Source organism: Salvelinus alpinus, chromosome 17 (genome assembly GCF_045679555.1).
Source record: "Salvelinus alpinus chromosome 17, SLU_Salpinus.1, whole genome shotgun sequence".
NCBI lineage: Eukaryota > Metazoa > Chordata > Actinopteri > Salmoniformes > Salmonidae > Salvelinus > Salvelinus alpinus.
The window spans coordinates 7628962-7750857 of record NC_092102.1 but is presented as its reverse complement, the minus strand read 5'-3'; the positions used below and the strand labels follow the sequence as shown (position 1 = coordinate 7750857).

The 121896-nt window shown below is 42.7% G+C and overlaps 2 protein-coding genes and 1 pseudogene across 2 annotated transcripts; 2 read left to right on the top strand and 1 right to left on the bottom strand.

Annotated features, from left to right (window-relative positions):
• Nucleotides 1-24558: 24558 nt before the first annotated feature.
• LOC139542052 (intelectin-like) lies at nucleotides 24559-25837 on the top strand. Its single transcript, XM_071347044.1, has one exon. The coding sequence runs from the start codon at nucleotides 24870-24872 to the stop codon at nucleotides 25602-25604; it is 735 nt and encodes a 244-aa protein (XP_071203145.1). The 5' UTR covers nucleotides 24559-24869; the 3' UTR covers nucleotides 25605-25837.
• Nucleotides 25838-26844: 1007 nt separating this feature from the next.
• LOC139543214 (serine/threonine-protein kinase mTOR-like) lies at nucleotides 26845-88955 on the top strand (annotated as a pseudogene).
• On the bottom strand, nucleotides 37992-42226 carry LOC139543241 (angiopoietin-related protein 7-like). The gene is made up of 5 exons (XM_071349492.1): nucleotides 41664-42226; nucleotides 39606-39706; nucleotides 39331-39525; nucleotides 38832-39027; nucleotides 37992-38731 (listed from the first exon to the last, which is right to left on the bottom strand). The coding sequence occupies exons 1-5, from the start codon at nucleotides 42019-42021 to the stop codon at nucleotides 38562-38564; spliced, it is 1020 nt and encodes a 339-aa protein (XP_071205593.1). The 5' UTR covers nucleotides 42022-42226; the 3' UTR covers nucleotides 37992-38561.
• Nucleotides 88956-121896: the final 32941 nt, after the last annotated feature.

Sequence of the window (121896 nt, the reverse complement as noted above, 5' to 3'; positions counted from 1 at the left end):
CTCAAGTGTTTTAGTACTATATCTCTTCACACAATGATGAAAATACTCATGGCCTCTAAACCTTCAAGCTGCATACTGGACCCTATTCCAACTAAACTACTGAAAGAGCTGCTTCCTGTGCTTGGCCCTCCTATGTTGAACATAATAAACGGCTTTCTATCCACCGGACGTGTACCAAACTCACTAAAAGTGGCAGTAATAAAGCCTCTCTGAAAAAGCCCAACCTTGAACCAGAAAATGTAAAAAACTATCGGCCTATATCGAATCTCCCATTCCTCTCTAAAATAAAAAGTAATAATAACAAGTAACAGAATAAGAATAACGATAATGAGGAATAACAATATACAGGGGGCACCGGTACAAAGTCAGTGTGTGGGGGTACGGGTTAGTTGAGGTATTTTGTACATGTACAGTTGAAGTCGGAAGTTTACATACACTTAGGTTGGAGTCATTAAGACTTGTTTTTCAACTACTCCATACATTTCTTGTTTACAAACTATAGTTTTGGCAAGTCGGTTAGGACATCTACTTTGTGCATGACACAAGTAATTTTTCCATCAATTGTTTACAGACAGATTATTTCACTGCATCACAATTCCAGTGGGTCAGAAGTTTACATACACACAGTCAACTTAGTGTAACGGCTGTTGGAAGGAGAGGACCGAGGTGCAGCGTGGTACGTGTCCATATTTATTAAATGAACACTGAAATAATAAAAATAACAAAGAATAACGACCGAAACAGTTCTGGCTGGTGCAGACACACAACAGGAAACAACTACCCACCAAGCACAGGTGGGAATGAGGCTACCTAGGTTCTCAATCAGACACAACGATAGACAGCTGCCTCTGATTGAGAACCACACCAGGCCAAACACCTAGAAATACAAAACATAGAACAAAACAAAGAATGCCCACCCCAACTCACACCCTGACCAAACCAAAATAGAGACATAAAAAAGGAACTAAAGTCAGGGCGTGACACTGTGCCTTTAAACAGCTTGGAATATTCCAGAAAATGTCATCATGGCTTTACAAGCTTCTGATAGACTAATTGACATAATTTGAGTCAATTGGAGGTGTACCTGTGGATGTATTTCAAGGCCTACCTTCAAACTCAGTTCCTCTTTCCTTGACATCATGGGAAAATCAAAAGAAATCAGCCAAGACTTCAGAAAAAAGTCTGGTTCATCCTTGGGAGCAATTTCCAAACTCCTGAAGGTACCAAGTTTATCTGTACAAACAATAGTACGCAAGTATAAACACCATGGGACCACGCAGCCGTCATACCGCTCAGGAAGAAGAGGCGTTCTGTCTCCTAGAGATGAAAGTACTTTGGTGCGAAAGTGCAAATCAATCCCAGAACAACAGCAAAGGACCTTGTGAAGATGCTGGTACAGGTACAAAGGTATCTATATCCACAGTAAAACGAGTCATATATCGACATAACCTGAAAGGCCGCTCAGCAAGGAAGAAGCCACTGCTCTAAAACCGCCATAAAAAAGCCAGACTACGGTTTGCAACTGCACATGGGGGGAAATACCGATTTTATTTTATACTTATTTCCCTCATTAAAATGCAAATACATTTATAACATTTTTGACATGTGTTTTTCTGGATTTTTTTGTTGTTATTCTGTCTCTCACTGTTCAAATAAACCTACCATTAAAATTATAGACTGATAATTTCTTTGTCAGTGGGCGAACATACAAAATCAGCAGGGGATCAAATACTTTTCCCCCTCACTGTAGGAATACATTACATTGCAGTACAGTACAGTACAGTAGGGATGGCGGTTTTAAATAATTTTACTATAGTATTCTGAATTTTTGTTTGATATCCGGATATTCGAAATACATGTGGTTTTTTTAAACGCATGTTTTTTACTTGAGCACTGCTGTGCGAGGGAGAGCGGCTGGCGCTCTGATGCTGCAGTTGTGGAGGGGCCGATGTGTGTGAAATGGGAGCAAGCAGACAGGGAGAGAGATGGGAGTAGCGGGGAGAGAGACGGGAGTAGCGGTGCGTGGGTAAAATCACTGAGGAAGAAATGCCAGCAAAAAAGCCATATGAGAACCTATGTTGTGATTATTGCATTGTTCGCTCTATAACTCATTCGTTCATACGCCATATACAATAAGCTCGTGACAACAAAAGGCGAACAGTCACCCAGTGGCGGAATAAATTCAACTACATATATGTTTGCTTCATCACAAAACCAGAGAGCAACATCTGTCTGGTGAAATCCACAAAGCAAATATTGCATAGGAACAGCTACTGTATTTTACCTGCAGCATGGTCAAGGAAGTTCATGTTTTTGACAGTTTACTAAACAACTACTGATCTAGAACCATGGAGTTACCGCAAGTCAGCACAAAGACGACAGGAGCCCTGCCTCTGCTGTTCCAGCACCATTTCAACTTAAACAGTTCAACATCAAATCAACAAGGCTATGTACTGTATGCTTAGTTTAATACACTGAAAATGATCTTAAAGATCCCAAAAACGATTTGGTCCAATCAAATATCATGTGGCTGTCCATGGTACTGATTTCTGTGTGTGTGTGTGTTTGTGTGCGTGCAGGCATAAGAATATAAGTAAGTGTAACAGTATAACTTTAGTACGTCCCCTCACCCCGACGCGAACCAGGGACCCTCTGCACACATCAACAACGGTCGCCAACGAAGCGTCGTTACCCATCGCTCCACAAAAGCCGCGGCCCTTGCAGAGCAAGGGGAACCACTACTTCTAGGTTTCAGAGCAAGTGACGTAACTGATTGAAACGCTATTAGCGCGTACCCGCTAACTAGCTAGCCATTTCACATCCATTACACTCACCCCCCTTTCAACCTCCTCCTTTTCCGCAGCAACCAGTGATCCGGGTCAACAGCATCAATGTAACAGTATAACTTTAGTACGTCCCCTCGCCCCGACCTCGGGCGCGAACCAGGGACCCTCTGCACACATCAACAACAGTCACCCACGAAGCATCGTTACCCATCGCTCCACAAAAGCCGCGGCCCTTGCAGAGCAAGGGGAACCACTACTTCTAGGTTTCAGAGCAAGTGACGTAACTGATTGAAACGCTATTAGCGCGTACCCGCTAACTAGCTAGCCATTTCACATCCGTTAAATAAGTAAAATAAGAAATGTTGACTCACCCTGCTTGTAGACTAGTTGAACGCCAATGCCAACCACCTCTCTTTCATGTTAGCAAAACGGTATATGGCTCTTTTATACAGTACACTTTAAGTTTTTGTTGTCATAGGCTACCTAGCTAAAAGCTCGCTAGCCGGACTTCCATTTATAGGCAACAATGAACCAGCTAAGTTAGCCAGCTAGCTAGTTAATGTGAGTCTACTAGGCTACATATTGAACTTCAATCGTCTCTGGCAAGTGGTACGACATATTCGTTTATGGTTAGATCAGAATCGGCGTAATAATCATTGGCCTGTACAGCGAATTAGGTCAAAACCACAAGTCTAAATCCCCATCTCCATCCATGGCTTAGGAAAGGGTCAATTTAGCAAACTAGCTACTGCAGGACATCAACACAATCAGACCAGAAACAGACACGTTTTTCTGAAAATGAAGTTATGCAAAGGAAGTGATTGATTGGATTTGGCTTCGGACCAAACTGGCCTCTCTTGGGGGGCGTTTTGCTGCACCAGGACAACCCACAGTTGAGCTCAGCTCAACGCTGATTGGCTAATTATTTTATAATTGTTTTATCAAGGGAGGCCAAATGCTTGCGGTCTACTTGGTGTGTGAACTGCTGACTGCTCATAACTTACAGATTGTTGTTGACACATCAACCAGGATCAAGATGCAGGGACATTTGTGACTTGTTTTGGTAATCAGTGGTTGTATTGGAAGGGGAGTGGTTTCTCCTCTATTAGGCAATCAGCTATTAGTACAGGGACTTGTGCTTTCCTGCTCTGCAATTATCAATTGGTGTTAGTGTCACGAGAATTTTCAATCCCAATGATAATAACAATCAATCAATAGCTTTGAACCAATCCCCAAGGTTTGTAAGACCATGGGTTTAATAATAATTAGTCAAAGACTCAACTTATGCAAAAGGTTAGTACAGTTTATTCACGAGAACGTTCTGAAGTCCACAATACAAAGACATCCATTTTATAGCGGCCGACATACTTCCACACAAACAGTAGATATCATACGCACATACATTCACACGAACAGTAGGTATCCTGCGCACATACTGTATCACTACCCAGTGTGAAGCACTCCCTGTCCTCCCCCAAGATTAGGGGGGCCGTGAGAAGTACTCCCTGCCCTCTCCCAAATCTCTCAGTGGCCCCTAGCCAAGGTCGGCACCGAACTTTGCTCAGACAGTCTGTGTTTAAGATACTATAAAGATATATTGTACAGATATAATGTTTTACCCTAACTCTGACTAAAACTACACACATAATTAATTTTAGATCTATCTCATTTTGCTCTCTTGTCAACTGTGTGTGTGTGTGTTTTCTATCCCAGTTCGCTCCTCTCCCTGTAGGTTTTACAGACGCTCCCCACCCCTTGGCTGCAAACCTTCTAATTTAGTGTAGCCTGCGTGCCCAATTCCGTGTCTCTGGCAGCGTTTGGAACTGCCGATCTGAGGTCAAGAACGCAGAGTTCATCTCAGCCTTCAGTCCTTTTTTTGCCCTGATGGAGACATGGATCACCCCAGGGAACACTGAGTTCATCTCAGCCTATGCTGCCCTTCAGTCCCTTGACTTTTTGCCCTGGTGGAGATGGATCACCCCAGGGAACACTGCTAGTCCAGCTGCTCTTTCATCCGACTGTTTTCTCTCATAGTCTGAGAGCATCTGGTCGTCGCGGTGGTGACACTGTCCATCTCCTCATTTGAATTCCATACGGTCACTTGTCCACTCAAGCTTAACATTATCATCTATTGCCCACCAGGTGCCCTTGGAGTGTTCCTCAATGAGCTTGACACCTTGATAACCTTATTTCCTGATGATGGCACACCGCTCTTTGTACTTCGTGACTTAACTTCCCGACGTCTGCCTTCCCAACTCTCTCTTTCCTCTCTTGCCTCTTTTGACCTCACACTTTCCCAATCCTCTCCAACTCACAAGGCAGGCAATACACTTGACCTAATCTTTACTAGAGGCTGCTCACATACTAATCTCACTGCACAACCCCCCCCCCCCCCCCCTCCAGGTCTCTGATCACTACTACCTTTTCTGTCTTCCTTTCCTCCAACCCTAACCACTCAGCACCTACCCAGATGGTAATGCACTGTCACAATCTTTGCTCCCTCTCTCCCACTACTCCTCTTTTATTTTATCATATTTCCCTTCTGCTAAATCCTATTCCCTCCTGTCTCCTGATTCTGCCTTTTTGACCCTACTCTCCTCCCTTTCCGCATCCTATGACTAGCACTGTCCCCTTTCCTCCCGGCCCGTTTGGCCCTCCTGTTCTGCTCCGTGGCTGAGTGACTCATTTCGAGCTTACAGAACAGGGCTGCGGGCAGCTGAGCGAAAATGGAGGTGAACTAAACTTCTGGAGTACCTATCTTCCTTGTAGCTGTCGTGTCTTTGGCTATGCCGGATTAAGTGATATTACATGCTATTCTATTAAATCCTTTCTCCGTAATTAATATTACCTGATTGAGCTAATCATGTAAATGTACATAACTAGAAAGTCGGGGCACCACGAACGAATATTTATAGAGCTGTTATCTTCCAAATAAACTCTTAAAGACCTAGTAATAATTTATATCAATAGCAGTCAATATTAATCGTCACCTTATTTCAGTCTCATCTGAAAGTTGTAAATTCTTGGTTATCTTCACGAACCCTGGCTAACAAGTTGAATCAGCAATACAAAATTGGGTTTAATTATTTATTTACTAAATACCTAACTAATCACACAGAATTACATATACACAGAATGAATCATACCTTGATTACAAATTACGTCATAAAGGAAAACGTCCCTAGCGGATGGAACTGATATGACAGCTGGTTACACAAAAGAAAAGGGGGCTGGGTTTGAGTGAAGAGCGGGAAGACTTGAGGAACAAAGGGAGAAGCCATGCTATCGTAAATACAGTATCTTATGCATTCTAAATTACCACCTATTTGGAAAAGTAAAATGCAATAAATATTTACTCTGAGCTGCGCTTCGGTAGGTTGGTGGTAGATGGAAGGCCGTGTTGCTTTGAAGAATATCTGCTGGTAATTGGATACGTTGTAGTAACGTCGTTGTGTGGTAGACGGGATACTCTGTCTGTTCTTTCCTAGCCCACGTTTGCAGCTGCTGTTGCTAACTCAACGACTAGGAGGTATCACTTCTGTAGTGAATAAGAATGTAAAGTTCATACCATTCATAACCAAAGCTCACGCTGAGGTTGTCTTAGTTCTGTAGTTGACATCTGAACCATTCTGACATCGGTTCGTCATCCTAATGTACCCGGAACAGTTGACATGTTAGTCCTTTTAACGTATGGACCGTCGTCCTCACATCCTCGGTACAGGAGGTTACATTTTCGTCAAGGCTTTATATAGTGGAGGGAGAAGGGTGTGTCTTCATAGTTTTATAACCCATGTCTCTTCACAGGGGCGGGCCACTGATTGAGCAGAGCCCTAACCTTATGAAAACCCAAATCTCTCATTTGGAAGCTAAAATTACATTTAATCTTTTCACCAATAATTTTATATTCAAACATTTAAATTGCCCAACAATTCCATGTGAATCTGATAACTCTAATGTGTAGACTTTCCACTGTAGAGTTTAGGTCATCCTATCATTGATGAGAATGTCTCAGATGACAACCGAACTGACATCATATTCATTAAGTACCAACCCATATGTTCAACTGGTCAGATTACCAAAATATTGTTAATTTCCCCCCAACTTCTGATGTTCCCAGAATCTCTATGTTAACCAAGGGACTTTCAAATGTCACATCAGTAGGGGTGGAGAGGTATTTATGACTGTCATAAACCTACCCCCAGGCCAACGTCATGACATAGCAGTCACAATGTTATTTGTCATCCCATATGACTGCCTGTCTTGACTGGAGTAACATAGAGAAGCTAGCTAGATAAGCTAGCCAGTTATAGCTAGCTAGGGTCATTGAGACTACATGCTGCACTTTCTCCCCAACCCCAGATAAAACAGCCTATCTGTTAGTTGTCTGTTTTAGCCTACTCCTTCTCATTTTGTTAAAAAAGTAAATTCTGTCATTTTATTCCATCTTGCATTGCATTAGTAAACTGTCACTGCACTTGCTACACATTGAGCCTATTTGTTGCTTTGATTGGCCTACATAAACAACAAGCAACACACATGAAGGCTACAGTCTGCCAGTTTTTTTATGGGGTGTACTTCAGAAGTAGGTTTTATTAAATTAATCATTTGAAATGTCATTGTATGTAACGATACCACAATTTTAATTAAGAAAAAAAAAATGCAGTATTCAAATAGGCCTACTGTATAATGAATACTCACACATGTATTAAAATATTAACGTTGGCTATTCTAATATTCAAATAACGGTGCAATGCCTACAGTACAACAAAACTTAATTGTCCAGTCAAACCAACTCAGGAAGTAAGGGAGGCTGTGTTAATTATGAGAATGATGATGATCATGTTAGGGTCAAATTTCCAAAATGACTAGGCACTCCTGGGTTAGCTTCTGTTTTGAAAGTGTCTTTGTTTGTCACAAAACCGAACATTATGACATTTTATTGTACGGCAGACAGAATCACACTAGCGATTACCGATGATATCACCCACCGTGTAGACAATGTCAACCTTTTCTGACTCTCTTTCTGTCTCAGACCCAGACATCCACTACTGTCTCTGGACGAGCACTTCGATGTCCACCTGGCACAGGTGGAGAACCTGCAGGTGCTGATGCTGAATGGTGAGGTCTCTTGAGATCCTTGAGCTGGCCATCTGCACCATCGGACGCCACCGTTGATGCTCATCCAGTTAATGCAACCGTGCCTTGTTTTATTTGAGTAATGGAACCCATTCACCAGGTTAGTTGACTGAGAACACATTTTAATTTACAGAAACAACTTTTATCTGCAGGTGTTTTGTGTATTTCTGCACAAGATGTATCAAAGAGACAAAAGATGCTTCAGAAGAAACCAACAGGTTTTGATCTGTTTTAGGTGTAGTTCTGTGTGTAGTACCCAAGATGCTATTGCTTCCTGAGTGTCAGTGGTGGACCAGCCATTTCAATAACACACCAGCAGATGGTAGCCAAGTTAATTTTTCACAATGTGGCTTGAATTACAAATGTCAGACTGTTGAACTATTCTAAACTATGCTTTGGGATTCTATGTTTTGATGGGAATAGGAGTGACTCTCGCTCACAATTAAAATCATGTTTTATTAGCTAAATTAAAAAATATAAGCGTTCATCAGAATGGTCATTTTGCAGGGCTCTGGCAGTGCACCTCTTTGCACAAAGGCGGAGGTAGCGGTCCTGCTGCTGGGTTGTTGCCCTCCTACGGCCTCCTCCACGTCTCCTGATGTACTGGCCTGTCTCCTGGTAGCGCCTCCATGCTCTGGACACTACGCTGACAGACACAGCAAACCTTTTTGCCACAGCTCGCATTGATGTGCCATCCTGGATGAACTGCACTACCTGAGCCACTTGTGTGGGTTGTAGACTCCGTCTCATGCTACCACTAGAGTGAGAGCACCGCCAGCATTCAAAAGTGACCAAAACATCAGGCAGGAAGCATAGGAACTGAGAAGTGGTCTGTGGTCACCACCTGCAGAATCACTCCTTTTTTGGGGGTGTCTTGCTAATTGCCTATAATTTCCACCTTTTGTCTATTCCATTTGCACAACAGCATGTGAAATTTATTGTCAATCAGTGTTGCTTCCTAAGTGGACAGTTTGATTTCACAGAAGTGTGATTGACTTGGAGTTACATTGTGTTGTTTAAGTGTTCCCTTTATTTTTTTGAGCAGTGTATTTGATGACATTGTCGGTGTGGTAACACTTTTTCCTTTCCACCAGGTGGCACTGTGGACTTCAGGCGAACAGGTTGCCAGCACGGGATACGTGGTGGAGTCCTGAAACAAATACCCCTCTCTTCTGGAGGTGCTGCTCAACTTCCTCAAGATGGAGCAAAAGGAGGGGGTACTCTTCATTCTCCGTCGTGGCTCCATTTGGGTTTCACCCAACAGTTTCATAGAAGCAATGGTTAAACTCAAAGCGACAGCACAAAGTGTCTCGTATGACGCCAGATGCAGCTGTCAAGATTCACAACACTAACATTACCCTAGGTGTGGTAACTCCTTGAATCCCACCTTAGAATTACACTCCTAGTTAAGAATGAGGTGGAAAATGCTCTTTGTTTCACCGTATCACATTTTACTACACCGGCTTTGTCCACGGATCTGTCTAATGTTCTGTCTATAGAGATGTTTATCATATGTTCTGATGTTGTGGCTCTGTCCATCAGGCTATTCGTCTGCTGGGCTTGCTGGAGCCCTGGACCACTACAAGCATAAGGTGAACATCGACCAGTCACGAGACGCCTCGGCCGTCAGCCTCTCGGATTCCAAGTCCAGCCAGGACACCGGTGAGCTCCGGCCGCTGTCTTTAACACTTCTTTCTTCTCTCTCTCACACACACACATACACATATACGCACATTAGCTTTGTTGGTAGGTAGAGTTCACCTCTTTTTTTTCTTTTTCTTTTCTTTTTTTCCCCCTGTGGTGTTAACTTTACACTAGAGAAAAGCTATTTGCGTTTTCAATTACCGAATGTCCCGGGTCTAGCTGCCACGAGTACCCAATTGCAGCTATGAGCTGGGCTAACAAATGGCCATATCCACTGATTGACTTTATTATCACTGGAATCTGCTGCATACAGGGCACCGCTGAGGCCTAGCAATGTCAACAGAATTTATGGTTTGGCTTTACAACCTGTCGGAGTCCAAGTGTCTTTGAACGTCTGCACACTTTGTCTGATTGCGAACCAAAACATCCAACACAGGGAGGCTGACCTCAGTTCAGACAAAGTGATCGCGCTAAGTTCTTTAGAAGCTGTTAGAGGGATATCTGATCAACAATGACCCGCATATTTGGCCCCAAGGCTCGGAGTTTTTACCATAAATCCTGATGTATACGGCTTTGTAATGATTTTATAGGTCATATAAAATTCCTAATGGCCCATGCACTGGTGAGACCAACGCCTTGACGTCATTTGGGTCACAGGATTAGGCTACACTGTCCATTGTAGATTGAGAGTGAATGTTTTACTCATATTCATGTATATATTACATTTATGCATTATACCCACACCGTAAATCACTCATCTTTCTCATGGAGGTAGTGACTCGATTCTGTGTTTTAGACTGAGCCACTGAGGTGTATTCAGTCCTCGAAGATAATAACATATGCAGCCTCCTGTGGCGCCATCTTTTTACTCAGTCCAGAGATGAAACGGCTTGCAAAAATGACAATTTGTAAAAAAAAGTAATTATCTGCAACTTAAAAAAAAAAAATTTGTCATATGTGAATCAATTTGCCGGGAACATTGCAAGGAAAGTGCATGGAAAATGTCAATCGGGACCTACACTACCGTTCAAACGTTTGTGCTCACTTAGAAATGTCCTTGTTTTTTTACACTTTTTTGTCCATTTAAAATAACATCAAATTGATCAGAAATCCAGAGTAGACATTGTTATAAATTACTTTTGTAGCTGGAAATGGCTGATTTTTTATGGAATATCTACACAGGCATACAGAGGCCCATTATCAGCAACCATCACTCCTGTGTTCCAATGGCACTTTGTTAGCTCATTCAAGTTTCATTTTAAAAATTTAGCTGATTATTAGACAACCCTTTTGCAATTACGTTAGCACAGCTGAAAACTGTTGTGCTGATTAAAGAAGCAATAAAACTGGCTTTTAGACTAGTTGAGTATCTGGAGCATCAACATTTGTTGGTTTGATTACAGGCTCAAAATGGCCAGAAAAAAAGACCTTTCTTCTGAAACTTGTCAGTCTATTCTTGTTCTGAGAAATGAAGGCTATTCCATGTGAGAAACTGAATCTCGTACAATGCTGTGTACTCCCTTCACAGAACAGCGCAAACTGGCTTTAACCAGAATAGAAATAGGAGTGGGAGGCCCCGGTGCACAACTGAGCAAGAGGACAAGTACATTTGAGTGTCTAGTTTGAGAAACGGATCCCTCACAAGTCCTCAACTGGTAGCTTCATTAAATGGTACCTGCAAAACATCAGTCTCAACGTCAACAGTGAAGAGGTGACTCCGGGATGCTGGCCTTCTAGGCAGAGTTCCAATGTCTGTGTTCTTGCCCATCTTAATCTTTACTTTTTATTGGCCAGTCTGAGATATGGCTTTTTCTTTGCAACTCTGCCTAGAAGGCCAGCATCCCAGAGTCTCCCCTTCACTGTTGACGTTGAGACTGGTATTTTGCCGGTACTATTTAATGAAGCTGCCAGTTGAGGACTTGTGAGGTCTGTTTCTCAAACTAGACACTCAAATGTACTTGTCCTCTTGCTCAGTTTTGCACCAGGGCCTCCCACTCTCTCTATTCTGGTTAGAGCCAGTTTGCGCTGTGCTGTGAGTAGTACACAGCGTTGTATGAGATCTTCAGTTTCTTGGCAATGTCTCGTATGGAATAGCCTTCATTTCTCAGAACAAGAATAGACTGATGAGTTTCAGAAGAAAGTTCTTTGTTTCTTGGCCATTTTGAGCCTGTAATCGAATCCACAAATGCTGACGCTCCTGATACTCAACTAGTCTAAAGAAGGCCAGTTTTATTGCTTCTTCAATCAGGACAACAGTTTTCAGCTGTGCTAACATAATTGCAAAAGGGTTTTCTAATGATCAATTAGCCTTTTAAAATGATAAACTTGGATTAGCTAACTCAACGTGCCATTGGAACACAGGAGTGATGGTTGCTGATAATGGGCCTCTGTACGCCTATGTAGATATTCCCTAAAAAAATCTGCTGTTTCTAGCTACAATAGTCATTTACAACATTTAACAATGTCTGCACTGTATTTCTAATCAATTTTATGTTATTTTAATGGACAAACATGTCCTTGATTTTGAAAGGAAAGCACATTTTAAGGGACCCCAAAATTTTGATCTAGTGTATGCGTCACTAACACACAGATGCGCTGTGACTTTGGGCTCTGTGGACAGTAATAGTTTTAGCAGGCCTGCTAAAAGGGCTCAGTTTGGAATTGAGGCTCTCCAATGGAGGATATGGTTACATCAAGGTCAGTGTCTGGAGCAGCTATAGTCTATGGCAGCTGGCTGCTGCTGTGCACTGGGGATCCTGCACGTCCCGCTTCAGTGCTGGAAATCAATTGGCTATGTCAACTTGTGGCTGCAGATCTGCATGTGGCCCCATAGCTGCCCCTTTGTGGTAGGAAGTCCTTGGCTAGGTGCAGCACTTAACCTCAACCACCACCCCAGTGAATACAATAACCAAGAGTTAGACACCAAGGCCTCAAGAATGATAATGGTATAATGTTACAGCTTGCTCAGAGATCTGATAAAATGTTCCAGTTCCAACAACTCTGCATGTTCTGACGCCATGTAACTCACACTAACCTAGATATGTGTTCGGGGGGGTGACAACACTTAATGTCCCATGAAGGCATTGGTGAAAAATGGTCATACCTAATTTTCAAAGTAAAGATACCTTAATAGGAAATGACTCAAGTAAAATTATGTCACTCTGTAAAATACTACTTGAGTAAAAGTGTTTGGTTTTAAATATCAAAAGTAAATGTAGTTGCGGAAAATATACTTAAGTTTCAAAACTAAAAGTATAAATGATTTCAAATTCGTTGCATTGAGCGACCCAGACGGCACCATTTTAATTTCTTTTTTAAAATGTACTTATAGCTAGGTGAACACTCAACACTCAGACAAAATTTACAACCACAGCATTTTTTTGTGAGTCTGCCAGATCAAAGGCAATAGGGATGACCAGGGATGTTCTCTTTTAGTGTGAATTTGACATTTTCCTGTCCTGCTTTTGGGTGCCATGTATGGAGTTAAGTACATTATTTTCTCTACAAATGTAGTGAAGTAAATGTTGTCAAAAATAAAGTACAGATACCCCCCCCAAAAAAAGTAGTACTTTAAGTAAAAATACTATAAGTACTTTACACCACTGCATGAAGGAGACATCATAACTTTGACCAGCTGCTATCCACAGTGTACAGTGCAGCGGTAATCTGAGAACTTACAGATATGACACCATTATGCAATTGTGTCACCTAAAGACTGTCAGTCTAGACTAGGTGAGTAACACTCACTCATCCCCATTGCTCTGGCTGGCACATAGGGCAGCAGCAAAAGTGGTCTTTGGCCATCTTCTCCACCTTGGCCCAGATCCTGATGTTGTTGGCGTCTCCATTAATCTCCATGTTGTGTAGGGCCTAGTAAAGGCCCCATATACTGCTCCCGAGTGGTGCAGCGGTCTAAAGCACTGCATCTCGGTGCTAGAGGTGTACACTACAGACCCTGGTTCGATCCCGGGCTGTATCACAACCGGCCGTGATCGGGAGTCCAATAGGGCGGCGCACAATTGGCCCATTGTCTGGGTTAGGCCAGGGAAGGTTGTCATTGTAAAATAAGAATTTGTTCTTAACTGATTTGCCTAGTTAAAATAAAACAAGGCGGTAGAAATACTTGCCTGTCCAAAGGAACACGGGCGCTCTGCCCAGGTGCCCTTCTATTGCGTTTGGCTTCTAAACTAGAGCGTAAAGGGAGGGGCAATTTATAAAGACTGGGACTTGCGTTAGGGGTTGAAACTCAACTCCTTCACTGGGCAATTAATCGTTGAATATCAGACATCTGTTTCCTCGACTCGCCTGTAAAACCAAACCCTGCTCACTGCAGCAGACAGGGCTGTTCTTGTGGCTGATGCAAAGAGTTTTGGCTTGGGAAATGCTTATTTTTTTTTTTTATCAAACATATTTCCAACTTTTTGTGTACTTATTAGTCAAATTAAAGAGATGCAGTGCTTTCGGAAAGTATTCAGACCCCTTGACTTTTTCCGCATTTGGTTACATAACAGCCTTATTGCTTTATTTTTTTCGGTACTTTTTAGCCTTTTTTTCCCTCCCCAATTTTCATGATATCCGATTGGTAATTAGTCTTGTCCCATCGCTGCAACTCCTGTACGGACTCGGGAGAGGTGACCGTTGTGAGCCAAGCGTCACCGACACATGACCCTGCCAAGCCGCACTGCTTCTTGACACACTGCTCGCTTAACCCGGAAGCCAGCCACACCAATTTTTCAGAGGAAACACTGTGCACCTGGCGACCAAAGTCGGTGTTCATGCGCCTGGACCGTCACAAGGAGTCGCTAGAGCCTGATGGGACAAGGACATCCCAGCCGGCCAAACCCTCCCCTAAACCGGATGACGCTGGGCCAATTGTGCGCCGCCTCATGGGTCACCCGGTTGTGGCTGGCTGCAACACAGCCCGGGATCAAACCTGGATCTGTAGTGAGGCCTCTAGCACTGCACTAGCACTAAAACGTATTAAATGTTTTTATTTTGCCTCAATCGACAAACAATACCCCATAATGACAAAGCAAAAGCCGGATTAGAACTCTTTGCAAATGTATAAAAACAGAATTTACATAAGTATTCAGACCCTTTACTCAGTACTTTGTTGTAGCGCCTTTGGCAGTGACTACAGCCTCTGGTATTCTTGGGTGTGATGCTACAAGCTTGGCACACCTGTATTTGGGGAGTTTCTTCCATTATTCACTGCAAATCCTCAAGCTCTGTCAGGTTGTATGGGGAGCAATGCTATTTTCAGGTCTCGCCAGAGATGTTCAAGTCCGGGCTCTGGCTGGGCCACTCGAGGACATTCAGAGATTTGCCCGAAGCCACTCCTGTGTTGTCTTGGCTGTGTGCTTAGGGTTGTTGTCCTGTTGGAAGGTGAACCTGCGCCCCAGTCTGAGGTCCTGAGTGCTCTGGAGCAGGTCTTCATCAAGGATGTTTCTGTACTTTGCTCTGTTCAGCTTTCCCTCCTGACTAGTCTCCCAGTCCCTGCCACTGAAAAACATCGGCACAGCATGATGCTGCCACCACCATGCTTCACCGTGCCAGGTTTCCTCCAGATGTGACACTTGGCATTCAGGCCAAAGAGTTCAATATTGGTTTCATCAGACCAGAGAATCTTGTTTCTCATGGTCTGAGTCTTTTGGTGACTTTTGGCAAAATCCAAGCGGGCTGTCATGTGCCTTTTACTGAGGAGTGGCTTCCGTCTGGCCAGTCTAGCATAAAGGCGTGATCGGTGGAGTACTGCAGAGATGGTTGTCCTTCTGGAAGGTTCTCCCATCTCCGCAACTCTGGAGCTCCATCAGAGTGCCATAGAGGTCTTGGTCACCTCCCAGACCAAGGCCTTTCTCCCCGATTGCTCAGTTTGGCTGGGCAGCCAGCTCTAGGAAGAGGCTTGGTGGTTCCAAACTTATTCCATTTAACAATGGAGGTCACTGTGTTGGGAACCTTCAATGCTGCAGAAATGTTTTGGTACCCTTCTCCAGATATGTGCCTCGACACAAGCCTGTCTCGGAGCTTTGCAGACAACTCCTTCGACCTCAAGTCTGGGTTTTTGCTCTGACATGCACTGTCAAGTGTGGGACCTTATATAGACAGGTGTCTGCCTTTCCAAATCATGTCCAATCAATTGAATTTACCACAGGTGGACTCCAACTTGAAGAAACATCTCAAGGATGATCAATGGAATCAGGATGCACCTGAGCTCTATTTGAGTCTCATAGCAAACGGTCTGAATTCTTACATAAACATTTCTAAACCGGTTTTCGCTTTTGAGAATTTGTTTTTATTTAAGCAATATTAGAATAAAGATGTATCGTAACAATGTGGAAAAAGTCAAGGGTTCGGAATATTTTCAGAATGCATTCTATCATGCCCCTTATATAAAATATTAGCTTATCAAATCAAGAAGTATCAAATGTTGGTTCTACACGAGCAATTAGTCTAATTTGTAGAATTTGAAAAGGTATCTAAGTAGCCCAACAGATAGGCCCTATATGAATGAGAAGCTAAAAATAAGACTGTTCTTATTTTCAATGCTGAACGAAATAGGCTATCCAACGGTATTATAAAATGATTTCACTTTAGTCGCTCAGGGCAGGCAGTAAGATACCTGTATGATTAGGCAAAATATAATAAAATGATTGTGTGTGTATGAGTTTATGTGTGCGTGATAGAAATTGTGTGCGTATGTGTGTCTCAGTGTGTGTATGTCTCTTGAAGTCTGTGTGTGATCAGTCCAACGCCACCATCCTTTCCTGGATAATTAGAATGATCCAGAAGAGAGAAGAGAAGGAAGTCCAGTCTTGTCTGTCCCAGAGCGTTGGGCGATGGCGAGGTGTTAACTCAGACGCATTTCCCCGAGACAGACAGCTCAATCTAGGAGATGCTTAGCTTGGGGCAACGTCCATTCAGCCTGTCTCTCTGCTCCCCCCACTGGAACAGCAGAGCCACCCGCAGTCATCCATTTAAAAGCTGTTATGCTCTTCTTCATCACAACATTATATAACTCCCTGTCTCCGCACAAGGGCCGGTTTCAATCAAGCCACACGCGCAGGCCCCTGCCTGGAAGCCCTCTCTGCTAGGGGACAGGAGAGAAAGAGGGGGGGGGGGGGGGGTGAGGGGGTGAGCACCCTATTGACTGGGGAAGGATCCTACAGAGGGAAATGGTTTACTGTGAGTGCAGTGATTGGCCATGGATCAGGTATTGACAGGAACAGGTGGGCGTACAGTGGATGTTCACACTGCTGCTCCTCTCTCCTGTTCTTCACCCCCCAGCACACAGTAGCACACTGTCAGCTTACACTCCCTCTGAGAGAGAGAGGAAGGTGGAGGGCACTGGGAGAGAGGACAAAAGGAGGTGTCTATTTTTTCCTAAGGGTGTGTGTGCGGTGTTGCATGAATAGATACTGTATGTGTCAGTGTGTGTGTTGGTTTTATGAAAGTGTGTGGCTATGATTTGGTGTGTTTACCATATACCTTTTGTGTGTGTGTGCATGTGAATGTGTGTTTAAGGATGTGTAAGCCCCATATCCACCCACTAAGACTTACAGAAGGATGTCGCAGCATTGAAAACAAAGGGACAGTCGGAGAGATGTCCGTGATCCAAACTGTAAGAGAACAGAATCAAATATCTTTGTTTTGTCTCAGACTGCCGAGGGAAAGCTCCAAATAAAACAAGCGCAGATCCCTTTCCAAACCTACACTACCAGTCAAAGGTTTTAGAACACCTACTCATTTTCAGGGTTTCTTTATTTTTACTTTTTTCTACATTGTAGAATAATAGTAAAGACATCAACTATGAAACACATATGGAATCATGTAGTGACCACAAATGTGTTAAACAAATCAAAATATATTTTAGATTCTTCAAAGTAGCCACCCTTTGCCTTGACAGCTTTGACACTTCTTAAAAAATGTTATGACCTTTTTTTGGTACTTTTTACCGCTTTTTCTCCCCAATTGGTGGATAGTCTTGTCCCCTCACTGCAACTCACCTACGGACTCGGGAGAGGCGACGGTCGAGAGCCGTGCGTCACCGAAACACGACCCTCCCAAACCGCACTGCTTCTTGACACACTGCTCGCTTAACGCAGAAGCCCACCACACCAATGTGTCGGAGGAAACACTGACTAGCTGGCGACCGGAATCAGCTTGCAGGCGCCCAGCCCGCCACAAGGAGTCGCTAGAGCCTGATGGGACAAGGAAATCCCGGCCGGCCAAACCCTCCCCTAACCCGAACGACGCTGGGCCAATTGTGCGCTGCCTCATGGGTCTCTCGGGCCGGCTGTAACGCAGCCTGGGTTTGAACGACAGGTCTGTAGTGACGCCTTAACCACTGCGACGCAGTGCCTTAGACCGCTGCTCCACTCGGGAGGCCAGCTTTGCACACTCTTGGCATTCTCTCAACCAGCGTCTTGAAGGAGTTCCCACATATGCTGAGCACTTGTCCATCATTACTTTACTTTGAGACCTAAACGTCCAAATTGGAGATTTTTGGTTCCAACTGCCGTGTCTTTGTGAGAAGCGGTGTGAGTGAATGAATGATCTCTGCATTTGTAAAGCATGGAGGTGTTATGGTGTGGGGGTGACACACCACACCTTGATCACAGCTTTGCACACTCTTGGCATTCTCTCAACCAACTTCACCTGGAATGCTTTTCCAACGGTCTTGAAGGAGTTCACACACATGCTGAACACTTGTTGGCTGCGTTTCCTTCACTCTTCGGTCCGACTCATCCAAACAATCTCAATTTGGTTGAGGTCGGGATTGTGGCAACCAGGTCATCTGATGCAGCATTCCATCACTCTCATTCTTGGTAAAATAGCCCTTACACAGACTGGAGGTGTGTCTTGGGTAAATGCCTTCTTGAAAAACAAATGATAGTCCCACTGTCACGTCCTGACCATAGTGCTTATGTGTTTTGCTTGTTTTAGTGTTGGTCAGGACGTGAGCTGGGTGGGCATTCTATGTTGTGTGTCTAGTTTGTCTGTTTCTGTGTTCAGCCTAATATGGTTCTCAATCAGAGGCAGCTGTCAATCGTTGTCCCTGATTGAGAATCATATATAGGTGGCTTGTTTTGTGTTGGGATTTTGTGGGTGGTTGTTTTCTGTGTCAGTGTTTGTGCCACACGGGACTGTTACGGTTAGTTCTTTTGTTATTTTGTATTGTTTTCGTGCATATTAAATCATGGAAACTTACCACGCTGCACATTGGTCCTCCGATCCTTCTCGCCTCTCCTCGTCCGAGGAGGAGGAAGAGCTAGACTGCCGTTACACCCACTAAGCCCAAACCAGATGGGATGGCGTATCGCTGCAGAATGCTGTGGTAGCCATGCTGGTTAAGTGTGCCTTTTTAAATTCTAAATAAATCAGACAGTGTCACAGTAACACCACCTCCTTCATGTTCTACTGTGGGAAAAATGTGTTATTTCATAGTTGTGATGTCTTCACTATTCTACAATGTAGAAAATAGCCAAAATAAAGAAAAATCCTGAAATGAGTAGGTGTGTTAACTTTTGACTGGTACTTGCTTAATTACTTTGATTAATATTATGGTGTTTCAATTCCATGATAATTGAAAAACCCTCTGGGTTTCCGTTAGAATGGAACAGAAAATATGGCGCTGTACAACGTGACGCTCATAAATTCAGAGCGTTGTCAGATTGTCAGTTTGTAAATTCAGACCGTTTCGTGCTTGGAGCGCACACTGGATGTTCGGGCTGAGGAGTAGGGTTGATTTGAGTGTTCTGGTCTTACAGCGGCAGTCAAGCACCCAAGCTAACGTTGGCTAGCTTGCTAGATACTTCCAGACACAAATGAAACCACTCTGACCATTTTACTTGCCCTAGCAGAGCTGGATAGGCAGTTTGTGTCAATTTAATTATGTTTTGTTTTTTACTGACACTGGCCATATTCAACGGGTGTTGAACGCTCGTAAATTCTTTATTCTGCACTCTGGTACACTCAGACGAGAGTGCTCTGAAATCGGTGTAGATAGCCAGAGTGAATTTACGAAAGCACCCGAATGTCCATTGAGAACGCACAACGACTATACCATTTAGCTAAGCTAAGAATGACAGGAATTATCAAGTCAATAAACGTTGGGTAGTTAGATAGCCAATAGTTAATATACTGTCAAGTTTGATGTATAACTACTAACATTAGGTATACAGGTACATACTGCTGTAATGATATGCTTAGTGGTTCGTAAGGACAGCGTAGCTAACAAATTGTCAGCCAACATAACGTGTAAGGTAACTTATTTGAAAAGTCATTACTTTATTACATTTAGTAACAAGCTACCCCTTGGTCATTAGGGCAAATCTGGTCTGTGATAGGAGGGGGGGTTTTCACACCTAGCTCGGTTATTAGACTATTCTTTAAGTAAAGGTTGAATAGTCTATTGTTCAGTTATTAGCCCTCCTCCCCAACTTGCAACAAACTGTTTTTGTTCCTTTCCCTCTTCCACGTCATCATTCTGCGGCTCGCTTGTGGGCGTGCTGGCAGGATATGGCAGCATCTTCGGTTGTGCATCAATAATTCTGCATACAGTAGCACATTTGTATGAAGGTGTGGTTATTCACAGGCAAAATGTTACATGCTATGGAGGTACATTTGTGTGTTTTTGTTGAGAGCAAAACCTTTATTTATTTTCAATCAAAAAGAATTGTTCTGAAAGCAACTTTTATCCGACACAAAGGAAGTCATAGCGGACACCTACAAAGAAGGACTGTCTGATGATGGCATCTCAGGTAAGCAGCACTGGGCGTTCTTCTGTCCAACTTCTAACGTTACATAGCTAGTGGTTAGCTCCTACGATTCAGTGTCGGTTCATAACATTCTACTATATTACATAGATACATACATACATACATACATACACACACACCACAGAATGATAAATCATGCAATTATTATTCTCAAGATAACCAAAAGCATTTAGCTGCAAACGCCTGTTCTCGCCATTTTCAGTTCAATTCATTTAACTTCCTTTCATGGCAACTCATAAGCAGGCCATGTCCTATTTGTTTCATAGTCGATATATAATCATATTTCATGACAGTGTAACGGTTAGCTTTGTTTACAGAAGGATGAAAGAACACAATGTCTGTCACGAAGAGTTAGGTAGTCTTTGCAGCGTGTAAATGGGGCCGGTATCATTGCATATTTCCCATCACATAATGAACACCCACAATACCAGTCTGGTGTTAAGCTTTCTGTGCTGTATTGACGTATCCTGAAAATGACATCTGCTGCTTTAGATTGAACGGTCATATCGCAGTTATTGTTTTCATATCTACAAAAAATAAGCTGTTTTCTTTACTTTCAGAGAGCGAGCTGATCAAGGGGTCGAGAATGTAGATATTGCCGGATGTTCACTGTCCGAGGAACAGGCCGTGGAAGCTTTATTCCTGGCAAGTGTCCATATCCAGAGGTAATTAAACTGTTCTATGTTCTTTTTCTCTCCATCTCTGCCGGTCTTGTTGTACATGGAACCTGTCTCACGTGCATTAAATTTAAAAAACTTAAGATGTCAGCTGCCAATTTTCAGATTTACACCACATAGTCCAGTGAAAATAGCTGTGTTCATCTGTTGCTGCCAAGTCATGATTTCCCTGGGGGTTAGCCTTGCAATAACCAAGTGGTGAGACTCATTGCCCTCTATTTAAATGTTTCAGGTACACTCCGATAGGTTTCTGCGTCACATACAGCATCTTCTATTGACATCTTCTATTGTTTGTCCTTGTGTCTGTTTTTCAAGCATAAAGTACTCTGTAGCCACTTAGTGTGGACACCAGGTGAGAACACACACACACACACAATCTCTTCTTCACTTCATCTCTCTCCCCTTTCTCCCGAAATCCTCTAGGTTATATCAGCTGTTTTGGTGAACCCCTCCCTCATCTGAACTGGCTGACAGAGGGCACAGCATGATCGTAAGTGAGAGGTCACTTGGTCGGGTCAACAGGAAGTATTATTAAAGAGATGATTTACATTGAAATAGAGATAGATAGGTTTTGCATTTCACCTCCTGATGATTATGATGACTGACTGTGTTAGAATAAAAAAAACAAGGCTTAATCATGCTCTCTATCCATCTGTCTCTCGTCTGGTTAGGAGACGCCGCATTTGTGATGAACTGAGAGATAATTAGGGTAGCACTGTAATTCATTAAACAGCTTGGAAAATTCCAGAAAATGATGTCATGGCTTTAGAAGCTTCTGATAGGCTAATTGATAGCGTAATTGATAGCGCCCTGCAAAATGACCTCCAGCAGGCCACAAATGTGCATGTGTCTGCTCAAACGGTCAGAAACAGACTCCATGAGGGTGGTATGAGGGCCCGACGTCCACAGGTGGAGGTTGTGCTTACAGCCCAACACCGTGCAGGACGTTTGGCATTTGCCAGAGAACACCAAGATTGGCAAATTCGCCACTGGCGCCCTGTGCTCTTCACAGATGAAAGCAGGTTCACACTGAGCACATGAGCACATGTGACAGACGTGACAGAGTCTGGAGATGCCGTGGAGAACGTTCTGCTGCCTGCAACATCCTCCAGCATGACCGTTTTGGCGATGGGTCAGTCATGGTGTGGGGTGGCATTTCTTTGTGGGGCCGCACAGCCCTCCATGTGCTCGCCAGAGGTAGCCTGACTGCCATTAGGTACCGAGATGAGATCCTCAGACCCCTTGTGAGACCATATGCTGACAAATGCACATTTGTGGCCTGCTGGAGGTCATTTTGCAGGGCGCTGGCAGTGCACCTCCTTGCACAAAGGCGGAGGTAGCGGTCCTGCTGCTGGGTTGTTGCCCTCCTACGGCCTCCTCCACGTCTCCTGATGTACTGGCCTGTCTCCTGGTAGCGCCTCCATGCTCTGGACACTACGCTGACAGACACAGCAAACCTTTTTGCCACAGCTCGCATTGATGTGCCATCCTGGATGAACTGCACTACCTGAGCCACTTGTGTGGGTTGTAGACTCCGTCTCATGCTACCACTAGAGTGAGAGCACCGCCAGCATTCAAAAGTGACCAAAACATCAGGCAGGAAGCATAGGAACTGAGAAGTGGTCTGTGGTCACCACCTGCAGAATCACTCCTTTTTTGGGGGTGTCTTGCTAATTGCCTATAATTTCCACCTTTTGTCTATTCCATTTGCACAACAGCATGTGACATTTATTGTCAATCAGTGTTGCTTCCTAAGTGGACAGTTTGATTTCACAGAAGTGTGATTGACTTGGAGTTACATTGTGTTGTTTAAGTGTTCCCTTTATTTTTTTGAGCAGTGTATATAATTCACATAGGCTAATATTGTCACCCATCAGACTATTCTTGATTTAATCTGGTCTTTACATTTACAAAATAATGTACAGTATGTGACATTTGTTTTGATTTAGAATGGACCATTATCATGCACCTGTATCAACAGGGGCAGCGGGAAAAAATACATGTCATCTATGCACGCCATTCTACATGGTTTATTTTCATGCCAGCCAGGTAGGCTATACTCATGTTGTAAATATAAGCAATGTACTTAATATTAGGAAAGTTGAGAAATAAGTATAGTAGGCCTAGCCTATAGAAAGATGATAGGATCCTCTTCTTATTAGATGATAGGATCATCTTTTTATTTATTATTGCATAGCCTATAGAAATGTTGCGCAACATGAGCTCATGGGCTCTTATGAAGTGTTTGATTTAGATTTTCTAAAACATTTGCATTGATGTCAGAGTGATTAGAGGGACAATAGAGTGCTGAGTATCAGGCAGTTAGCAAGTTTGGTAGGCTACTCATGACCAGCAGCAGCATCAGAACTTGGAGAAGCCTAAATACTGTGACTAAATGGTCATGTGGGATTTGAATGCTTTCCTGACTTGTCACTGCCATGTGGCGGTAATACGGTCTCCGCAACAGCCCTGCTCATGACTCCATTCTATGCGCACCAAAATTACGATATGCTTCTCTGAATTGCCTTGTGAAAGTCTAACACTGTAAGATCTATTTTATAATTTAGCTAGTCATGTTGGCAATAGAACAAGCTTTCAAATGATGCCACCTGGAACACATTGCGATTTATAAATGGACAGTTTTTGGATTGCGTAAACAACAGTAATTGTGTGACGGGGATGCCGGGCTGTGTTCCAAACAAAACGACTACAAGTGTGCTAACTCTAGTTCCTCAAAAGCACAGCTAGGAGATCTCAAAAGAGCACCTTATATTTGAGGACTCTTTGAGTCAAAGTGCATTGAAATTACTTAAGAACTGTGCATACTTGGAGAGGGGTGTGTATGTGGCCACTTGGAGACACCAGCAGACCTCTCACTGAAACCCTTGTCAGTTTTTGGTCTTATGTTGCACCTACTCCAAATTTTGCAAGAAAATAATGAATAAAAAATCATGTTACTGAATATATCCAAAGTGTTTTCAGATTTCGTTGTCAACAAATGCGGCAGAAAGTACAGTACATGTAAAATCAACAGAAGTGTTTGGATTCAATGTTTGGTTCTGTGTGGCTCCGTTGGTAGAGTATTGCACTTGCAACTCTAGAGTTGTGGGTTTGATTCCCACGGGGGACCAGTACGATAACTGTCTGCTAAATTACAAAAATGAAAAAATGATTGTCTTCTCAGGTGAACTGTTGTGTCCTACACACCTTTAGTCTAATAATCTCAACTGTTCCCTTTTATTTTCTACCATGGTTATTCATATGCTTTCCACATTTCTTCTCTAAGAAACATTTAAATTTAGCCCTATCCATATAGGCCTTTATAGTGTAAAGGGTTAAAATTCCAGAAATCCTTTGTTGGAGGATTCTGGATTTCCTGCTTATTCCCTCCTGATTTCTATGAATCTTCCAACCAGGGTTTTTGGAAAACTTGCAGATCTTGAGAAAGATACCGGAATTTAGCAACCCTATTGACAACTAAATCAAATATTAACTCCATTTGGATGTTGAACTGGTCTTTGCCCAGTCTGTCAAAGAGACTAGAGCACGATACTGAACAGATACTTTACTGAGAACTCACCATAGAATAAATGAAGCATTGTTTTCTCCTGATGATGATCCATCTACTGATGGTGCAACTGCCTCAATTTGTAAAAGCATTACAAGAAAATGGGCATGCAGAGGCTCCAGTAGCCACAACAGTCTTGAACCGTTTGGAGAGGCTGAGAAACAGGGCCAGTTTCATTGCCAAAAGCTGTAAGGAAATAAGAGACAGATATGACCAAAAAGAAGATGGGCTGTACTACCTCACCACAGCCAACGGGGTAGTCTAGCAGACCTTCTGCGACATGACTACTGCTGGAGGTGGCTGGACACTTGTGGCGAGTGTGCACGAGAACAACATGTATGGGAAGTGCACAGTGGGCGACCGTTGGTCCAGCCAGCAAGGCAGCAACCCTAACCAGCCAGACGGAGATGGGAACTGGGCCAACATGGTTACTTTTGGAACCACAGATGGTGCCAGCTCAGATGACTTCAAGAATCCTGGGTATTATGACATTGTGGCAGAAGACATGTCGGTGTGGCACGTTCCCAACAACTCCCCTATGGAACACTGGAACGTAGCCGCCATCCTCCGCTACCACACAGAGAGACGCTTTCTCACCATTTATGGGGGAAACCTGCACCAACTCTTTAAGCTCTACCCAGTGAGATATAATGCTGGGGCATGTGGCAACACAGGACCTACCATTCCAATCATGTATGACTTTGGGAACATAGAGACCACCAGAAATTTTTACGGGCCCAATTTAAGAAACCAGTTTGAGCCTGGCTTCATTACTTTCAGACCAATAAATAATGAACGTGCAGCCATGGCTATCTGCTCTGGGGTCAAACCAACACCGAACACTCGCTGCAACACTGAACATTACTGTATTGGTGGTGGTGGACACTTCCCTGAGCAGGCCCCTCGTCAGTGTGGTGACTTCCCAGCCTTTGACTGGAATGGCTATGGTACCAACACAGAATGGAGTTCATCAAAGGAGATTACTGAAGCAGCTGTGTTACTCTTCTACCGTTAAAATCCATCCTGTTGATTATCAATGCCATCAGATGGCAAGATGTAAAGATACATTTTGTTCATACTGATGCTTATACTGTAATCAACATCACAGCACTATAATTTGCATTTGTTTAATCTATAAGTTCCGAATACGTAAGTATCGTATTTCCCTGTTTTTAAAATTGAAAGAGACTATTACAATTTTGTGAATATGAATGGCTGAAATAAAGACTACTCTAAAGGAGAAATTAATAACAGTTGTGGTTTCAATATGCTTTGTCTTGTTGGCATGAAAGACATGCCAAAGTTTATAGTTCGGTTAACTTTACTGTTCGCTGTCAAATCCCAATATGTCCGTTCCCTGTGTAACTTCAATATTGCAATAAATTACATGTTTATTTAACTTGGTACAAACAAATACAGGTGCTGTACTTTCACATACAGTGCCTTCAGAAAGTATTCACACCACTTGACTTTTTCTATATTTTATTGCTACAGCCTGAATAAAAAATGTATAAAATGTTATTTCACAGTGGTTCTTCCTTTAAAGGTTGCTGTGCACTGCAGCACAGCTTGCGGGGTGCCGCAGAATTTTATGGCAACGTGTCAGCCATTTTTGCCAGAATGATGCAATTCACCAAAATCTGCCACCATCTACCACAAACAGTTGCGGCAAAGCTCCAAACTTTTAAAGGAACAACCACTATGTTTGGGGCAAATCCAATACAACACCTTACTGAGTACCACTCTCCTTATTGTCAAAGCATAGTGGTGGCTGTATCATGTTATGAGTATGCTTGTAAATTTTAAGGACTGGGAAGTTTTTCAGGATAAAAAATTTACGGATTGGAGCTAAGCACAAGCAAAACCCTAGAGGAAAACCTAGGGGGAGACATCATCACAAGAAGACTCTAGGCTGTAATTGCTGCCAAAGGTGCTTCAACAAAGTGCTGAGTGAAGGGTCTGAATACTTATGTAAATGTGATTTCAGTTTTTATTTTGAATACAATTGCTAATATTTCTAAAAAACAATACCCCATAATGCTTGGTCATTATGGGGTATTGTGTGTAGATTGAGGGAAAACAACTATTTAATCAATTGTAAAATAAGGCTATAATGTAACAAAACGTAGAAAAAGTCAAGGGGTCTGAATACTTTCCGAATGCAATGTATGTCTGATTGAGCAAATTGTGGTGGCCCTAGGGGACGAGTTCAAACTCTGCCTGCTGTAGCTCCTTCCTCACTGCTGTACGTCTTCATGCACCACATGAGCACGGGCCGCCGTGTGATCATCAAGGTAAGGTCATGAGGATAACATCATCTTTTCTCAGGACTTACCTCCACACAGATTTACTTCTGGGGGTTTGCTTGCCCACCTTTCGGGTAGAGTTGGACCTTTTCCAAGAAGTTGTCAGCGGGCAGAACTGGTTGAAATGACATTTTACGTATCACCAGAGGGTCATGGCAGAGCCAGGAAGAATCAGGTTACCTTCCTAGTCCAAGTAGAGAAAAGGAAACGGAACTCCATCATTTGCGGGAGCTGTCCGCCCCATGCCATTGAGAAATCGTGTACAGGAACATCAGTTAGTTCCACAGAAATGATCTACCCACTTGACCAAATGTACTAAAATCCGTGGCTAGATGGTGGAGTTGGAACCATTGTACTGTTATGAAGGAAGCAGGAGGGTTAGCAATATCGAAAAGACCCCTGTCCTGTAAACTTAGCTCGCAATGAACAAGAACCCCTTTTGGTAGATGAGAATGTTGGCATAGGAAATCATTTCTCACAAACAATACTGTACAGGTTGCATCTGTACGCCTTTATAAATACAAACGTCCGACTGACATTGCTGATGCAAAACAAGTTGTTTCGTACCTCATGTCCTGTTATATTTCTTGACCATCATACCAGTGTAAGGATGCATAGTGTGCTACCTATACCAGTCGCTCCCACTAGGTGTACCATAAGGACTATCTGGTCCTTAGATTGCCCGTTGTAACTCTATTGGCTCTATAGTGTCTTCAGCTCCTCAGTGCAATTCAACTGTTAGGTGCCGACCTGGACGACTAGCTCCATCTGTTGCTGCCTCCCATCGTCAAGCTGTTTGATGCACCGGACGTACCCCTACAGGCCCGCAAGTCAGTATACCACCAATCTCCCATACAATTGGTAGTAGGGGACATGTACTGTAAAGTCCATTTTTTTAGTTTTTTAAAATAAATTGGCACACAGCTCTTATTCACATTAGTATTTTCACTCCCACGTTCAATTTTCTTTCCCACCTCTTACCAATTTGTACTATATAATTTACTGTACCAAAGAAATGGGGCCCACTTTCTGAGATGCAAAGTGCCAGGGTCTTACGTTTTTTTTTGTCACACTCTGTTCATTACCAATCTGGGCAGGATGGAGGAAATGTGTTCATAAAAATCAATCAATCAAATGTATTTATAAAGCCCTTTTTACATCAGCCGATGTCAAAGTGCAATACAGAAACCCAGCCTAAAACCCCAAACAGCAAGCAATACAGATGTAGAAGCATGGTGGCTACTAAAAACTCCCTAGAAAGGCAGGAACCTAGGAAGAAACCTAGAGAGGAACCAGGCTCTGAGGGGTTGCCAGTCCTCTTCTGGCTGTACCGGGTTGAGATTATAACAGTATATGGCCAAAATGTTCAAACGTTCATAGATGACCAGGAGGGTCAAATAACAATCATAGTGGTTGTAGAGGGTGTAACAGGTCAGCACCTCAGGAGTAAATGTCAGTTGGCTTTTCATAGCCGAGCATTCAGTGTTAGAGACAGCAGGTGCGCTAGAAAGAGTCGAAAACAGCAGGTCCGGGACAGGTAGCACGTCCGGTGAACAGGTCAGGGTTCCATAGTCGCAGGCAGAACAGTTGAAACTGGAGCAGCAGCACAACCAAATGGACTGGGGACAGCAAGGAGTCATCAGGCCAGGTAGTCCTGAGGCATGATCCCAGGGCTCAGGTCCTCCGGGAGGAGAGGGAGAGAATTAGAGGGAGCATACTTAAATTCACACAGGACACCGGATAAGACAGGAGAAATACTCCAGACATAAGACTGACCCTAGCCCCCGACACATTAACTATTGCAGCATAAATACTGGAGGCTGAGACAGGAGGGGTTGGGAGACACTGTGGCCCTGTCCAACGATACTCACGGAAAGGGCCAACCAGGCAGGATATAACCCCAACCACTTTGCCAAAGCACAGCCCCCACACCACTAGAGGGATATCTTCAACCACCAACCTCCTACCCTGAGACAAGGCTGAGTATAGCCCACAATGATCACCCCCCACGACATGAACCCTAGGGGGGCGCCAAACCCGGACAGGAAGATCCCGTCAGTGACTCAACCCACTCAAATGAGGCACCCCTCCTAGGGTCAGCATGGAAGAGCACCAATAAGCCAGTGACTCAGCCCCCGTAATAGGGTTAGAGGCAGAGAATCCCGGGGGAGAGAGGGGCACTGGCCAGGCAGGGACAACAAGGGCGGTTCGTTGCTCCAGTGCCTTTCCATTCACCTTCACACCCCTGGGCCAGACTACACTCAATCATAGGACCTACTGAAGAGATGAGTCTTCAGTAAAGACTTAAAGGGTGAGACAGAGTCTGCGTCTCTCACATGGATAGGCAGACCATTCCATAAAAATGGAGCTCTATAGGAGAAAGCCCTGCCTTCAGATATTTGCTTAGAAATTCTAGGGACAAGAAGGAGGCCTGCATCTTGTGACCGTAGCGTACGTGTAGGTATGTACGGCAGGACCAAATCGGAGAGATAGGTAGGAGCAAGCACATGTAATGCTTTGTAGGTTAGCAGTAAAACCTTGAAATCAGCCCTAGCCTTAACAGGAAGCCAGAGTAATATGAGAAACATTTTTGGTTCTAGTCAAGATTCTAGCAGCCGTGTTTAGCACTCACTGAAGTTTATTTAGGGCTTTATCATGGTTGCCGGAAAGTAGAGCATTGTAGTAGTCTAATCTAGGAGTGACAAAAGTATGGATGAACTTTTCTGCATTTTTGGACAGAAAGCTTCTGAATTTTGCAATGTTACGTCAAAAGAGAGATCAGGGTCCAGAGTAACGCCGAGGTCCTTCACAGTTTTATTTGAGACGACTGTACAACCATCAAGATTAATTGTCAGATCCAACAGAAGATCTCTTTGTTTCTTGGGACCTAGAACTAGCATCTCTGTTTTGTCCGAGTTTAAAAGTAAAACATTTGCCTCCATCCACTTCCTTATGTCTGAAACACATGCTTCCAGGGAGGGCAATTTTGGGGCTTCACCATGTTTCATCGAAATGTACAGCTTTGTATCGTCCGCATAGCAGTGAAAGTTAACATTATGTTCCAGAAAGACATCACCAAGAGGTAAAATATATAGTGAAAACAATAGTGGTCCTAAAATGGAACCTTGAGGAACACCGACATTTTCAGTTGATTTGTAATCATCCACATAGACAAAATGATATCTTTCCGACAGATACGATCTAAACCAGGCCAAAACTTGTCCATGTAGACCAATTAGCGTTTCCAATCTCTCCAAAAGAATGTCATGATTGATGGTGTCAAAAGCAGCACTAAGGTGTAGGAGCAAGAGAACAGATGCAGAGCCTTGGTCTGACGCCATTAAAAGGTCATTTACCACCTTCACGAGTGCAGTCTCAGTGCTATGATGGGGTCTAAAACCAGACTGAAGCATTTCGTGTACATTGTTTGTCTTCAGGAAGGCAGTGAGATGCTGCGCAACAGCTGTTTCTAAAAATGTTGTGAGGAATGGGAGATTCGATATAGGCCAATAGTTTTTAATATTTTCTGGGTCAAGGTTTGGCTTTTTCAAGAGAGGCTTTATTGCTGCCACTTTTAGTGAGTTTGGTACACATCGGTGGATAGGGAGCCGTTTATTATGTTCAACATAGGAGGGCCAAGCACAGGAACCTCTTGATGGGTGGGCTTAGGGCAGAAGTGCTCCCATTTCGATGTTCCTCTCAGCTTATCCACACTCTCTCTCCCAGTGCACTTTGGTAGCTGAGCTGTGTGTTGGGGTGTTGTTTATCCATGTTTCAGAGTCACTGGAATCCTCGGCTTGCACATCATTCACCCATAGTGCGCGCACACCCCTTCAATCGACTCCTGTGCCATCTCAAGGTGCCACAGCGGCAGTAGGGAGTGTTACTCTTTAAGAGTCGATGATGTCACCCCTCCCTTAGAAATCCAACCCCACCACATGCAGGGAAGTCTGGCCCCGCAGCAGCTTTTGATCAAACCATCAAAAGCATCGCCAGTCTGTCATGGGTGTCTCTTATCTCTCCTCTATTCCTCTACTTCTCTGCTTTAGTACCAGATCTTCATCCCCATGGTGAACAAAGTGATGTTGAAGCACAGGATCAAACACCAGCGCTGTGATGTGCTCGTCTGTCGGATCGTCAAGGTCAGTTTCTGGTCTCACGTTTTTGGACAGCACGTGTTGTGAAATGTGTTCGAGAATAGCGAGGAGGCAATCTGTGCGAAACGCACGAGGCAAGTTTGAACAATTATAATTCCAAGCAGACAGTGTAATAGAGCAGGATTAATCGAGGCGCGTTGCTTACAGTGTGTTTTTTTTACTTCAGATGAAGTTGTGGGCAGAACAGATGTTTAGAAGCCCTGGGCTCACTGAGTGTGTGTGTGTGTGCATCCTCATGGTAACCGTGTTTATCTCAGGGGTACACTTTGGCAGAGCAGGAAGAGGACCCTCTGATCTTCCAGCTGCGCAGTAACCTGAGCGACACAGCAGAGGCGGGGCCAATGAAGAAGCGCCACGTCAGCACCGCGGCCCTGCAGAAGGTCAGGAGAAAAAACATGTCATTTCCATTCCTGGACTGTGTCTTGTATTATGCTTCCATTTCAACGAATAGTTTTTTTTTGTCCTCAAACAGGTAGTGCTTTTGGTTTTAGATGATCAAATCACTTCATGATCAGAGTTGATAAGTACTTTTTCAAGTAGTCGGTTTGTGGTGGATATATAAAACACATATTTGACAGTCTGCTCAGTTTTCATCCAAATTCCCCTCCCAATAAGACACCAGTGCACAATGATTATGAAGCGCCTTTGTTTCAGCACGTCTAATCATTTCAAAACGGTGCGAGACACTGACCTGTCAGATGTGCTGATTTCTTCCATCTTCCCTCACCCAACTGACTCCATATGAAGCGCATTAATGTGATTTCTGTGGCTGAGGCGCCTGAGCGTGGTCCTGCTTAACGACCCTGCGCTCGTGCTGGTCGCTGGCCCAAACCTACATTCCCCTGGCCAGGTATAGCTATTCTCTTTCCCTCCCTCCCTCCCTCCACCACACTTCAGAGCACCAGGCATTTTTCAACAGAGGTCCTCATTTCCACTCTTAAACCCAATAATATTTTGTTTTGCTGACATATCTTGACTGGTGTTGCATCCACAGGCTGTTTTTAGTTTCTGAAGCCTAGCCAATATGATGTGGCCATGCAGCAGATTTACAATTCAAAGAGACTTGCAATTCACTGTGACTTACAATTGACTAAAGGTGCATAAACAACAGCATTGCTTGACTTTTCTTTTAAAAATTCATAACTATCTAACCGAAATACACAAAGCATCCAATTACTGTAACAGTGATTTGAGCCCAAAAAATGCTTAATGAATGAAACGTATCACTATTACGATGAAACATTCACCCCCAGAATCCATCATACTGATTGTGATCTGATCTAATGGATGTTTATTCTCCCATCCGTCGTTAGTGATCTGTTCATTACAGCCTCCCTGTCGTGCTGGTTGGAGCTGAGTGAGGACCAGCAGGATGAGTTGATCCGCAGCATCGAGCTGGCCCTCACCTCCCAGCACATCGTCGAGTTCACCCAGACCCTGCTCAATCTGACCATGTTCATGGAGCACAGCGATAAGGTGGGTTCACAATCATGAGCAGGGCCCTATAGAATGGGTCTTAAGGTCCAGTCCTGGATTGAGCTACTTTGTGTGCAGGCTTTCGTTCTAGCCCTGCAGTAACACACCTAATTAAAATAATAAACTCATCAATATCCTCAATCTGGGCCCTTAGTAGCTGAATCAGGTGTGGTGATAAGCTGGAATATAGGCCTGTACACCCCGTAGCTCGCCCCATAGTTGGAGATCCCTAATTTAGAGCAATGCCACATCATCAATCCACCCATCTAAGGAATGTTCTGTGTTTTTTCAGGTTCCTCTTCCTCTGAGAGACAATGACATTGTTCTGCTTGGCGAAAGGGCTGCCAAATGCCGTGCATATGCCAAGGCCCTCCACTGAAAAGAGCTGGTTTTCCAGAAGGGTGCCTCTCATCTCATTCTAGAGTCCCTCATCAGGTAGGAACCTCAATAAGAGAACACAATGATCAGCAGAACCCATTTTGAGTGAATAGGGGAGTGTTTGGCGGGTGCATGCTGTATATTTCCTGTGCTTCCCAGACTTGGCTATGGCCAACATCAATTGTTGAGACATTCTACGGGTAGCTACTGAGGCAGTGTGGCTACTGTATGGCTGGAATGTTTCAAATTCCCCTTGGATTATAGAAATCTTGCTTTTGTTGGTTCACACAGGTTTTACTGCACTTTTACTTTGTGAAGCCTAACCACAAAATTGCTAGAATGCTTTTAATGTCCAGTACTTATTTTCTTTGGCTCCCCCGTGTCAGTATTGGTGGAATGCGTGTGGTGGCACATGGTTGGGGAAAAGAGATGTCAGATGTCCAGTAGTTCAAAGTATCTGTCAATTGCCTTGGTGACAAAGTGTAAACAGAGAGAGAGAAACCGCAGGTTATGTACAGTAAGTACATTCCCCTGAAATAAGAATACCTCCTTTTGATATTAAATGTGACTCACCACCTGAAAGTAGAGACTCAGAGCTACAAAATGGTATATCATACACTGCATTGTTGAGGAACAATGGGAAAGTAATTCTGCTTTGAAAGTTGATCAACTTGTAAACTCACTTTTGAGAATTGTTTTGGTATGTAGTGAAGAGCTAATCTTTGTCTACACCCATTCAACATCGTTCACATCCTCTTAAGCTTTAGCCTCACCCATTCCGTTTCGCTCTCAGAGCGTTCAGAGCGCACACTTGACACTGGCCGATGATTTGTTTACCTCTGGATAACATAAAAACAGCCTAACCAGCACTGCTGGCAACAATTTCATTACACTTTTTTTGCCAATGTTCACTGACACCAGCCATATTCAACGGGTGTTGTACACTTTAGCTTAAGACATGTAGCTAGCTGGTTAGGTAACAATGAACCTAGCTAGGTAAACAATGTGTAAGATCACATATATAATTTAACGTTAGCTAACGAGCCGCCCAGGTAACATTAGCTAGTTAAACAACAATGAACATGGTGCCAAATCATGTCGTTACTACCCTACATGAATCTGCTGGGAGCTAACCAACCAGGTTCAATGTTAGCTAGCTAACATTAGGCTCTAACTAGAAAAGCAAATGACCCTGGGAAACGAATAATAACATCAGCTAGGGAGCCAGCCAGCTAACGTTAGCTAGCTAGCTAACAGTACCCTTTAGCTTGAAATGAAACCATTTTCTGTCAAAATTAGAAATGTGTAATATCTGAAAATGTAGCTAGCTAACGCTAGACTATCTTACCTGTATACATCATCATGCACTATGAACGCATCTCCCTGTCAGGAATCCCATTCCACAGTTGCCCTTAGTTTGAAGATGTAATCCGGAGACAGGTGTTTTCTCCATCAATTTAACTATCATACTCTAATTCCACTGATTTCAAAACTCGATCCTCCAGAAAGTGGAGAGCAACACTTATGCAGCTCCACTACACAATACATATATTTTTAAAGCCACGTTTAAAAGGATTACCAACATAGACTGACAAGCTCAAATAGACAGAAGCCTTCAATATGGCAGACCTATCCGAACCCCTCTCTCGGCATGTCGAGCCCACTCATTATCTCAGCCTATCATGGCTAGTGGGAAGGTTGCTGTCTTTATGTGGCTTAACCAACAAGGCTTGTAATATAACTATTTTATTCGTATTTACAGATGGCATACAAGTTTGTTATTAAGGCACATAAAAGTTCACATGTTCCAGAAGGGATTTCTGGCAAAAAACACGAATGGCTCCTCTGTGAAGTTGTGACTTGCGACATGCACCTCGTTTCCTGAAAAGGGTAACAAATGTCTGTCTGGTACCGCATACACAATGAATGGAACAACCGGCCGTAGTGAAGGCGTTTTTTGCTTCTTGCTTAGCCCTAGTCACTGTAGCATTGGCAGACTTCACCTTTCCCAATTTGGAGTCTGTTTTGAGTTAGAACACAGAACAGGTGTCCACCTCAATGCAAATTCATAGCGTACACTTCGGTTTTAGTTCTTCCATTACCTATTATTTAGTTTTTCATTTGGTGTATTTGTGAACCTAAAAGCCTCACTAAAGACACGGCTGACCACTGACGACTCTAGGATGATTAACGACCCCTTTATGAGAGTCATTACACCAATCAAATAATGGTTGACACATCACTCATCCCATAGCACTTTCATATCTCCTGTCATCTTTTCCATCCCTCCTCTCGCCCTTGTCTTTTACGCTAGTGTTGTATTTCCAGCCATTGTTTTCCAGCCATTCAATTGTGCGTTTGCCCACTTTCGTGCACCGAGGGGTCTGGAATAGCGTTCTCTCAGTGGCCTGTTTTCAATTTCTCCCCGCCTTGATGATGATGAATGACGGGAGCCAGCAGCTCAGTGTTTTCAATCTCTCCATCTGGTTCTCACCTCTCCAAGATTTCCCATAAAATGACTCCTGTGCACCACGTAGCCTGTTCTATTCCAACACTTTGGTGTAGAAGTAGTAGATTTCTGGGGCCATTGCATTATACACTTAAGTCAGGAAATTTTGAAGATATTTTCCCATTTCTTGTCACCTTCCCTATTCACACCAAAAAATATATTAAATTCAGTAACTCAGTTGCTGGTGGGCCTAGCAATGAAACCTTGATTGTGGCATTTGTAAGCCAAAAAGTAATCTCAAAAAGTTGGGTCTTCATTTATTTAGCATTAAGGCATTGCGGATATGTGGAAGGTATTTACCGACACGAAAACGATTATCCACGTTGTCCTAGGAATTAAAGGCGACTTTGATGCTCCACAGCCGCCCAGATGCGGGGGCTTTACACTATTAAGTATTTTGCAGACTGTACGTCGGATTCAGTCTTTTACGATTATTACATCACACTGTGCGATGTTACCCAATTAAAATCTTGATATCAACCTGGCCAGATTGTACAATTTGCTGCAGTTCTGTCACATTCTGCAAACGTTTGTCTGGGATGGCAAAATTGTGGCATAAAACTGCTAAAATCGTACGTTATGTGGGGGGCTTAAGGCATGAGGGATTTTGAGTCTGCAAAAATTATTTAGGCGCCTCAATCTGGGGTTAATCCACTAGTCTAGACCATTACTTACCATTAGGTAAGCCAAAGGCCCTGCTCAAATACTTAAAAATGAGTCCTTCCTTCCTTCCTTCTTACCCTTTTCAAAAGAGCCTACGTCTTTTTCCTTGTCGCCTTTGCTGTCTGGTAGCTGATCACTCCGCTCAATAAATTAATTAAAGCAATTTTAATTTGATGGAAGTCAGTTGAGGTTATTGGTTTCTCACATTCCAGATGATTTTAGAACATTTACTTGTTGAACCTAAAGGTTTTCTTGGTACTGAAACAAGTTATATTATTACCCACCAACACTGTTTTATCTCTGAATGAAGCATATCAACATAGAACCAATGGTGGAGATACTGGTATGTTGGTTCAACACTAAATGCTTTACAACCGATACTGATGCAGGTTTGATGTATCTATCCTTTAGCACTTGATGAAACACATGCTATTCTGTGAAGTCTTTTGTTGATTTGCCATGTAAATAAGCTCTTGCTGCCCTATGCATTACTTATTGCCAGTAAATGCTAGCGGAATGCAATGCTTGACGTCATCCATATGCAATATGCCTACACTCTGAAATGTTGTGTTGACAGTAAAAGCACTTACTATCATTTATGCTTTCCGGCCTTATACTGTATATTCTTTTCTTTTTTACACTTTCTGAATACATAGGCCTAGTTTCTGCTAAGCTGCATCTGAAGGAGTCAAAAAATTTTTATTTGACTGCATATTGATTTAGTAATTTCCTTCATTTGACTTTTAAGATACTTTGACATTTCTGTCATTTAGCAGACACTCTTAAACAGACTTGTAGTAGTGATTGCATACATTTACATACTGGTCCCCCGTGGTAATCAAACCCACAACCCTGGCGTTATAAGCACCATGCTCTACCAACTGAGCTACACGGGACCTAGAGATTGGTCCCTTTGCTGGCGCTGAAAAAGAGGCACTAAAACACATTCTCCTTCAGTACTTCACGATATCTTGATATACTGTAAATAGCTGAGGCTTCGGGCAGAACACTTTGAGAAAGTTAGGCTACCCTGTAAATAAACTCTAAAATGTCCCCGGCAGACCTCGCAGTGAATGGCTGGAAGAAATGAAGCGTGTCGGCCATTAGCAGAGGAGCATTCCAAATACACACCCGAGAGGTTACACCAGGGCACAGGGTTCCTAGACTAATGAGGACTCCGACTGGGACCTCACATTCTCCGTGGGACCCCAAGCTTCACTCTGCAAGCTTCCGGTGGAAACCTTTTTGGACTGGTGGAGCGAACAAGCTCCACTCCACAACAAGATACAATAGAATGGCTCTGTAATTTGTCCTCTATCCTAAATTATTCTCAGCATTGATCACCGTCCCGAAGCTCCCACGGACTTACTTTTTAGAATGTCGCTCATCTGCCACAAATGGAAGCACCCACTATTTATCTGGAATCTCCAATATCCTGCCCGTGGCACCTGTTTAAAAGGACATACACAGACAGTGTACCCAGCTTAAGGTATGCCATGGGCACACTGCTTCACCTCTTACATCAACGTGCCATTTCAGTGGTAGTTGCAAAGTCATTGTTTTTGAATGTGGTAAAGACCTGTCAGAGTGGCTGTAGAAGCCATTGACATGATGCTGGGCAATCGTGGGAAACGTGTGTGTGTGTGTGTGTGGTCTTGTTCCCTGGAGTTTGGCTATGTGACCTTTGCCCAGTGGCATGAATGTCAGTGTGACCTGTGAGTCAGAGCTCAGTGGTGGCTGAAGGCAAAGGCATGGTTGTTGGTTGATCAGAGACACGAGGGCGATCAACTGGCAGCTTCTCAAACCTACTAACCATTGATGTCTTGTGATGACTACATGGATCATTTGATGATATTGAACTAAGACAGACAGCTAGACAAATAAACCACGTTGACTACCATCAGCAACACGCCTTTTCTTAAAAATACATGTTTATTTCCTATCCCACAAAACAACATACTATAGAGCTGTACACATTTTACAAAGGACACATTTCCAAAATATGTGTTTGTTTTCTTACAATAAAATCTGTCAGGTACTTCTGATGGAAGTACTTTGGGTGGTTGTTCGCATTCCAGTAGCTCACAAAGGTACATTGCAACACACTTAATGGATCTCTGTATATATATTTTTTTTTCTTCCCATTGTCATACCTGCCCGATACGTGTAATCAACCTAACTACAGCTTGAGTTATGACTGATAAATAAACCCTATTGCTATGAGACAAGATGGCGGGAAGCAACATTCACTTACCCTAACGGAGCGGTGGTAGAGAGGCTTCGCTCAGGCTTTTAAGAAAATAAAATATATAAATGATAAATACAAAATGAACTACAATTTACAATCAAACATGTTTAAACACATAACACATTCAACCCACAGAAATATTCCAGACAATAACAAAGGGGAAAGACAATTTGGTTGCTCAGGTTTGGTTAAATCTGAAGCATGTGCTTCATCCAGAGTTTGAAGTTAGAAGAGTTTATGGTTGAAAATTCTGTGGCCGGATCTTCATCTCCACTCTCTTCAGGGAGTAGTTGGGCCCGTGCCAGCCGTACCAATTAATTCCATCTGTGCTCTTGCTGTGGTCGCCATAACGATAGAACACGCCGTTCAGGTTGGAGTCAGTGCAACAGTTGTACCAGTAACCACCTGTAGGGAAAAAAAGGTGAAAATGCAGTCACTGGAAAGAAATTTGAAGGTGTTAATTCAGTGAGTTAAACCAGAGTTAAGTATGTTGTCCCTCTTGTACCTTTGCGTAGTGAAGCGCAGTCGTCCACACATTTGTCGTTGTCCTTGCCCTTGGTGCTGAAGTTGGTGTTGTTGTGGTAGCGCAGAGAGTCCCCGGCATTTCCACTGTAGTTGGCGATGAAGAGTTTGTAGCTGTTCAACTCGTTGTTCACAGTGAAGTAACTGTACTCTGCATAGCGGGTCTGGCCTTCCCAGTCCTGGAGAACAGAAAAACAGAAACAGTACACGATTTAGATGTTTGCTGCACATCTTGTGGTAAAACTATGAAACTGAGAATATTGAACTAATGTTATAACTTTTGTTGGAGCAAGAGGTTTACCACTTGACCATGAGTTTTCTTTTTACTGTGTTTGTATCTTTAGTCTCCTGGCTCTGGATAAAACCTCCCGCCACTATCATCAGTTACCTCAGGAGTGGGGTGTGTCAGAGTCATGCTGTTATCTATTTACTGCTCTCGGGCAGCTAGCCTGTTTTGTGTTTCCCACCCCCACCCTTTGTACCTCCATCTCTATCCTTAGTATGCTTGGCTGCCTTGTCAGACGGAAGATGTTTTCATTGCCCAGCCAGAAGTCTCCGCGGATGGTGCCAAAGCCATTTTTGTACTGCTTCCAGTCGCGGTTGAAGGAGGTCAGGCCCACCTTGCGTCTCTGGATGAGCGTCCAGCCACCACCATTGCTCTCCATGTCACAGAAGACCTGCCATTATACAGAGACTACAATGTAGCAGGGATCTGTGAATGTAAAACTTTTTTTGTAGTTCCAGGGTTATCACTTACGTTGATCTCAGGGGTCCCCAGGAAGTCATCTGCAGGCAGTTTGTACTCCCCAGAGATCTTGTAGTTCTTGGTGTACAGGGATGCACAGTCGTAGATGGCATCTAGAAAAGAAAAGGCTTTGTCATTAGAGATGGCCAAACCAGATGCTGTTTCATGGCGGGTTTTAAAAATGCAAATTGACAAACGGTATCATGGGAATAGATGTCTGCCAGAGAAGTCAAAGAATTTTGGATAGAAGGATATTATACACAGCATGGTTACATTTCTTTGCATAGTTCTCTCTATTGTTTCTGTGATGGTATGGTGATGCCATTTGTGGTGCTTTGAGATCACTGGGGAGTAATGGATCCAATGCATCAAAAAGGGATCAAGTGTTTTCATGGCTAGAGGCTGGAGTGGAAACGCCACTGTAATCTTTGCTTTTCTTCCTGCTCTGCTTACCTGTCTGCACAGTGCCTGTATAATTTGCAGAGTCATTATAAAGCGCTTCTCTGTTCACTGTGGCAGCATCATAAATGTACTACTGCTAATAGGGTATTAAAATATACACTGTGACATGCCTGGTTAAACCTCCCCACTGCCTGTTTAAATCTCCCACTGCCTGGTTAAATCTCCCCACTGCCTGGTTAAATCTCCCCACTGCCTGGTTAAATCTCCCCACTGCCTGGTTAAATCTCCCCACTGTGATTAATAGTTTGGTTAAGTTCAGATGACGGATGGAAACAATTGGCTTTGATAGAGGTGGTCTTTATTGGCAGACTTCGTGCAGAAGGGACACTTAGAGTTCAAACGATGGCTTTTGGCTTTTCACGAGACACCCAGACAAGTTTGCACACTATAGTCTCCATTTTCACCAAATGATGGCAGCTGTCTAGTGCCGAAGATTCAGAACGCCCACTGATAATTATAGTAATTTTTTTTAACAAAGAATAATGGCCTACAAACAAATAGAATTGAACCTTTTTGGTTGTTTGTTCAATAATAGTTGTCTGAAACTGTAGGCTAATATTTCTGTGAGGGGCTTTTTAAAGTAGATTTTCTGTTTTCTGACTGCAGACTGACTGATGTGATCATAAAGAGGATCATTTTTGTTACCAACCACATTTCCTGTGTGTCTGACATTAAATCAAATCAAATTGTATTTGTCACATACACATGGTTAGCAGATGTTAATGCGAGTGTAGCGAAATGCTTGTGCTTCTAGTTCCGACCATGCAGTAATATCTAACAAGTAATCTAACCTAACAATTTCACAACAACTACCTTATACACACAAGTGTAAAGGAATGAATAAGAATATGTACATAAAAATATATGAATGAGCGATGGCCGAACGGCACAGGCAAGATGCAGTAGATGGTATAGAGTACAGTATATACATATGAGATGAGTAATGTAGGGTATGTAAACATTATATAAAGTGGCAGGTGTGTGCTATGAGTATTTATGGAAGTATTTTATGTATGGCAGCTAGTGATATGATTTCTTACACCTGTGGAGAGTGTCTGGAAGCAGATGCTGAACAATCTACAGAAAGGGAGTATCGTCTCGGTCTAAACTGAACTGGGTTTGTCATGTGGAGCTGGCCAGATTTCCACTCTGGCCATTTGTCACAGTCACTACTGTACTGTACTACTGCATTCTACTACTCATAGGCTGTTATTTGCACACAAAAAAACATGTGTTTTACCCCTACTAGCCTCATTAGTCAATTGAAAAAAAGGTTAGAGAATCACATTCACTGAAGTTGAAACTTTCACAATGCAAATAAATGAAAATGAAATGAAGGAAAACAACACTAAATGTTTTATACACAGTAAAGTAGTGTTTTGTTCCTGTGTTATTTTCTTTCTGAGGAGCAATGAACAAATCAAAGGGGTTTAAACTTCTTAGGGATAGGCCCCTTTTTTCCACCATTTCCGCTTGAATGACGTGCCCAAAGTAAACTGCCTGTAGCTCAGGCCCTGAAGCCAGGATATGCATAGAGTTGGTACCATTGGAAAGAAAACACTTTGAAGTTTGTAGAAATGTTAAAATATCCACAACTTAGGTTCTTACCTGATGTGGTCTGAGTGACGGACTGGGCGGCTTGCAGCTGCATGATTTCCACCCGGTTATTGATCTCAGAGTACTTGCTCTCGGCCTCAGTGACGCGGGACTCCTGCTGTCGATTCTGCTTGTCCAGCTCGATCATCTGCCTTACTACGTTCATCAAGTCTGTCTCCTGCTTGCGGCCCAGCTCCTCCAGTAGGCTGGTCAGGTTGGCCACCTGCACCTTCAGGGAGCGCACGTCATCGCAGCACTGCGCCTTTGGAGGCTTGGGTGGCGCCAGCCTCTTCCTTGGGTTCTGCGCCCGCGCTTCTGTCAGCACCAGCAGGAGGAAGGTAAAACTCAGAGCCACTGTCAGCAAAGACATCTTTACAATTGTCTATATTAAAATGAGTTTTCTTGTCTTGCTCGGGTTGAATGCAAGCTGTCCTGGTCAAGGCTGATTCTTTAGCGGTGCCAGAGGTCTTGAAGAAACTGAGAGAACAGGATTGGATAAGTTGAGTGAGGAATCTGACTGGTTGAAGTGAAGCTTCCTTTAGCCAACTGCTTTCTCGGGCTCTTTGCTCCTCAGTAAAGCTGTGGCTGGGGATCTTAAATATCTATACATGTGTGCCCTTCCCTTTTTTGGTTGTGCTCACAGTTACTGACCCGCCTTCAACCTCCAACGCTCTGGGTGGAGGAGCCTTTCCCACCACTGCCCCCCTCCCCCCCCCACACACACACACCTCACTCACTCACCTCACTCTCACACACACACTTTCGCTCACTCTTGTTGGTTCTGCCCTGTGCCTTGTTTCTTTGTCATGTGTTGACCGTTTCAGAGGGACACAGTTTTTTCGCCCAGTCTGGAAGAGCGAAGGACAAAGGCTCCTGTCTGAAAGAGCTCACACTTCACATGTGGTAATATCCAGTGGAATATCACCTTCCCTGGCTTTGTATTCAACAGCCTCTCATTCCCAATGACTCAGCTTTATACAGAGGCACACCTTGCTAATGAATTTTGATACTTGCGTCAAGCTTAGATTTAACTGCTTAAAGTAGGAGTATGTGTACAATTTATCTTCGGGTTTCGCCTTCACACATGATGGTACTTGTCCTTGTTAATGATAGCTGTGTAGCTCCTTCGGGGGAAAGTTTCATCCATAACAGCAGCCTCTTTACATGCCAAAGGGATTGGTTAAAGCCCCCATCCAGACTTTTACATTTTTAAATCATCACTCACTGGTCAGTTTATTAGGTACACCCATCTATTACCGGGTCGGACCCCCCATTGCCGCCAGTTAGCTTGCCTGTTAGCTTGCACGATTCTTGCCATTCTCCTTCGACCTCTCACAGCAACGAGCTGTTTTCTCCTACAGGACTGTCGCTGGCTGGGTGTTATTTTGTTTGTCGCACTATTCTCTGGAAAGCCTAGGAGAGCAGCCGTTTTTGAGATACTGGATCTGGCGTGACTCACCGTCTGTAGGAGCGATCCATTTTTTTGTGAACGGGTTGGTGTACCTAATAAGCTGGGTGGTGAGTGTATGTCTAAATCACTGTGTTTATTTCATGAAAATACAGTGCCTTCAGAAAGTATTCACAACCCTTGATTTGTCACATGTTGTTGTTACAGCCTAAATCAGTGACGCAACATCTCAATTGAGACCTACACACAATACCCCATAACGTCAAAGTGGAATGATGTTTTTTGACATTTTTACAAATGAATACAACATCAAAAGCTTAAATGTCTCCTCAATAAGTATTCAACCCTGTTGTTATGGCTAGCCTAAATCAGTTCAGGAGTAGAAATGTGCTTAATAAGTCACATAATAAGTGAAGAAGCCGGATGTGGAGGTCCTGGGCTGGCGTGGTTACACGTGGTCTACGTTTGAAGCCAGTTGGTCATACTGACTAATTCTCTAAAATGACATTGGTAGAGAAATTAAATTATCTGGCAACAGCTCTGTTGGACATTCCTGCAGTCAGCATGTAGTCAGCCTGCACCCTTCCTCGGTATCTATACCTATGGCTGTTACGGTGACCATATTACCGTCACACCGACGGTCACGAGTCATGACGGCAGTCAAATTCCACGTGACCATTTAGTCATGATAATTAGGCTTCTCCAAGCTCTGATGCTGATGGTCATTAGTAGCCTACCAAACTTGCTACCAGCCTGGTACTCAGCACTCTATTGTCCCTCTAATCAGTCTGACATCAATGCAAATGTATTAAAAAATCTAAATCAAACACTTCATGAGAGCCCATGAGATCATGTTGCGCAACATTTCTGTAGGCTATGCAATTGCGGGAGAAAACAGAGTGATGGCCTCTACTAAAATAGGAGGATCCCATCAGCTTTCTACAGGCTAGACCTAATATATGTACGGTGCCTTCGGAAAGCATTCAGACCCCTTGACTTTTCCCACATTTTGTTATGTCAAGTACCTTGGCACAGATTTTGTTAAGTCAAGTACCTTGGCACAGATTACCATCTTTTTTAAATCATAGAACATTGCTTAAGTTGCTGGAATCAGATGTACAAATGAAAACATTTGTTTTTGCTTTTTCTACCAGTACAATATGCACCATAATACAATATCTACCATAAGCCGCCTCCAACATAATTTTAGAGAATTTGGCAGTATGTCCAACTGGCCTCACAACCGCAGACCACGTGTAACCACGCCAGCCCAGGACCTCCACATCCGGCTTCTTCACTTATTATGTGAATAATATGAAGCACATTTTTACTCCTGAACTGACAACAAACACAATTGCATTTTATAAATGGCAATTTGAATGCACAAACATACCGTGACGAGATCCTGGGGCCCATTGTGAGGTCCATTTTGTAATGTATCTGTGACCAGTAGATGTATATCTGTATTCCTGTCGTGAAATCCTTAGATTAGGACCTAATTTATTTATTTAAATCGACTGATTTCCTTCATATGAACTGTAACTCAGTAGAATCAAAGAAATTGTTGCATTTATGTTTTTATTCGGTATAAAATAAATACTAAATTACCTGTCCCTTACCTTCTGCCTTTGCTATGATTTCCATCAATTTGGTGGTGATGTGAATGTTTCTCTAATTCTCTTTTGGTTTGTACTGAGCCAATGCCAAGCAGATATGTGGTCCATACTGTCACGCCCTGACCATAGTTTGCTTTGTATGTTTATATGTTTTGTTTGGTCAGGGTGTGATCTGAGTGGGCATTCTATGTTGTATGTCTAGTTTGTCTGTTTCTGTGTTTGGCCTGATATGGTTCTCAATCAGAGGCAGGTGTTAGTCGTTGTCTCTGATTGGGAACCATATTTAGGTAGCCTGTTGTCAATGTGGGTTGTGGGTGATTGTCTATGTTATGTTGCATGTTTGCACAGTATTTATATAGCGGTCACGGTCGTCTTATTCGTTTTGTTGTTTTTGTTTAAGTGTTCTTCATTAAACTTAGAAGAATGTATTCAAACCACGCTGCGCTTTGGTCCGCTTCTTACGACGATCGTGACACATACTGTAGCTATATGGATGAAAGATTTCTAGAAACTTGGATAACACCGTTAGCTAAAATAAATAGGGGTAGCTATTTATTTGAATTTCAAACAGGGAGTGTGTCGTTACTGTTTATTCTCTCCTCCAGATCAATATCAACCTAACTGCCAGGTGGTAGTGGAGGCAGTGTAGAAATCTATCGACAGTGTATTGATAAGCTGAAAGTGTAGGTATATACTTTATAAATGTATTAATATAGTGTTTAATATACTATACTTGTGCTTTTCAAATACACTGAGATCTATTTTTTTTATCTCCGAGGGCTATTTGCATTCTTTATTGGTGCTTACGGTTTTATCATTTATTAAAATGAAGCAGAAGGAACAGGATGTACAGAATGCCCGATGTGAGGATGCTGTTCAATAGTCTGCACATTTTTTTTGTTAAATGTGAATAACGTGGCCTGACCCACTAAAATCTAGATAGCCAGAATTGCCTTGCAGTGCAATAAATGGTTCCATATTCCACTACAATGAGTGCCTCTATGCGCCTGGGCATCCACCAAGTGTCTGAGCGGAAGAGCTCAAGGCCTTGCATGCCACTGGCGGGTCTGGTGGCTCACACTGCCATGGCTTCCAGGTGGTGTGGATTAGAGCATGGTGGACTGGAGCCAGGTACTTACCGCCAAGTCACCACCCAGTTTTAAAACGGTAGACGCAACAGAACAGAGGGTACAGGGAGAAGAAAAAAAGACATTATTCTCTATCCTCGTCTGAGCCCCCTGTTTTCTTATCTCAACGAACGGCGGTCTACCGCTTTTCTTCAAAGACATGGTGCGTGAAAATGTGCCGGGGAAAGAGAAGTCATCCCGACTTTTGTGACTTCTGGTAAATTACAATTAAATCTGGTTCCATAGTTGTGGGTTCTCCCTGATCTCTCTGAGCTAAATTGTAGTCGATGTGCAAAAAGGCCCTGGTTAAATTTATTCTTAAATCATACTCTTTTCTCCAATCCCATTTGTAATTTGGTTGACCAACGTATAGAATTTCTGAGTACACTTTTTGTTTACCTTGCTCAAAATCAAAGTGAAAAAGTGTGACCAACTGGTTAACATACAGAAAGGCAAAAATACACTTATACCTTTGACCAATTGCCAGTTTTGCCGTTCTATGAATCTAATCCAATGTAATTCAATTGTTTAGGAAACAAGGAATCCGTACACAAATTATGTTCCATTGTTTAAGAGGATTTTTTTTTTATAACATAAGTTGGAAAACGAGAACAAAGGCAAAATATCATTAGAAGTGGAATCATTTTAACAGAAACAGATGTCCAGTGGGTATGTGTGACTGTAAATGCCATCAATATGTATGGATACCAAGTCAATTTCTCCCACAACATTGTCCATGGTTCCTTTGTCTGCGTCCAAGTGGCGACGTCTGACTCCAATGGCTTTCTTCACCTGGGCTCCTGACCCTGATGGGGGGGGGGGTCCCAGGAGAGAAATTCTGTGGGGGTGTCCAAATGTGTTAACAACAAAACGTAAACAGAGATGGAATAGCTTCTCCGGCTGACATCTTAACACGCCAAATTAACGCTCGCAATAACATGCAGGAGAATGTTACTGGCCTTCAATGTGGTACTAGTTTTCTAACTGTGTAGCTGTTTTGTGTTAATTTGTAGCCTACATGAAGAGACCTACCGAATGAGCCAAACAAACATTGCTTTTGTGCTTTGGTAGTACTAGGGATATGACAAATGGAACGTTTAAACTGTCATTTTTTCCTATCGGTTTTCCGTTAAAACGATACAGGCCTCCCGAGTGGCGCAGTGGTCTAAGGCACTGCATCGCAGTGCTTGAGGCGTCACTACAGACCCGGGTTCCCAGGCTGTGTCACAACCGGCCGTGACCGGGAGTCCCAAAGGGCGGCGCAGTATTGGCCCACCATCGTCCGGATCAGGGGAGGGTTTGGCCGGGTATGGCTTTACTTGACTCATCGTGCTCTAGCGAGTCCTTGTGGTGGGCTGGGCGCCTGCAGGCTGACTTCGATCATCAGTTGAACGGTGTTTCCTCCGACACATTGGTGCAGTTGGCATCTGGGTTAAGCGGGTGGGTGTTAAAGAGCGCAGTTTGGCAGGTCATGTTTCGGAGGACACATGACTCAACCTTCGCCTCACCTGAGCCTGTTGGGGAGATGCAGCGATGAGACAAGATCGTAATTGGATATCTCGAAATTGGGGAGAAAAAGGAGGGGGAAAAAGTCAAAAAATAAACAATATGAAATTTTCATGAAATTCCACGTGAATTCACAATGCAGCTGCACTGCTGCCAGCAATGGTTGGGAAGGAAAGGTGGAATAAACGAGTCGGGAGCAGGTTTTGTGACATTGAACAAAGTTCTCTATTGAGGTATTTTCTCTTCTCCAACACTCCCACAAAATCAAGGATGATCTCACAAGGATAAGACAAATCTTCTTCTTTACAGGAATAAGGAACACAAGGTGAGTTGTATAAAATGTATATTTTTTTATTGAATATCCGAAACGTATAATATACTTGCAGTGAAGCCACTCAACAACTACACCACACCAGTCATCCAACAGACTCCCATTCAGAGTGACACACAGAAGCATCCAGGGTCAATGCCCTGCTCAAGGGCACATTGAAAGATCTCCCACCAGGCCAATAAAAGTGAACCAGAACCCTCCAAGATCCCCCCACAGTCCCCAATAGCTGTCCCCCAAACATCCAAGACCCCTCCCACATTCCCCCCCAAGAAGAAAATAAATAAATACTGTTGAAGTCGGAAGATTACATACACTTAGGTTGGAGTCATTAAAACTCGTTTTTCAACCACTCCACAAATTTCTTGTTAAAACAAACTATAGTTTTGGAAGTCGGTAAGGACATCTACTTTGTGCATGACACAAGTCATTTTTCCAACAATTGTATACAGGCAGATTATTTCACTTATAATTCACTGTATCACAATTCCAGTGGGTCAGGAGTTTACATACACTAAGTTGACTGTGCATTTAAACAGCTTGGAAAATTCCAGAAAATGATGTCATGGCTTTAGAAGCTTCTGTTAGGCTAATTGACATAATTTGAGTCAATTGGAGGTGTACCTGTGGATGTATTTGATGATCTTTTTGGCCTTCCTATGGCTTCGGGTGCTGTAGGTGTTCAGGAGGGCGGGAAGTTTTCCCCCGGTAATGCGTTTGGCAGACCGCACCACCCTCTGAAGAGCTTTGCAGTTGTGGGCGGTGCAGTTGCTGTACCAGGTGGTGATACACAAATTAACTTTTAACAAGGCACACCTGTAATTGAAATGCATTCTAGGTGACTTCCTCATGAAGCTGGTTGAGAGAATGCCAAGAGTGTGCAAAGCTGTCATAAAGGCAAATGGTGGCTATTTGAAGAATCTCTAATATAAAACATATTTTGATTTGTTTAACACTTTTTTGGTTACTATATGATTCCATATGGGTTATTTCATAGTTTGATGTCTTCACTATTATTTTACAATGTAGAAAATAGTAAAAATAAAGCAAAACCCTTGAATGAGTAGGTGTTCTAAAACTTTTGACCGGTATTCTATTCTACCATTCTACTGTATCTTAGTCTATGCCGCTCTGACATTGCAAGAGGCATCATTACAGACCCTGGTTCGATTCCAGTCTATCACAACCGGCCGTGATTGGGAGTCCCATTGGGTGGCGCACAATTGGCCCAGCGTCGTTCGGGTCTGGCTGGGGTTGGCCGTCATTGTAAACACGAATTTGTTCTTATCTGACTTTCCTAGATAAATAAAGGTTACATTTAAAAAAATATATAAAACAAATATTCTGCTTATGCCTCCAGTCATATAAATATACATGAAACGTGTTAATAGAAAGACACATTTTTTTCCCATGCAAAGAAAGGAAAAACGTTTAGTTTAGCCTAGGCCTACTCTATGCTATATGCACTCAGCCACGCAAGGAACAGCTCTTACGTAAGTATGCAAATGCGATGATGCATGGAAAGCTTTATTATAAAAGGTGCATTTTTATACAGCAAATTATTTTCCACTAACTTGAAACTCACTCGCTGCCTATGATCCCGTGCCTTTATCACAGTCAACAACACACGTGTGACCGACCGGCTCCATTCGATCTCATGTAAACACAAAATGTTGTTGTGTTTTTTACATTGGATATAGGTAGAGACTCAGCGCTACAAAATGGTATATCATACATTGCAGTTGAGAAACAGTGGGGAAGTAATTCTGCTATGAAAGTTGATAAAGGTTTGAGAAAATGTTTTGGTACACCTACTGGAGAGCTCTTCTTGTCTACACCTATTCAGCATCGTTCACACCCTCTTAGGTCTTAGCCCCACCCATCTCTTTAAGGATTCACATGTGAGGCCATGTGCTAAACAGAGTGAGTAAGGTGGTATAGTAAAAAAACAAAGATTTCAAGACTAAAAGTCGTTTAAAGTAGTAGCCTACAATGAGGAAAAAACTTCACTTAAAAATGCAGTTTATCTAGTCCTTGGCCAATATACTAGCTAGCTAGCTAACAGTAGGCTATAACTAGCAATGCGAATGGATTTCTGATACGAATAATATTAATACACAGATCATAAACATACTGTAAACATTCAGAAAAGAGATGAAACCACTCCCCCTCCAATACAGTCACTGATTACCAAGCATGTCACAAATGTCCCTGCATCTTGATCCTGGTTGATGTGTCAACAACTATCTGTAAGTTATGAGCAGTCAGCAGTTCACACACCAAGTAGGTCACCAAGTAGGTCAGTGCAGGAAAACGCTCCCCAGGAGAGGCCAGTTTAGATTTGGCTTCAGACCGTTCAAATCACTTCCTTTGCAAAACGTCATTTGTCAGGTTGTCTGCTTGTGGTGATGTCCTACAGTAGCTAGCTTGCTAAATCTGCCCTTTTCTAAGCCATCGATGGAGATGGGATTTGGACTTGTGGTTTTGACTTAATTCTCTGAAGAGGCCAATGATTATGATGGAAATTCTGATCTAACCATAAATGAATATGAATATGCACCACGGCCAGAGACATGTCAAACAGCTGTCACTTTTCCACTTTCCATACTCTTGGAACATTTTGAAAGCCTTAACCCAATGAGTCCCACCGATTTGCACTTCTAACCTCGTTTAAACGTGTGTTTGAGCTACAGAATTCTGTGTTGTACCATTGGATTTGTCTGTTTCTTCTGCGATTAGTGGGGGCAGAGTAGAGTGGTGTTTGTGAGCCAAAGGCGGATCCCGAAAGGGCCCGAGGCCAGGTCTTTTTGCAAGAATATCTGTAGAGTCTGAATGGCTTATTAAATTACTATCTATGAAAAGCTGCGACTCACACAAACACACATGTAACATGTTTTGCTCTATGACGCTGACAAGCTATACAAGAGTCGTTAGAAAGCAAGGGGCTCTTCTACATAGAGGACAATAGGAAATCCAAGGACAGTATCTATAATACTGTAATAAGCTCACATGGTTACTGTCACAAACTCCACACAGTTGTCACTGACTATTTGGATATTCATTTCCCACTGAACAAGTCATTTCTGTACTTACAGCACTCATATAAATACATTTTTATCAGGTTTATGCTTTGGCGGATCTTTTTTTCATTGACATTTATCAATAAATCTCATGAATGCAACTGTTTATATCACATTGTTTCGTGTTCTACTTGTAACCCGGGTTGTCCTGAAAATAAAACGGTAAAACACTTAATTGTGAGGCTAAATATAAATGCTGGACATGCAGATCGAAATAAGATAAATGAAATTCCGATTTTTGGTGGAGTCCTGGAACTGATAGGGTTAACAGAGTCAAGGAGTCTAACACCAAAAGGCAACCATTATATTAAGAAACCCAATGTTAGTTTGTGGACTCACGATCTAGGGATTCAGTCTGTATTCTTCTAGCCTCACTAGAGGGATTGCCTTCTCTGACTCCAGCCCTGCCATATAGCCATCAACCAGTGCTTGCCATAGCTTCCCCCAATAACACTGCAATTTCAGAGGGGCGAAAGGGCACAGTGTCGTCGGACTCAAACAACTTTCTTCGACAGAACATATCTCTGTCACCGTATAATTTCTTCAGCATATTTTGGAGGAGTGCATTGTGGGGGCTTTGTTTTCTCTTTCTGCCAGATGGATCAGGTCGCCCCCCCCATTCCTCCCCCATCAGGGAAGCCGACACTCCCCATTGCTTGAAGTCTCTTTAAAGACCTCTTCAAATAACTTTTCCTCTCCTCACATGCTGCTCCTCCTGATTCAGGCGTGGCTTACACGTGCATTTCTTGGCTCTCGCCCTGAACCTTGGTGAAAAGTCTAGACAAAATCGCCCACTAGCGTAGAATGCACTGTTACGTTCCAGTTTTTTTGTAAGGGGTCATTATCGAAGGTGAAGCCGATACGTTACAGACAAGGTGAAGCCGATACTGCCGGAAAACCAAGCCAAGCTGCAGATGAACAAAACAGCATGATCAATTATAATGGGGCGAAGTGGTCGTATCATCAGGGTGGGAAGTTCCAGTGATTTCTCAAGCTGAAAGAGCTCCAGGGCACTTCTTTGTCAATAAACCTATTTTGAGTGTTGAACTGAAAAGCATCCACTGCGTGTGTGTACAGTTTCCACCATGATTATGTAAAACACATTGAAGAAATACTCAATCTGAAAAATATGTGCGCAATACTCAATCTGAAATACTGCACCTCAATTCAATGGAACCTGATCCCTAATTTCCCAAAACTGATTTTTAATATAACTCTAACAAAAGCGCAATGTTGTGTAATTTTTTTACAGGTTTTTCTGTCAAACGTTTGCCACTATTAGTCCTAAGAGGATACTTTCCTGATTACTGCAGATCAGGTTCAGTAATTCTGTCTCTCTCTCCTTCACACATACTTTATGGTCTGGGGCAGAATTGGCAACATTTTTCTTGAGGATTATATTCTGTCTCGTTAAAACCAAAAGCCAATCTACTCAATGGTATTGAAAAAACAGGACGATTGCGTGAGAATAGAGTGTTTTTGTTCCTCTATGTGGATGCTTTAATCGACCAGAGAGTTCAGCATGTCTGCTTTCGTAAAGGTTAAGTCTCTCAATACTTGAATGTATAATACAATACTTTTAAATTGGTAAAGCAAATGTATCAAATCAAAGCAACTGTAATTTATACATAATTTTTTATCACACAATATAGACTGACCCTCAAGATGATTCACCTATATTTTCGACCGTGATTTATGTCACTCTTTAAAACCTCCTTGAGTGTAGAGTGATTTCCCCCCAGTGTTCAATTACAGGGGTTCTACCTTAGTTATATTAATCATGAGAGCCAAGAGGCAACACTTAGTCAATGTTTCTGATTAGCCCAGGTAACTGAATACTTTCACCATGACTAGAAATATTGAATGGTTGCCCGCCGACGGTTTAATTTAACGGTATTATTTGTTCTTTTCTGACATGATAAACGACAATAGGACCAAAGACTCTATTTTTTGTAATATGTAGTATGGGTGATCTACATCTGTTTTATATTAGTTACTATGCTGTTACTAAGCGGTGATGTTTTACGACAGTGTTACGTTACTACACCTAATAGGAAATGCACATGCGCACTATTGTGCCGGGGGCTGTAGAGCACGAGAGGTTCTGACTAAAGGAAAACTAACTGTACTCCCGTCTCCTGCCTGGTCATTTCTCCACAACACAAATATTACAATAACAAAGGGCTGAGCTCTGTCTTTTGGGACTATCTGGAAATGTGTGGTCAAATTAGATGGGCTCTGCAGGTTTAGTGAAAAAAAAAGGATTTGGTCTCTGCAGTACGATTACATTTGATTTTCATTGTGCTTTCTACTAAGCCCTGTGTCTCAAAGCACTTAACAAAAGGCTAAAGCCCCTGGTCTCTTATAAACCAAAGCTATGGTAACAGTGGCGGCCAGGAAACAACCTCAAATTCTGGGTCTGGGCGGGGAAATGTCCAGGGGAATCAGAAAAAGATGCTTGAGCCCAATCTATAGCCAGTACGGAAGGAGCTCACAGTTCTTCTGACTTCAAGGGGCAGTCAGTCACAACAGGGGTAGCTAGCTACAGCCACTCAGTACAGTTACAGCTTTTTCCAGTAACTTTTTGGTGGCTGGGGTAATGCCTCACAGGGGTAAAACAGAGGGGAACTTCAGCCTGTTAATGACTCTGGGCCATATTTCCAGCAAAGAAGTGGCTTGGCTGGATGGTTGTCTTGTAAGGTGGCTGCTGGCTGTGTTGTCGGAGGCCTCACCATGGAGCATATTATGCGAGCCCTGTCATCTGGTTGTGTTTAGAGTTTGTGTTTAAAGCTGCGGCTATGGCTATGACTGAGGGACACTGTTACTTATTCCAATTCGTCAGTAGACCTCATCTGGGGAGCTTTAGCGCTGTGTGCGCGCCTGTGTGTGTGTGTGTGTGTGTGTGTGTGTGTGTGTGTGTGTGTGTGTGTGTGTGTGTGTGTGTGTGTGTGTGTGTGTGTGTGTGTGTGTGTGTGTGTGTGTGTGTGTGTGTGTGTGTGTGTGTGTGTGTGTGTGTGTGTGTGTGTGTGTGTGTGTGTGTGTGATTTAGTTTTTCTTTGTTTTTGATTTGTCCTTCGAGGTATTTGCTGATTAACCCTAACCCCTAGAGGTTGTAATTAGGGGATGAATAAAAATGACTACAGGAAATGAGTGCCTGTGTGGGAGCATCAATCTTAAACAAGAAAGCGCATATCCTGTAAATAGCCTTTTGGCTAGTCATTGTTTCTTGGAGAAAACATTTACAATTTACAATCACAACCGGCCGTGATTGGGAGTCCCAAAGCCACTGGAGCAGTGGATACTCGTTATCTGGAGGGATGAATCACACTTCACCATCTGGCAATCCGATGGACGAATCTGGGTTTGGTGGATGCCAGGTGAACGCTGCCTGCCCCAATGCATAGTGCCAACTGTAAAGTTTGGTGGAGGAGGAATAATGGTCTGGGCTGTTTTTCATGGTTTGGTCTAGGTCCCTTAGTTCCAGTAGAGGGAAATCTTAACGCTACAGCATACAATGACAATCTAGACAATTCTGTGCTTCCAACTTTGTGGCAACAGTTTGGGGAAGGTCCATTCTTGTTTCAGCATGACAATGCTCCTATGCACAAGGTGAGGTCCATACAGAAATGGTTTGACGAGATCGGTGTGGTCAAACTTGACTGGCCTGCACAGAGCCCTGACCTCAACCCCAACGAGCACCTTTGGGATGAATTGGAACGCCGAGTGTGAGCCAGGCCTAATCGCCCAACATCTGTGCCCGACCTTACTAATACTCTTGTGGATGAATGGAAGCAAGTCCCTGCAGCAATGTTCCAACATCTTGTGGAAAGCCTTCCCAGAAGAGTGGAGGCTGTTATAGCATCAAAGGGGGATCAACTCCATATTAATGCCCATGATTTTGGAATGAGATGTTCGACGAGCAGGTGTCCACATACTTTTGGTAATGTAGTGTATGTCGTTGGCCCAAAACAACTCAAAAGGTCACTGGGTGGGGCTACAAAGGTTATTTTACAGTTCATATGAAGCTGTAACTGGGTGCAGCAAGACAACCGGGAACTCAGATTTTTTGTGGGCCTCTGACTGGGAAAATATTTTCTTTCCGGTCATCCAACTCGGTATTACAAGTCAGAAACTCGTCATCATCCTAGAGCTCTGACTTCTCCGACCTTAACATCACCGACGTCACGATTTTTCCCAGTCTGAGCTTGTTTTGTTTCTGAATTCCCAGTTGTCTTGGTTCTAGAAAATGTGGACTCTGTTTTACTTATTACCTACCGCATATTTAATGTTTGATATGCCCAATTTTGTATTAGAAAAATACATATGGTTAGCAACAGCAGTGTTTGTGTGCAGATGACCACTCCCTGGGTCCAGCCAACTCAATAGTCTGGCCCTGACCCCAGGGCACTCTGGGATTCCTGACATATAGGCTCCAATGTCTTTCAATTCTCTCGCCTGCTGTCCTCAGGACCCCCCTTCCTTCAAATGCTACATTTTAACAGATGTATTGGCACTGCAAGCGTGGCTTTCCATAGTTGAGGAAATACTACAGAATTGTGTTTCAGATTAGTTCTTCCAGATGTACGGGGTTCTTAAACACACATTAGACAGCTGGGGGATCATTGTCAAGACCGAAAAGCGGATGACACGTAATTTATCTCCTAAATGTGACACATGCCGATGGGCTGGGCCAGCACATTTACCTTTCACAATATACACCTTTTTTGGGTGAAAAAAAAAACATGTTTAACACACAAAAGCCAGTGAGTGAACACTCCAGTCGGCAATTGGCTTGTTCATGATAGCAAATTAGCAATGACCATAAAAGGAGTCCAGGGGGCTACTCTCAGATTTAAGGGCGACTTTATGACAACAGTATCCCCTATGTGTCAACAGGACCCCTGCTTTGTCACTCACCGGTGGCGTTGTTATTGGTTTGTTTTTTCCCAGCCTTTCGTGTTCGTAGGAGGTCATTGGTTGCCTGCCGACTCAGACTGAATTCTTCAGCTGCTGTATTGTTCGCTACAGACTTCAGTCCGAGGCTGCCATTTATTGAAGTTGTTTCTGGTGACGTCAACATGAAGGGTGTTGTACATAACGAAGTCATCAGCGATAGTATCATCGCTAACTAATCAGAGTATCAAAGACAGAATGTCTAGAAAGCCGCTATACCCACATATGTTCTGGCTCTGGCCCACCCATCGGTTTCTCGGACCAATCATATGGCCTAGAATACATTTCCATTCTGAAAATCGTCTGGGAGGTACTCAAATCCAGACTCATTGCGGAGAAGACCTAACGTCCGTGGACGTGGCATAGCGTTTGGCAGGAGCAAGGAGTTTGTGTAGCCAGGCAAGGTCATTGGCCCTAACTTCACAAATCAAATTTAATGCAAATGCATGTTTAAAGTCACAGTAAATTCAGCTGCACTTTTGGATTCATCACGTTTGCCCTTTCAGGATGTGCTGTAGGTTAGAAACCGTGTGTGATGACTTACGAATGGATTGCACCCATTTGATCAAACATAAGCACACATACATTTACATTTACATTTAAGTCATTTAGCAGACGCTCTTATCCAGAGCGACTTACAAATTGGAAAGTTCATACATATTCATCCTGGTCCCCCCGTGGGGAATGAACCCACAACCTTGGCGTTGCAAGCGCCATGCTCTACCAACTGAGCCACACGGGACCAGGTGGACTACTTTTCAGAAAACAAATTGGATGTACTCTACTGATGATTCATAAATTAGACCCACTCTCCAAACATGCTTTCTCTCAGCAGACATGGCTCTCAACCAGGGTTGTTCAGTGCAATCAGGCATACAGTGACAGCATTGCCTGGCTCCCATTCCTTCCATTTCATAACTTCTGATTGTTGTATATATTTATGTGTGTGGGACCTCAGGCGCTATCCATCACCCAGAGAATGCTTAATTCGACTCAGGAGAGCTCCTGAGAGTCGGTTGCCAGATTGGGTATGGAAATTGCCTAAAAGCTGTCTCTTTGCTTCTGTCCGTCTCGTTCCAGCATCAATAACAAACTGCAGCAGCCAGAGACAGCATCTGGGGTCCTGGAGTATGCCATGAAGCACTTTGGTGAACTGGTAAGTGACTTCACCGACTTCACTGTTCTCCATCCATCTCTATTGTACATACACTTTAAATTGTCCCTAGAAAGTGTCTCCTTATCTCCTACCTCGAAACTCATCCCTTAACAACAGGATGAGCACCATTTGAAATATGGTCCACGGGAATTTCCTGTGATCACTCTCCAACTCGGGGCGAGAGGATGTCTACTTCCATTGTCAATAGCACTGTACGCATGGGTAGATATATTGGTATTTTTCTCCTATAGTTTATGGGAAGACTTAAATTTGTCAAAGTCACATACCTGATACTATTATTTCTACAATTTCTCCTTTCTCGAAATTATAAAATTCATACCAAAAACCATACTAAAATCCCTTACCGTAGGCGTAATATACACACTATTTTCTCATGTCCATGTGGGATTGCTTCACATGCCAAGTGGAAAGCCTGCTAATTGGCACTTTTTCACATTTGGGGCGTAGGTATATCATATCAATATGAACTATTTTGTTATGTTTTGTAAGATTCTTGGCCAAGGTCTATTTCTCTTCGTTACCGATTTTCAGAAGCTCCTCTCTTATTTTAACTGCATTATGTATTACCCCTTCTGTTATTCCTCAAAGTGTTTGATATTCTCCAGAGGGATCAGCTCCAGATATGAAATAACATTTTCGAAACAAAGGACATGCATTGGAAGCCCTCACCCTGCTCTGTCCACACACACACACACACACACACACATTACGTAACCCTCCTGTCACGCCCTGACCTTAGTTTTCTATATTTTCTGTATTATTTTGGTCAGGTCAGGGTGTGACGAGGGTGGGTAGTTGTCTATGTGGAGTTGCATGTCAGCACTCGTTCTATTTAGCTTCACGTTCGTTTTTGTTACTTTGTTAGTTTGTTCAGTGTTCTTCCGTTATTAAAAGTAGAAGGTATTCATATCACGCTGCGCCTTGGTCTCCTCAATACGACGAACGTGACAGAACTACCCACCACCAAAGGACCAAGCAGCGAGGAAGAGAGGACTGGACATGGGAGGACATATTGGACGGCAAGGGATCCTACACATGGGAGGAGATCCTGGCTGGAAGGGATCGCCTCCCATGGTTAACAGGTGGAGGCAGCCAGGAGAGCGGAGGCAGCAGGAAAAGGGAACCGGCGTTATGAGGGAACACGGCTGGCAAGGAAGCCCGAGAGGCAGCCCCAAATTTTATTTTGGGAGGGGGGCACACGGGGAGTGTGGCTGAGTCAGGTTGGAGACCTGAGCCAACTCCCCGTGCTTACCGTCGCGGGCGTCGTACTGGTCAGGCACCGTGTTATGCGGTGGAGCGTACGGTGTCTCCAGTATGCGTTCTTAGCCCGGTGCGCTACATCCCAGCTCCCCGCATCTGCCGGGCTAGGGTGAGCATCCAGCCAGGAAGGATTGTGCCAGCCCTGCTCTCCAGACCTCCAGTACGTCTCTACGGCCCAGGATATCCTGCGCCGGCTCTGTGCACTATGTCTCCAGTGCGTCTGCACAGCCCAGTGCGTCCTGTGCCTGCGCCCCGCACGTGCAGGGCCAAAGTCAACTTTCAACCAGGACGGGTTGTGCAGGCTCTTAGCTCGAGACCTCCAGTGCGCCTCCATGGCCCAGTGTATCCGGTGCCTCGGCCAAGGACAAGGCCTCCTGCATGTCTCCCCAGCCTGGTGAGTCCTGTGCCTGTGCTAAGAACTAACCCTCCTGCATGTCTCCCCAGCCTGGTGAGTCCTGTGCCTGCTCCCAGAGCCAGGCCTCCTGTGTGTCTCTCCACTCCAGTGATGATCCATGGCAAGAAGCCTCCAGTGGTGATCCATGGCACGAAGCCTCCAGTGTTGATCCATGGCAAGAAGCCTCCAGTGGTGATCCATGGCAAGAAGCCTCCAGTGGTGATCCATGGCACGAAGCCTCCAGTAATGATCCATGGCACGAAGCCTCCAGTGATGATCCATGGCACGAAGCCGCCAGTGATGATCCATGGCACGAAGCTTCCAGTGATGATCCATGGCAGGAAGCCTCCAGTGGTGATCCATGTTACGAAGCCTCCAGTGATGATCCATGGCACGAAGCCTCCAGTGGTGATCCATGGCACGAAGCCACCAGTGATGATCCATGGCACGAAGCCTCCAGTGATGATCCATGGCAGGAAGCCTCCAGTGGTGATCCATGTTACGAAGCCTCCAGTGATGATCCATGGCACGAAGCCTCCAGTGATGATCCATGGTAAGAAGCCTCCAGGGGTGAGACATGGCTCCAACGACGGCCTCCAGCACGAAGCCTCCAGCGACGTTCTCCGGTCCGGAGCCTCCAGCGACGATCTCCGGTCCGGAGCCTCCAGCGACGTTCTCCGGTCCGGAGCCTCCAGCGACGTTCTCCGGTCCGGAGCCTCCAGCGACGTTCTCCGGTCCGGAGCCTCCAGCGACGGTTTCCGGTCCGGAGCCTCCAGCGACGGGCTCCGGTCCGGGGCCCGCAACGAGGGTGCCAAGTCCGGGGCCCGCAACGAGGGTGCCCATTCCGGGGCCCGCAGCGAGGGTGCTCTGTCCTGGGCCCGCAGCGAGAGTGCCCAGTCCGGGGCCCGAGGGTCCCCGCACCAGAGATGCCACCAAAGTTGGGTGAGCCAGTGGTGGAGCGGGGTCTGCGTCCCGCACCTGAGCCGCCACCGCGGTTAAATTTCCACCCAGACCCTCGCCTATAGGTTCAGGTTTTGCGGCCGGTGTCCGCACCTTTGGGAGGGGGGGGGGGGGTACTGTCACACCCTGACCTTAGAGAGCCTTTTTTTGTCTCTATTTGGTTTGGTCAGGGTGTGGTTCTCAATCACGGCCAGCTGTGTATCGTTGTCTCTGATTGGGAACCATACTTAGGTAGCCCTTTTCCCTCCTTTCAGTGTGGGAAGTTAATAACCTCTTGAGAATACAGGGGGTGCTATTTTTGCATTAGCATAATTTGCTCTACAGATTAAACTGCCTCTTATTCAATTATTGCTCTTACTATATGCATATAAATAATACCATTGGAAAGAAAACAATCCCTAGTTTCTAAAACCGTTTCAATTTTGTCTCTGAGTGATACAGAAGTCATTCCACAGCACTTTCCATGACCAAGAACATAAAATCAAGATGTGTTATGCTGGCTTCAAAGCTCTGCCTATATATGGTCGTGCCCCCTATGACCAGAAACACACTTCATTCGCCTTCCTCTGGTTGTCAAGAGGACGTCAGAGGAGAAATTCTTTGTTTATCTGGGACTGACGTGAAATAGGACCCATTTCTTTGGCGTGACCGACAACTTCCGGTTTACTGAATCGCTCGAATTTGAGCTGCGATTGTGTACTGTTTTGCTGGCGTTATGTATGAAAACTATCTCCGTGTCGAATTTTGTTTGATACATGTGACCATATCATCGTAATGTATGTTTTTTCAATATAGTTTAATCAGATTATTTGAATTTTTCCGGGAGTTTTGCGGTGTTCCGTTGTCGGATTGTATTTACGTTTGAGAAATCCGTGCCACTCGACCGGTACCTGTGCTAAATGGAGTGGGCAAGGAACAATTCTGAACAGAACCAACGACTCATCTTGACAAAGGACACTTTGATCAACATTCTGATGAAAGATCAGCCATAGTAAGACCCAATTTACGATGTTATATCATATCTGTTGTGCATGTGAACTGGCCGTGGCCGCCTAGCCGAATCTGCCTGGTATAGCTATGCTAATTTAGCGCTACATTTTGTTTTCGTTATAAAACATTTCATAAATCTGAAATATTGTTTGGATTCACCAGATGTTGGGCTTTCAATATCTGTACGCTGTGTATTTTTCTGAAATGTTTTAAAATGAGTAATTAGTTATATGACGTTGGTCTCTGTAATTGTTCTGGCTTGGTCGGCACCTTTTCAGATTGCAGCTGCAATGTAGAACTGTGATTTATACCTGAAAAATGCACATTTAAAAAAAAAAAAATATGCAATTCCATAAATATGTTATCAGACTGTCATCTTACGAAGTTGTTTCTTGGTTAGTGGCTATATATTTTTTTATTTCGTCGAATTAGTGATAGCTACTGACACAGGAAAAGGTTGTTGGGAGTAAAAATATCGTGTCCTTTGCTAACGTGGTTAGCTAATAGATTTACATATTGTGTCTTCCCTGTAAAACATTTTAAAAATCTGAAATGGTGGCTTTATTCACAAGACCTGTATCTTTCATCTGGTGTCTTAGACTTGTGATTTAATGATATTTAGATGCTACAAGTTACTTGTGACGCTATGCTAGCTATGCTACTCAGTGGTATGGGGGGTGGGGGGTGCTACCGGATCAGGGTTGGTGACTCGTGAGAAGTCTTTGTTTGTGGCACATAGCCCTTAAGCTTCACGGTTGTTTTGTATTGTTTATTGTTTTTGTCGGCGTCATTTCTAAAATAAAGGAATATGTATGCTCACCACGCTGCGCTTTGGTCCACTTCCAGCATCGGCCGTGACAGACTGGCTGGAACTGAAGCCAAACAGTGATGATAACAGCCACAGCTCGACCGTCTAGATGGGAGTTGGCATCCACCCGTATGTATCCATAGCAAATCAAAATCAAATAAACTTTTATTGATCGCGTACACAGTTTAGCAGATGTTATAGTGGGTGGCTATGTTAATAGCTCCTAACAATGCAGTATAGTGTCAAATGAGTACAAAAATAATAATTTTAAAAAGAAAACAACATGAGATCAACAAATGTCGCAACTAATCCAATTAACAACTGAAATACCAGTGTTACAGTAATCAAGATGCAATCTACACGTGTCAATTAACAACTGAAATACCAGTGTAACAGTAATCAAGATGCAATCTACACGTGTCAGTGGAGGCTCCTCAGAGGAGGAAGGGGAGGACCATCATCCTCAGTGAATATCAGAAAAATATAAATAGTGAAATATTAAATATATCCTTTTTAGATAAAACTATACTACATATATTAAACACACTTTTTTGCATTGAAGATCTACAGTAGCCTCAACAGCACTCTGTAGGGTATCACCATGGTGTCGCCGGTGGACAGCTAGTTTCCGTCCCCCTCGGTACATTAACTCCAATACAAAACCTAGGAGGCGTGTGGATTTTACCCCCTTCCATGGATTTACACAGTAATTATGACAACTTCCGGAGAACGTCCTCCAACCTATCAGAGCTCTTGCAGCATGAACTGACATTTTGTCCACCCAATCAAGGGATCAGAGAATGAATCTAGTACTGAAAGCATAAGCTACAGTTAGCTAGCACTGCAGTGCATAAAATGTGGTGAGTAGTTGACTCAAAGAGAGAGAAAAGACAATAGTTAAACAGTTTTGAACAAATTCCTTTCTTAGCAAGCTAATTCAGCTAGCTAGTTTAGCCTACTCAAACACCTGTCTCAAAAAGAGAGGGATGCTATGTTAGCTAGCTGGCTATTGCTATCCAACACTGGAACTCTTCCAAGGAAAGGTAGGCTTTTGGTTTTATAAATGTATTGCCACCTCGGCCTGTGTAATTGTAGCGGGTTTACTAACACGTTAGTTCTAGCAGCTATGCTGATTAGGACATTAGCTAATATGGTGACAGTGATGTAGGCTGTGTGTAGCGGTTGGCGATTATGATTTGAACATTTGGCGTGGAAGAGTTTCTTTCGCCTGGCCACAGACAGCTGATGTGCTTTGACCTGAAGTCCATAAGCAAAGGGAAAATGTGAGAGGAGGAGAGCACATAAATGTGATAAGGAATTATACAACAATCAAAAGGATCATGCTGTTGGTTTGTGGCTGCTATGCAGTGCTTCATTTGTAAATCGGGAGGAGCAGGAACAAGAAGTCAAATCGAGAAGGGGTCGAACCTGAGGAGCTCTGAGGAACCGGAACGCATGAGAAAAAAATCTCCTCTTTATAATAAAGCATTCCATGCATAGCATCACATTTGCGTAGTGGAATAGAGCAGTAGAGTATAGGCGCTTACAGAAGTTGCACACATGGGAAACCTTTTTTTGGGGCTTTTTGTGGTCCAGGAAATGTTTGGCCTTTTTACGTAGAATTTCATGCAATTCTACGTCATTTTACATGACTGGAGACTTTGGCATAATCTTTTTTAATGCCGCGTTCAAGACAACTGGGAACTTGGAGTTGGGAGATCTCCGACTTCCGACTTCAGTGCGTTCAAGACAACTGGGGAATCGGGGGAAAAAACGAGCTCCGACTTGGAGAATTAATTTGAACGGTCATCCTACGAGGAATTCCAAGTGGGGAACTCTGGCCACTTTCTAGAGCTCCATCTTTCTGACCTGAAGATCGTTTTTTTCAGTGTTTCCAGTCATCTTGAACGCACGAATCATCAAATGACAGACTACTTTGACACTGACAAACGGAGAATCTGAGATCAATGAAAACGACCGTGTCTTGAATCCATCTATAGCCTAGGTCTAGTTGTGTGGAGACACATTTTGTAGGCTACAATATGAGGAGGAAATTATAGTCCTAAAAATGCTTTCCAGTTTCACTTACTCACCCAAAGCTGTGCAGCTCTTTGGCCTATGCGCTTGTGCCAAAAGCCTCTCTTGTTTTACTTTGTAAAACAAACAATATTTGGAAGTTGATCAAATATTTTGGTAGCCAACAGCTGACATATTAGAGTATTCTCTTTTCAGCAGGAGCCATTTGCTTTCCGACCTGTGTTTTCCTACGATTGTAGGCTATTTGGAATATTGCAAAAGGCCAGTTTTGTCTGCCTGCTGTTTGTTCACTGACATATTTGCTGTGGATTCCAGACTGTAGGCTATGCCTTGTATTGGGCTACACTCCACAGCTAGGCTATTAAAATAAGCCATTTATCCTCTGTGTCAAAAGTTTAGGCTTTCTAATGGTGTAGTTGGCTATTCTGAATTATTTAATTTATTTTTGAACAGACAGCAGATTGGCAAATGTATTTCAATTTCTCATGTGTGCTGCAGAACACTTCACGTGGCTATGGTTGTATAAGGAAATAAATGATGAAGTGCCATGAGAGTTGCAGGCTCATGTCTATCAGAGCAGAGGGAGAGGGATCACAGAAAGTGAATCTCATTCTAGTTCTGTGACAGATACAGGGGGGGGGGGGGGGGGGGCAGGAGAATTAAGGAAGGGGCAACTCGAATGGACTTTGATTGCGTTTATTCAAATTTTTAAATTGCCAAAAGTGATTATTATTTTTCATGCCATGAAAAGGTACCAGATCCGGCCAAACATGTCCCGGAACAAAACAGTCCAAAATGGAGAGGTGATGATTGGGCTCAAATTAAGCACTGCTGCTATGAAAGTGAACTGTGTTTGTGTGTGATCAGGGGCGTATTCGTTCCGCCAATTCTGTTGGAGAACGTTTGTTAAATGAAAGCAAACGGAACGAAATGGGGATAAACATACCTGAATTTGTCCAATATAAAACTCTCATTTGCAACTGTTGGACTAATGATTACACCCTAGATTAGCTAGATGCAGGCAAGATTGTGCAAGGTGGTATTGAATGTGTCAATGTCAGTTGTGTTGTGACAAGGTAGGGGTGGTATACAGAAGATAGCCCTATTTTGGTGAAATACCAAGTCCATATTATGGCAAGAACAGCTCAAATAAGCAAAGAGATCCATCATTGCTTTAAGACTTGAAGGTCAGTCAATCCGGGAAAATGTCAAGAACTTTGAAAGTTTCTTCAAGTGCAGTCGCAAAAACCATCAAGCGTTATGATGAAACTGGCTCTCATGAGGACCGCCACAGGAAATTAAGACCCAGAGTTACCTTTGCTGCAGAGGATAAGCTCATTAGAGTTACCAGCCTCAGAAATTGCAGCCCAAATAAAGTTACATATTTATAAATCCTAATATTGTCCAGATATGGAATGAATCAAATAAATCCAATAAGCAGACTTATTATTATTTAATGTGTATGTTTTCTCAATGTACAAACTAAAAGACTGCAGTCAGTGTCTGGGCGTGTATGGGGTATGGACATCAACTGTTCAAAGGAGCCTGCATGAATCAGGCCTTCATGGTCAAATTGCTGCAAAGAAACCACTACTAAATGACACCAATAAGAAGAAAACACTTGCTTGGGCCAAAACCATGAATAATCGACATTAGACCTGTGGAAATCTGTCCTTTGGTCTGATGAGCCCAAATTTGAGATTTTTGCTTTCATCCTCCGTGTCTTTGTGAGACTCAGAGTGGGTGAACAGATGATCTCTGCATGTGTGGTTCCCACCGTGAAGCATGGAGGAGGAGGTGTGATGGTGTAGGGGTGCTGTGCTGGTGACATTGTCATTCTGCAGCAATACGCCATCTGTAACGTGTGCGCTGGGAGTCAGGAAAAAAGTTCATCGAGTGAATCATTTAATAAATGAAACATAATACAAAACAAGAAACACAAACAACACACAGACAGGAAACTGAAACAGAAACAATGACGCCTAGGGAAGGAACCAAAGGGAGTGACATATATAGGGAAGGTAATCAGGGAAGTGATGGAGTCCAGGTGAGTCTGATGACAACGATGGTGACAGGTGTGCGCCATAACGAGCAGCCCGGTGACCTAGAGGCCGGAGAGGGAGCACACGTGACAAAAATATTTTAAAAAGAAAAGAAAAACCCTTGAATGAGTAGGTGTGTCCAAACTTTTGACTGGTACTGCATATTGTGGTGTTTTATGGCTGGTTATGACACCTACATAAGAGTGTCAATACCCACATTTATTCAAATTATTTTTTTCCTTGCTGGGAAGTTTCCTTTAGTTTCCTGTTTCTTAAATTGTTTGTTGTTATTTTAATGAATTCTTTAGTCATGTTTTTTTCATCATATTAAATCATCTGTATTACCTACACTTTATGACACTGTCAAGAAGCATTAGACCATCATAATCATATAAACCAGATAGGCCTATCACGTACTTGCCCTAATATCAGACATCAGTCAAATAGAGGGTGTCTTGTCCTGCTCCTGAAATCTGCTCCTGCATTCATCCCAGTCATCAGCAACCAAGCATTGGGGCAGGTGAGTGTATCAGTGAGTGTGCAATTACAGTTTTAATTTATGGTCAATAAAAAACATGGCATACGTGTATGTATGTTTATGGTGTAATGGAATGTTTTGCCTTGTGTGGTAAGTTTAGTGGGTTTTGACACTCTTATGTAGGTGTCATAACCAGCCATAAATAACTACCGTGGTAGGTTTTGTGGGTTTTTACTCTTATGTAGGTGTCATAACCAGCCATAAAATAACTACCGTGGTAGGTTTTGACACTCTTATGTAGGTGTCATAACCAGCCATAAATTACCACCGTGGTAGGTTTTGTGTGTTTTTACTTTTATGTAGGTGTCATAACCAGCCATAAATAACCACCGTGGTAGGTTTTGTGTGTTTTTACTTTTATGTAGGTGTCATAACCAGCCATAAATAACTACCGTGTTAGGTTTTGTGTGTTTTACTTTTATGTAGGTGTCATAACCAGCCATAAAATAACTACCGTGGTAGGTTTTGACACTCTTATGTATGTGTCATAACCAGCCATAAATAACCACCGTGGTAGGTTTTGTGTGTTTTTACTTTTATGTAGGTGTCATAACCAGCCATAAATAACCACCGTGGTAGGTTTTGTGTGTTTTTACTTTTATGTAGGTGTCATAACCAGCCATAAATAACTACCGTGTTAGGTTTTGTGTGTTTTACTTTTATGTAGGTGTCATAACCAGCCATAAATAACTACCGTGTTAGGTTTTGTGTGTTTTACTTTTATGTAGGTGTCATAACCAGCCATAAAATAACTACCGTGGTAGCCAAATTTCTGCAGCCTCATGTGGTTGAAGAGGCGCTATTGCGCCTTTGTCATCACGTATTTAAGGTCTTAAGGGATTTGCACGCCGAGGAACTTTAATCTTTTGACCCTTTGTTGGGGATGAAACAGAAATTAGTTGGGTAACATAGATAAATAAGATGTTTTATTTATCTTCATAATATGCTTATGTGAGATACTTGTCATTAGAATGTCTCCTTTTGGACTATACTGTTGGCAGTTGCACTTTTCCCTTCTCTGCTAGGAAAAAGTCACTTGGGGCCCAGAGAGGGGAGAGGTCAGGCTTGTCTTTTACATGTCTGGTGCTATGCAGAATATCAGAAGGGGAGGAGGACAGAATGGAACATTGTCTTCATATGTGAATGTATCTGTTAAACCATGTGAAGGGATGATTAAGGGGGAACCAATTATCTCTTGGCTCCACAATGTCTGTGCACAAGTCACTCCCCTCAGTGAGCTTGTCCAGGAGTGGGGAGAAGAGGGGGTGTAGAGATGGGAGTGTCTAGAGTTGACAATTGATATATGCCATTGGATGAGGTAATGTTTTGGTACTATGAAGTACCAAGAACGAGATTAGAACCTCGTCTTAGAGACCAAACTGAACGATAATTTATAGCTAATGCTACCTGGCTATGGGATACTCCTCTCTCAAGTAAAAGTATTTCTTTGTGAACTGTTCCTAAGATCTGTGGTTCTTCATGTAAGTTGAGAGGGGTGTATCTTGGCTATAAAAGATCTTGGTATTTTCTTATAGGCACTCTCAGAATTCATTTATAGACACTGAATTGATCTGAGAGTCAAAGGGCTATGGTGAAGCTCATATAATTAAAGATGAAGTTTAAGTATAACTCTGACTGGTGTGTGGTTTGTAAACTCTCCTCATTTAGTAATACAGGAAATTACCACGACACCTTTCCACTGCGGCCCTGTAGATCTGGATGTGGGCGTGCCCCTCTCTGCTGTCTCCTGTAGTCCACGATCAGCTCCTTTGTTTTGTTGACGTTGTGGGAGAATTTTTTTTCCTGGCACTACTCCGCCAGGGCTCTCACTTCTTCCCTGTAGGCTGTCTCATCGTTGTTGGTAAATCAGGCCTACCACTGTTGTGTCGTCAGCAAACTTGATGATTGAGTTGGAGACTTGTGTGGCCACGCTGTCATGGGTGAACAGCAAGTACAGCAGGGGGCTGAGCACGCACCCCTGTGGGGCCCCGTGTTGAGGATCAGCGTGGCTGATGTGTTGTTACCTACCTTCACTACCTGGGGTTGGCTCGTCAGGAAGTCTAGAATCCAGTTGCACAGTGAGGAGTTCAGACCCAGGTCCCTGAGCTTGGGGATGAGCTTGGAGGGTACTATGGTGTTGAAGGCTGAGCTGTAGTCAATGGATTGCATTCTTACGTAGGTATTCATCTTGTCCAGGTGGGATAGGACAGTGTGCAGTTCATCGTCTGTGGATCTGTTGGTGCGGTATATAAATTGTGGTGGGTCTATGATGTCGGGTAAGGTGGAGGTGATATGATCCTTAACTAGCCTTTCAAAGCGCTTTATGATGACAGAAGGTAATGCTACTGGGCGATAGTCATTTAGTTCAATTACCTTCGCTTTCTTGGGTACAGGAACAATGGTGGACATCTTGAAGCAAGTGGGAACAACAGACTGGGATAGGGAAGGGTTGAATATGTCCTTTAACACTCCAGCCAGCTGGTCTGAACATGCTCTGAGGAAGCGGCTTGGGATGCCATCTGAGCCGGCAGCCTTGCAAGGGTTAATAGGCTTAAATTTCTTACTGACGTCGGCCACAGAGATCATAATGTGCAAGACCACACTATTGCTTATCAATTCCAGGTGGTCTATGGCTTCATTACCTTAGAACCTGATCCGTAACCCCAGCACAGTGTGTAGCCACTGATCTCCATATACCCCATTCACGCCCAGACACTGACTGCAGTCTTTTAGTTTGTACATTGAGAAAACATACACATTAAATAATAATAAGTCTGCTTATTGGATTTATTTGATTCATTCCATATCTGGGCGATATTAGGATTTATAAATATGTAAAATAAAAATGTATATTACATTCAGCTTTAATTTCATGGTGAGGTGGTACAAAGCACACAGCTAAAATCATACATTAAGCATAGAAAGGATTTTGTGTGTGTGTGTGTGTGTGTGTGTGTGTGTGTGTGTGTGTGTGTGTGTGTGTGTGTGTGTGTGTGTGTGTGTGTGTGTGTGTGTGTGTGTGTGTGTGTGTGTGTGTGTGTGTGTGCAGGCCACTGGGACAGCATGGAGGAGTATACGTGCATGATTCCCAGGGTCACACACGATGGAGCCTTCTACAGGGTCATGCTTGCTCTGCATCAGGACCTCATTGGCTCAGCAGGTGAGAGACATCAGCATCCATTGTTTTCCCTAAATTATTTTCCTTGGCAAGGTGCAAAGGCCCCCCGAAGTAACACGAAAGTGATTCAAACACCAATATATTCAATTGAAATCAATAGGGGCACGATTGTTTGGGTGTGGGTAACAAAGGTTACGGTAAGGGAAACATGCTTGACATATGCTAACCCAAGAGTAGCCGTTTTTCTGTAGGTTTTACATTGTCTTAAATGATACTGTCCTGACACTTTTGAAGATTTCATAGCGAGGTGTGAAAAGAATGATTTGTTTATCCTTTTAGAACTTTAACATTGCTAATCATTTTACAGTCTTTTCCATTAATGTTAAATACTGTATCGATGACCTTACAAGTGATCAAACAAGAATCCCATTTGTTCAATTCTTCCTTTCATAAAAGGGATAAAACATCCAACAGCTTTGTATTTTACAATGTGGCACTTCCTTGGTGTGGAAACATTATGTAACTCCCACTCATAAATGTAACTTTCACCCCGGAGCAAACTGAGTGAGGTATCAACAAGGTCTGTCCCATAAGCTGTGTTTCATTCTGGGATGAGCGATGGAGTCCGAGATGAGCTGATGGTCTCTCGATATGGAGCCGTCCAGGCCAAATGCCAGGGAGGTGTCTGACATGGTCTGGATCGACCACTGACACCAACCTGTTCCTCTGGGCCCTGTCAACCCATCCCGCCCATCACTCTCTAACCCTAACCCCCAGAGACATGCACCCTGCGTCCCTTCTCTAATTCTTAGATTAACTCCATGTGTGGCCTATAGGTTTCCCTCCGCTGAAAGGGAGAAAGGTGACTAATAAAAGACGAGCCTATTCTCATTGAATGAGGCTGAATGATGGGGGAAAGGGTAAAAGCCCAAATGTCAACATGAACTCCGTTGTGTCTTCTGGATATGCTTGGTAATCGTTTGATTCCGGACAGTTGTACTCTGCGGCTTTCTTTGGGGTAGGAGAGGCGTGTACTGGGAGGTTGAGAGCGTGCATCTGCCTGAGAAGTCATATGTCTATCTTGTAAATCAGCTGAAGTGATTGGTCTGTTACTACATGGTTTTCGTAGACACAACAGTGTTGCTTTCCCTTAGAACGATAATTTACAATGCCAATATATAAAGCTCTACACTCTCCATTGCCCAGTTGATGCCAACAGTTGATGTGTGTGTGTGTGTGTGTGTGTGTGTGTGTGTGTGTGTGTGTGTTCCAGTGGAAGCTGCTGAGGGGAGAACGGCTCAAAATGATGTCCGGGACAGAGCAAATGAGATGGCATCAAACACCTTGAAACCAATGTGTCTGATGTATTTGATACCATTCCACTGATTCCACTCCAGTCATTACCACGAGCCCGTCCTCCACAATTAAGGTGCCACCAACCCCCTGGGGTGCGTACCTACGTGTGTGCTATTCCAGTGCTATTTAGTGGCTAGGACCCAGTTGCACAGGGAGGGGTTCAGACCCAGGCCCCGAGCTTGGGGATGAGCTTGGAGGGCACTATGGTGTTGAAGGCTGAGCTGTAGTCAATGGACTGCATTCTTACATAGGTATTCATCTTGTCCAGATGGGATAGGGCAGTGTGCAGTGCAATGGTGATTGCATCGTCTGTGTATGCAAATTGTCTCATGTCTGAGATGTTGAATTACAACTCCACTCTATTCTGACGTTTTGGCACTTTGATTGCCTTACAGAGGTCATAGCTGGTCTGTTTGTACACGTCCATGTTCCCAGTCACCTTGCCATGGTTAAATGCGGATAAATGCGGTTAAATGGTTTGCACATTCAGTCGAGCGAACATCGAGAGAATAATGTGATTATGGGCAAACGAGGAGCACATGTCTGAAAGAAGGCCCTGTTCTAAAAGGCGGGCCCCTCTGCGAGGGACCATGTTTAGCTTTACGCCCTCCACAGTTGTGTGGTATACTTGAGTTGTTTATTTAGCAAGATTATCAATGTCATTGTCCGTAAAGAAATTATTCTCTCTTCTTTCCCAGTCCTTGACACATAAGACCCTGGTCCTTCTCCTGGGGCTGGTCCTTCTCCTGGGGCTGGACCCCTCCAAACAACTGGACCACCCCCACGTCACTTACGCCTACATGAAGTACATGTGGAAGCGCCAACCCAAGGTATAGTAGCAATGCCATTGTTGAAAAGGTTTTCTCTGTAAAGAGGAGCAGAACTAGAGTTAAATGTAGTTGTTCTATCAATGTGTTCTAATGTAAGGAAATGCAGGGGACAAAAAAATTGAAATCTTGGAGGGGCTAATGAAATATTTTTGACTATTGTGCGTAGGGAATCAACCAACATAAAAAGCATCAACATTACAGGAAAAAAGTGCAGCAGTAATCAGGTTTCCATTCCACCTTTTTATGTGAGTAAAAGTACATGTTGGATAGAAAATGTCACGACAGGCCTGATGGTAACAGAACATTTGTCTGTAAACTTTCCAAATATCGACAAAACAAAATATGCTAGACAAGGTGGGATCTGGGATCTCTTTGTGTCTTTAAAATGTATTATCTGAGAAATGGTGGTAGAACTTAAATCAAATTGTGTTGGTCACATACAGGTCATTAGCAGATGTTATTGCGAGTGTAGAGGAAATGCTTATGCTTCTAGATCCGACAGTGCAGCAGTATCTAACAGGTAATATCCACAACAAAACTTAATATCTAACAAATTCCACAACAAAACCTGTGTACACACAATCTAGTAAAGGAATGGGATAAGAATATATAAATATAAAATAAACTCAGCAAAAAAGAAACATCCTCTCACTGTCAACTGCGTTAATTTCAGCAAACTTAACATGTATAAATATTTGTATGAACATAACATGATTCAACAACTGAGACATAAACTGAACAAGTTCCACAGACATGTGACTAACGGAAATGTAATAATGTGTCCCTGAACAAAAGGGGGGGTCAAAATCAAAAGTAACAGTCAGTATCTGGTGTGTCCACCAGCTGCATTAAGTACTGCAGTGCATCTCCTCCTCATGGACTGCACCAGATTTACAAGTTATGGCTGTGAAATGTTAACCCACTCTTCCACCAAGGCACCTGCAAGTTTCCGGACATTTCTGGGGGGAATGGCCCTAACCCTCACCCTCCGATCCCACAGGTCACAGACGTGCTCAATGGGATTGAGATCTGTGCTCTTCGCTGGCCATGGCAGAACACTGACATTCTTGTCTTGCAGGAAATCACACACAGAACGAGCAGCATGGCTGGTGGCAATGTCATGCTGGAGGGTGATGTCAGGATGAGCCTGCAGAAAGGGTACCACATGAGGGAGGAGGATGTCTTCCCTGTAACGCACAGCGTTGAAATTGCCTGCAATGACAACAAGCTCAGTCCGATGATGCTGTGACACACCGCCCCAGACCATGACGGACCCTCCACCTCCAAATCGATCCCCTCCAGAGTACAGGCCTTGGTGTAACGCTCATTCCTTCGACGATTAACGCGAATCAGACCATTACCCTGGTGAGACGAAACTGCGACTGGCCAGTGAAGAGCACTTTTTGCCAGTCCTGTCTGGTCCAGCGACGGTGGGTTTGTGCCCATAGGCGACGTTGTTGCCGGTGATGTCTGGTGAGGACCTGCCTTACAACATGCCTACAAGCCCTCAGTCCAGCCTCTCTCAGCCTATTGCGGACAGTCTGAGCACTGATGGAGGGATTGTGCGTTCCTGGTGTAACTCGGGCAGTTGTTGTTGCCATCCTGTACCTGTCCCGCAGGTGTGATGTTCGGATGTACCGATCCTCTGCAGGTGTTGTTACACGTGGTCTGGCACTGCGAAGACAATCAGCTGTCCGTCCTGTCTCCCTGTAGCGTTGTCTTAGGCGTCTCACAGTACGGACATTGCAATTTATTGCCCTGGTCACATCTGCAGTCCTCATGCCTCCTTGCAGCATGCCTAAGGCTCGTTCATGCAAATGAGCAGGGGCCCTGGGCATCTTTCTATTGGTGTTTTTCAGAGTCAGTAGAAAGGTCTCTTTAGTGTCCTCAGTTTTCATAACTGTGACCTTAATTGCCTACCGTCTGTAAGCTGTTAGTGTCTTAACGACCGTTCCACAGGTGCATGTTCATTAATTGTTTACGGTTCATTGGACAAGCATGGGAAACAGTGTTTAAACCCTTTACAATGAATATCTGTGAAGTTTTTTTTTTTTTTACGAATGATCTTTGAAAGACAGGGTCCTGAAAAAGGGATGTTTTCTTTTATATGGATGAGCAGTGCCAGAGCGGCTAAGATGCAATAGATGATATAGAATAGATAGTGTAGTAGACAGTATATACATGTGAGATAAGTAATGCAAGATATGTAAACATTCTTATAGTGGCATTATTAAAGTGACTAGTGTTCCATTTATTAAAGTGGACAATGATATCAAGTCTGTAGGAAGGCAGCCACCTCTGTGTGCTAGTGATGGCTGTTTAACACTCTGATGGCCTTGAGAATGAAGCTGTTTTTCAATCTCTCTGTCCCAGCTTTGATGCACCTGTACTGACCTCGCCTTCTGGATGGAAGCGGGGTGAACAGGCAGTGGCTCGGATGGTTATTGTCCTTGATGATATTTTTTGGCCTTCCTGTGACATCGGGTGTTGTAGGTGTCCTGGAGCGTAGTTTGCCCCCAGTGATGCATTGTGCAGACCGCGCCACCCTCTGGAGAGCCCTGCGATTGCGGGCGGTGCAGTTGGAGTACCAGGCGAAGATACAGCCCGACAGGATTCTCTCGATTGTGCATCTGTAGAAGTGTGTGAGTGTTTTTGGTGACAAGCCAAAATTCTTCAGTCTCCTGAGGTTGAAGAGGCGCTGTTGCGCCCACCAGCCTGCTGCCCAAGACAGAGCTATAGTAGGGCCAGCTGCGGGGGCCACTCACAGCTCACAAGGCAGGAATCTTAATGACACATGCACCCCGGTCCCTGCCAGAGAGGAGCCATCCATCCCCACTCTGAAGGGGGAAACGAATTTAAATATAAAGAAAAATACTGTTGAATATCAGTCTTATCAGATGGATGTGTGTGGGGGAATAGCGTAGAGAGCCTGGAGCCAGTTGTATTTTGACTATGTCAGGAGAGTTGAGTTGACTCCCTGTTTTGAATGAGAATTCTTATTTGACCCCCGTGTGTGTCTGTTGTTCTTCTGTCCCCCGTCAGATTGAAGCGTTCCGGCACACGCAACACTTTGTCCAGGGGATGCAGCAGCAGTCCCAGCATGCCATTGCCGCTGAAGACAAGCAACACCAGCAGGAGCTCCACAAGCTCAGGCCAGGACTCCTACCACAACTACTTTAGGAAAAAAACGAATCAGTTGCTATTGCAGTGTGAGCTTTTAAAAAATCAACACACAAACGTTTTCTCAGCCCTCATCTAGAGGGTCACGTACAGAGTGTTCTGCTCTTTCTCCAGGACCGTGACCCCGGGGCTGTTACTCCTCTACGTCTCCCTCCCTCACTACTTGCTACTGGCATTTGCCCTTGCAACCCCCGCCAATTTCTCTCTCGTTTCATTCTGTGTAAAAAGGCTCTGGGACAGTTGTAGGATGATAGATCCCAAATTCATACAACCAGTAGGCCTAGGCTGGATCCAGTTATGTAAGCTCAGCAATGCGCACATGGCAGTAGGCTAGAATACGAACAAACGTTCGTTCCATAATGCGTTTTATTGCTTCTTTAATCAGGACAATGGTTTTCAGCTGTGCTAACATAATTGCAAAAGGGTTCTCTAATAATAAATTAGCATTTTAAAATTATAAACTTGGATTAGCTAACACAAAGTGCCATTGGAACACAGGAGTGATGGTTGCTGATAATGGGCCTCTGTACGCCTATGTAGAAATTCCATTTTAAAAATCAGCCGTTTCCCACTACAATAGTCATTTACAACATTAACAATGTCTGCACTGTATATAAGAGTGTGCAAAGCTGTTATCAATGCAAAGGGTGCCTACTTTGAAGAATCTGAAATCTAAAATATATTTTGATTTGTTTAACACTTTTTTTGCTTACTACATGATTCCATATGTGTTATTTCATAGTTTTGATGTCTTCACTACTATTCTACAATGTAGAAAATAGTAAAAATAAAGAAAAACCCTTGAATTAGTAGGTGTGTCCAAACTTTTGACTGGTACTGTATTTAAAACCATTTTGTTGCCTGTTTTGCATGTTATGTTATTTTGGCATTAATACGTGTCACATATCAGTTTGCAGACAATGTAAAAAAAGAAAAAAATCATTAAGTTAATAAAGCCGCATACAAACATCGTCTCTTTTTTGCTTTCTTGAGTAAGGCCGCTCCAAAATGTAGGTGTTCAGCCTAGCTCAATGCTTTCTGTGGTGGTGGGGCAGCCAGCGGAAAATATGGAGCGTATGGGTTGGTAATGTTCTCTAGTTGCGCCGTGATTGGCTCAGTGTTCTGTCACTCAGGTGAACACTTCGTCACCGCAAAATCTACGGGAGAGATCGAAAATTCAAGCCCCTTGGGTGTTGCCATAGATTTACATTAGAAGTGCCCATCCAAGAAGGCTCAAGGACCTTGGTCACAGATAAAATGTCAAATCACGTTATATCTACCGTATATCTTGATTGGACTGATCATGTCAACATTATACTTACAAAATGTTAGCTAGCAAACTAGACAAGCAGTCATCATCATGAATCATGTCGACAATCCACTAGAACAGGTATTCCCAAACTGAGGTTTCACTGCCAAAAATACAATGAAACCATCTAGTATTCAGCGAAATAACAACACATTGTTAAATACAGGTAGCCAAACCCTTTTAACCTGTGGTGAGTTATTCGCAATTGTGTAAGATGGCTAAATTAAAGAGCAAAATTATTGATTATTATATTATTATTTGTGCCATGGTCCTATTAGAGCTCTGTCACTTCCCACGAGCCGGATTGTGACAAAAACTTACACTCGTTCTTACGTTTAATAAATTATTGTATAGTGTGTGTGTGGCTTACAATGATGGCAAAAAACAACATTTGAGAGTGCAATGACCATGGTGCTAGAGGTGGTATGCAGCTGGAGGTTGAATGTTTGAAGAGGTATGGGAATATAAAAAGTTTGGGAACCAATCTACTAGAAAATCATTCCATATTCTTGTCATATGAAGAGAAATTATAGATAAAACGTATCGGTGCTCATTGGCCATTGGACATAAATATTGCACAACAAGCTGGAAATTTCAAATTCAACAATGAGTGGTTTGGAAGGAATCAGTGGCTAAATGCAGGCATTGCAAAGCATTCACTACCCTGCTATTCAGTGGAGTGGGTGTGTGGTGCAAGTCTGGGTTTAAGGATCTCTTTTCCAAGCTTAAAAGGATAAACATTCACATGCCATGGGCCAGAAAAGGTTGAATACATTGGCCATGCTATCAATCCAGCATTACTTCTGCCGCGTTCACAACAACTGGAAACTCGGAACTGGGACATTTCAGACTTTGGTAAGTTCAAGACGACTGGGAACTCTGGAATGAAAAAAGCTCTGACTGGGGAAAATACGTTTTGAACGGTCATCCAACAGAATTCCAAGTCGGGAACTCTGGCTTCTTTCTAGAGCTCTGGCCTGAAGATCACTGATATCGTGATTCGAATTTGTTTTTTTCGAGTTCCCAGTTGTCCTGAATGCACCATAAATCCAGAGAATGGCGGAATTTGATGACAACATTTTCCCACAAAAAGGATAGCTGCGCCAACTTCCTGTTGTGAAAACAGCACAACAAGGTGAGTCCAAAAATGTCTTGTATGCTGCTGCATAAATGATGTAATATGCCAGGGAGATACAGTTGAAGTCGGAAGTTTACATACACCTTAGCCAAATACATTCATACTCGTTTTTTTTTAAATTCCTGACATTTAATCATAGTAGAAATTCCCTGTGTTAGGTCAGTTAGAATCACCGCTTTATTTTAAGAATGTGAAATGTCAGAATAATAGTAGAGAGAATTACTTATTTCAGCTTATATTTCTTTCATCACATTCCCAGTGAGTCAGAAGTTTACATACACTCAATTAGTATTTGGTAGCATTGCCTTTAAATTGTTTAACTTGGGTCAAACGTTTTGGGTAGCCTTCCACAAGCTTCCCACAGTAATGTATGTGAATGTTGGCCCACTCCTCCTGACAAAGCTGGTGTAACTGAGCCAGGTTTGTAGGCCTCCTTGCTCGCACAAACTTTTTCAGTTCTGCCAACAAATGTTCTATAGGATTCAGGTCAGGGCTTTGTGATGGCCACTCAAATACCTCGACTTTGTTGTCCTTAAGCCATTTTGCCACAACTTTGGAAGTATGCTTGGGGTCATTGTCCATTTGGAAGACCCATTTGCGACCGAGCTTTAACTTCCTGACTGATGTCTTGAGATGTTGCTTCAATATATCCACATAATAGTCTTTCCTTACGATGCCATCTATTTTGTGAAGTGCACCAGTCCCTCCTGCAGCAAAGCACCCCCACAACATGATGCTGCCACCCCCGTGCTTCACGGTTGGGATGGTGTTCTTCAGCTTGCAAGCCTCCCCCTTTTTCTTCCAAACATAACAATGGTCTTTATGGCCAACCAGTTCTATTTTTGTTTCATCAGACCAGAGGACATTTCTCCAAAAAGTACGATCTTTGTCCCCATGTGCAGTTGCAAACCGTAGTCTGGTTTTTGTATGGCGGTTTTGGAGCAGTGGCTTCTTCCTTGCTGAGTGGCCTTTCGATATAGGACTCGTTTTACTGTGGATATAGACCTTTTTTTACCTGTTTCCTCCAGCATCTTCACAAGACCCTTTGCTGTTGTTCTGAGATTGATTTGCACTTTTCACACCAAAGTATGTTTATCTCTAGGAGACAGAACGCATTTCCTTCCTGAGCAGTATGACGGCTGTGTGGTCCCATGGTGTTTATACTTGCGTACTATTGTTTGTACAGATGAACGTGGTACCTTCAGGCGTTTGGAAATTGTTCCCAAGGATGAACCAGACTTGTGGAGGTCTACAATTTTTTTTCTGAGGTCTTGGCTGATTTCTTTTGATTTTCCCATGATGTCAAGCAAAGAGGCACTGAGTTTGAAGGTAGGCCTTAAAATACATCCACAGGTACACCTCCAATTGACTCAAATGATGTCAATTAGCCTCTCAGCTTCTAAAGCCATGACATCATTTTCTGGAATTTTCCAAGCTGTTTACAGGCACAGCCAACTTAGTGTATGTAAACTTCTGACCCACTGGAATTGTGATACAGTGAATTATAAGGGAAATCTGTCTGTAAACAATTGTTGGAAAAATGACTTGTGTCATGCACAAAGTAGATGTCCTAACCGACTTGCCAAACTTTAGTTTGTTAACAAGAGATTTGTGGTTGAAAAGCGAGTTTTATGACTCCAACATAAGTGTTTGTAAACTTCAGACTTCACTGTGTATATATATATTATTATATATTATTATGTATCTACACAACCTACTCCAAAAATTAAAAGTGCAATAAATAAATAAAATAAAAAATAAATATAAAAAATGAAGATGTCTTGATTGCATGTCTTCACACCCCAGAGGTAACTCTTGGTGGAAACCATAACATCTGCGAATCATTATGAATAATACTCTGCCAACTTTGTACAACTCTTAGGGCAACATATGCCCATTGTTTTGCCAGAATCGCTCAAGCTCAGTAATTTTGGTCGGGAATCATTGATGGACAGTAATATTCTAATTAAAACCTGAAATAAATCATTCTCTCTACTATTATTTGGACATTTCACAATCTTAGAATAAAGTGGTGATCCTAACTGACCTAAGACAGGGAATTTTTACTAGGATTAAATGTCAGGAATTGTGAAAAACCGAGTTTAAATGTATTTGGCTAAGGTGTATGTAAACCTCCAACTTCAAATGTATGTAGGATAAGATTACATTTTAAGGCATTGCACAGTCTTCACCTTTCAAGGGGCATGCAGACTTTCACTAGCCACTCTACAAACACACCCTGTGATTCTATTGAGGCAACAAGCGAACATGACACCAGGAAAGGAATGTTTCATACCTGCCATTGCACTTCCTGACAGGGATTCTCATTGTCTGTGGAATGTTGTTTCGGGAAAACACCTGTGTAACTTGGTTAGCACCATTTTCTTCCAGACGTGCTGACACACTTTCCCGAAAACAGGTCGGCACTGTGAAATGGTGCACACCTGGTCCGTGCAAACCACACACACTCCATCTCCCCAAAATAATTCATTGTAATTTTAGAGCTATTTATTTGAAAACGGGACACTTTACAAGGCAATTACCATGATAAGACCTGCAGCCTTGGAATCTTCTGTCTGAGTTCTCGTGGTAACACAGAAGCACTACAGGCACTTGTTTTTCTCCGATGCAGACCGCTTTTCTGTCTTTTTCTTAAGGAGAAGCGGTTTGTCAGAGACTGAACCGGTAGTGTATTTTCACATGGAAAAGCACTCAGCAGGATTAGGTAATGCTGATGGATAATTTATTAGAAGTTCTCTCTGGAAATAGTGCTCCACACAGTTAGGAGCTGAGGGGTGGATCGCTGTGCAGCACTCGCCAGTTCCTGGTGAGACGTGTTATAAACCAATCACACGGTGGGCAATATTAAAAAGAGAAAGAAGATTGATGTTGCGAAAAGACGTTTATCAAACTCAGGCATCGTTACCAAAAGCAGCGGCGCATTACTTTAGCTACTGAAAGGTCTTAGAATCACTTGTGATTTGTAATTACAACTCTTCCCATCATTCTCCCTCATTTTAATTCATGGACTGCACTTGTACTGTGTTGGACATCATTGCCAACTCCCCCAGACAACTTGTGGTGACAGTGAGCACAGTGTATAAATTATAACTTTACCAACATATTTAAGAAATTGTAACAACCGAACAGACTTTTCTCATAGTCAAGTAAATAGTGGATTCAGTGAATTCAATTTTACTCCCGAGTTTACCACAGATCTGGGCCTAAGGCCATGTCAGTGGCCAAACAAAGCAATAAGGGGTAGAGAGGAGTGTGTGGACGCGCCTCCTCTGTGGCATCTTCTCTGTAGAGAGGGTAGATTGACTGCCAGGAAATACCACGTGGAAAGCATTCATCATACTAACAAGCAGGTTTAAATGAAAGAGCCTGACTTACTGTAAGAGCTTCATATCACATACCAGCCCTTAGCTGTTGACACAAGCTTGCCAAGGCTCTTCAGATTAATCGGACCTCGATGTAACCCTTGGCCCGTATTCATGAAATGTATCACAGTATGAGTGTTGATCTAGAATTATTTGGCTTCTAAATAATTATGAATAAGATGGGGACTTGATCCTAGATCAGCACTCCTACTCTGAGAGACTTTGTGAAAACAAGCCCTGAAGCGTAGGCCATATTCTGCTGATGATCCATCTTGTGACCAAGACTGTCTCTCTCTCTCTCCCTCCATCCCTCTCTAGGTGCTTGCTGGGGCTAGGTGAGTGGCAGCTCAGTCTGCAGGGCATCAACGATAGCACCATCCCCAAAGAGCTGCAGTACTACAGCCACTCCACGAAGCTGCAACTTATACAAGGTCTGTCACCTCCCTCACCTTTCACCTCTAACCCCTGTCACTCCCATCAGTCATTCATGTTGAGCACCTCATGTTGAGTCCTCCATGTACAGTGGTTCCTCCTTAAACAGTTGTGGCACACCTTGCGGGCTGCATTCTGTGGCACGTCATTTAATTGTGAGATATTTTTTCTGTTAATGCAAGTGCTAGTTTGACCACGAGAGGGCATCTTTGAGAAGCATTCGATAGTCTTCCATATTGCAGGCAAGCGGGAGACCGGGGTTCAATTCCCCGACCGGGAGGGAGGAGTAGGCTGTCCTTGAAAATAAGAATTAGTTCTTAACTGATTCCATATGTGTTATTTCATAGTTGTGATGTCTTTACTATTATTCTGCAATGTAGAAAATAGTAAAAATAAAGACAAACCCTGGAATGAGTAGGTGTGTCCAAACTTTTGACTGGTACGTGCTTAATTAATTTGATTAATATTATGGTGTTTCTATTCCATGTAAAACGAAAAACCCTTTCACTCTCGGAACGAAAAACCATTTCACTCTCGGAGCGCACACTGGACATAGGGCTGATTTGAGTGTTCTGGCCTTACAACGGCAGTCAAGCACACAAGCTAACGTTGGCTAGCTTGCTAGCTACTTCCAGACACAAATGGACCTCTCTGACCATTTTACTCGCCCTAAATTCATTATTCTGCTCTCTGGTACACTCAGACAAGAGTGCTCTGAAATCGGAGTAGATAGCCAGCGCGAATTTATGAAAGCACCCGAATGTTCATTGAGAACGCACACGACTATAGCATTTAGCTAAGCTAAGAATGACGGGAATAATCAAGTCAATAAACGTTGGGTAATTAGTTAGCCTATAGTTAATATACTGGCAAGTTTGATGTATAACTACTAACGTTAGGTAGCTAGCTAACATACCGGTACATACTGCTGTAATGATATGCTATATGGTTCTTAAGGACAGCGTAGCTAGCAAATTGTCAGCCAACATAACGTGTAAGGTAACTTATTTGAAAAGTCATTACTTTATTACATTGAGTAGCAAGCTACAGCGAGGATGCGCTCTATCAACTCTGTGGCTTGAGCATGCTTTTGGTGCACAGTCGATAGCGCGCTGGACTTCGGGCAAGAAGGTTGAGGGTTCGAAACCTGCTTCCTGCTTGTTTCATTTGAAGTCATGCACAATTATCAGTTGATTCTTTGGTTTACATTGCCTATTCATTGTCAGTTAGAGACACAGTAGTGCATTGGGACACAAAAGCATAATCAGTGCTCTAACTCCCCCTTGGTCGTTAGGGCAAATCTGGTCTGTGATAGGACGGGGGATTTTCACACCTAGCTCGGCTATTAGACTATTCTTTAGTAAAATTCTATTGTTCAACTATTAGCCCTCCTCCCCAACTTGCAACAAATTGATGTCTTTTTGTCGAGAGCAAAACCTTTTTTTAATTTTCAATCCAAAATAATTGTTCTGAAAGCAAAAACGAGGAAGTAAAAAAAAAAAAATCGCAATCAAATATTTGGTAATACAGCGCAAAATGTTATGCATTTTATTCCCCAAAAAGATTTAGAGAACAAAAAATGCATTTGAAAACAAAACAAATTTTGCTATGAACCACCCTCTATTTTGGCCATTTTTTGAGTGTCAGATTGGCTACAACCAATACTGCTCAGCCTTTCTTTCTGACACAAAGGAAGTCATAGCGGACACCTACGAAGAAGGACTGTCTGATGATGGCATCTCAGGTAAGCAGCACTGGGCGTTCTTCCGTCCAACTTCTACATAGCTAGTAGTTAGCTCCTACGATTCAGTGTCGGTTCGTAACATTCTACTATATTACATAGATACATACATACCGTAGAAGGATAAATCATGCAATTATTATTCTCAATCTAACCAAAAGCATTTAGCTACGAACGCCTGTTCTCGCCATTTTCAGTTTAATTAATCTAACTTTCTTTCACGGCAACTCATAAGCAGGCCATGTCCTATTTGTTTCATAGTCGATATATAATCATATTTCATGACAGTGTAACAGAGAACCCTACCACTGACTCCTCATCTTTTAGTCAGGACATATATATTCGATTAGTTATGAGTCTCCAGCCTTTTTAGGTGCAATTTGACTCTGTAATATGACTATAATGAAGTATATTTATTGTGAGGTTTTCTGGCCTCAGATACAGAGAGCTGTGAAAGCCTGTCTACATATGAAGAGGTCCCAATGAAGAGCAGTGGTTCTCAGTCCTGGTCCTGGGGACTCAAAGGGGTGCACATTTCTGTTTTTGCCTTAGCACTGCACAGCTGATTCAAATGATCAACTCATCATCAAGCTTCAAGTGGTATTTATGTATTCATTTGTGACTCTATCCTTGATATGATCCTGCTTTTGTCACATGCTACACATGCACATGTATCTATCTATCCAATGTTATCATGATTTGTTATAAGGGATATTATACTTATATTATACAGGAAATATTATTAAAGAGATGCTTTACCTTGAAATACAGATAGAGATGTAGTAGTCCCAGAGTTAATGATCCAAGGTCAGTTTTGCATTTCACCTCCTGATGATTATGATGACTGACATGTTAGCATGATTAAGCTTAGTTTTTTTATTATATCTCTATCCATCTGTCATTCGTCTGCAGGTATGTTTTGATGTGAGAGAGGGTGCCAGTCCCGTCAACGCCACCTCACCCGCTCTTAAGATAACCTTCGGGCCAACAAGGAGCCTGGTTAGGAGACACCACAAGAGACACTGTAATTGTGATGTACTGAGAAAATACTAGGGTAGCATTGGAATTCATTAATCATATGCTGTCTTCCCTGCTCCTCTGTTCTTACCTCTTTCCTTTTCTGTCTTCTACACCTCTCTCTCCCCTCCTCTTTCTTCCTCTTTTTTTATAATACACACCATATGTGCATTGAAGTACAGATAGAACTTGTATTTATAATATTATCACAAATATAATATTTTTAATGCATGTATTATGTATTTATAACACCTGGATAATGAACTTTCAATAAAGCGTTTCACATTCTCCACTGGTTGAAATTAAGTATCTCATTGGAGTACTACACCTATCCTGTGTCCTCAGATTAATGCAGATGAAGGAGTTAAATATGCATAGGGGTATTTCTGTATATATGAATTACAAATCAGCCTTTACTAAATCATGTTTCTAGTCTATTGTATAGTTACAATGGGTAACCATTGATGTCCCAGGAGCAGGAGTGGTAACTGTTGAAGTGTATAATTGTAATACACACATGCAGACACAGCATCATTCAATTAATGGAGTTTGATACATCTGGTATTGGATATGATTGAAAAAGAATATCTCACAGAGATTCATACCTGAACTGCACCTTTATTTGCCAAGGAAGAGTACATGATCAGTGAATATATTCAATGTACAGGCTACAATGTGGGGGAACTCATGCGTGGTAATAACTACAGTACATGTATATAGGACTTGCATCCCTGGCACAATGTATTTATTATATTCTACTCAATCCATAGGCTTCACTAATGCCATTCAGACTTGAAGTCGATACAACAACTATGATAGCTGAGGTTCATAGATTGGTATGAATATTAGTTCAGAACCTAACGTTTTAGGGTCCATACACAGATCGGCTACATACTGTAGCTAGCTACACATCCATAGGCATACAGTTATTTTTGTCCTCCACTACACAATAAGCAAATAAATAGTTAGCTAGCTATGTTACTTCAACTGTATTGCATGGCAAATATAAGCAATTCAAGCTAACACAATTGTACATTCAATTCGCAGTAAATGCTTTAGCTAGCTAGATTCTTTACATCCACTCTTTCACAAGACGACAGCCTGGTTTTCTGGTTTTCTCAGGAGTCCATAAAACATTAACAACACGAATTACAAATGAATTCTCATGTCATAACACTAGCTAGCTAGCTGGTGAATGTTAGCTAGTCAGCTAACTTGCTAAATAGCGATTTTTGTAAATTAACTTTATGACAAAACAATATGCACAAACGTTTGTCTCTACATGAACTAACATATTCCTCTCAATTGTACATTTCTTGCTTGACTCGTTATGATGTTATAACTACTTACATTTGCTTCCACTGTAATGTTTTGTCAGCCATCTTTGCTGAAGAAAGTCACCATGGACGGGTGGCTTACGTCGAATTCATCATTGGAACCGCTCGATATGATTGGTCATATAAAAACCTTGGGACCCAAATGCATAATGAGAGCTCTAACTCCCCCTTGTGGTGGTCTGGAGCAATGAAGGCGTGACGCTGGGTACCTCTAAGTCCCGCGGTGTAAGCTCGCAACTTTTAAAGGAGGAACCACTGTACTTAACATAAGGGTTTGTATGTTGTTATGAGTTGATTTGAAAGGAACCAAGGACACCCTTGGAGTTTTATATGCCCATGCTCACACTGCAGACAAGAAATGCCACTTTTTTATTTTCTTGAGTGCCATCCTCTATTTCTCAATTAGCTCCATTACATAACAACATAACAAATCAAGAACATGATCTGTTTAGACCCAAAACATTTCCCAGAGGCCCTACTCCTCTGGGACATCTCACATATCTTTCATATTGGCTAACACACTAGAAGTTGATGTGATAACATGAGTTCAAACGTATGTTTAAACGTGTACACCTGTCATTCTATAACCCCTAATAAAATTAAAACATTGCTCACCTGGTGTATTTCTTTTTTTGCAGGCCTGGCACGCATGGGCAGTGATGAACTTTGAGGCGGTGCTGCACTGCAAGAACCAGAACCAGGGACGGGACAAGAAGAAAAGAAGGACCACGCCTGTGGCGCCAGCGCCAACAGTGAGGCCAGCAACAGCGAGCTGGACAGCACAGAGCACAGCCCAGTGCCCTTGCCCGGGCCAGAAGAAGGCCAACAAGGCAAGGGCGGCAGCCATCTTGAACCCTTCTTCCTCCTCCATCCACAAACGCTGACCTGCCCTTTCAATCTTCACTATTGGACAAATCCAAACTAATTCGACAGACCTGTGTGTAACTCGAAACGTTGCCTAAATCACATGTCGATGTCAATGAGAGACAAGGAGAGAATTTGAGTTGAAGGACAAGTGAGGCTGGTGTGACAACTTGATATAACACCAAAAAAGAGGTGACAAAAGAGTGACAGAACAAACCTATTGTGCAAGCAGTAGATGAAGCTTTCCCTACGCTCTGTTGACAACAAATGGTTTGTTTGTTTGTGGTAAGATAATTCAGACAAATCCATTCATTTCAAAGGGAGCAATTTAGGTCTTCTGTCTATGAATGAATGCCTCACTGAATTCAAAGTACAATCAATCACAATTCTTTCTCTCCTTCATTCTCCCTGTTGTTTGGCAAGCACAGGACCTCTCCTCGACGTTACTTCTCTATGTGGTTCCTGCTGTCCCGGGTTTCTTCCACTCCATCTCCCTCTCCAGGGGGAACACCTTCCAGGACACACTCAGGTGAGTCTCCACACGGGGCCAGTAGTCACAAAAAGTATTCGAGTAGGAGTGCTGATCTAGGATAATTATTTTATTTTAGATCAAAATTAATAAGATTATAATGATGGGGGAGACCTGAACCTAGATCAGCACTCCTACTCTGAGATGCCCAGAACTCTGAAAGCCCAAACGAACAACATTGATAGACCCCGGATTGAAATATGTTGAGAGGGAGCCCTCTGGTGGGAGAGATAATCATTTGTGCTGCTTCATGGACTTGATGCCTTGGTGTCGATTTGCTTTGGTTTGAATGTGTGTTGAAATTCAACTTTTCAGGGAAACTTTTTGTTGTTGTTGTGTGTGAACCTGTCAATAAATATGCAATGGACACAAGACTTGATGCTCCTGTTTAATTTCTCCAGGGTGATGACCCTCTGGTTTGACTATGGGCACTGGCCTGAAGTCAACGAGGCCCTGGTGGAGGGCATCAAAACCATTCAGATGGACACCTGGATCTCACATGCTCATTTTCAATGTTATTTTATCGGTATGTCCATTGTGATAAAAGTAGTAGAAACTGAATTATTCCCATGGGCAAGGTTGGTTTTGGGCCATGAATCACCCATAACAGTCATTCAACAAAGTCTCATAGGACAGTAACAGAATAGGAAAGCCACATTGCATTTCCAAGGGGGGAGAACTATGTTATGTCTCCCTCTTGCCCCCTCGCCCGTAGGGGATTGCCCACATTGACACTCCCCGCGCTCTTGTGGGCCGCCTCATCCACCAGCTGCACACTGACATTATACGGTAACACCCCCAGGTAACGATTGACATACTGCTGCTGGAGCTAGCTAGCCTTGATGGAAAGCCTATTTCTGCTCTCTTTCCAACTTCATTAAATGATCGTGCCATGTTCTATCTCTCCCTCTTTTCTTCTAGTCTTTGAGCTATCCGTTGACCGTGGCCTCCAAGTCTACCACCACTGCCCGCCACAACGCTGCTAACAGGATCCTCGAGAAAATGTGTGAGAACTGCAATACCCCAGTCCAGCCACCCATCATGGTATGTGATGCTCGTCTGTGCACAATACTCCACCTCACAGTACAGCTATATACAGTACCAGTCAAAAGTTTGGACACAGCTACTCATTCCAGGGTTTTTCATAATTGTTTTTACTATTTTCTACATTGTAAAATAATACTGAAGACATCAAAACTATTAATTAAATAACACATATGGAATCATGTAGTAACCAAAGAAGTGTTAAACAAATGAAAATATATTTTAGATTTTAGATTCTTCAAAGTAGCCACCCTTTGCTTTGATGACAGCTTTGCACACTCTTGGCATTCTCTCAACCAGCTTCATGAGGAATGCTTTTCCAACAGTCCCACATATGCTGAGCACTTGTTGGATGTTTTTACTTCACTCTGCGGTCCAACTCATCCCAAACCATCTCAATTGGGTTGAGGTCGGGTGATTGTGGAGGCCAGGTCATCTGATGCAGCACTCCATCACTCTCCTTCTTGGTCAAATATCCCTAACACAGCCTGGAGGTGTGTGTTGGGTCATTGTCCTGTTAAAAAACAAATGATAGTCCCACTAAGCGCAAACCCACATGTAGCTAACGCTCCACACTTTTCTGGTCTGGTATGTTCATTCTCAACTCATCCCTTATACTCTCTGGTAAAAAGGGGGTGTTTCCATCATGCTGATACGCTCTCTGAGCTCCCTCAGGCATGGCTACCTACTGGTGCAAAGCATCATCAAAAACGATGATCTCGTTAGAAAACTAAAATGACATTCCTACCTTAACAAAAATAGTTTCATCCAATTTCATATCACATAGACAACATATTGGATGGGAACTTGACAGGTAACAGGAGGAACATTCCTAAGTTACAGTATTTGATTCATACAGTTTTTAATAACATCACAAAATGAAAAGCAATAAGACATTAGTTTTATACCTCTCCTCCTTGAGCATTTCCCACATTCGGATGTTAGAAATATTGTTACAAAGTTCGCTTTTTGGACGTTAGAGTTGTGGGCTGGTCTTCTCGGGATAAAGCCATTCCGATTTAAATACTAGAGAGCCAGAGAGTCCTCTGCTGCATAAAATATACCACCAGTGTGTGGAGGAGTCAAAGAGCCTCCCCTCTTCAGTGGGTGAGAGAGGGCCTGGTAATTTGTCAACCAGTGCCAAGCTGATCTGAGCCGCTGGATTCTCAAGTGTAGTCATGACACTCCCATACATCTACATTTCAGCCAAAAAACATTTTAAAAAAAAGTGAACAATGACCCAGCTACAGATTGAACCCACTCTCTTTTGTGATCCACGGCTAACACTAACTGAAACAAACGATCCAGGACCAGAACGGACTCTGCTGGAGAATCAGTCGGTGAGTGTGAAACAAGATGGTCGTTTTGTGCAACTAACAACATTTTGAGTGTGTCCGACTAAATGTATCTTTCTGTACTGCATTTGTTGTCCACTGCAAAAGCACTGGAGGGGATAGACCACACAATAGAAACCAGGAACCACATGCCTGAATCCATGAGTCTTTGGCTCAAGCCAAAACTGTAAAAATACATTAGTTAAGGCTAACATTCTTAGTAGTTTCTATGGTACTTTTGTTTGTTAAAACAAGTTAACAAGCTAAGTGGCATGCTATTGTTAGTTGGAGCTTCTACTGTATAGCTTTTCTCTTTCCTCAACCAAGGGTTGTGGAGGATATCAGTATGTGGAAGTACTACCTTTCCTTGTTGTTGGCCCAAATATTGCCTCAATGTTGGCACTAAGTCATCACTCTGTGTTCCTTTCCCATTAGTTGGAGATGGCACTGTGTAGCGTGAGGCCCTGAACAAAAAGGCTATCCGGATTATCAACAGAGTACAAGACAAACTGAGGGGTAAGTCTTTCACTACACATGTAATTATAAATGCTATCATATGCTATCATATGCTAGGATACGCTAGTACAGGGGTATTCAACTCTTACCCTACGAGGTTCGGAGCCTGCTGGTTTTCTGTTCTACCTGGTCATTAATTGCATACACTTGGTGTCCCAGCTCTAAATGGGAAAAGTGGGAAGTGCCTTCTTTTTTTTTTGCACATCATGGGAAAATCAAAAGAAACTACGGTTTGCAACTGCACATGGGGACAAAGCTCATACTTTTTGGAGAAATGTCCTCTGGTCTGATGAAACAAAAATAGAACTGTTTGGCCATAATGACCATTGTTATGTTTGGAGGAAAAGGGGGAGGTTTGCAAGTCGAAGAACACCATCCCAACAGCGAAGGACGGGGTTGGCAGCATCATGTTGTGGGGTGCTTGGCTGGAGGAGGGACTGGTGCACTTCACAAAATAGATGGCATCGTAAGGAAATAATATTATGTGGATATATTGAAGCAACATCTCAAGACATCAGTCAGGAAGTTAATGCTTGGTCGCAAATGGGTCTTTCAAATGGACAATGACCCCAAGCATACTTCCAAAGTTGTGGCAAAATGGCTTAAGAACAACAAAGTCAAGGTATTGGAGTGACCATCACAAAGCCCTGACCTGAATCCTATAGAACATTTGTGGACAGAACTGAAAAAGAGTGTGCGAGCAAGGAGGCCTACAAACCTGACTCAGTTACACCAGCTTTGTCAGGAGGAATGGGCCAAAAATCCCCCAACTTATTGTGGGATGCTTGTGGAAGGCTACCCGAAACGTTTGACCCAACAATTTAAAGACAATGCTACCAAATACTAATTGAGTGTATGTAAACTTCTGACCCACTGGGAATGTGATGAAGGAAACAAAAGCTGAAAGTAATCATTCTCTCTACTATTTTATTCTGACATTTCACATTCTTAAAATAAAGTGGCGATCCTAACTGACGTAAGACAGGGAATTTCTACTATGATTAAATGTCAGGAATTGTGAAAAACTGGGTTTAAATGTATTTGGCTAAGGTGTATGTAAACTTCCGACTTCAACTGCATGTCTCCTCCTCTGTGTTGTTCCCTGTAGTAGCATTGTTTGTCATGTTTATGTCCAGACGCTGTTTCTCACCCATTGCATGTTAAATGGTTCACTCCCTGTACCTGTTTCTCACCCGTTGCATGTTAAATGGTTCAAACTATAAACTAAACATACAGTCAATAATACAGTAGAAAAAAAGAAAATGTCTATATACAGTGAGTGCAAATGAGGTAAGATAAGGGAGACAAGGCAATAAATAGGCCATGGTGGCGAAGTAATTACAATATAGCAATTAAACACTGGAATGGTAGATGTGCAGAAGATGAATGTGCAAGTAGAGATACTGGGGTGCAAAGGAACAAGATAAATAAAATAAATACAGTAAGGGGATGAGGTAGATAGATGGGCTGTTTACAGATGGGCTATGTACAGGTGCAGTGATCTGTGAGCTGCTCTGACAGCTGGTGCTTAAAGCTAGTGAGGGAGATATGAGTCTCCAGCTTCAGTGATTTTTGAAGTTTGTTCCAGTCATTGGCAGCAGAGAACTGGAAGGAAAGGCGACCAAAGGAGGAATTGGCTTTGGGGGTGACCAGTGAGATATACCTGCTGGAGCGCGTGCTACGAGTGGGTGCTGCTATGGTGACCAGTGAGCTGAGATAAGGCAGGGCTTTACCTAGCAGGGTCTTGTAGATGACCTGTAGCCAGTGGGTTTGGCGACAAGTATGAAGCGAGGGCCAACCAACGAGAGCTTACAGGTTGCAGTGGTGGGTAGTGTATGGGCCTTGGTCAGGGAGGTGACCAGGAACCCAATGGTCTGTTCCTCTGTGGAGATGGGAGAACCTTCCAGAAGGACAACCATCTCTGCAGCACTCCACCAATCAGGACTTAGTGGCCAGACTGAAGCCTGTAATAGGCACATGACAGCCCGCTTGGAGTTTGCCGAAAGGCAACTAAAGGACTCTCAGACCATGAGAAACAAGATTCTCTGGTGTGATGAAACCAAGATTGAACTCTTTGGCCTGAAAGCCAAGCGTCACGAATGGAGGAAACCTGGCACCATCCCTATGCTGAAGCATGGCAGCATCATGCTGTGGCAATTTATTTCAGCGGCAGGGACTGGGACAACGACCCTAAGCACACAGCCAAGACAACGCAGGAGTGGCTTCGGGACACGTCTCTAAATGTCCTTGAGTTGCCCAGCCAGAGCCCGGATTTGAACCCGATCGAACATCACTGGAGATACCTGAAAATAGCTGGGCATCCAACCTAACAGAGAAGAATGCAGAGAAGAATGGGAGAAACTCCCCAAACATAGGTGTCCCAAGCTTGTCGCGTCATACCCAAGAAAACTCAAGGCTGTAATCGCTGCAGAAGGTGCTTCAACAAAGTACTGAATACTTATGTATTTATATTTCAGTTTTATATTTTCAATAAATGTGCAAAAATGTCTAAAAACATGTGTTTTTGCTTGTTCCTTATGGGGTATTGTGTGTAGATTGATGAGGGAAAAAAGCTATTTAATCAATTTTAGAATAAGGCTGTAATGTAAAAGAAATTTGAAGTCAAGGGGTCTGAATACTTTCGGAATGCACAGTATGCCCCCTTTATGTCGCTGTACATTTGAAAAGAGCTGAACAAATAGTTATATTGACTACGTCCGTCCTAGCTCACTCATTAATGTCTTTATCGAAATTATGGATTGCCTTTTATTCGTTCATTGTCCCCTTATGCCATAGTTTGTACATCTCAATTGTCAGTAGAAACCACATTTGTTTAAGCAAGTCAGCCATATCAGCTATGTTTTTTTCAGTAAATGAGCCTGAATGAACTGTTTCGCTGCCAGACAAGACTCCGCTGATAGCCAGCTGTAGCAGTGGTTAGGTGTTGAGACTTCTGTTGGGACAGTTTTATGTAGGCTCTAACAGTTTGTGGGCACCGTTTGTCACCGTTATAGTGAAAGTAATGTATTGTTTAGTGTTGTGTAGTGGGTTTGCTGGCATGAAACAAAAGAAAGATTGGGTGAGTATGCACCACCAAAATTTATATGCTAATATCACCACAGTAATTGAGGGAGGTCTCCTTTCGTGGAAAAGGGCAAAGTAGTAGAAGTAGAAACTGATGCTGCTAAAGCATTGCTCACCTTCACTGTGGGAATCCAGTTGATATGGGTGTCTTGATAGATGTCAGCTGGTGAACCTACAGTAGTACATAAATAAATAAATAGCAAACCTGATGTTAGAATAGCACTTCTTCAGGTCACCTATACCATCAGTGCTCTTAATTGTTTGGTTGTGTTTCATTCATAACATCGAATGTTGTAATGGCAGCCATATTGGAGGCCCCCTTACTTTATTGCAAGACTAGGGGCTAAAGATACAAAATCCTTTAGGGAACGATGGACCCCCAACAGTTTTAATTTCGATGTCTGAGTCCACTTGTTTTCCTTAGAAACGATTACAATAGCCACAAAATCAAAAAAAATGCATGCATTTTTGTCAGGCAGGATCATACACCACTGCATGAGAGCAGTGCTGCATTTCGGCCTATTGTATCGGTTTATTTACAGGTCTATACTTCCAAAATGCTTAAGATATCCGAATGTTGCTTGTTTCTGTATGTAGGGCAGACAATTGACTACTTGTATTTCACATTTTTGCAATATCAGAGCTTGCATTATTGGGTTACACAAGCGTATGTTGCCCACCCCCCTTCGAGCCAGGCATTCTTCTGCACTGTTTGAGTTAAGGGGGTGTGTCACAATATCTATACATTTAACCACTTTTTCAGTAATATATTTTTACACACCCCCTGTTATTCCTCGGGTAGGGGTATCTCAACACTTTGGGGGCCTTGCCACTAGCCTATATTATGATAATTTACCGTTAGCATCAATTAGCTTAGCCTGGGTGCCCGACTAATTCTGCATTCAACAATGCTTTGACACTGCCTTGCTGTTTGGCAAGACAACTACAAGTTGCCTAAAGCAGGATCAGACGGGCACCCAGGCTACAAACCTTCTTTTAGTTGGGAAAACTTTAGGTGGGCTATGTTGGGAAAGTTGTAAACAATGGCCACTGAGCTTGTACTGTTTTTCTATCCCCTGGTGTGCATTTTGGTGGAGGAGCTACAATGGCGATCCAATTGTCGATCCAACTTGTGGCCACACTTCCTTTTACACAGCCCGTTTTTATCGAGTAACCATGAACTTACTAAGTAACTCCTGCATGTATTTAAATGGTGAAGTCATGAGAGATGGTCCACGACTGATAAGTGGCGGAGGAGTTTAATGTCCAAAGCGCTTTATCAAATGATGCCATGCTGACATTCGTGTCAAGGATTTTACATTGACGTAGCTAAGTGCTTCTAATTTGGTTCACTGATATGGGTATGTTCAAAGATTGAGCAACTGAACTCAGAAGCGTTGATTTAAAACAAAAGAAGTAAAGAAGAATCATCCGATAATGAAATTAGCGCCAAATCTTTAGTTCTCAGTAATGACTCATTAAGCATTAAATCCCAGAATGTATTACCATGTAAAGTTAACAGCTAAGGTAACAGCCTGGTTATTTGCTGGTGCTTATTGCTCAAGACACTGGCTGTAAAGAGGAAGTGCTGCCCAGTATTTTGTTGTCATTGCCATAATGCTAATGCATTCTAAGTTAAAACTGGAGAATGTGCTACATAGAGCTCACTAGTCCATTGTATTATTGTGTGTTAATGTGACTGTATGAATATTATATGAATAACATACTCCATGCCTTTTACTGACTTAAACATTATTGAATGGGGGTATTTGATTTAAGATCGCGATGATAATGTAAGCATTTTTCTATGCCAATATATTGTGTAAAGATCTATTGGTAAGTGTCTTGTGCTCTGTAACATTGTCTGAATATATATTGCTATTCATGTTTGTGGACTTAGACGGTCATTGCCTTTGAATTATGTTCTACTATGCATGTGCAGAATCTTCAGGAGAACAGTGAAGCAATCCCACCTACAGAGGGCACTCCAGCTCTGTCCATATGAGGAGCACCTCTGCAGAAACTGTTCTAACAGTAAAACATTTTTAGAGCTGACGTGAGGAGGGATTCTAAAATGAAAAGGTATGCAAGTAATACTCTATATAATACTGCATACTGTAATACTGTATAGAATATGGTATAGTGTAATACTGTATATAATACTGTATACTGTAATACAAGTAATACTGTATATAATACTGTATACTGTAATACAAGTAATACTGTATATAATACTGTATACTGTAATACTGTATATAATACTGTATACTGTAATGCAAGTAATACTGTATGCTGTAATACTGTATATAATACTGTATACTGTAATACCGTATATAATATTGTATACTGCAATACCGTATATAATATTGTATACTGTAATACCGTATATAATACTGTATAGTGTAATACAAGTACTACTGTATATAATACTGTATACTGTAACTGTATATAATACTGTATATAATAATGTATACTGTAATACAAGTAATACTGTATACTGTAATACTGTATATAATACTGTATATGGTAATACTGTATATAATACTGTATACTGTATATAATACTGTATACTGTAATACCGTATATAATACTGTAAACTGTAATACCATATATAATACTGTATAATGTAATACAAGTAATACTGTATATAATACTGTATGCTGTAATACCATATATAATACTGTATACTGTAATACCGTATATAATACTGTATGATGTAATACTGTATATAATACTGTATACTGTAATACAAGTAATACTGTATATAATACTGTATACTTTAATACTGTATATAATGCGGTATACTGTAATACCGTATATAATACTATATGCTGTAATACTGTATATAATACTGTTTACTGTAATACAAGTACTACTGTATATAGTACTGTATACTGTAATACTGCATATAATACTGTATACTGTAATACCGTATATAATACTGTATACTGTTATACTGTATATAATACTGTATACTGTATACTGTAATACTGTATATAATACTGTAATACTGTATATATTGCGGTATACTGTAATACCGTATATAATACTGTATGCTGTAATACTGTATACTGTAATACAAGTACTACTGTATATAATACGGTATACTGTAATACTGTATATAATAGTGTATACTGTAATAATGTAAATAATACTGTATACTGTAATATTGTAAATAATACTGTATACTGTAATGCAAGTAATACTGTATATAATACTGTATGATGTAATACTGTATATAATACTGTACACTGTAATACCGTATATAATACTGTGATACCATATATAATAATATATAATAATGTATACTGTAATACCGTATACAATACTGTATGCTGTAATACTGTATATAATACTGTATACTGTAATACAAGTAATACGGTATATAATACTGTATACTGTAATACTATATATAATACGGTATACTGTAATACTGTATATAATACTGTATGATGTAATACTGTATATAATACCGTACACCGCAATACTGTATATAATACTGTATAATGTAATACAAGTAATACTGTATATAATACTGTATACTGTAATACAAGTAATACTGTATATAATACTGTATGCTGTAATACCATATATAATACTGTATACTGTAATACCGTATATAATACTGTATGCTGTAATACTGTATATAATACTGTATATGTAACACCGTATATAATACTGTATACTGTAATACTGTATATAATACTGTAATACTGTATATAATGTTGTGGATGGTGTTCCGGTGATGTTCCGGTTCCGGTTTGGAGCGAGTAGTCGCATTCCGCTTTGCTCCACACGCTTTGCTCCACAGGTAGTATTACCATTACCATTTCATTTTCGTTTTCATTACAGTACAACGGTTTGATTTGTTTGATCTTAGCTAGCTACATAGCCGTCTTTGTATCAAAGATAATTGTGTAGTTATTGAGGTTTGAGGTTCGCTAGCCAGCTATTTTCGTCCTAACGTAAAGTAGTCAACACTGCTAGCTAGCCAGCTAGCCACCGAATAGCAGCACTGCAGAAACGATTACATTACAACGGAACGACTTGATTAGTGTAGTGTTAGCTAGCTACATAGTTGTCTTTGCTATCTTTGCATCTAAGATAATTGTGTAGCTTAGAGTAGTTTAGAGTAATTATTCGGTTAGCTAGCCAGCTATTTTCGTCCGCCGTGCCGTTCTCCTACCTAGTCAACACTGCTAGCTAACACTGCTAGCTAGCCAACTTCTACCGAATAGCAGCACTGTAGAAACTCACATTACAACTTACATTACAACGGAACGACTTGATTAGCGTAGTGTTAGCTAGCTACATAGTTGTCTTTGCTGTCCTTGTATCCAAGATAATTGTGTAGTTTTTGAGAAATTGTCGAGGTTACCTAGCCAGTTAGAGGTTACCTAGCCAGCTACACTTTCAAACAAAGTCAACAACGCAGCCACTGCTAGCCAGCCTACTTCACCGCCAGCAGTACTATATCATTTTAGTCAATAAGATTTTATTTATTTTTGCAACGTAAGCTTAACTTTCTGAACATTCGAGACGTGTAGTCCACTTGTCATTATAATCTCCTTTGCATTAGCGTAGCCTCTTCTGTAGCCTGTCAACTATGTGTCTGTCTATCCCTCTTCTCTCCTCTCTGCACAGACCATACAAACGCTTCACACCGCGTGGCCGCCGCTACCCTAACCTGGTGGTTCCAGAGCGCACGACCCACGTAGAGTTCCAGGTCTCCGGCAGCCTCTGGAACTGCCGATCTGCGGCCAACAAGGCAGAGTTCATCTCAGCCTATGCGTCCCTCCAGTCCCTCGACTTCTTGGCACTGACGGAAACATGGATTACCACTGATAACACTGCTACTCCTACTGCTCTCTCCTCGTCTGCCCACGTGTTCTCGCACACCCCGAGAGCTTCTGGTCAGCGGGGTGGTGGCACTGGGATCCTCATCTCTCCCAAGTGGACATTCTCTCTTTCTCCCCTGACCCATCTGTCTATCGCCTCCTTTGAATTCCATGCTGTCACAGTTACCAGCCCTTTCAAGCTTAACATCCTTATCATTTATCGCCCTCCAGGTTCCCTTGGAGAGTTCATCAATGAGCTTGACGCCCTGATAAGTTCCTTTCCTGAGGATGGCTCAGCTCTCACAGTTCTGGGTGACTTTAACCTCCCCACGTCTACCTTTGACTCATTCCTCTCTGCCTCCTTCTTTCCACTCCTCTCCTCTTTTGACCTCACCCTCTCACCTTCCCCCCCTACTCACAAGGCAGGCAATACGCTTGAACTCATCTTTACTAGATGCTGTTCTTCCACTAATCTCATTGCAACTCCCCTCCAAGTCTCCGACCACTACCTTGTATCCTTTTCCCTCTCGCTCTCATCCAACACTTCCCACACTGCCCCTACTCGGATGGTATCGCGCTGTCCCAACCTTCGCTCTCTCTCCCCCGCTACTCTCTCCTCTTCCATCCTATCATCTCTTCCCTCTGCTCAAACCTTCTCCAACCTATCTCCTGATTCTGCCTCCTCAACCCTCCTCTCCTCCCTTTCTGCATCCTTTGACTCTCTATGTCCCCTATCCTCCAGGCCGGCTCGGTCCTCCCCTCCTGCTCCGTGGCTCGACGACTCACTGCGAGCTCACAGAACAGGGCTCCGGGCAGCCGAGCGGAAATGGAGGAAAACTCGCCTCCCTGCGGACCTGGCATCCTTTCACTCCCTCCTCTCTACATTCTCCTCTTCTGTCTCTGCTGCTAAAGCCACTTTCTACCACTCTAAATTCCAAGCATCTGCCTCTAACCCTAGGAAGCTCTTTGCCACCTTCTCCTCCCTCCTGAATCCTCCTCCCCCTCCTCCGCCCTCCTCCCTCTCTGCGGATGACTTCGTCAACCATTTTGAAAAGAAGGTCGACGACATCCGATCCTCGTTTGCTAAGTCAAACGACACCGCTGGTTCTGCTCACACTGCTCTACCCTGTGCTTTGACCTCTTTCTCCCCTCTCTCTCCAGATGAAATCTCACGTCTTGTGACGGCCGGCCGCCCAACAACCTGCCCGCTTGACCCTATCCCCTCCTCTCTTCTCCAGACCATTTCCGGAGACCTTCTCCCTTACCTCACCTCGCTCATCAACTCATCCTTGACCGCTGGCTACGTCCCTTCCGTCTTCAAGAGAGCGAGAGTTGCACCCCTTCTGAAAAAACCTACACTCGATCCCTCCGATGTCAACAACTACAGACCAGTATCCCTTCTTTCTTTTCTCTCCAAAACTCTTGAACGTGCCGTCCTTGGCCAGCTCTCCTGCTATCTCTCTCAGAATGACCTTCTTGATCCAAATCAGTCAGGTTTCAAGACTAGTCATTCAACTGAGACTGCTCTTCTCTGTGTCACGGAGGCGCTCCGCACTGCTAAAGCTAACTCTCTCTCCTCTGCTCTCATCCTTCTAGACCTATCGGCTGCCTTTGATACTGTGAACCATCAGATCCTCCTCTCCACCCTCTCCGAGCTGGGCATCTCCGGCGCGGCCCACGCTTGGATTGCGTCCTACCTGACAGGTCGCTCCTACCAGGTGGCGTGGCGAGAATCTGTCTCCGCACCACGTGCTCTCACCACTGGTGTCCCCCAGGGCTCTGTTCTAGGCCCTCTCCTATTCTCGCTATACACCAAGTCACTTGGCTCTGTCATATCCTCACATGGTCTCTCCTATCATTGCTATGCAGACGACACACAATTAATCTTCTCCTTTCCCCCCTCTGATAACCAGGTGGCGAATCGCATCTCTGCATGTCTGGCAGACATATCAGTGTGGATGACGGATCACCACCTCAAGCTGAACCTCGGCAAGACGGAGCTGCTCTTCCTCCCGGGGAAGGACTGCCCGTTCCATGATCTCGCCATCACGGTTGACAACTCCATTGTGTCCTCCTCCCAGAGTGCTAAGAACCTTGGCGTGATCCTGGACAACACCCTGTCGTTCTCAACTCACATCAAGGCGGTGACCCGTTCCTGTAGGTTCATGCTCTACAACATTCGCCGAGTACGACCCTGCCTCACACAGGAAGTGGCGCAGGTCCTAATCCAGGCACTTGTCATCTCCCGTCTGGATTACTGCAACTCGCTGTTGGCTGGGCTCCCTGCCTGTGCTATTAAACCCCTACAACTCATCCAGAACGCCGCAGCCCGTCTGGTGTTCAACCTTCCCAAGTTCTCTCATGTCACCCCGCTCCTCCGCTCTCTCCACTGGCTTCCAGTTGAAGCTCGCATCCGCTACAAGACCATGGTGCTTGCCTACGGAGCTGTGAGGGGAACGGCACCTCCGTACCTTCAGGCTCTGATCAGGCCCTACACCCAAACAAGGGCACTGCGTTCATCCACCTCTGGCCTGCTCGCCTCCCTACCTCTGAGGAAGTACAGTTCCCGCTCAGCCCAGTCAAAACTGTTCGCTGCTCTGGCACCCCAATGGTGGAACAAACTCCCTCACGACGCCAGGTCAGCGGAGTCAATCACCATCTTCCGGAGACACCTGAAACCCCACCTCTTTAACCTTTCACGAGCCTCTACCCCGGGTCCGGGATCACCCCCCACCCCCCCCACACACTGATTAGCATAGCTAGCATAGCTTCACAAGTAGATAGTAGCATCTAAATATCATTAAATCACAAGTCCAAGACACCAGATGAAAGATACAGATCTTGTGAATAAAGCCACCATTTCAGATTTTTAAAATGTTTTACAGGGAAGACACAATATGTAAATCTATTAGCTAAACACGTTAGCAAAATACACCACTTTTCTAACTCCATCAGTTTCTTACTCCTTCAGGTGCTATCACCAATTCGGCTAAACTAAGATATTGATAGCCAATAACCTATAAAAAACCTCTTCAGATGACAGTCTGATAACATATTTATGGTATAGGATAGGTGTTGTTAGAAAAAAGTGCATATTTCAGGTAGAAATCACAGTTTACAATTGCACCGACCATCACAAATCGACTAGAATTACTAGATAGAGCAACGTGTATGACCAATTTACTCATCATAAAACATTTCATAAAAATAGACAAAGCATAGCAATGGAAAGACCCAGTTCTTGTGATTTCAGACCATATTTCAGATTTTCTAAGCGTTTTTCAGCGAAAACACAATAAATCGATAAGTTAGCATACCACATGTGCAAACGTTACCAGAGCATCGATTCCAGCCAAAGAGCGCTATAACGTAATCACCGCCAAAATATATTAATTTTTTCACTAACCTTCTCAGAATTCTTCCGATGACACTCCTGTAACATCATTTTACAACATACATATACAGTTTGTTCGAAAAGGTGCATATTTAGCCATACAAAACCGTGGTTACACAATAAAAATACTAGGAAATCAAGCCTCAATATGTCTGACGTCATCTATCAGAGTGATCTAGTTTAATTGAAAGCTAATCATATACTTGACTAAAAAATACAGGGTTGACAGGAATCGAAAGACAAATTAGTTCTTAATGCAACCGCTGACTTACATTTTTAAAATTATCCTTACTTTTCAATACAGGGTTCGCCAAGTGACGCGATAACAAACAAAATGGCGAAATATGCGTTTAAAATATTTCGACAGAACAACGATTTATCATATTAAATATTGGTTACTTTGAGCTGTTCTTCCATCAGATTCTTGGGCAATGTATCCTTTCTATGTTGTAATCTTCTTTTGGTCGATAGATGTCCTCTGTCCTTGGAAATATCCACTAACGATCGAACGGGACCACAAAACGTGTCCAAAGTTTCAGAGTGCACAACAAAGAAATTCCTCAAAATCGCACTAAACGGATATAAATTGCTATAAAACGGTTCAAATTAACTACATTATGATGTTTTTAACAACTATAACGACTGAAAACATGACCGGAGAAATATTGCTGGTTAGACAACGATTTGGAATGAGGCAAGTCCGATGTCCTTCACGCTTCAGGCGCGCGACGAGAAAGGGAGGTCCCTATACATTTTGTGGTTTTATAATGGCTGTGATTGTGCAATCGATTCCATTCAAAACGTGATGACGTACAGACACCCAGAGGAAGACGTAGGCAGTGTCGGTTTCTTCATAGCATTCACTGTCGCCTTAAAAACAGACTCCAGATCAGGGGTAAAAATTTCTGAAATCTGACCCCTGTCATGAAAAGTGCTGTAGATATTGTTCTGTACCACTCAGAGACAAAATTCCAACTTCTATAGAAACTAGAAGGTGTTTTCTATCCAATAATAACAATAATATGCATATTGTACGATCAAGAATTTAGCACGAGGCAGTTTAATTTGGAGACCCAAATATGCTAATGCGGAACAGCACCCCCTATAGTTGCAAGAAGTTAAGGAATACCTAGGATAGGATAAAGTAATCCTTCTAACCCCCCCCCCCTCCCCCAGTTAGATGCACTATTGTAAAGTGGTTGTTCCACTGGATATCATAAGGTGAATGCACCAATTTGTAAGTCGCTCTGGATAAGAGCGTCTGCTAAATGACTTAAATGTAATGTAAATGTAATATAATACTGTATACTGTAATACCGTATAATACTGTATACTGTATATAATTTGGTTCCTTAGAAATTGTGGTAATGTACGTTTTTGGTTTCCCATTGGATCTGGGAACGAAGTCATACGTTTCCTGACCGTTTAAAAAAAGTTACATTTTACCGTTCTGAGAACGGAAGTGAAAATTCTGCCTGTTCTGGGAACGTTCATTTTTAGGTTGCAGGGATTGAGAACTTTTTTACTATGGTTTCCTGAAAGTTTTCCTGGGAGGTTTAATTAACTTTCTGAGAATCATTTTAATAACACTGCTAGCTTAGTTTGGGTTAACTGTTTTGAACTCAAAGCACAGAGAGGACACATGGAAATTCATTTGCTTAGGCATTAACCATGCAAACACATTTTTTTTTATTTTAGCACAGTGTCAGTGAGATTCAAAACTATGATCTTCTGTTCTCTATCCATAGAATTAGTCCGCTGCGCCACCAGGATGGAGCTAGCATGCCATGTGTTTTTAACTCATACAAAACTGTTCATTTTAGTCTAGTCAAACAGACCACATTTCAAAGGAAACAAGCACTCATGAATATCAGGTGTGGCGTTTCTCTCTTTCTATCTTTTTTATTCATTCATTCCCTGGTTCTACTCTGAAGGTTGATTACTTATAGATAGTTATGCATTACAGAACAACAAAAGGCAGCCGATTGATCTCTTCCCTGGTGTACCCACCCTTGCAATGTCACCCATTTACACATTGGGGCAGAGCCCTAGATTATCGGTGTTCGATTCCTCTTCTGTGTTCTCTCTCTCCTTCTCATTGGGCACACCACGTCATTTCAACGTGGAAATGTGGGTAACATTTGTTTGAGAGGTTGCCTAGTTAAATATGAGATTTCAACCCTTATTCACCGACTCCAAAAAAACAGCCAAAAGTTTGTTGAATTCCCAATGTGTTATCACTGCTTTCAACCATCTAAAAGCACAACCAAATTCCAATGGAAAATCAATGTCAGATGTTTCCTTTACTTGTCATCTAAATGTGTTTTCACTGCACTTTCAACCATCTAAAAGCACAACAAAGTTCAAATGGGAGTACAATGTCAGGTATTTTGTATTTATACAACAACTTAATGTGTTTCATCTAATAGCACAACCAAATGACCTGGATTGTAGTTGAGATTACATTAAAAGTACCTAGTGCAAGTAATCAATGCTGTTCAATATTCTGAACAGATTATTATAGAAATTGTGAAGATCTTGACAATGCAACCAAATATCAACATTTAAAGTATATCTCACGCTTGGATATTTTCTTCTGAGCCACTGGCTTAATCTTATTATGTAAGTTTTATTTTTGGTTTAGTTGGAGACGTGAATTCAACATATAATGTGTTAACTGGTTGACAAGTTTGTAAGCTGTTTACTGTATTGGAAAAGTGATATTGAATTGTATTTGGTTGTCAACGCAACTTTTGTGCTCCTGACTTAGTCTGGCGGTAATTCCAGTTTGACTACAAATTAATAATTGATATGTTGGATTCACGTCTTCATCTCAACCAATAATCAAAGTTAAAGAATAGGACTAAATCTAACTTTAAATTCACTTAGCGGGGCTATGTCATAAACCCTAGTTTGATTTGATCCTATTCTTTAACTTTTCTTTTTGGTTGAGAAGGAGATGTGAATCCATCAATCATTTATTAATTTGTAGACGAAGTGGAATTAAAGGCAGACTAAGTCCGTGGCACAGATGGAACTTTCCAAACAGAAGATACATCTCCTTCAAATGGTGATATTTGGTTGCATCGACAACCAAACACAATTCAATATCCAGTTTGTCTACAAAATAATAATTGATATGTTGGAGTCACGTCTCCATTGCAAACAGAAATCAAGGTTAAAGAATAGGACTAAAATAGAATGGGACTCAGATCAAATCAAACATTAAATTCACTTAGAGGGGATATGTCATAAACCCTAAAAGTTCCGAAATGGGGTGAAAATGGCAGCCAATCGAAACCAGTCTAATTGGAATTAATTGCAGTAGAGTCATACTCCTCATTCTACTTACTTATGAAAAGAAAACTAAGGCATGTGATATATCCGAAATGTTAATATTGTCATCTTAAAATATTATATAATTATAAATATAGTTTATATGGGTTGTATACCAATTTTCTGTAATAATAGCCTGGAAACAGACCAAATCATGTCTCAATTTTAGTTTTCTTGTAAAACTGTGAGTGCTATTATAAGATACAACATCAGTACTTGTTGCATTTGCAACTTGTCTAAGTCCTATCATCAACTGATTTCATACAGTGTCTGGCTGTGGATTGACTGCATTGTTTGAATGGAATGTTGGCATATTGACAGATAATTGGAATAATTTATGGAATCATTCATCTAAAACTGTCTGGCTAGCTAGCTAACAAACCCACAGTGCAGATCATTTAATTTAAATTCATTATTTGACACAATATCTTATTACAGCACTGGCAATAATGGTTGACCAACTCCCTGACCAAAATGGCTGACCTTAATCCCATCATAACAGGTTCATGTCCATTCTAGTATTCTAATTCCTAATTCTATGGAATATTTATTTAATTCAGAGATCTCTCAATAATCATTATCCCGATAACACATTGGTAGTAGTCAGTGACGAACACCAAAGCTGAGCAGGGCATGTTTAAAACCCTGGAAGTTGAGACCATAGAAACAGCTGTAGAAAGAGCATCTCTCGAGTAGGATGTTTTGTCTTTGGTTCATTCACACCTGGTTTTCATTTGCTTTATTTCTGTGTGTATACTCACCCCTGTTTCCCGCTTAGGTTTGTACGGGATTATTTTCATGTTGCTCGTTGAGGTTGTCCTCAGTTTATTCACGTGTGTGCCGTGTTATAGGATACGTAAGGAGCGTTGTTTTTCTCCTTCCGGGAGTGACTGTGTGTTCCTATGTCTTGGGCGTTTATTGGTATTGTCCCTGACCCATTGTGGACTTGCCTATTAAAGACGCTATTTGACATCTCTGCTCTCCTGCGCTTGACTCTTAACTACCTTCAGCACTAAGTTGCAACAGATAACATGTTATTGAAATTCCACCCTCAAAACAACAGTAAATGACTTTTTTTCAAATCCAACGTGTTTTCCACTTTGATTCCATGCCACAATATGTTGTTGACAAATTACGTTGAAACAATGTTGATTCAACCAGTTTGTGCCCAGTGGGTTTTCTCTCTGCAAAGATCATTAGTGAGAAGCAGAGTTTTCATGCCGCCTCTCCATTTAAGTGTTTTGTATTTTTTCAGCGTCTCTGTCTGTTGAGGGGCCGTGAGTCAATAGCTGAAATTAAATGGGCTCCATCAATCGGGGGGGATTTGGCTGTTTACTGTGTGTGGAGATGGCCAAGCATCTAGTCAGTCAATGATGACGAATGATAGTCATCGGGAGACAATGCCTCCTAAATGATGGAAGGTGAAGTGCCTGACCATGGAGGCCAGAGGACATGCGTAATCAAGGAAATTAAATGTTGATTCATCCCTGCACTTGTATGCTGGTTAAATCAAAAAGTGGGCTGGCTAATATGGTCATTGTCCAATGATCTCCTCCTTGCTGTTCTCGTAACAACTTTCACTTCACAGTTGCTGCCTTTAGGGCTCCTATCCCCTCTACTTGCCTCTTTCAAGTGGTTAACTGTGAAGACAGAGGGTTCGTATTGGCGCATTGGAGAGTTCAGTGTCTGGCCATGGAATGGAGTGTTTAAAGCAGTGCCAGCAGGCAGTAGCAGCCTGTCATCGTGCACTGGTGTAGAAGCCTATATCGATTAACTTGACAGCAGTTTAGCCATGTGGAGAGCTGCTCCCTAAGGAGGTTAGTCTGGTCTTGCTCCCTTTACCCTGGTTGCTAATGGGAGTTGGAGGGAAGTTAGACGTGAGCGGAGTCCTCATTTCCTTTGTCCTAGCTACTTATCTATTTCTGCCCATTACCTTGGTCTTTGAATATTTTGGTATGTTATAAGTTGGTACTAAGTGATCTGGAGTGAGATGAGGGGAGATTTCAGTTTTGTTTTCTTTCTACATCCAGTAAATGGCTGTGAACCTTAGGTGGACATAACCCATTGACTCTCAGCCGTCCTCAATTTGTCTCCATTGACCAGACCACCACTGCCTCTGAGCTCTTAACACAGGGGCCAGCCATTACATCTCCTGTTGTTATTTGCCATAAGAAGCAGCTGAACGGCGATTAACAGTGGGGCCTATAAAAGACATCGGGGTGTGAGATGGTGTCTGCCTGTCATCAATCAGATACAGTGGTGAAAACAGCAGCTTCTCCACAGGGAGTGGAAAGATATTTTTCTAAAATGTCAAAAATGTGGTTGTGTGAGACAGAGGATGGAAGGAGTGGGGGAATTGGGCGAAGGAGAGTGGTCTGATGGTGGATGCTGTGAGAGAATGGTGGGAAAAAAGATTGTGAGAGAATGATGTTGAAATAATTCAGCCTTAATGTTTTCGAGAGTGGCACTACAGCTACAATAGTGATTTTGTGGCTTTGTATTCCTCAAAAGTCTTGGTTTGACAATAAGTGGTTACTACAGTATTACACAATAGGTATTGCCATGCAATGCAACACTCTGCGATCAAATGATTGGATGGCCTTTACAGTGCTTGATACAACTATGTTAGCTACAAGACTACTTGTTTTAGTCATTTTAACTCCCGTTTGCCAACTGACTGCAACACCTAGCTACTATAGCGCCATGGCCACTAAGGACAGGAGGCAAGGAGACAAGGAAGGAAGCCAATGTTGAATTAGTGTGACTCCTCCAATGGCAGTGACTCAATAATTCAACTGTGAAGAGTCTGAATCCTGCTTTGATGGTTTTCTGTTGCTCTAGCTACTCATCTATGAAATGCCCTATCCATTCAAACAACAAGCAGAGCTCTTCAACTAGAACATTTTCGTTTTTTAATAATCTTCTTCTAATTAGAGACCGATTCAGACCTGGGACACCAGGTGAGTGCAGTTACCTAGCAGGTAGAATGAAAGGGCTGAAGTGTTTCGGCCCCTCGGGACTGTGGTTGAAGAGGTCAGTACAGTACAGTCAGATCTGAGTCAGAGCTCTATTCTTATTATAGCCCTGGTGTAGTGGTATATTCGAATACCCACACTGGTGCGCTGACCCCTGCCTGCGTCTCATAGCATAACCGTGTTCTGCGGTGACGGAGGTGTTGGGAGACAAGACACTCGTTCAATCCTCTGCTATCATTGTTTGTGTTACATGGTTACACCATATACAGTACCGGTCAAAAGTTTGGACACACCTACTCATTCAACGGTTTTTATATATTTTTTACTATTTTCTACATTGTAGAATAATAAAGACATCAAAACTAAGAAATAACACATGAAATCATAGACTGTTGGAAAAGCATTCCAGGTGAAGCTGGTTAAGATAATGCCAAGTGTGCAAAGCTGTCATCAAGGCAAAGGGTGGCTACTTTGAAGAATCTCAAATATAAAATATATTTTAATTTGTTTAACACTTTTTTGGTTACTACATTGTTCTATGTGTGTTAGTTCATTGTTTTATGTCTTCACTATTATTCTACAATGTATAAAACAGTAAAATTAATGAATGAGTAGGTGTGTCCAAACTTTTGACTGGTACTGTATATTAACTGTATATATGTAGGCTCTCATCCTTCTCTCTTATTCAAAGCTTCTCTCCATTGTATCAGATGTGTACGGAACTCTTTTTTCTCTTGTCGTTCTCCTCGCTTTTTGTCCTCAGTCAATTGTGAATGTGGTCAGGAAAAAGGCAGCCAGATGAATTCATGTTGTTGTAGAGGAGATGTAATGTGAAGGACGCCAGTCACTAGAGTATAGATGTTATCTGTGATGTTTGAGCTTCATTGATGGGTTACTACCTCAGCTGTACGCCCTCAGTTTAGTACGAGTGGATATGGACAAAAGTATGTCAAGGCCTTGATATAACACCAGGCACGCAAGCAAAACTAAATTCTATATTTTCACACAAATTAATTCATGAGCGAGAAGTAGTTGACTTTTGTCCAGGACAATAGGGTTGTGAAACCATTATAGCCCTGCTGCCATACAGTTATCACATTATCCAGGCTCACAGACATTCTAATTTCTAGTCGTTTCTATCTGTTCGTTTGTCTCGTTGTTCATCTATCCAGCCAGGGACACAAAAGCCTGTCTCAAGGATCAATTAGTCAGTGAGTTACGAACCGTAGAGAGATGAGAGAAGGAGCAGGACAGACAAAGGCGGAGGCCATATTAGTCCATGGTAATAAAGTGACTACATCCTACTTCTGTGTCATTAACAGGCCACTGAGTGGGATGACATTACCATGCAGGTCAGCCACTCTCACACGAGCAGCAGTCCCCTCGATTCACCTCACCTCCATTCTCCTACCCTCTCCATCTTTTTGCCATTCCTCTCCTCCTCGTCTTCTGTAGTCTCTCTTTCTCAACTTGCTTTCCTTCGTTTCTTGGCGTGCTCTTCTAGAGTGTGACACTCCACCAAAGCAAAACAGAGGGTTGGCACAGTAAGTCACAGCAGGACACAGACAGACACAAAACAGCACAGAGGGGTAAACAAGGTTATTTATAGAGGCTTGTGTTCCCTTAAGGATCTGAAACTGCATAGAGGGGGAAAGAGACAGCAAAAAAAGTGGGATGATGGTAGTTGTCTGTTGTGGTACAAGTAGTGAGAGACAGAGAGGTGTGTCTGGTAAGGTGGCTTTCACAGTGTGACACCAAAGACTCTTACTTGTTTGTTAATACAGGATGAAGTAGCAGAATGCTGTCACATTGTGTCTGTGTTTCTGGCGGGATGTGAACTCTGGTCTCCCTCTTGGAAATCGAATGTCTTAACCGTTACACCAAATTTCCTCTTCGCCCGAGGGCTTCATGGAGGGTTACCTCATCAGAACAGCATGATTCCAAATCACCTCCACTACACGTACATACTGGAGCTGTGTGATCTGCATCAGTCCTTCAGTAATGGTGATCAGTAATGATGATCGCGATTCATTTTCTTCTGTTCAAAGAAATGTGGTTATGGGTGTTAATGTGTTTGTTTCTCCATTACCTATCCATTATCGCGTATCTCAGCTCCTATCTACATTTTGTGCTTGGCTGCACTGCACTGCACTTGCCCCAAAGCAAAGAGATTATCTTTCCATTTAGGTACTGCTTTTCAAAGCTGTGTATATGCAAGTGTATGTGTCTGTGTGTAGACTACATATGTGTGTATGTGGTGCGTGTCCGCGTGTGTGTGAAACGTGTGAAGTGTGTGTGTCTATGTGTGTTTGAGAGTGTGATGTGTGTGTTTGCATGGCTATCATTTGAATGGCCTGTCAGACACTTTCACAATTGAAATAATTGGTTGAACAGTGACCAGATTTCACAATTCATTGATTCTGTACAACTCCGTGATTAAACATGAGAATTCTGTATCTTTCCGATAGCGTACCCTTTAGATATCATTGTCACAGAAGCTCTAAAGCCACGTTTTAACTGAACAATTGTCTCAACCATTTTGTACTCACCACCCCAAGAAATACAGTATCTTTCAAATCACCCTGTTCCAAAACATAATGTATTAAGTGCTTTCTGTGAAAGGCATTACACAATGGTAGTGTATACAGTAGACTTCACAGTTCATTCAGCTTTAGTATTCTCATCATAGAGCTCTGATCATGGAATTGCGAACGAGTCATGCGTCTACACCTACATTTAAATGTCCACAGTGTGTCCGGATTCCCTTTTCCACGCTATATTCAAATGCCAGTATGCATTCTACAAACAGTGGAATAGGCTAAATATGATAACATCTGATGGCAGTAGCTAACTCCTGTAGCTAACTAGCCAGCTAACCTCTGTAGCTCACCAGCAAGTTAGCAAGCAATGCTAAAGGGATTGCAAATGGGTTAGCATAACTCTAGCCAAACTAAAAATAGTTTTTCTAAATATTATCTAGCTGGCTAGCATTTATGAGTCCAGAAAACACATTCGTCACACACTAGGAACATATTTCCTCCAACGTTATAATAAAAGGTGCCTCTCGGGCCCAAAACACAAGTTTTCTGGAGGCTTGTGGAAGGAGTGCTGATGACGTCGCCCACTGTATGCGCTTTTGGGAGCCAGATTTTCGTCCAAACTGAGGGGAAATCCACACACAATGCATCGCTGACCACCTCCTGAATTGGTCAGCCAGATCTGAACACAATCAGGCCACAAAGCAGCTTTGTGCGTCTTTTCTATTTAATTTTTTGTAATTTTACCCTCTTTTCATGATATCCGATTGGTAGTTATGATCTTGTCTCATCGCTGCAACTCCCCAACGGATTCGGGAGAGGCGAAGGTCGAGTCACCCGGAAGGCAGCCGCACCAATGTGTCAGAGGAAACACCTAAACTGACAACCAAAGTCAGCTTGGTTGATGAATTCATTGTCAGCACTGCAGCCAAAACAAGTGATTTGATTTCCCTGACCAGAAATTAAGTTAGTGTGATACAATTTTCAAATTGGGCTTCTCTCACAGCCATACATCACAGGCAACATATTTCACTACACAGCCACAAGCACCCAGCAGTGACACCCCTCTATTGGAAGACTTCATGGGAGCATGACGAGAATTACTCAATAATGCTGTTGCTGCTGGCCCCACAACAACCTGCTTGCCCCGGTGATCACTGCACAGCAAAACAGCACACCCCTGCACAGCTATTTACAGCTACAGAGGAAACACCGATCGGTGAGCCTCCTCAACGATATTCTGGCTGTAAGATACACACATAGACACACCAATACACAAAAATGTAATAAATGATTAATAGTAGCTCATTCCAATCTTTCACATTAATAGATATTACGCCTTTAAGATACAAACACATATACATACATACAAGTATAACATGCTGATTCCATTCTATCTCAGTCCAAACCGAACACACATTAACCTGTCGTATGACTTATTTCTGTAGATTTCAAAGCGAATGGCAGTCAGTCTCTGTCAGAGAGCATCATGGAGCCATGTTAGATTGTTGTCTGGTAAAGACTGAGTGCTCAATCACCCAGAATTCCCCTCAGCACCACCCTCCCCACAATAGAGCCAGAAGTTTTCTAATCAGACTATTTACAGTGAATTTTTTTGTGTGTTTAAATGCTTTGACCAGCACAGATATTTGTGTCTTGTTCATACCCTGTAACACACAAAACCTCACTCTGCAAGTAGGTGGTGAGCTCTCAAACTAGTCAGGGCCAGTATTAATAAAGTGTCTCAGATTAGGACTGCTGATCTAGTATCAGTTATGCTTTAGATTATCATGAATGGACAGGGGGGCACCTGGTCCTAATTCAGCACATTTACTCTGAGACGCTTTGTGTCAATTGTAAACTTGGTGGCAACCAAATACCCACAAGGATGAACCAGCAGATCAGTTGACCTCCCATTGTTACTGTGTCAAACGATTTAGATACCAGACAACTGTGTCTAGGTTCTCTACTCCCGGCCCCACTGAAATATCGACCTATCAGGAACATTGAAAATAGCAAGGCTGTTAATTCACAACAAATATTGTAAGAGAAAAGACCCAGTGAATTGTAAGAAACCCGTGACAGATGGGCTTTGTAGAGCTGCAGTGATCGGTAGGCTGCTCTGACAGCTGATGCTTAAAGTTAGTGAGGGAGACATAAGTCTCCAACTTCAGTGATTAGTGCAGTTCATTCCAGTCATTGGCAGCAGAGAACTGGAAGGAAAGGCGGCCAAATGAGGTGTTGGCTTTGGGGATGACCAGTGAAATATACCTGCTGGAGCGCATGCTACGGGTGGGTGTTGCTTAGGTAACCAGTGAGCTGAGATAAGGCGGAGCTTTACCTAGCAAAGACTTATAGATTACCTGGAGCCAGTGGGTTTGGCGATGAATATGTAGCGAGGACCAGCCAACAAGGGCATACAGGTCGCAGAGGTGGGTAGTATATGGGGCTTCGGTGACAAAATGGATGGCACTGTGATAGACTACATCCAATTTGCTGAGTAGAGTGTTGGAGGCTATTTTGTAAATGACATCGCCGAAGTCAAGGATAGGTAGGATAGTCAGTTTTACGAGGGTATGTTTGGCAGCATTAGTGAAAGAGGCTTTGTTTGCGAAATAGGAAGCCAATTCTAGATTTAATTTAGGATTGGAGATGCCTAATGTGAGTCTGGAAGGAGAGTTTACAGTCTAGCCAGACACCTAGGTATTTATCGTTGTCCACATATTCTAAGTCAGAATTGTCCAGAGCAGTGATGCTAGTCGGGCGGGCGGGTGCAGGCAGCGATCGGTTGAAGAGCATGCATTTCGATTTAATAGCATTTAAGAGCAGTTGGAGGCCACAGAAGGAGTGTTGTATGGCATTGAAGCTCGTTTGGAGATTTGTTATCACAGTGTCCAAAGAAGAGCCAGATGTATACAGAATGGTGTTGTCTACGTAGAGGTGGATCAAAGAATCACCCGCAGCAAGAGCGACATCATTGATATATACACAGAGAAAAGAGCCCAAGAATTGAACCCGGTGGCACCCCCATAAAGACTGCCAGAGGTCCGGACAACAGGCCCTCCGATTTGACACTGAACTCTATCTGAGAAGTAGTTAGTGAACCAGGCGAGGCAGTCATTAGAGAAACCAAGGCTGTTGAGTCTTGGCTGTTGGTCGGGGCTGGGGTAGCCAGGTGGAAAGCATGGCCAGCCGTAGAGAAATGCTTATTGAAATTCTCGATTATCGTGGATTTATCGGTGGTGAAAGTGTTTCCTAGCCTCAGTGCAGTGGGCAGCTGGGAGGAGATGCTCTTATTCTCCATGGACTTTACAGTGTTCCAAAACTTTTTGGAATTAGTGCTGCAGGATGCAAATTTCTGTTTGAAAAAGCTAGCCTTTGCTTTCCTAACTGACTGTGTATATTGGTTCCTGACTTGTCTGAAAAGTTGTTCTTAGTTCTACATTTTTTTAAAGGGGCATGCTTATTTAAGATGGTGAGGAAAGCACTTTTAAAGAACAACCAGGCATCCTCTACTGACGGGATGAGGTCAATGTCCTTCCAGGATACCAGGGCCAGGTCGATTAGAAAGGCCTGCTTGCAGAGGTGTTTTAAGGAGCGTTTGACAGTGATGCGGGGTGGTCGTTTGACCGCGGACCCATAAAGGACGCAGGCAATGAGGCAGTGATCGCTGAGTTCCTGGTTGAAAACAGCAGGGGTGTATTTAGAGAGCAAGTTGGTCAGGATGATATACACTGCTCAAAAAAATAAAGGGAACACTTAAACAACACAATGTAACTCCAAGTCAATCACACTTCTGTGAAATCAAACTGTCCACTTAGGAAGCAACACTGATTGACAATAAAGTTCACATGCTGTTGTGCAAATGGAATAGACAAAAGGTGGAAATTATAGGCAATTAGCAAGACACCCCCAATAAAGGAGTGGTTCTGCAGGTGATGACCACAGACCACTTCTCAGTTCCTATGCTTCCTGGCTGATGTTTTGGTCACTTTTGAATGCTGGCGGTGCTTTCACTCTAGTGGTAGCATGAGACGGAGTCTACAACCCACACAAGTGACTCAGGTAGTGCAGCTCATCCAGGATGGCACATCAATGCGAGCTGTAGCAAGAAGGTTTGCTGTGTCTGTCAGCGTAGTGTCCAGAGCATGGAGGCGCTACCAGGAGACAGGCCAGTACATCAGCAGACGTGGAGGAGGCCGTAGGAGGGCAACAACCCAGCAGCAGGACCGCTACCTCCGCCTAATGTGCAAGGAGGAGCACTGCCAGAGCCCTGCAAAATTACCTCCAGCAGGCCACAAATGTGCATGTGTCTGCTCAAACGGTCAGAAACAGACTCCATGAGGGTGGTATGAGGGCCCGACGTCCACAGGTGGGGGTTGTGCTTACAGCCCAACACCGTGCAGGACGTTTGGCATTTGCCAGAGAACACCAAGATTGGCAAATTCGCCACTGGCGCCCTGTGCTCTTCACAGAAGAAAGCAGGTTCACACTGAGCACATGAGCACATGTGACAGACGTGACAGAGTCTTGAGACGCCGTGGAGAACGTTGGGTGGGTCAGTCATGGTGTGGGGTGGCATTTCTTTGTGGGGCCGCACAGCCCTCCATGTGCTCGCCAGAGGTGCCCCGAACCCTTGTGAGACCACATGCTGACACATGCACAAGGAACTAAGGTCAGAACGTGACACACCAGGCCATCCTCCAAAAGTTGTCGCCTCACTGTGCGTGCAGATGCGCTCACACCTGCCTGCTGCCATTCCTGAGCAAGCTCTGTACTGGTGGTGCCCCGATCCCGCTTGCTGGACTTTCTTGGGTGCCCTGAAGCCTTCTTCACAACAATTGAACCGTTCTCCTTGAAGTTATAGATGAGCCGATAAATGGTTGATTTAGGTGCAATCTTACTGGCAGCAATATCCTTGCCTGTGAAGCCCTTTTTGTGCAAAGCAATGACGTGTTTGCTTGCAGGTAACCATGTTTGACAGAGGAAGAACAATGATTCCAAGCACCACCCTCGTTTTGAAGCTTCCAGTCTGTTATTCGAACTCAATCAGTATGACAGAGTGATCTCCAGCCTTGTCCTCGTCAACACTCAAACCTGTGTTAACTTTTGGCCACAACTGTAGGACAGCCGGGGTCTTAAGCATATCCCAGTTTAGGTCACCTAACAGTACGAACTCTGACGATAGATGGGGGCAATCAATTCACATATGGTGTCCAGGGCACAGCTGGGGGCTGAGGGGGTCTATAACAAGCGGCAACAGTGAGGGACTTATTTCTGGAGAGATGGATTTTTTAACCTCTAACGAGCCTCTACCCCGGGTCCGGGATCACCCCCCACCCCCCCACACACTGATTAGCATAGCTAGCATAGCTTCACAAGTAGATAGTAGCATCTAAATATCATTAAATCACAAGTCCAAGACACCAGATGAAAGATACAGATCTTGTGAATAAAGCCACCATTTCAGATTTTTAAAATGTTTTACAGGGAAGACAAAATATGTAAATCTATTAGCTAAACACGTTAGCAAAATACACAATTTCTTTGTCCACCATTTTTTCTCTCCACCAGTAGCTATCACCAATTCGGCTAAACTAAGATATTGATAGCCAATAACCTATAAAAAACCTCATCAGATGACAGTCTGATAACATATTTATGGTATAGGATAGGTTTTGTTAGAAAAAAGTGCATATTTCAGGTAGAAATCACAGTTTACAATTGCACCGACCATCACAAGACGACTAGAATTACTATAGAGAGCAACGTGTATGACCAATTTACTCTTAATAAAACATTTCATAAGAATAGACAAAGCATAGCAATGGAAAGACCCAGATCTTGTGATTCCAGACAATATTTCAGATTTTCTAAGCGTTTTACAGCGAAAACACAATAAATCGATAAGTTAGCATACCACATGTGAAAACGTTACCAGAGCATCGATTCAAGCCAAAGAGAGCTATAACGTAATCATCGCCAAAATATATTAATTTTTTCACTAACCTTCTCAGAATTCTTCCGATGACACTCCTGTAACATCATTTTACAACATACATATACAGTTTGTTCGAAAATGTGCATATTTAGCCATACAAAACCGTGGTTACACAATGAAAATACTAGGAAATCAAGCCTCAAAATGTCGGACGTCATCTTTCAGAGTGATCTAGTTTAATTGAAAGCTAATCATATACTTGACAAAAAAATACAGGGTTGACAGGAATCGAAAGACAAATTAGTTCTTAATGCAATCGCTGATTTACATTTCTAAAATTATCCTTACTTTCTTATACAGCGTTCGCCAAGAGAAGCTATAACAAACAAAATGGCGTAATATGCGTTTAAAATATTTCGACAGAACAACGATTTATCATATTAAATATTCCTTACTATGAGGTGATTTTCCATCAGATTCTTGGGCAATGTATCCTTTCTTGGGTCTAATCTTCTTTTGGTCGATAGATGTCCTCTGTCCTTCGAAATATCCACTAACGATCGAACGGGACCCCGAAACGTGCCCAAAGTTTCAGAGTGCACGACAAAGAAATTCCTCAAAATCGCACTAAACGGATATAAATTGCTATAAAACGGTTCAAATTAACTACATTATGATGTTTTTAACAACTATAACGACTAAAAACATGACCGGATAAATATCACTGTCTAAACAACCATTTGGAAGGAGGCAGGTCTGATGTCCATTTTGCGCAAGACGCATGCAGGAAGAGAGCGGTACTTCCACGTTTTCGTGTTTTATAGTGGCTCTGATTGCGCAATCGAATCCATTCAAAGCGTGATGACGTACTGACACCCAGAGGAAGACGTAGGCAGTGTCGGTTTCTCCATAGCATCTACTGGCACCTTAAAACCGATCCCAGATCAGGGGTAAAAATTTCTGAAATCTGACTCCCTGTCAGGAAAAGTGCTGTAGAAGTAGTTCTGTACCACTCAGAGACAAAATTCCAACGGCTATAGAAACTAGAAAGTGTTTTCTATCCAATAATAACAATAATATGCATATTGTACGATCAAGAATTGAGCACGAGGCAGTTTAATTTGGAGACCAAAAAATGCTAATGCGGAACAGCACCCCCTATAGTTGCAAGAATTAAAGTAGAAGGTCAAACTGTTTGGGCACAGATAGGTAGCATGACAGAACTCTGCAGACCATCTCTACAGTAGATTGCAACTCCGCCCCCTTTAGCAGTTCTATCTTGACGGAAAATGTTGTAATTGGGGATGAAAGTTTCAGAATTTTTGGTGGCCTTCCTAAGCCAGGATTCAGACAGGGCTAGGATATCAGGGTTGGTGGAGTGTGCTACAGCAGTGAATGAAGCAAACTTAGGGAGGAGGCTTCTGATGTTAACATGCATGAACCCAAGGCTTTTACCGTTACAGAAGTCAACAACTGAGAGCGCCTGGGGACACACAGGGCCTGGGTTAACCTCTACATCACCAGAGGAACAGAGGAGGAGTAGGATGAGGGTACGGCTAAAGGCTATAAGAACTGGTCGACTAGTGCGTTGGGAACAGAGAATAAAAAGGAGCAGATTTCTGGGAGCGGAAGGATAGATTCAGGGCATAATGTATGGTAGGGTGCGAGTACAGTGGCGGTAAACCTAGGCATTGAGTGACGATGAGAGAGGTTGCATCTCTGGAGGCGTCAGTTAAGCTAGATGTGGTCTCTGCATGTGTGGGGGGTGGGGCAAAGGAGCTATCTAAGGCATGTTGAGCAGGACTAGGGGCTCCGCAGTAAAATAAAATAATGAGAGCTACCCTAAACAACAGTATACAAGGCATAAAGAAATCACAGGTGTTGATTGGGAGAGCTAAGACAACAACGGGTAAACAGCTAAGACAACAACAATGGGTAAATGTCGATGAATGGCCAGAGCGGGTCAGTTAGCTACACACAGGGCCTGAGTTCGAGGCTGGGGCCGACAGATAAACAAAATGAAGTACCGTGTTAATGAACAGTCCAGCAGGCATCAGCTGTGTAGCCGAGTGATCATAGGGTCCAATGAGAAGCAATAGATGAGACAGGGAGCAGTTTGGTAGTCGTTACTACGCTAGGCGAGCGGGATACATGGCGTTCGGGAAGCTAGCGGGCTGGGGCTAGCAGAAGGGTCTTCACCAACATCCACGATGCAGAGGCCGGTTGAGAGCACATCGGACCAGTGGTTCGGTGGGATTCCGTGTCGACAAAGGGTCCAGGCCAATTGGAAAGAGAGGTATTGTAGTTGGTGTACTTCGTTTGCTAGCCGGGAGATGGGCCTAGCTCGAGGCTAACTGGTGCTTGCTTCTGGACAAGGGTGTTAGCCACAATAGACACTCGGTAACAGCTAGCTAGCTGCAATGATCCGGTGTAATGGTCCAGGGCTTGTGGCAGGAATCTGGTGATATAGTGGGAAAAAAAGCAGTCCGAAATGCTCAGGGCTGATATCGCGCTGTGCAGACTGGCAGGTATTATCCAGGCTATCCGGGCTAAAGCGGCTGGTGTCTGAGCTAAAGGTAAAGACCGCTAGCAGTGGCTAACAATGACTAAATAGCTAGTAGCTAATTAGCTGGCTAGCTTCTGATGGAGGTTCAGGTATAAGTAGAGGTCGACCGATTATGATTTTTCAACGCCGATACCAATTATTGGAGGACCAAAAAAAGCCTATAACGATTAATCGGCTAATTTTATATATTAATTTGTCATAATGACAACAATACTAAATTAACACTTTTGTTTTAACTTAATATAATACATCAATAAAATCAATTTAGTCTCAAATAAATAATGAAACATGTTCAATTTGGTTTAAATAATGCAAAAACACAGTGTTGGAGAAAAAAGTAAAAGTGCAATATGTGCCATGTAAAAAAGCTTGGCACGTTTAAGTTCCTTGCTCAGAACATGAGAACATATGAAAGCTGGTGGTTCTTTTTAACATGAGTCTTCAATATTCCCAACTTAAGAAGTTTTAGGTTGTAGTTATTATAGGACCATTTCTCTCTATACCATTTGCATTTCATATACCTTTGACTATTGGATGTTCTTATAGGCACCATAGTATTGCCAGCCTAATCTCGGGAGTTGATAGGCTTGAAGTCAAAAACAGCGCTGTGCTTCAAGCATTGTGAAGAGCTGCTGGCAAACGCAGGAAAGTGCTGTTTGAATGAACGCAAACTGCTCTAGGTTGGAGTCATTAAAACTAGTTTTTCAACCACTCCACAAATTTCTTGTTAACAAATTATAGTTTTGTCAAGTCGGTTTAGACATCTACTTTAAAGTAATTTTTCCAACAATTGTTTACAGACAGATTATTTCACTTATAATCCACTGTATCACAATTCCAGTGGGTCAGAAGTTACATACACTAAGTTGACTGTGCCTTTAAACAGCTTGGAAAATTCCCAGAAATGATGTCATGGCGTTAGAAGCTTCTGATAGGCTAATTGACATCATCTGAGTGAATTGGAGGTGTACCTGTGGATGTATTTCAAGAACTCTTCAAACTCAGTACCTCTTTGCTTGACATCATGGGAAAACCAAAATAAATCAGCCAAGACCTCAGAAATAGAATTGTAGACCTCCACAAGTCTGGTTCATCCTTGGGAGAAATTTCCAAACGCCTGAAGGTACCATGTTCATCTGTACAAACAATAGTAGGCAAGTATAAACACCATGGGACCACGCAGCCGTCATACTGCTCAGGAAGGAGACGTGTTCTGTCTCCTAGAGATGAACATACTTTGGTGCGAAAAGTGAAAATCAATCCCAGAACAACAGCAAAGGACCTTGTGAAGATGCTGGAGGAGACAGGTACAAAAGTATCTATATCCACAGTAAAACGAGTCCTATATCAACGTAACCTGAAAGGCCGCTCAGCAAGGAAGAAGCCACTGCTCCAAAACCACCATAAAAAAAGCCAGACTACGGTTTGCAACTGCACATGGGGACAAAGATCATACTTTTTGGAGAAATGTCCTCTGGTCTGACGAAAGAAAAATAGAACTGTTTGGCCATTATGACCATCGTTATCCTGTTATGGCTGCAGGGGGCGTATTGAAAAACTGGAAAATATGTGCAAATTTTCAAACGGCCTCTTAATCAATTTTTGCTCTTACAATATGCATATTATTATTACTATTGGATAGAAAACAGTCTCTAGTTTCTAAAACCGTTTTAATTATTTCTCTAAGTGGAACAGAACTATTTTTACAGCCCATTTCCTATCCGGAAGTGAGATTTCCAAAATCGATGTCGCTTTTCAAGCCCTTGTCTATAAAAGGGCATGTCACTTAGGACTGTAGAAACACGTCATACGCCTTCCTCTGGGTGTCATGCGGAAGTGAGAGAAGAAATCACTTGATTATCTCGGTCAGGGATTGTATACAACATCTTGGAGTGAGAAGTGCGCACTTAATTTTTTTTGGAAGGCGCGAAGTTGGATCTGGAGTAGCCTCCTGGAAAACCGTCGTTATAGGTGAATATGATCTCTGGCTTCGATTTTATTTGATACATGTCACAATATCATCCTAAAGTATGTTTTTTCAATATACTTTAATTATATTATTGAAATGTATTCTGGACTTTAGACGTGATGCGACGCAAGAATTTTTTCAAGATGGAGAGGTTAGCGTCGCACTGCCAGTGTGCTTGCTAATTCAAGAGGGAAATTGTTCGTTCTGGATCGAAATAAAGACATTTCTGAACAAAGGACCCCTTGGAGAACATTCTGATGGAAGATCAACAAAGATAAGGACCCAATTTGGGATGCTTTTTCATATATCTGTCGAACTGTGCTATGCTACCGTTTGACTAGAATCAATGCTGCTGTGTGCTAGCTATTGTAGTAAGCTAATATAACGATATATTGTGTTTTCGCTGTAAAACACTTGAAAAATCGGAAATATTGGCTCTATTCAGAAGATCTTATTCTTTCATTAGCTATCCACCATATATTGTTCTGAAATGTTTTATGATGTGTAATTAGTAGTTGACGTTGGTGTCTGTATTTTCTCTGGCTACTCCCGTGCGATTTCTGACTGTAGCTGTGATGGTGGCTATGATGGTAGCAGTAATGTAAAACTGATTTATAGCTAAAATATGCACATTTTTCGAACAAAACATAGATTTATTGTGTAACATGTTATAGGACTGTCATCTGAGGGAGTTTTTTCTAGGTTATTTAGGTTGGTTCTAGGTTAGTTAGGTTAGCTTTGTGCATGCTACTTGCATGCTACCGTTGCTGTGAAAAATGTCTGTCTGTCTTTTGTATTTGGTGGTGAACTAACATAAATATATGTGGTGTTTTCGCTGTAAAACACTTCAAAAATCGGAAATATTGGCTCTCTTCACAAGATCTTTCTCTTTCATTAGCTATCCACCATATATTGTTCTGAAATGTTTTATGATGTGTAATTAGTAGTTGACGTTGGTGTCTGTATTTTCTCTGGCTACTCCCGTGCGATTTCTGACTGTAGCTATGATGGTAGCAGTAATGTAAAACTGATTTATAGCTAAAATATGCAAATTTTTGGAACAAAACATAGATTTATTGTGTAACATGTTATAGGACTGTCATCTGAGGTAGTTTTTTCTAGGTTATTTAGGTTGGTTCTAGGTTAGTTAGGTTGGCTTGTGCATGCTACTTGCATCCTACTTGTGCTGTGAAAAATGTCTGTCCTCCTTTTTTATTTGGTGGTGAGCTAACATAAATATATGTGGTGTTTTCTCTGTAAAACATTTAAAAAATCGGACATGTTGGCTGGATTGACAAGATGTTTATCTTTCAAATGCTGTATTGGACTTGTTAATGTGTGAAAGTTAAATATTTAAAAAAAATAGATTTTGAATTTCGCGCCGTGCACTTGAGCTGGATGTTGTCATAGGTGTACCGGCGTCGGGATGACGTCGGGCTGCAGCCATAACAGGTTATGTTTGGAGGAAAAAGGGGGACGCTTGCAAGCCGAAGAACACCATCCCAACAGTGAAGCACGGGAGTGGCAGTATCATGTTGTGGGGGTGCTTTGCTGCAGGAGGGACTGGTGCACTTCACAAAATAGATGGCTTCATGAGGAAAGGAAAATGATGTGGATATATTGAAGCAACATCTCAAGACATCAGGCAGGAAGTTAAAGCTTAGTCGCAAATGGGTCTTCCAAATGGACAATGACTCCAAGCATACTTCCAAAGTTGTTGCAAAATGGCTTCAGGACAACAAAGTCAAGGTATTGGAGTGACCATCATAAAGCCCAGACCTCAATCTTATAGAACATTTTTGGTCAGAACTGAAAAAGCGTGTGCAAGCAAGGAGGTCTACGAACCTGACTCAGTTACACCAGCTCTGTCAGGAGGAATGGGCCAAAATTCACCCGAATTATTGTGGGAAGCTTGAGGAAGGCTACTCGAAACGTTTGACCCAAGTTAAACAATTTATAGACAATGCTACCAAATACTAATTGAGTGAATGTAAACTTCTGACCCACTGGGAATGTGATGAAGGAAATAAAAGCTGAAAGAAATCCTTCTCCTTACTCTTATTCTGACATTTCACATTCTTAAATGAAAGTGGTGATCCTAACTGACGTAAAACTCGACATTTTTACTTGGATTAAATGTCAGGAATTGTGAAAAACTGAGTTTAAATGTATTTGGCTAAGGTGTATGTAAAATTCCGACTTCAGCTGTATGTGTGCATTTATGTATTTATTCATTAAATTCTAATTACATCA

Bases quoted from the DNA above. Each gene is read 5' to 3' on its own strand.
- LOC139542052 (XM_071347044.1), top strand. From the start codon at position 24,870: ATGACTACTGCTGGAGGTGGCTGGACACTTGTGGCGAGTGTGCACGAG.
- LOC139543241 (XM_071349492.1), bottom strand. From the start codon at position 42,021: ATGTCTTTGCTGACAGTGGCTCTGAGTTTTACCTTCCTCCTGCTGGTG. The intron at 39,526-39,605 runs GTAAGTGATAAC...GTATAATGGCAG, and splicing joins TGGGGACCCCTGAGATCAAC to GTCTTCTGTGACATGGAGAG. The intron at 38,732-38,831 runs GTACAAGAGGGA...TTTTCCCTACAG, and splicing joins CTGCGCTTCACTACGCAAAG to GTGGTTACTGGTACAACTGT.